General features: G+C 36.2%; 5 protein-coding genes across 6 annotated transcripts in view; 1 reads left to right on the forward strand and 4 right to left on the reverse strand.

Moving 5' to 3' along the window:
- Nucleotides 1–1,699: 1,699 nt before the first annotated feature.
- Nucleotides 1,700–36,692, forward strand: LOC140155941 (uncharacterized). Of its 2 annotated transcripts, XM_072178972.1 has the most exons (26): nucleotides 1,700–2,090; nucleotides 2,697–2,912; nucleotides 3,545–3,747; nucleotides 4,903–5,179; nucleotides 5,988–6,053; nucleotides 7,226–7,411; nucleotides 9,015–9,086; nucleotides 10,001–10,060; nucleotides 10,299–10,480; nucleotides 10,967–11,219; nucleotides 11,733–11,933; nucleotides 12,167–12,363; nucleotides 12,804–13,083; nucleotides 13,386–13,430; nucleotides 14,845–15,060; nucleotides 15,928–15,957; nucleotides 21,284–21,463; nucleotides 22,262–22,441; nucleotides 23,768–23,953; nucleotides 26,579–26,626; nucleotides 28,281–28,460; nucleotides 29,131–29,160; nucleotides 31,815–32,012; nucleotides 33,832–34,014; nucleotides 34,872–34,960; nucleotides 35,664–36,692. In XM_072178972.1, the coding sequence occupies exons 1-26, from the start codon at nucleotides 1,937–1,939 to the stop codon at nucleotides 35,799–35,801; spliced, it is 4,050 nt and encodes a 1,349-aa protein (XP_072035073.1). In that variant the 5' UTR covers nucleotides 1,700–1,936; the 3' UTR covers nucleotides 35,802–36,692. The 2 variants fall into 2 exon arrangements, with proteins under 2 accessions (XP_072035073.1, XP_072035074.1); XM_072178973.1 differs by lacking the exon at nucleotides 10,001–10,060.
- A 4,359-nt stretch (nucleotides 36,693–41,051) lies between these two features.
- Nucleotides 41,052–57,502, reverse strand: LOC140154727 (monocarboxylate transporter 12-like). The gene is made up of 3 exons (XM_072177294.1): nucleotides 57,310–57,502; nucleotides 47,252–48,049; nucleotides 41,052–41,194 (listed from the first exon to the last, which is right to left on the reverse strand). Exons 1-3 carry the CDS (start codon nucleotides 57,500–57,502, stop codon nucleotides 41,052–41,054), a joined length of 1,134 nt encoding a protein of 377 aa, XP_072033395.1.
- Nucleotides 57,503–57,870: 368 nt separating this feature from the next.
- Nucleotides 57,871–58,884, reverse strand: LOC140154728 (uncharacterized). Its single transcript, XM_072177295.1, has one exon. The coding sequence runs from the start codon at nucleotides 58,882–58,884 to the stop codon at nucleotides 57,871–57,873; it is 1,014 nt and encodes a 337-aa protein (XP_072033396.1).
- A 57,110-nt stretch (nucleotides 58,885–115,994) lies between these two features.
- LOC140154729 (monocarboxylate transporter 12-like) lies at nucleotides 115,995–124,221 on the reverse strand. Its single transcript, XM_072177296.1, has 3 exons — nucleotides 124,029–124,221; nucleotides 118,245–119,042; nucleotides 115,995–116,143 (listed from the first exon to the last, which is right to left on the reverse strand). The coding sequence occupies exons 1-3, from the start codon at nucleotides 124,219–124,221 to the stop codon at nucleotides 115,995–115,997; spliced, it is 1,140 nt and encodes a 379-aa protein (XP_072033397.1).
- Nucleotides 124,222–143,936: 19,715 nt separating this feature from the next.
- The window catches only part of LOC140154731 (monocarboxylate transporter 12-like), a 2,994-nt gene continuing 2,751 nt past the window's right edge, over nucleotides 143,937–144,179 (reverse strand). The window contains exon 2 of the mRNA XM_072177297.1: nucleotides 143,937–144,103. Coding sequence (XP_072033398.1) covers nucleotides 143,937–144,103 — 167 coding nt within the window. The remainder of the gene's footprint in view (nucleotides 144,104–144,179) is intronic.

The raw sequence follows: 144,179 nt of genomic DNA on the forward strand, positions 1-144,179 counted from the left end.
ATTCATTGATCTAAATATATTGAATGTATATGAATCTTATAAATTGGAACTTGGTGTACTTATGTACAAACATATTAATGATGACTTGCCAAACATATTTAAGGAATACTTTTGTAAAAGACATAAAATTCATAGCCACAAAACTAGGAAAAACGATGATTATGATATTCAGAAAAGAAAAACAAACTTTGCGAGTAAAGGTGTCAGGACATCAGGGCCTTCCCTTTGGTATGACCTTCCTCTCGAATTAAAAAATGATATGAATGTTAAAACTTTCAGAAATCAATTTAAGAAATATTTATTGAATCAAGCTTGGTTGTAATTTCATGTACATGCTTCTTTAGAGCGATTGATGTCTTAATTTATCTACAAATTTTGTATGATAATTCTATATTTATACATTAATGCTTATGTCATTTCAATGATGTTATATTCATTGTGGTGACATAAACATTATTTAAATCATGTTTGTTTATATTATGTCTTGGGGGATGATCACTTCTGGCCTTCATGGCCTTTTGATCATCTCCTCCATGTCATTTTACTCGTCTTTTTTTTTTTCTTTTCGTGTGTTTTTTATATATTCTTGCTTGTTGTTTAATGTTGTTGTTAATGAAGATGATGTGGAAAATAAAGACTTATTATTATTATTTTTATTATTATTTCTGCCATGAAGATATCGGGGCGATGACACTGTGACCCATACTCACACCCCGTACTTATGGATTGGGCCACTCATAATACAGGTATATTACATGTAGCATTCACACTCTGACTGATACAGGGAAAAAACAGCAAACTGGAAAAACATTTCAAGAAATTGTTGTTTGTGGTGAATTTCAAGTTATCATGTTTAATATCATTATTATAGCATTTATTCATCATTTTAATATTCCCATCCAAATACAATCCCCTACATGCACAGGTGCACATATAAAGAACTGCATTTTCCACCACATTTTGCACCATCCTCGCGCACGTAATGCATTGTGTAGAATGTACATGCTTTAATACGTTCCACACGTGTTTTGACAAATAAGATGCGTGATTTTCAATAGTGGGTTACGAGGGTAATATAATAATATATAAAATATAAATGATACGGCGTTTTGCGCACACCCCCATTATATCTTACTTAATAGAGATGCACTGAAATCTCTCTTGATCTAGAATTACTGCTGACAAAATAGATCCTAAAGGAATATAAACACCTAAAACGCTATAAATTTGTTAAATAATAAATTAGCATATTTCACAAGAGCAAAATTAAAAGTTTTAATTTTTGCTGTACATTTTCAGTGTAGAAACCTATGGACTTCACAGATATTTGACGGTCGGCCCCAGGTTAATGAATAGAGCGACCATTAAAATCACCCGTAAAATTGAACTCTGATCATGTGTCATTTTTGCATAACTCAAACTTGAGCGGTAATCCGATACTACACCAATCTCTGTGATGAGATTTGTCACGTGTAATAGTCATCAATTTGGCGGTTGGATTTAGTTGAGGTATATTAAAGACACATTGGTTTAATCAATAACCTCAATCATATGCCACAGTTCAAAAATGATGTTGTGATTTAAATGGGAAAGTATCTGATCATTAAAAACAAACTGTGTTGTTTCAATACAATTTGGAAGCACTATGGGAATAAAAAAAAAGTCAAACGTGTAAACAAATGAAGAGGCGAGTGTATTGCATTTCAATTGATCTCGTTTGCTTGAGGGGAAATTTCATACGTTACGAACAAAATGGACATTCGTACGAGAGAATATTGTACTATGATTATCAAAATTATCAGTCTGCGTTATTCTGATCTATCCGAAACTATACCGCAATGGTAAGAATTGTCCTACGTTTGGCTGCAAATAACCTTTTTTTATCACTCGACTTGTCAAAAATCATTTGGAGTTGGCAAGAATAAAGAGTTGCAACATGGAGACGGGTAGAATAATGGATAACGTTTATGTATGGTTATATCGAGATTTGTATTCGCTGCGTGTATCTCTCTTAGCCGGATTTGAAATATATATGATACTAATTACAGTTATACTGCTACAGAATGAGCTCATAAGCGTGAACAGCCAAGGTATGTAACCATTTGTTAAACAAAACTCCTTTTCCATTTTGTTCACAGGTGTGTATATTTTCCGCCCAGAGAGGTAGAAATTGATACCATTTCATTTATGCAGATCAAAATATAATTTCTAAAATTGAATGTTCTAGTTAATGATTCTACATATTGAATCTACTATTTCAAACATGTTTCATGTATTGAAGAGATACTTAATATTAATTTTTATACAATTTCAAAAACTTTTGCATTAGACAATATTATTTGTTACATATTTCCTATTATTATTATTATTATTATTATTATTATTATTATTATTATTATTATTATTATTATTATTATTATTATTATTATTATTATTATTATTATTATTATTATTATTATTTAACATACATTAACGTTTGCACCGTATTTCATGTGGGGCATGAGAGCACATCAGACATATCAAATTGCATTCTGAATACGAGGAATGTCCTTCTGATATCAAATATTTTTTAATTTGCGATATGATAAAAATTTAAGGGCAAATTATAAATAATTGATGTATATATATTTTTTTTGATATTTAACATTCCTCGAAGTAAACTTTATAATCTAATGATACTATTCGTTCCCTTAAAGGTGGTTCGAGTTATTGGGGCGACTCCTACTGTACTTATGACAGGCGTATTTTACAACCTGGAGACATCTTAAAACTCGATCCGTGTACTAGTTGTCGTTGCGAGATCTCAGCTATACAGACATCCGTCATACAATGTGACATTCAAAGTTGTCCACCATGTTTTTGCCCCAATCCTGTTCTACTTGAGGACCAATGCTGTGAAGTGTGCCCTTACTGTAAGTATTATCCATACGGACAAATATATTTCCTGTCTTTGTTTAGGATACAGAGGGGTGAAAATAACGTGTACCTTAAAGCCATATTGTAACATTTGCTGAGGAGGATGCCCTCAATATTTGTCAAAATGTTTTGTTTGCCGAATTTTGGAAGTTGATGAATTTTGAAAATACATTTGTATGATTAGTTCTTAATTAATAAAGCAAGATACCGTAATCAAGTGCATTTTATTGTTGCTATTCCATGCAAAAGTCAAAACCATCATATTAAGTGGCACTTCCGATAGTTTTGCACTCAACAAAAATAGTGTTAAGTACGGCCATAAGTGCACAGCAAGATTAGGATATGCACATCTAATTTATCATGATCTTTATTTGAAACAAATATAATATTGGAATCAATTAACTGAACATTCAAATTACACTGTTCAATCTCGGTTAATTAACAACGTCATAACACAGAAAAATGCAGCTCCCATAAAACAATGCAATTGCATGTACGATGGTCTTGAACTCTGCATATACGAGCTACACCACCGCTATATTGTACTGCTTTTACAGTCTAACATAGGCCGATGAGGTCTATTTAATATATATCATTTCAATTTATTTCAAATTAATAAATCCCACAGATGTTCCGGTTTATGCACTATTTCCCGAAAACCTGCGTATTGTTCGAGGCTGGGAATATTTGACATATCACCTAGAATTGGACTTGTTGGTCGGTATCAATCAGGATGGGCAAAATGTTAAGGGTGATAGATTATGGCGTGTGGGCATGTGGGCAAGTGCTAATGAAGATGGATCAGGGATTAGAGTCGCAGAAGACCGTCAGGTAATTTTGCAGACTACAAAAGAATCAGATTGATTAGAATTACCATACGCAACAAGATTGCAAGAGTACTGATTATGTACTGAGTAATGTCAAAATAACAACATATGCATTGTAAACATGGTAAACATAGCAGAAGTGTAAAGAAATGTATCTTGAAAATTCCTGGTGGTTTTCTGTGACAAAATCAATTAGCGTGTAAGCAACTGTTCCGGTTTCAGAATAAGGTGATCAAAATAAGGCTAAAAGTTCACTGCTAACAGACAAAATACAAAAATTAACAATAAATCGGCAAATTACAGATCATTAAGCCTAAAAGTGAGGATCATGCGCAATACAAAAAAAAAAAAAAAAAAACATATGACAGTATTTTACAGTACGCAAAGGAATTAAGGCACCAGTTATTAAGGCACCAGAAAACCACCAGTAGTTTTCAAGATACATTTCTTTAAACTTCTGCTATGTTTACCATGTTTACAACGCATATTATGTTATTATTTTGACATCGCCCATAATATCCAAAACCTCATTTTTGTTGAGAATTAAAGAAACGGTGATCTAAAACCTAAAGAAGAAAAGAAATCAAAAGTTCCACTTTTGTGTTCTATAAATCAATGAAAGAGCGACACTAGTTGTCACGTGCTAATCAATGGAACTTTTAAGCACGGCGCTAGTTCTCTTGTTCGAGAACGCTTTGTGTACAAATCAATATGGAATGTAATGGGCCAAACTGCAACCTTTGAATTTGCATCTTCCTTGGGGTTTTGGATCGTCGTGTCTTTATTATTTTCTTGAACGATTTCAACGAATGAGATCTTAAATTCGAGCCAAAAGATGAAGCTATTTTTCGGTAAATCCCGTACCGTAAGCCTTTGCGAGTACACCTGAGAACTCGTCATTTGACGTCACGCCGACGTGCTATGCGCAGTAACGATGTTCGATAAACGATGTGCGCATCAGCGCAGATCGGCGTGACGTCAAATGACGAGTTCTCAGGTGTACTCGCAAAGGCTTATGGGATTTACCGAAAAGGTCAGTTGGCTGCTGGTTCCAATTATGTTGTCTTTGTTTGCGCACTGTATATTTTACCAGGTAGAGTTTGAAATATGTAAATAATAGGATGCGCTGATTTTATGTCTAATTTTGTAACTATTCCAGGTGCTAACTGAAGAACAGGAATCTGCTCGACTAGACAGGCCATTATATTTTGGCGCTTTCAATGATACCATAACGGATGTTCGATATGCCCTGGATGCCATCAGTAATGAGGAATGTTATAACGTATCTTACATTTGCGTGGAATTTTCCAAAGGAGATGACGCTCAGCAATATAGATCTAAAATACCGTTTATAGTTGTTGGTGTAGAATCGGTCAATAATGGAACAGAGGTTCCTTCGAATCTTATCAAATGCCTCCCGTATCCACTTTGTGAAGGTATTTTATTTTGATCATTTTGTTGAAATTAAAATTCGGATTATTCTGACCATCGGATTACATCATTCCCTGTTAGCAGTGACATTATTTAAAATATCTTGCATGTTATATGTATTAATTTTGTGTGATGTGATGGTCTATTTACACGGTCAGCTTAATCACCATACGGCATATTTTATTTTTGTGCGTCATTTGTCCAAATATGTCAAAAGAGACCTTTTCCAATTTTGAAGTTATTGTTGAATTCACTCCTTTCATATTTGAAAATATAAGAATCCGATTGAAGTTTAATTATTGTTAATTCTATGTTATCCACATCAAAACGGCGCAGTTATTGTACGGTTGAGTATTGAACATTCTATCTTACAATAGCTTATTTGGGTTGAATTTGTGTCAATACTGTTATAGTCGTAAATGTCTAAAGGCCAAAAACACCTTTTACCCAAATGCACAGCAAAACACACTGTTTTGTATAAGTTAACAAAATCTGAATCTTTCTTGAAAAGTAAAATTATAATTTACAATGATCTTGCATGTCAACATTAATACATAAAATCACATTGACATTGATGTGTTGTTTCAGAAACCAGACTTCAAAAAAAACAAAAACTTTAAAAAAACCCAGGATATTGTGATGAAATTGAGTCATGTGGGAATTCCCAAGATATTGATAATCAGATTGAATTATTTTGGAATCAACTCCATTGTATAAGCGGGGTATCCCATCTCTTATGAAATAACTTAACATGTAAACAAACATAAATTATCAATTAAATTATCTTGCTAGTGTATTTTTTATTCATTTCAGCCAGTGACGATTACGAAGGTATTTGGAGCACGACCATGAGGCCAACCACTTTAATCAAAATAGAAGGTAATTTATTTTGACTCTCTAGCCTGCTAATGCTTAAATTAGTTCGTTTCAAATATAAAAAACATGTAACATCAGCAAATAGAAAGCAACATTATACTTCTACGCTACTCAAATTTGGTACACTCACGGGAACGCTTTCAACGGGTCAACCGGCGTCTTCAGCGGATGTTATTGTTCTGAAGATTGTTGTTGCTAGTACTGGTACTGTAGTGATCGGAGGTGTCCTAGTACTACATCACTAGCAACAAGAATCTTCAGAGCAATAACATCCGCTGAAGACGCTGGTTGACCAACTCTTCCATCGAATTTATACTTGAGAGATGCAATGGTTTGGTTTAAGGACTTATCTTACATCGTATTATTTAATGTTAGTGAAATCCACCTACGCTCTGGATATTTGAAATCCAACACAGTTCTGGATATTTAAAGACTTAATCTATGTATTTACATTTTCCATGATATGATTTATAGAGAACCAAAACCTTATAATACACAGCAGTCACTGCTTAATGGCAAGACAGACATTCGGTCGGTCGGTGCATACCTCCGTCATGTCTGACAGCTAATAGAGGTTATCCACTTTACTCACGTGTGACTTCTCACAAAAGGCGCTGGTTCCCGCATAGTATTCCTCATTCAAACCACGACCTCAATGCACGACCTCGGAGTTACCTGTATGACTTTGGCGGGTTATTTTGAAACAGTCATTGTTGCACATGCAGGTATTTCTTTAAAAAATCCTAACAAACACGGTATAACACCTCTATAACTTGACTGCAATGGGTTCTCCAATAAGTCGCTTGTTCTTATCAATCCATCTGAATTTGGACGTTCGAGGTTTTCGTGAGCCCGTAATCTTTTCTTACATCAGGACACTACAGTAAGCCAAAAAATTAAGGTATCAGTTATGTTCGCCCTTTGTATATCCTAAACAAAGACAGATATGTCATAATTGGAACCAGCACAACTAATAAGGTCTTAAATCAGAGCTAAAGAATACATGTATTAGCTGTTTGTTTTAATTTTGACACATTTTTCTTTATTTAGGATATGCAGGCCAGGGGTGAACACAACTGGTACCTTCATTTTTGGCTTACTGTATACTACACTAATATTTTTCAAAAACCACGACGTATTATATTCGTCAGTATTCGTTATTGATCTGTTTACAGGTGCCTGTTATCCTCCCAAAGTGCCAGCCAATGGATACGTGGATCCCAATGATTATTATTATAACTATGGCCAACGAGTATCAATACATTGTCTGGATGGATTTCAACTTGTTGGATATAACTACATTGTTTGTATTGATACCGGTGATTGGTTTGGGAAAATGCCAAAATGTGTTCCCAAAATTGGTTAGTGAAACTCTCCCATGCATAAAATTCGAATATAAACTGATGTATTTTACTACTTGAATTTCTTAACCGGCTGTGTCAAAAAATAAACTGCGTTCACAGAAAAAAATGGTTTTGACGTAACAGAAATATAATGCAATTTATAGAAACGTTCTTTTAACTTCGCGGAACTTGTTTTGCCTTTTCATCAGATTTAGTTGATTTCATTGGCAAGAAATTTAAGAAGACGACGCACCCGTTGAAATAAAAGCTAATATAATCGCTTGTAATGCAAGTTTTGCTTTAGATATCAGGATTTCAGTGAGTGGACATCTCAAGCAAAGCCGGATTTACCTTAGGGCCAGATGGGCCCGAGCCCTGGTTAGCAAACAAAAAATTGCCCTGAACATTTTCCTTTTTAGCCCGAAGAACAGCATGTTTGGGGCGAAAATAGGGTAAAATTGCAAATTATGTCCTACTAAAATTGCAACGTCCTACAAACATTGCAAATGTCCTACTAAATTCGGAACAAAATATGCTCGTCTCCCTCTATATTTTAATGCTTCCAACACCCAGGGGCGTACTCGGGGGGAGCCAGTAGACTAGAAAAAATCTCAATAATTCAGGTTTCGTAAAGCATTTGTTAGTAAAAGTTGATCACCTAGGTATCTTTACTAATTTGGACCTGCTGCTCACCGCTTGTTTTTGATTCAGCAGGTCCAAGTTAGTACCTTAGATACCTAGGTGATCAACTTTTATTCAAAAATGCTCCAACAATTTGATACAAGCACATATTTGAGATTTTCCTGTAGACTACGGGGGCAAATAGTCCGACGTGTAGGACCTTTTTTTCTTATTTACCAGACAATATTCACCTCAGACTATGACCACTATCTCATATCTATGGCGCAAGAAAGACGAATCGCGAAAGTCCAGTGACCGCGCAGTTACCAACTATCACTGCTCAGGCTCTGATTGCTCAAGAAAGATTGACCGCGAAAGTCCAGTGACCGAGCCGCCGAGGACCTGTTTTTTTCTCAGTTACCAACTATCACTGCTCAGGCTCTGATTGCTCAAGAAAGATTGATCGCGAAAGTCCAGTGACCGCGCCGCCCGAAACTTTTTTTTCGGGCGGCGAAAAAGGTCCTACACGTCGGCGGCGTGGACTTTCGCGGTCAATCTTTCTTGAGCAATCAGAGCCTGAGCAGTGATAGTTGGTAACTGAGAAAAAAACCAGGTCCTCGGCGGCGCGGTCACTGGACTTTCGCGGTCAATCTTTCTTGAGCAATCAGAGCCTGAGCAGTGATAGTTGGTAACTGAGAAAAAAACCAGGTCCTATTCGTCGGACTAGGGGCAAACCGCAAACTGCCCGCAGAAAATTTTCAGGGATAAAATAAGGACGGCAAAGAGTAAAGTGCAAGTGTCCTTAAAATGACTACAAATGGGACAAAAATGACTCGCACTTAGATATTGGCTGCGATACTTACTGCCTCCGCCACTGTCAATCTTATACGTAAACCAAAACATAGCCAAAACTTTTTCTCTTTTGATGGTGTCATCAGGCCCTGAATTCTCAGTTAAAAAATAATATTGTGTTTTGCTTTTTCATGAACCACGTCAACAGTCACACAGGAAACGCCTACATTGCCATCTTCAACCAACATAACCAATGCGCATTCAACACTGCCTACTGAAGGTAACAGAAAAATGTCAAGATAGATTTAGTTGAAGAATCATAGGCGTAGATCCCGGGAGATGTGGATGGGGGGATTAATCCCCCAGTATTTTGATAGGGGGATGATCCATACAATAAATCCCCAATGTTGACACCTGTATGTGGGTTTCTGACCAAACTAACCTTATATTGGCAACTTTAGCTTAAAAAGTGTTCATTTTTGCGAATTTATTCCTAAGCCACTTTTGCACCATATTTCACCAGTTTAGCTTCGCGCGCATTTGTACCATATACTGATTCTCTCGCCACAAGGTGATGGAATCAGTATACTTCAAGAAATTCTTTCCAACCCCATCTACGCCACTGTGAAGAATTACATTTTGAATACTTCTAGCTAATCTAGCCGCATATATCTTATTCTCACGTGTAGCTTTCACAGGGAGGGACTATTTTACTGGAAAGACACTACACGTTGGCTTGTTGGTTACTTTTGCCTTTTATGCCACAGCAGGCAGTGTATGTGCACTGGGGGCTTGAGGGGTGTTTCCCCCTCCAGCTTCTGATTTTATCCTTGTGGTACACCACAATTTATATTCTAAAATTTAAGCTTTAAAATTAACGTACCGGTACTTATTATCATTTACAATTTTACCAAATGTTCGCGTTATATCATCGTAAAGACCGACAGATTGTTGTTTCTACGATAAAAAATTGTCACTATGTATTTCTGAAATGACTTATCCTTCACTTTTAAGCAATAAACAATTGTAACTTTTTTACACTTTCGCTGGGATCACTGAATGGGACTTTAAGATGACAAAATCTGAATTTTGATGATTTTTTATTCATTTGATATATTGTTGATTGCCTCGCCTAAACGTTAAACAGAGTATAGTTGAGAAGCTGTGAAACATAAATTTGTTTTCGTGTTTCAGCAACACGTAATGAAACTACGTACCCTACAAGAAATTCAAGTGATACGGCAGCTGCTGAAGGTAAAAAATAGTGCAAGAACTAATCGTATTTGTGTTCATTGTTCATTCTATGTTCTAAAGGATAATGTAGTCATACTAGGGGCGCGAGCCCCTTCAATCGAAAATTGTACAAAATCCCATTACCGGTGATAAAGCCACTGGTCCGTCAATGTGTTCTAGGAAGCTCCGTCATAACTTTTTTGTCGAAAACAAAATTATCATTAGCAGAATGGTTCTTTCTTGATTTATTTCACTACAGCTACTTCGGTAAAGATACATAGGTTGCACGCGGTAAAAGGAAAGACTGTTAACTACATACGGGTCGATTTACAAGTTCCAGTGCGTGCACGTGCAAACCACGAAAGTGGACCGCTGAGAGTTAAAACTTGGGCTAGCAATAACCCCACCGGCCTCGGAAACAGAATAGGCTATTCAGAACAGGTGAGGAATTTTTTCTTCTCATTATTGCAGTTACACATATATAATTCCATATTTCATTTCATTCTTCTATTATTCGGACTTTAAAGTGAGCAAATTTTGAACTAAAAGTGCAGTCATTGAACAATTCTGGACTTGCCAACGATTTTCAGTTACGTTGCGACCCGGTAGGGTCTTCATCAGATTACGCAGAGTATTTTAACCAACTGTGATGCGATCAAGCAAAATCAGTCGGAACTCGGAAATATTGATTTTGAGATATAGGCATACAAAGGAAAGTATCGTTCTTTCATAACAAGTGGAAAAAATAACCTGGGTTGTCGATCACGTATACGCTTCTATTTGTAGACATCTCCACCATTTAGATGCAATGACACAATTGAAATGCCCTGCAATTTGGATGCAAACGCAGTAATGGAGAATGAGATTGAGTAATGGTAATGTTTCCTTTCCCTTCATTAAGCAAATGTAACACATTGCATTTCACAGATATTAAGGCCTGAGGAAGACATGACTATGCCGAATCTCAGCAAACCACTTGATTTGTCAACGACTGATTTGGTGATTCCTGGTTTTAATCTTACATTGGATGCTTCGAATACTACCTGTGATGACATCAAGTATCTCTGTGCTTCATTAGCATCGCATTACTTATCTGCATCAAATGTTACCAACTTTGTAAATGATACAAATGCATTGCAATCGGATCTTATTGGATGTCAACCGATTTCAGTATGTGAAGGTGAGTCTACTCAGGTCAATGTTCGTTTTGCATTAGTTTAGGATGTATGTAATTTATGAAACCACGGGCTGCGGGTAGACGAGGTATTGTTGGTCGAAGCAACCTAAAAATCGATTTTCATTATCTAAATCAATATATTATTGAAAATTAGCACCTTGATGTTTTGCAAAAGTTCATTCTACAAATCGTATACTTTGCAAACTTGCTTAATTTATTGTTGTTAATGAGTTATTTACGTTTTACAAAAGTGTTGTTGTTTCAGCCCTCTCTACAACGTAACTCAAGAACCGCAGCACCTATTTAAGTATATCTGTGATATTTTGATTCATCTAAACGCTCGCTATGAATTGAGCAATGCAGTTTTTGCCAAAGCTCACCACCATTCGTAAGATGCTGTGAACTACCAAATCACAACAGTTTAAAATAATTAATAACCTTAAAACATTTAAAATGACTTATCATTATTTTTTTAAAGACAACGGTAATGCAGGATATTTTCCAATGTGTTTACAGATCCTGATGTGCGTGGTTGTGTAATCCATGGTGGAGATTTGGTGCTTCCCGGGGATGTGGTTGATTTCAACGAGTGCACAGTATGTCTTTGTAAGAATGAATCAACTATTTCCTGTGATGTAAGCCCCTGGCCCTGTCCAACCACATTTTGCGAAATGCCAGTAAAATTTGAAGACGAATGCTGCGGAATATGTCCCAACAGTAAGTGAATGTTTACAAGCTTTAATTACCGATTAAGAACATTAATAGAACACTGTATGTCGTATGTCGTATGTTTGCTGTAAATGACCCAAAATGCATATATTCTGAAACACTTACAGCAGATATTCCAACATGGTTGCCGTTAATGTTACTACCGTTCCGATTGGGTATTTGCAAAGGATCTATTATTAGCACTACTGTATAATGCCACTGTTTTGTATTCATGTTCATAGATGTTAATGTCTATAAAGTCGACATACTTGGTGTAAATTCGGTCGAAGAAGGATCTGTAAACAATATTAATGTTACTCTTCAAGTTGGGCTCTACGATGAAGTTTTAAGTGTACAAGGAACAGGACTTTGGAAACTCTCTATATGGGCAGCTAGTGTTGAGAATTGTACCGGAAGAAGAATAGGTTTTACCGATCAGGTAAGGTTATGCTTATCTTAATGATAAATACATGGTTCCCTTAATGTACCGAAACTCATTTTAACGCATGTTAATTACTATATAGCTAGGAATTCCACATTCTTCATGCATGCACAATACTATAGCATTCACATTCATAGCTATAGTATTGGTACCAAACAGAACAACATGGGTCAGTAAGACCAGGCTTATCATGCTTATTAAAGTGACATTGAGATATTCATGAAGCTTTTATGTAACCTCCAAGCCATATATTTTTCTCTAGATTCACAACACAAAATATCATTCATCTGTCTCTGTCTTGTGTTTTCTTGTCCACCTATTGTTCTGTAAACTGTTTTAAAGGTTTTCTATTGGGCTAATTTCCTTGCTTCCAGACTGTTCTTTATTTAATTGCTATTCGTGTTAATAATACTATTGTGCTTTATTGTATACAATAGGTATTAAGTGAGAAGCAGGCGTCAAAAAACCTCACACGACATAAGTTTGATGGCAACATGTTTGCCATTCACGACGTCAAATTCGCTCTGGATACCTTTAAAGCATCTTGCGAAGAGTTAAGATACCTATGTGCGTCATTCAATATGGGGGAAGACCCAAAACCACAGGAGCCTGGGTCCAGAGCTATCCCATTCAATGTGAATGGTGTAGAAGGTGCCAATGACTCCACTCCGAATCCATCACGACTGGTTGGCCGTGAATCATTCACTACATGTATAGGTATTGTATTGACGGTGATGGTAACGATGAAGATGAAGAAAATGATAAAACTGATGATAATGATGAACGATGACGATGATAACTATGAAGATGAAAATGATGATGATAATGATGATGATGATGATGGATGATGATGATGATGATGATGATGATGATGATGATGATGATGATGATGATGATGATGATGATGATTATAAATTAGACTGCCATTGAGCTCTCATCCTTTTACTTACTTTTTGAGAAGGCATAAACACCAGTTTAATAAACAACCAAAAATTGATGTATAGCCTATTGTATTTCAGAGACGTCATACACAACAATGGCGCCAACTACCATGACCAAAAGAGGTAAATGTAAAATAACGTTGGAACATAATTATCTTCATATAAGTGAATTTGTATTAATGAACATTACAATCAGAGTGAGAGAAGATACAACATCATGACACCCAAAATTTTAACCAAGGAACACCAATATGGAATCAGCTGCTATATCCTTCATTAATATATTCTCGTTCACTTATTGGTGACTATTATTAAGCATTTTGCGAAGGAGTCAAAAACCCTATTGATGAGGGAAAGAGGTACTATTGGGAGCGCGTCGCAGCTCCTAGTGATGCAACTCGCTCGCCAGTAACGATCCAGGGGTATTAATGTGCAGCGAGTCAAACGTGTCTTGCAAAGCAGACGAGTATCGTAGAACTGCAGCAGCCAGCATTCCATGCACTTATGAATGCAAAGCAACGATCTTCATCCGTGGCGCTATCTTTTTTAAAAGACAGCTCATGTTGTTAGTGCTACTAAAAGTAGAAGTAAGTGGGCATGATAGATGTTAATTCTTGTGGATGTCCAGATGTCCAAATGTATGTATACCGAGCAAATATACAGAACCTTTGATTAGATGCGAGTTACGCCGAGGGTGCGATGTTTGATTTCTTTGATTTACTCTGCACGTTGCACTTCACAAAACAAAACAAAATCACAAAATAATTTAACAATTCTGAAGTTATAATTGTGATTTTTTTAAACGATTTTTGAACACAATTTTGGTGCACAGCTGAGAATCATTTACGTAAGATTTTGGAGACAAAATATGATAATTTTGTGGATATGTATTGTTGTAATGAAAATTCGTTTTGCATAATTGAATATTGATTATATAATAGTGCCGCAAGCGATGATACAAAATATTATTATTTTCTGAAATTAACTTGGTAGTTCTATGTGGAATTTTTGAATAAATTCAATTAAATTGTAAAAATCTAGAGCGTCTTCACAAACCATTGGTACTTTGCAAGCCAGTGCACGGTGATTGTGTATGTATAGAAGTCCATATTGTCGTACTTTCTATATGCAGAAACAAACATTATCAACACTATAACTAGCATTTTAATACATAATGGTTTTAATGCAGGTAAAATCTCAAAATATGGTACGTTTTGTGTCTTTGCTTGTCATAATAGTGTTAATTCTATACCCGGTATGTTGGAGTTGTGTATATAGCTTCAGATTTCAAGATCGCTACTTACGAATCAGGTGGGTTACAGGTCTAGCGCATTGGTAGTGACATTAGTTTGATAGCCATAGTGGCAAGGTGTGGCATGGGTTCGTGGCGCTCCTCTGCCAAACTAGTTTCCTTTTCAGAAAATTTCATTTGAGAGAAATGGGACTAGACTTATTTATGTATGGCGTAGGGTGGTATAGTCCCTGATTTAATCAGCTAAAACAAACCAAACAATGTGTACGTTCTTTTACTATATAGGGTGCTTTTCACCGTATTGGAAATCACACATCTTTATATTAACACCGCATAAGAGGATATATCCGTACTTCAAAGAAGTGGAGCTACGATGTGGACGTGATCATGAACTTCGAGTAGGAGATGATATAGTGCAGTCTTATTTACTGCGTTGTGCTGAGAATGGTTCATTGATAGGAGCAATGGGAGGGATAAGTCGTGTTAGGTGTTGGTATAAAGGTGAATGATTCAAAATGTGTTTACATCAATATTTTAATTTTGTTATCAAGTAAATGTTTTCAACTTGAAAACCTGAAAAATAATGGCCGAGAGGTTTAGATACGCTTTTAAATCAATTGTGACTGGACGCGGCGAATCAGCCGTAAAGTCGGCCCGGTCAATTTTGTTTTATTTCGTGTTTAGAAAATATATACCATAAGCTTTAAAATGGTATATCATTTGACTTCAAACGATATCCAAAAGCGGGGTTATGATTTGTTGAACTCTGTTCCTTCGACAAAATTGTATTTTTATCGGTTCTACATGTGTCTCTTTTCTACATTTCTGGTAATAAATATCCAACAGTCATAATTGGCGGTCATTTCAAATCATCCCCAAGTCAACGAGGTTCAGAAATACGCTTTCAGAAATATGTTTTGTTATCTACCACTTGAACAGGATTTAGCCAAAGCAAACAAAGACAAGAACTATTCTATAGAAATAGGTAGAAGCTTTATCCTCTTCAGCAGTAGTATTATTGACTGATTTAAACAGCGTTTGATAAGATACTTGTCGCAACGAATTGATACACCTATGAATACGACCTTCACATACATTTTACACTTTAACTCAGAATACAATTTGCCGAGTTTACGGCTGATTCGCCGCATCCACTGACATTTATCAAACATTTCATTCCCAATTTCAAACATGTTAAAATTAAACTGATCGTTGGAATTTAAAAAATCACTTAGTTTTCATTATCAAGCCGTTTTCCACATGGGATTGTCTACATTTCCAATTGTTTACCCTCTCCCCTTGCCCCCACTGGTTGCAAAGTGTAGGTATATGGTACTTATTTTGAATTTCCATATTTTAATATTCCAGCTGCTCCAACAACCGACAAACCAGCTCAAGGTAAGAATCTTCTACATTTTTTTAAAATCATTTTATGGACAATAGTATTTATATCACTAAATAAATTCATCAGGTTTGTTGATAAACATTATAAAAGATTTCATTGGAACAAAACCAAAATTGAACTCACTATTGACGGTTTCGCCTATAATGGTCGGTAGCCATCATCAGAATGATGGTTGTAGATCCTTACTTCCGGTTGGACGTATCCCGGCTGACTGACACTTCTTTTTCCAAACAACCTTGAATCAAGGTTGCATACCAGGTGTTTGGAAGGAGGGATCTCACTGACATCAATATGCTGCAAAATTCAGGAGCACATCATCCATAGTAGAATCATGGCCCAGCTAAATACACACAAGATCTTGTCAGATTAACAACATGGTTTTCTCAAGCACCGCTCCTGTGAGACTCAGCTCATACTTACTCTGAACGACCTTGCAAAGGGATTGAACTCCAAACAGCAGATTGACGTAGTACTACTCGACTTTTCGAAGGCTTTTGATTGAGTTCCTCACCAACGCCTACTTCTGAAACTGCATTTCTACTGTATCCGTGGCCAAGTATTACACTAGATCAGAGACTTTCTCACTGGCTGCACCCAGCGTGTCCTAGTTGAGGGTCAATCTTCAACCACTTCAAGTGTTACCTCTGGCGTACTACAGGGCTCAGTCCTGGGCCCTCTGCTGTTTTTGGTCTTTATAAATGACCTCCCTTCGATGGCTTCATCTACTACCAGAATGTTTGCAGATGATTGCCTTATATATTGCACCATTCATGATACTTCTGATGCTGCAGTCTTGCAAGCAGACTTGGACAACTTACAGCAGTGGGGGCAGGACTGGCCAACGGATTTCAACCAAAGTAAATGTGAAATCATCACCATCTCCAACAAGAAAAACTGCATCTCATTTCCCTAAAAAAAAAAAGCCCCCCTCTAAGAATATTTGGTATAATTCAAAAACGGCTAGATCAATTCTCTTGTTTTAAAGTTTGGGACATAGGCTGATTAGTTATGCATCAAGTGAACGGAGTTTTGTTGTTATCTTTTATCAACTTCACTAAGAAATACAGCCATTTATAAATTTTTCGGCCAAAAAAAAAGTTGCACTTCTCTACATAGGCTTTTTATGCATGACTTTTGATTTCAGACCTCTTTCACGTGAAGAAAATTAATCAAAAAGGAATGTTTCTATATTTTTTTGTTTTTTATTAAAATAACTGAATGTTCATGAATTACTTTTTACACATTTAAAACATGTTTTATGGTTCAGTGAGTAATCATATAGCCATTTATGACATTTTATTCATCAACAAAAGTTGCAATATTCTAAATTGGCTTTGGCTAAGTTTTTCATTCTAATTAAATTGATTAGGATGGAACAACTGTACCTTCAATGATAAATCTTGTGTTCATTGATTAATTTAACCAATGGAGCAACAGATTCCTGGTTAGATATTTTATTCTGGATCCTTATACACTTGTTTCATTGGTCATTCCTTGAATGGTTCAAAAACATTTATATGGGTGGCCGTTATCAAGACTCAACGTGTTACAAGCGGACAAGTGAGGGACAACACCACCTTAAAGGACTTTGCAGCAAATCCTGCAGCATGCGGTGAACCAGCTTGACCAACAGCAGAGAAGAACGATGCTTGGAAGCCATCTCACATGAAGGAAGGCCTATTCATTATTGAAAGACATTAATAAGCTGCAGCATTCATTTTAATTTATTCACTTCACTGAACCATAACAACTGTTTTTGAATGTGTGACACATACAGCCTGTCTAAAAAAAAATTGTGCAAGTGAAAAGCGCCCTCTCTGGCAATTAGAAAATACCGTTGTGACATAATGCTTACATCAACGTCAAGGGCGTAGTCTTAGCTCTGAAATGCCGTTTGTTCTGTTCAGTTTGCTTGTTTTAATCTCGAGATATGCTTAGTTAAAGACGAAAGGGTAAAATCACAATTGTGCCACTTTTACTAGGGAAGAGGGCTTTACATGTAACAGTGATAGCATCAAGTTTATCAAGAGTCCCTTCGTGAAATCAAAAGAATGCATCAATAACACTATGCAAAATATTTTTGACTGTTTTTACTGTTTTATCATGATGCAGGAATGATGAGTCTCTTTTTCCACTTAAAAGAGATTAAAAGATAAATAAATATTTCACATTCTGCTGTAAAAATTAAATACATGTGCATGTCAATGATTTTATCATGATTTTATCATGGTAAATGCTGTTCTTTAGTCACTTAAGACATGTTAAAAGACAAACAAATATTGCGCACTTATACATGTTATAGGTTAATGAACGCGTATTACTTGTTGTGAGAGATATTAGACAAAATAATGCACGCGTGCTGATGTTGATGCGTTTAATGCATGCGCCCCGAAAGGAGGAGTGCAATAGATGCATCAACATCAGCTATCATTGATTTACATGTACAGCTCTCTTCCCTAGTGAAAGTGGCACAATTGTGGTTTTACCCTTTCGTTGTTAATTAAACATATCTCGAAATTGGAACAAGCAAATTGAACAGAACAAACGGCATTTGAGAGCTAAGACTGCGCCCGTGACGTTGATGTAGGCATTATGTCACAACGGTATTCTCTAATTGCCATAGAGGGCGCTTTTCACTTGCACAATTTTTTTTGAGACAGGCTGTAAATCAGGATAAGCTTTAATTTTAATTTAATTAAATTATGCTTTTTTTTGACTAAATTACTCACTTAAGGGATCTAAAATGAGCGTTTATTGCGTTTCGACAGTATTTTTTTGTGGCACATGAGAGCACCTCAGACCTATCGAATTGTATTCTGAATACGAAGCATGTCTTTCTGATATCAAATAATTTTCATTTTTTGAAAATCACAATATAGTACAAATTTTATGACAAATTATAAAAATTTGATATTTTTCGAATTTTTGATATATAACAGTCCTCGAAGTAAATTATATAAATCTAATGATATATTCTTAAAGTGTATGTTGCAGGGAGGAAAAGCCGACGGTCAATTGAAAATTTTGACCTTTCATATTGAAGCTATGGATTTTTTTCCCCAAAAGACCTAATTTTTTTTGGTGTTTTGGGAAACAAAATCCATATCTTCCATACGAAAGGTCAAAATTTTCAATTGATCGTCGGCTTTTCAACCCACCTACATACACTTTAGGTATAAATCATCAGATTTATAAAGTTTACTTCAAGTACTGTTAAATATCAAAAATATCAATTTTTAATGATTTGCCATAAAATGTGTATTAAATTGCGAAATTCAAAAATTCAAAATTATTTGATATCAGAATGACATTCTTCGTATTCAGAATGCAATTCGATATGTCTGATGTGCTCTAATGTCCCAAAATAAATACTGTCCAAACGTTCATACCCCAGCCCTTAAAGGGAAACAAATATCAAACACAAATTGAAGCCTATGTAGAAAGCCTATGTAGAAAAATGCAACTTTTTTGGCCTAAAATTTCATAATGGCAGCATTCTGCAATGAAGATGATAAAAATCAGCAACAAAATCCGCTCACTTGATGCATAACTAATCAGTCTAAGTTTCAAGCAGTCAAGTTAGCTCAATCGATAAGGCGTTCGACTATGGTGCGAAAGGTTGCGGGTTCGAACCCTGGTGGTGCCTAGTACGCTCTCGTGGAAAAATTGCGTTAGCTTGAAATTCCCCTGGACAAGGAACTTACTGCTAGTTTGTCTCGTTGTAACCCGTACGAAACTCGGGGAGCTGATCCTGGTTGTGATGGTTATTTGTTTTTCAAACTTTGAAACAAGAGAATTGATCAAGCCGTTTTTGGATTATACTAAAATGTCTGGGGGGCCTTACTTTTTTGGAACCGTTTATCAGTCACAATGAAACTCTCAGAAAAACAGACTGTGCCAAATACCTTGGTGTAAACATTACCAGCAACCTGTCTTGGAGCACCCCATGTAGATAAAATATTCAAGAAAGCCAACAGCACTCAACCATTTCTCCAGCGAAACATCAGAAGCTGCCCACTAAAGATCAAAGCAAGATGCTATACTACACTTGTCAGGCCATTGTTTGAATTCTCCTCAGCTACATGGACTCCTTACCATAAACCCGACATCAATAAGCTTGAATCAGTTCAGAGGCGTGCAGCCCGTTTCGTAATATTAAAGGGACTATCACCGCACGAGCAGTGTATCCAATATGCGCGGTCAGCTTAAAGCCTTAATGTACGATCTTTTTAAATTTTTAGATTTTTCTTTTTTTCTTCTAAAATGATAATATGCAATCATTATGAAAGTTCCCAATACATTTGGACGCGAAAAACATTGGCAATTTGCAAAGAAACAACATCATAAACTTCTCCTCTATCACTCGAAACATCTCGCACTATTTGGATTAGGACAGCGAGTGCGGCCTCAGAGTTAGTCTCCTACGCGGTCCAGTTTGGTTACGCACCCGCCACATGTGGAGGGAGCGTAACCAAGCTAGTTTTGTACGAGACTACGGTTTGCGATCGTGGCCGACATAAAGTCATAATCTAAAAAATTATGCCTTTATGTCGGACCAACAGAAAATCGTCCCGTTTTACTACAAATAGGTCGAATTTGAGTTTGGTCATAAGTTAGAACATGTGTAAGTATTACAAATATGCCAAAAAAATCGGTTTTGAAAAAAATAAAGGTAAATTCTGAAAAAAGATCGTACATTATGACTTTAACTGGCCAACTCTCTAACAACGCAGAGACACGTCTAAGCTCCTGATGGCTCCTGATGTTGTACAGAGCTATTATGGTCTTTTTGTTGACAAACCATGGCCACCATGCCACCTTGTGCTGCTGTAATCACGTATCCCTCGTGAACTCTCGAGCCTCCATCTTGGTGTACCCACAAGCATCCTTCCCCAGTACCATCCGGATGTGGAAGACATGGAATGCTCTTCCAGCTTCCTTGGTCACCGCTCATTTCTGTGAGGCATTCAGAGGAGGCCTGCGGCCAACATCATCCCTTGAGCATCATTGGAGATTTTAGCCGCACTGTCACTGTACAGCACCTTCGTATATTTCCTGCACCTTTTGTGTTTTCTGCACCGCACTTGCTCCATGGATGTGATACCACAAAGAAGAAGTGAAAAAGAAGTGTTTGTTTCTGTACTATTGTTTTTTCTTGTTGTTGTTTGTTCGTTTTGTTTGCCATGATGGTTTCCGATTTTTTATATTTTTAAGCTTTCATACTATTGACTCCCCATCACATAATACCTGATACTGACACAATACTATTACAAGCTCACATAACAATACTTGAAGAATCAATATTGCGTTCTTTTACAGTATGTTCGAAACCTACCTTATACAACGAAAGTACAATAATACCCGATAAAGAAATGTATTCCTTAGATGAACGAGCGCAAATTAATTGTACTGATGGACTGTCATTAGTTGGAAATCACAGCATAATTTGTGGAAGCAATGGGACGTGGTTAGGGAAAATACCTCTGTGTAGTTATGAAGGTAGGTAAGCAAATCAGACCTATTCGAAACAAGGGTCCTTTGTTATATTAAAAAAGAGCAATGTTTCCAGGCTCAAAATTGTATTGTAAAAGGAATTGGTGGATTACACCTACGTCATATTTCATGTTATTGAATTATAGATAACATATAATTTATCATATAGTTAAACATTATTTTTTTTAAATATTAAACTACGAAAGTTCTTCTACAATATCGACAATGTCATCTATACAACTGTAGGACTTCTTTATGGAAAAGAGAGGTCCTTTGAACTTCCGATCCGATTATTTTAAGAAAAAAACTATAATCGTACTAAACGTCAACTATTGTAGATAAATAAGCACGAGTTCGTCTCTCCCTTGTAGTGCCGTAGCCAGGGGGACGGCAAAGTGTAAAGTGTCATTAAAATGACCCAAAATGGGACGAACACATGCCTTTAATATCCCACACTAAGGTAAATTATAGATAAATAAGCACGAGTTCTTCTCCCCCTTGTAGTGCCGTAGCCAGGGGGAGCCGGGGCGAACTCCCCACAGACATTTTCAGGGATGAAAGTGTGGACGGCAAAGAGTAAAAGTGTCATTAAAATGACTAAAAATGGGACGGAAATTTGGCTTTAATTCCGTACACTAAGGTTGGCTAGCCGCAAGTTGTGACCCTTTGTTGTCATATTAGCCTTATGGCCCTGCATCGAGCATTTTTAATCTGACATAAAGAAAAAATAGATGAGTGGTTAAAATTAAATCATTTTAATGAATCATTAAATAATCATTAGTACCATACTAATTCAATTTTCAGGTTGTCTAACTCCTGTTGTTTCAAATGACAGTGCTGTAGTGCCAGATAAAGAGTGGTACACATTTGGTGAGAATGCGACGGTACTCTGTTTGGATGAACTACATCTCGTTGGAAATAATATTTTGATTTGCAGAAGCAATGGATCATGGATCGGAGAGCTTCCACACTGTATCCCAAATGGTATAACTTTCAGCAGTTGCATTATCAAGTCCATTTTGTTCATATTTTGCCAATTATGTTTTCCTACCGTTTCATCTTCAAATGTTGTGGCTCATGATAAATCCAATTTGAGTAAAAATATAGTTGAAAACCGATAACGAATAATAATGCAGTGCACAAATGATTTAGGTTACCAATTATGTCATGTTCACCCCCTGTATATCCTAAACACAGAGTGATATGTCATAATTGGAACCAGCAGCCAATAGCTACATCTTTCAGCTCGAATTAAGACCTCATTCGTTGAAATTGTTCAAAAAAATAAAGACACGACGATACAAAACCACAAGGAAGATGCAAATTAAAAAGTAGTTACAGTTTACTCCACTGCATATGCCCTATGATTTGTACACAAAGCATTCTCGAAAAAGAAAACTAGCGCCGTGCTTTCCATTGATTAACGCGTTAAAACTAGCGTCCTGATTTCATATATGTGACCCGTTACAGCAAAAGGTACCTTAAGTCGGGAGCTACATATGCCTTATTTTGCTAGTAACAAATGCATTCTAAACCAATCATTAATCCTATTGTTGTAGAGGATAATAAGCTTGTACCTGTCTATAGAACTGTTTGTTATACAGCTCTAGTCTTTATTTGATATGGCTAATCCCTGTTCAAGTGGCATGAGTGGTGGGTTACAAAAGCATTGTATTGTATTTGTATAGGTATGTAATAGCCACCCACTAACAATGAGAGGACATTCCTGAACCTCGTTGACTTGTAGATGATTTGAAATGACCGCCACTTCAGATTGTCATTATTGTTTGATATTTTCTGCCAACATTGGGGAAAAAGAGACACTTGTAGCAGCCGACATAAGGTACCTTTCGCTGTAACGGGTCACATATTAGAACACAAAAGCGCAGATTTGGTTCAGCGTTTCTTCTTTAGGTTTTAGATCACCGTTTCTTAAATCTTAACCAATTTCAGCAAATGAGGTCTTTTAAGACCTCATTTGAAATTTAAAAATAATGGTGACATATTTCGATTATTTTGCGCACTGTATTATAGGCCAAGTATGTAGAGTGAAACTCCAAACAAATTCAACCAACCAGAAGATGAATAAAAAGAAAAGTAAAGAAGAAGAGGGAGAAATAGGGAGAAATAGTTATGTTGAAGAGGACGGTTTAAGAAATAGCATGTAGCAAAAAAGTAGAAATATGAGAAGGTGACGAAGGAGAAGAAGAAACATCGATGGTGAAAGAAACCACCAAGAATAAAAGCTACAACCTCTGCAGTGATCAAACCCCGTTTCCAGTTACACTATAATTTTCTTTAATTTACCAGGGTGCTCACGGCCAAGTGTAGGAAATGAAAGTGTCATTATACCCGGCAAAGAATGGTATTCGTTCGGACAGGTGATAAAGGTACAAATAAATTGTACAAATGACATGCAATTACATGGTGACGAGAGCTTGGTTTGTACTGACAATCGGACCTGGTTTGGGGATATACCATACTGCCTGCCACGACGTAAGTCAATTTTGTGATTAGTATAGTTCTCAGATAAACGGCGGCTATTCGGTATGTTCTTTTATGCTGGATCTGTTGCTGCCGATAATGATAACGATGAGGATAACATAATCATGGTGATCTTATTGACGGTGATATATACTATATGATTCATTCGTAATTGCATGCTGTATTAAAATTATTGGTACCCATCAAGTGATATTTAGGGAGTGTTCATTAATACTTTGGTAGGGGGCTGGTCTACCTCAAATTTTTCACTCGAAAACTTTTTTGACCCCCCCTCGATGGACCGCTAAACTTTTTGACCCCCTCTTTTGACAGACAAAACTTTTTGACCCCCCCCCCCATTATCGTATAACAAACATACTTAGTGTTGTTTCCAGTGGTGTGGTATCTGGGTCACATATCATTGAGGGAGGCAAATGTTTGAAACATTCCCGGTGGGACAATTGATGAAATACAAGCACAAGGAAATGTTCATTTTATACTTAATTTAGATTTGTCCCAAATCAGGGTGTTTATCTGATTTTACAGGGATAAATGAAATAGAGGATTTATTTGGAGGTTCATAGGTGCATAATTTGGATCCGTGGCTATTATGATAGTCCTTTACAAATGCGCGTGAACCGCCCAAAAATTTGGCCATATTGAAGCTTGAATTGTCAAATATTGTTAAAATTAGAACAAATTTATGCAAAAAGCTAAAATGGTCAAATATGAGAAAGAGATTAATTTGGTCACGCAAATGTACACAGGTATCAGGTTTTTTTTAGCCTACTTTGAAGAGATATAAAATTTTATGATAAAAAGTGCCAGTGTTTCTTAGACCAACCCAGATGTTGCATGTTGCTGATCATCTTTAATGTTATATTAATTAATAGATATGTGTACACTAAGTGCCATCATTTTTTCAAACAAAAGCACTGAAAACGAAAACTTGCCCATTTTAAAAGTGATATAGAGTGTCTCAATGCGCGCGAAAATTTTGGGATTTTGAAGAGGAAAACTTTTTAGGCCCCCCTTTCCTACCACCTAAAACTTTTGGTCCCCCCCTCTTCTAAGGTCCAAAACTTTTTGGCCCCCTCCTTTTACCAGCCCCCCCCACCAAAGTATTTCTGAACACTCCCTTATTGTAAAGCCTGCCTCTCTCAAATACCACATCGGATACTAACTTATTATACACTTAACCTACAAACTATTTGTATCTTATGTTGAATTTTGAATCAGCCATTGATGTGTACCAATAATTTTGATATTAAGATATTTCAGTTCACATGCATAACGATAATGTAAATCGAGGGCTTAGAGCCAGAAGCAGCTATGTCCATTAATGAAGACCTGAGCGCAAGCAGACCTTAAGTCCACATGTATACACTAAAGTTGCGTATAGTTTCGTATAGTTAGGTAATGTTTTATATATGTTCAGGGGCCAAAACAAATCTTTCACAACCTTTCATGATGTTTTCACCCTGGAACATGTATTAAACATTATAAAACCCTAAGAAACTATACGTAACTCTAGTGTATACATGTTGAGGGGCCAAGTGGACTTACGGTCTTCTTGCGCGCAGGTCTTCATTTGTTTTTCATTTACATGTTACTCATTTCAGTAACAAATGGATGGTTAATTCTGCCCTCCATAAGAAAATGTACGTGACTTTGGGGTATATATGCATGGTCACTTGCGTCTAACTATTAAACTGTTCAAGTGACCATGCATATACCACAAAGTCACTTGAATTTATTATGGAGGGCATAATTAACCGTACATTTGTTGCCGAAATGAGTAACATGTAATTGAGAAAACAAATAGACGTAGGTGCTTCTGGTTCTAAGCCCTCGAAATGTTGTTAAAATGCCGTATTTGGCAGAATAATATCATACATATAGCTGATCAATCTAGGATTTGGGATTTCTTTAATACATCCATTTTGTGGTGAAAGGACATACATCCTTGTACAGATAGTCAAGGCCATTTTCAACAGAATCGGAGCAATATTAATTGACATGAGGCAATGTTATCTCTTTTCACATAAGCCAATAACCGTGCTTCGTTGGACGAACTTACTTTTTCTGAATCCTGATTAGCGGGACACAATATTGTTGTTTTAAACCAAGTTCTAGCAATTTTGAACTTGACCCCTGTGTTTATCAACCCTTTTATACCACCAAATAATAGGTGCTGTTGAAATTGTTACATAGCTATATCTCTGCCAAATACGGCAAATTTAACATGTGTTTATTAACTGAGATCATATTACAAAATAGAAGCAAAAGACATGTTGACTGGATACCCAGCACAGGCACAACGTTTTACAGAAAAAGATTTAATGTCGGTTTATATATGAAGGGTATAAAGACGTTTTAATAACATTCATAAAATATATTTAAACACGTGATACAAAACATTCTAACATGATAATGTTATTTAACTGTTGACCAAATATTTTGCCAAAATGTTTGCCCAAAATATTTTACAATAACATTCTAAATTCACGATCTTTATGTAACTCGACATTTGAATTGAAAGGTGTGAATAAACGTTTTAATAACATTTTTGTATTTAATGTGTAAATTAGAGTAAACAGGATATCTTAATAATATTGTAACCATTTTATATTACAGCCACACAGATTTCTACTCCGGCATCTACAACAAGACGTTACGGAAAAGGTAATAGAGATATTGCGATGTTTTATATGCCTTTCGCCGGCTGGGATCGTCACCAACGTATGTATTGTGGCGATAGGGCCTCATAAGATATCGACAAAATATTTCGCATTCCCTCCTCGTAGGCTCAAAATTTTCGCGTCCCCCCTTGTTTTCCCAATTTTCTCCATTTAAAACTTAACAATCCCCCCCTGGTTCAACTAAAAAATTTAGGTTCCCCTCAATAACCCCGTGTCCCCCCTAAATTTTCCCATCCCCTTGCAATAAATAACGATCGCTCCCTTAGCAGTATAGGGCTTATATCTGGGTCTTATGACTACGTTAATTCAGCATGCTTTTGATTTTGACCGTAAGGATTGTATATATCAGTGCTCCCGAATATTGCGGTTGCCAAAAAAACAAATATTTCGAATGATTCAGGACCACTACATTCATATATCATGACTTTATTTTCAAAATGATACTTATTTGTGGGTAAATTAGCCGTGTCGCATGAACCGTGTGGCGCATGGGTGTAAATTTAAACCCTCCTCCGTGCGTTACAGGTGAAAATTTATATTAAAGATGCAACCCTCTTTTTTATCATAAGCATTTCAATGGACATGTACGAACCGCACGTATGACTGAAGTCAAATTTCCATACCTCACATCACTGTTACTTTATTAGAATGATTTCTTACAAAATGGATCGTTCGACTTTTCTTCGTAATGTTTAATATCCTTGGCTATCTTGGATATATCGTAAAAACGTCGTCCACGCGTTCATTTTGTACGTTTATATGTGTTGACAAGAGAGGGCCTCCTTCAGTCACATGGTTTCATTGGCTATATAAGCGGAGTGCAAGAACACGCTGGTCCTGTAACTCTCCAATTTCGGCATGAAGCACGTCAAGCAATCTTCACTGATATGGTTCTCCGCAATCCTGAGAAACTTTCTGCAAGCATAAAGAAGTCCAGAGAACTCTTCACTGACAACACATGGCTATACAAAACATCCGACGCCTGGCACCTTCACAATAAGGACGACCAGCTACCAGTCACAGAAACCAGACAGGTTCATGACCCCTGGATACCACCTCTTACAGACAAACGAGTACACCGACCATATAACAACAAGGCAACTGCTCCTCCCCACCAAGTGTCAGAGGCTGCATACAAGAGTATCGCAGATGCAGAACAATCCACCAGCTCACCACCACTGATCTACTATTATACTGATGGCTCAGTCCACGAAGACGGCACATGCGGATGCCTTTGTGGCTCCCTACATCACAAATTTTTTCAGAGCATCCAATGGCTGTTCGAAGGTGCAAACTGAACTTGCAGCCATTCGGGAAGCAATCCGCGACTCCAGAAGTCAATTCAAGCAGAAGCAAACATCGTCATCCACACAGACAGCCAAGGTGCCATTGACAACATTCGTAAGCCACATCGAGACAACATTAACCTGAACAAAGACATTCAAACAGATATACGACTCAGTAACAAAAACTTCATCATTAACTGGATCCCAAGCCACATTGGAATTATAGGCAATGAATAAGCAGACGCTGCAGCGAAAGACGGTACCGCGAAACCACAACCTGACACCATCAGCTAAGGGTGGGTATCATCGTTTTTGTTTCGCTAACTATTATTTACTTTATTCAAAACACAGGGTGCTCCAGACCCAACATTGCCAATGAAGGTGCAATCTTACCTGAAGAGGATTGGTATCAATTCGGAGAGAAAGTGATGGTCAAATGTAAAGCTGATCATTATCTTGTCGGTGATGAAATTCTCATCTGCTCCGATGTAGGAATGTGGTATAAAGAGCTTCCCAAATGCTTACCAAAAGGTAATAATAATAAATATCGATAAACCATTTACAGAGTCAAAATGAAATTTCAATAAATTTAGCATTAACATGATTAACTCCTTGGCAGTATGAAGAGAAGTGATCGGAAAGCCATCGTGAAACTCAGGTAGCCTCGGAAGTGCGGGTCAAAGTTATTCAACCTCTTAGACATTGTAGAAACAATGATTATTAACACAATGATTAAAGTATTTCAAACTACGCAATACACGATGGAACATTTCGTCGAATAACTTAAAACAATACCACGCATAAACACACGACCATGTAAATGTCGGAAATATTGAATTTGGGTAATTACAAAAGCTAAGCAGAAAAGAAGTAGAAAAGAAAAGGGAAAAATCCTGGAGATAAATGGTTTTAGCTTTGAGGTGTCAAAATTACCCAAACTAAATTGTGTCTTTTCCCTGGAATTTTCAAACCCAACCACGACTAATTGGTTTCAAGTTATAGGCATTTATAACGACTGGGTTACATTTTGTGAGGTCTTTATATTGCGAGATGTGAAGGTACGCCGTGTAGTTCCTTTTGAAATTGGACTAAAAGAGTCATTTTCAAGCCGTATAACAGGAAAATCGCAATCATTATTGACATAAACGTTATATATTATTAACAACAATGACCATCATCACTTTTACTTCATTATTTTCAGTTAAGGTTGGTGCTCCTAAAAAGCTGGAAGGTAAGTGATGGTAAAATATTTCAAAATGAGAATTCGTCGTACAAGTAGTGATGTAACAGGATTAATTACCATAGCGATAGGTGGAGACGATTTTTGAATGCACTATAACTGTAGGCTGCACTCATCACCGGTCATGTCTGTATACAGGGTGTCCCATAAAAAATTACCGGGCGAATGAATTTGCACGTAAGTCGAGAAATAGACATTAGAATCCAAAAATCTAAACATCACCGTATAGCTCATTTTATTGTGCATCCCATACATCAATTTTACTGGAATCGATTGACTGGTTGCGAAGAAATGAACGATTACATAACGCATGCGTCAATTCACTTCATTCCAAGTTTGAGAGAAAGATCATTCAACACAGTGCGCACTATAGTTGTAAACTGTCAATGGGCTTCATATTCTGTTCTGTGAAATCCTTTTCGTTCTTTTCAAACAATCTGTTTCTTGCAAAACATTTAATTAGGTTTTGTTCAAATTTGAAAACCTGCACGATATTGAAAATGAAAGCTTGCATGTAAGATGATGCTCGGTACAAATGTTGCATAAAGAATTATTGCATAAAAGAATTCCAGCTGGCTTAAAAAAATTCTCACACACATTTAAAGTTTTTGGAATACTAGAAAAGTAAAGTTTAAATCATTTAAAACTTGAACATTAGTGTTGCATGGTATCAAAAATCACACATAAACTGTATGCACTTGATCATTGTCATTCATGGCTCAAATGATCTTTGGAAAGTTAAAATATAACATATTTGCGCAACCTAAAGACTTAAAGTTGGAAAGCTTCCAATTGCAGAAATCAAGTTTTCTCGGACAAACTGTTATCTATCTTCAGTGATAGCATGAATAACATTACACCGTCGGATTATAAAATAGTTAATTTAACGAGATACACAAACTTTAGGAAGCGGTGAGCGAGTATGAAAAAAACGAATGTGATCAAACTTGGAATGAACTGCATTGATGCGCGCATTATGTAACCGTTAATTTCTTCGCAACCAATCAACCTAATCAAATAAAATTTTCGTGCTTGATGCACAATAAAATAGGCTATGTGCTACAATTTAAATTTTTAGATTCTGATCTCTACTTCTCGACTTTTCTTTTTTTTTTTGTTTACTCGGTAATTTTTTATGGGACACCCTGTATGTGTGCAATCATAGATCATAGAATACCGCTATTTTCGAAGACACTTGTCTACAGCGAATACTGTCGAAATTGCTTTGTCAAAAACGGAGATGAATCCAGTTATGTATAATTATGAAGAGCTTATTTCCAAACTGTGTTAAGTCCACCCACCTTCAAAATTGAGATTTTGATGAAAATGGGTAGTGAGTAACTAGGGCTATCCAGCAATGTGTTTGTTTTTTCCCAAAATTAGTCAAGTTCCGAAATATTGACACACAAAGTATCGATTTTTTTTCCAAAACGTGTTAAGTCCAATCCAGTTTTGTAGCAAACTGTGTTAAGTCCACGAACACTGCCCTTGTGGGCAGCTTGTAGGCAAGTAGACTGGCATAGGGCTTCCAATAGTTAATCGCCAAAGTTCTTGTTTGGTCCTGAGACTAGTATACATGAATTTGGTCTGCATAAAAAGTCATTGTTGTTGTTTTTGTTTTATATTAGTAGGCTTAGTTTGTATGGGATTTCTGAAATACTTGATAGATACCTCCAGAAAGACATGAATAGGGTGGGAAGGGGGAGAGGCTGTGATGGTAGAATTAATGTTATAGGATGGTGGTAGAGTTAGTTTTTGATATTATTATTTTGTATGATTATCAAAATGTGCTACTAAATTCAAGGTATAATTTTAAAGTTAAAGGTATAAAAAAAACTTTGGACTTAAAAACTTACGACTGTCAAATTATGAGATTAGGGTGGCAGCATGGGGGGAGGGGGAAATATTTGTGATAATGTGATAAAACAATTGGATATTTCAGGTCATCACTTATTGTCAGTGAAATGTTTATTCAATTCTGAGAAATGCAATTCAACTAAGTTTTGAATTTTGAACGTCGAATTTTGGTAAAAATGGGCAGCAGGAGGGGGTTCGAGATGCAAGGTGTTTTGTGGCAAAATTGTGTTTAATAGTAGAGAGAATCACATTTTGTATGTTTTTAATAAATTTGTTATCTTTTAAGACTAGTTTGAGAAAATATGGTTAGTTCTGTGTTACAGATACTATGTTTTGTGTCAAAATGTGTTAAGTCCATGCCAGAAATTGCGTTTTGTGTCAAAACGTGTTAAGTCCATGCTATTTTTAAAACAAATTAATTCATTTAAAAAAATCAAAAGTCTCTAGATTTTAACTTAACATGTTTTTATGGTCCTATATAATTATGTCACCTTCACTTCACTGTAATTTTATAGAAATTGAACTTTTTTTCATTGCCATAAAGAAAATTCCCGATTTTCTTCAAAGTGAATCTTGTGGACTTAACACGGTTTGGAAATAAGCTCTTCATATGACGAAAAAAGTACTGTAATGCGATTGAGGAAGATGTCTACTTTTTTAGCCTTGCGAAATAACCCTACCCTCCGTGCTGCTAAGCAACAATTAATTCATTTCATGAGCTAAACATTATTTTATTTAATGCCATGTTTACAAACAAGTCATACTGTCTTGACATGCTTTATTTCTAGAATGTCACCGTCCTGATGAACCACTTGGAGGAATACTTTCTCCCGATGGCACCGTGTTTTTTCCTGGTCAAACACTACACATTAATTGTAAAGATGGATACCGTCTAGTAGGAGAGGACTATATAGTTTGTTCCAGTACCGGTTCGTGGCACGCAGCCATAGGACAGTGTCAGTATGTACCTACAATGCCGAATACGGGTATGTATATCTGTTGTACATTACTTATTATATGAAATGTGAAGTGAAGATACAATGATCATGACCCGGGGGTCACTCCCATTGTGGCCTGTACACCATCCGCGTTAATAAAAATGCGTAAAAAGGGTAGTTTTTCGTGGGTAGGGACGATACGCGCGTATCGTGTTTAGGGTGTCAAAAACATGAAAAATTGAAAAAAAAGGGTAGCAAAATTGCAATTGCTAATACGCGGAAATGCAATTAAGGGTATGAAATTTGATGCAAGGAATAAAAGCCCTGTTTAGGGTGTGAAACAGGTACGTGTTACCTGTTTAGGGTATCGTTTTAGCCAAGGGTTAAATCCTTGTTTAGGATATTTTCCAAAAGTTGATTATCGCGGATGGTGTACAGGCCACAATGGGGGTGACCCCCCCCCCCCGATCATCATTATGATCAAAATCCTATTATTGTTTTGTTAAGGGGGCACTACACCCATTGCATTTTTTTGTTGCATTTTTTTGCATTTTGTGAAGAAATGAGAAAAAGAAATTGGACAAAGTGGTATGCAAAATGAAGGGGCAAATCTTCTCGTTCAATTGGTGGCATCAGTATCAATGACGCGTACATGCTTCTAATATTATAAGCCAAAAAGTGGTACATCACTGATGTTTTAAATTCACTTCATTTTGGAAAGCAACGGATTTCGTTGAAATTTTGGATATGTGTTGCTAACACATTAGGGAAATAATGTTGATATGTAAAATGGGAATATAAGTGGTCCCTGATTTCTTTTATGACTTCATGAACTTGGTGCTCCACAACTATCAAAAAACGAACCGGTTAAAATGCTTCTATTTTCAATGTTGAGCTATATTTTGTATTTTGAACTTGCGACACTATGTCACTGAAACTTAATTAAGCCATAGGTAACAGGTTACCACAACCACACTACAGAAATGTTGAAAAAGATTGTATTTTTGTCACCTATACCACCATATTAGGTAGTTTTCCGTAAGCTTCATTTTTGTGATTTTGGTAACTATTTTATATTTATTTGCCATCTCAACTAGGGAATCTAAATTGTACTCACCATTTACATCCCAAGGTATTTTAGTATATCCACCTCACACATTTCCATTATATATCCAGTAACAGACAAAATATCAAAATTGATGCCTCATTATGACATATATGATATCACAGACTATCACATGTATTCAAAATTGATGCCTGAATTTGACATGAACCAATTGACCTATAACCTGACCTTTGATGACCTTATAGCCTTTTTTAATCTCTTTTCCTAACAACACATTATAGAAGATACATACATGGTGTAGTATTAAATTGTCTATGTGGACGAGATTAGGCCTATTTAATTTATTCAGTGTTATAATCAGTGAGTACATTAATAGATAGTATAACAAACGATTTAATGTATTCTATTCATGTATTTTACTTGGACATGTTCAATAGAATAAATTATGGGTTGTTATGAAACACACATCTCAGTTACCAAGATACAGTAAACAAAAAAATATATAGGGCTAAAATGATTTTCTAAAATGGTTTAAAACCACTTTGTATGTAGAGATATTTTATAAGTTTAGGACATGAGATGATGAACATATTTATATACTTCATAAATTTGCACAAAAAAAAAAGAAGATGGGTACTGATGAAAATCAGGGTATTATATCGCCTTAAGGCATCGATGTACATATTGTGTATATATCACCATGGAACCCACCATTGTAAAGAATTATAGAATACCATAGGTAATGAACAATTAAACCCGTGATGCAAATTCATCACTTTGCTTCCTCTTTACGGCGTACAGGTTGCCGTCGACCAAGTGTGTCGTATGGAGGTTTCATACATCCAAATAAGAATCAGTATGACCATGGTGAAAAGGCACAGTTCAATTGCTCATCAGGATTTCGTCTAGTGGGAGATAAAGTTCTAGTTTGTGATGACACTGGCTCATGGCACAAGGCAATTCCAATTTGTGAAGCAAATCAAGGTATGATCGTTTGTATATGTTTAAATGACTGTGTACTACTATGTTTGTATTTGCATGTTTAAAACGAATGGTAGTTCACATATGGCGTTATATTTAGTTTACTTTGGCACGTCTGAAATAGACAAACCTTTAAGAACACAATTGAGAATTGCTAAACGCCTCTATAATAGATATATACAGTAAGCCAAAAATTCAAGGTACCAGTTGTGTTCACCCCTATCCTAAATAAAGACAAATATGTAAGATTTGAACAAGCAGCCAATACCTGGATTCTTTAGCTCTGATTTAAGACCTTATTAATTTTTGTTGAAATTGGTTAAGAATTAAAGAAACGGTGATCTAAAACCTAATGAAAAAGCGAAATCAAAAGTTGCACTTTTGTATTCTAATCAATGGAAGCACGGCGCTAGTTCACTTGTTCGCGAACGCGTTGTGTACAAATCAATATGGCATCATATGGAGCAAACGGCAACTTTTAAATGGGCATATTCCTTGAGCTTTTGGATCGTCGTGTGTTTATTTCTTGAACAATTTCAACAAATAAGGTCTTAAATTTGAGCTAGAAGATGTAGCTATTGGCTGCTGGTTCCAATTATGACATATCCGTCTTTGTTTAGGATATACAAGGGGTGAACATAACTGGTACCTTAATTATTTGGCTTACTGTATGTTGCTAACATTAATGTTGCCTGTTAACTGGGATCAAACAGCCTAAAATAAGACACAATGACAATACATACCGTTTATACATAGTAAAAATACATGAGCAGTGCGCACACACCTCTCCACACCTGTACGCCTACAAATGCACCTGACATTATTTTTAATTGGGTTTAATCATTTCAATCTATACACAGGAAATGTACTTACTCCAGCAGTTCTTACGCTTTGCTCTGTTGGATTACTATTGTTAGCTCTGCTCATTTTCCTTAATTGTGTATCAGAGGTAAAGTACATAATTATGAATTATTTACTTTATGTTAATAAATGCGTATCACGTGTTGGAGTGAAATTGTGCAAAATAATGCACGCGTAATGAGATGTTGATGCGTCTAATGCACGAGCCCCGAAGGGGGGGGGGCGGCACTAGACGCATCAACATCTTAATACAAGTGCATTATTTTGTACACTTTCTCGGCCAGTAATTTACTATAATTGAAGACAGAGATAAAAAGACTAGTCTGTATCTGACGTCACTGTCAATCAAATTCTCTACGATCATTGATTGGTTAATAGCGCGTACAAGGAAGGTCGATTTATCCGGTGCCGATTGGAGAAAAGGTATAACAGTAAATAGCGAAATGAGATGGTGTGTAAATTAACAATAAGACGCTCGGTTTTATCGCCGTGTTCAGCAACTCATCATCACGGCACTTAAACAAACCGTGCTCGAGTTTGATTGACAGATGACGTCAGACTAAAACTAGTCTTTTTATCTCTGTCTTTTATTGTAACGGATACTTGGTTTTCTACCTTTCTAATATTCTTAATTAATAAATATTGATACTGATGGGTCAGGGTAAGTAGCGTCAAATTAAACTAAGGTCACATGCACATACAGGCCCTGTAAAACTAGTAATTATATGAAACGTAGCTATATGGAAGAGTAAGTGTGTTAATGAAATGCCACAATTTGTTTCCTCCGCTAGGGTTACAAAACACCTCAACCAAAACTGATTCACCGAGTCCGCAGAAGAAACGCCCTCAACAAAATGATGGCAAACAACAATAACCATACCAGAACACGACCACCAGGACATGCCGAGAAATGCAACGGGATAGCATGATATGAGAAAAAGCCATTCAAGCACGAAATACAATAGCTTCGTCGTTGAACTACAATTTGTAATTCGTAGACAAAGAAAACATCGGGAGTATTCATAACGAAATTAAAATCACTGATCATGCCTAAAGCACCTTCCAGGTGCTTTTACTCTTGTAATGACGAAAGTCCTCAGTATTATCTTCACTACCTTGATGTACCCTTCTTTTCAGTTTCTGTTAGTCTATTGTTCAGAAATGAAAACGCAAAGGATCATGTGAGTTGATCTGTAACTTCATTGAAAAGGTTTGCACATCAATACATCTGATATGTATAGTGCGGATTATACTGGTGTTTAAAGTGTTCAAGCAGTCTCTTTCAAGTCTGTTTGACCTCTCAATAAAACCTCATTTGAACACATCTCGATGTCAGTCAGTGTTGCCGATGCCCTGTAAGTACGACGGTAACTTCGTGACCTCTTTTGTTCGACAGAAAATGTTTACGGATTGACAGTGTGGTGTTACGTAGCTCTAACGTGTGGAACATTTAGCCGCCACGTACCTGTTTGCAAAATAGCTTCAGAAATGGATGACGGGTCATTTCTGCTTAAATTACGTACCATGACCACGGATAAGATATCGGACAAATTTGAATTATATGGACAATAAAGAAGCTTGAACATGCCCAAAGTTGTCGGAAAATTAGAAAAGTGCGTGTCACAATCACTAAAAATGTTCATATCCTCAAGCAAGTAAAAAGTGGAGCATTTAAAAATGAAGGTTTTATTTCAAACTCAAATCGTGACCCGGAGGTCAAATTGCTAGAATTGTACATTAAACACACCCAAACAGACACAATGCAATTTGCAGGCAGCAGCTTAATCAGCGCCAATATTGCAACATTGAAACAAACAACTATATATCAGACTTGTACCCGAGTCCAGCTTGTCCGAGTCCGAGCCGAGCCGAGTCCATTTGTATCCGAGTCCGAGCCAAGTCCGAGTCCTTTTGTGTCCGAGTCCGGACTCGAGTCCAAGTCCAGGGGTGCCGAGTCCGAGCCAAGTCCGAGTCCAACAAAAATAAGACCCGAGTCCGGACTCGAGTCCGGCTCGAGTCCGGACTCGAGTCCGGCTCGAGTCCGGACTCGGGCTGAGAGTCCATGCCCGGTGGTGGTGGTGGTGGGGGGTGGGGTCATTCAACTTTAATGTGACAGGTATCTACCTATTGGCATTGCTTAGTTTGGGTATAACAAAATGAAAAAAACAACATTTTGAAAAAATGGGTCAAAAACTTTATATTTTATTTCTTATTTGTGTAGCAAACTACATGTAAACTCACAGTTAACTTAATTGCGCCTAGGGACAAGGCTGTAGGTATGCCAGGTGAATTCAAATTTGCCATCAAACTGCATCATTTTATATATCAAATTAAAGCCCTTGAGTAAAGAAAGTCAAAACTGAAAACCGTTTTGTCATAGCACTTTTCGTAGCAAAGTTACATCTTGTCAAAGATTGACTTTCATCAAAAAGATTCAGCTAACAAAACAGCATTTCGGTCATAGACATACCACCTAGACCTATGACTGCCCATCCCTTACCACAGCGGGAGGTGAAGCCCCGTATCCAAGGTGATATTGACGGATTGACAGGGTTACTAGGCGCGGAGATAATCGCATACATTCTGACGCTCTCGGTTGCGTGGTTACTGCGCCGTTATCGCCCGCGTCAAATGCAACATGTTCTGTAGACGCGAACATTATCTGCTTGCTTGCGTCCGGGTATGCGTCCTTGTTCAAATCGTTATAAGCAGTGTCGGCTTCACTACACGAGTCAAAGTCACTGGTCTAGGTACTAGTTTGTCTGGGATTTCGGTGGTGTTTCTAGATCTTAGTCTCATGATGATAGCAGCTTTTCTATGTGGAACTGCTATCAAAATGCGGGTCAAAATCCCTCTAAAATTCCATGTGCGAGTGTCTCATCGCCATAAAAAATCATATATTGGGTCAAGTGAAGTATAGACAACATACTATACTAGTATTTATGTAGGTTTCCTTGACCTACATGTTCTTTTAAATTTCTATGTAAATAATGTATTGTGTTCTAGGCGAATTTGGCTGACTAGCAGATACATGTAGGTTTGCCTGGCATACCTGTACGCTGTGTGCAGTATTACATGTAAATGAATTGCAATATATTCAAATACATTATAGAAAATTAACATCATCATCATTATAATAATAATAATACTAACAGAAATTCACCTTTATAATTCTAAACATATTTTCAAAATTGGCCCACACAAATGTCACGTGTACTCACTTACTGAGCACATGCAAACTATAGCCCTACTGAGTCTGAGTGGGAGCTGAGATGTATGGTCCAGTGTGCATGTTTCTCTTTCAAGAGCTTAATGGATTGGAAAGTTCCATAAAAGAAGTCTTACATTGTAGAAATTTTTATATAGTCCAAATATTTAATAAAATTATGCATTTGATTAATTATCAATTATCTCATTTTAAATGATAACAAAAATATGATTCTGCTTAGTGACAGATAAATCTAAATAATTTGGTGGATATGTAGGAATAATAACAGGTCACAGATTTGACAGCCCCAATTAATTTGGAAAATGGCCAAATAAGTAAAGTCGACAAATTCGAGATCTATTTTTAAATTTTTAGATAATCATTTCACATTTTACATAGATTTGGACATTGGACTGGACTCGGACCGGACTCGCCTTCGAGTCCGAGTCCTTTTGTGTCCGAGTCCGAGCCGAGCCGAGTCTTTTTGTTGTGTCCGAGTCCAACAAAAAGTCCGAGTCCGGACTCGAACGATACATCTCTGCTATATATACAAACATCCAATCCAACCCAACCACATCCCCCCCAAGTAGGCAATGAGGATAAAGTGCCTTGCCCAAGGACACAAACAATATGAGTTTGTTTTAAATAAAACAATGTGATTCGTGCTTGATAATTATTTTTACTAACATATAAGGCATAATGTTATGATTGCCGGAGTCCCCCTTTAATAGTTGACCCCAACTATATGAACACCATAAAGGCACATGGTAGTAACAGTGTATGTGTGCAAGTGGTGTCATGTTGTTTGTAGCGGAGGAAGTCAATTGAAGAAAGAAAGAAAGAAAGAAAGAAAGAAAGAAAGAAAGAAAGAAAGAAAGAAAGAAAGAAAGAAAGAAAGAAAGAAAGAAAGAAAGAAAGAAAGAAAGAAAGAAAGAAAGAAAGAAAGAAAGAAAGAAAGAAAGAAGGAAAGGAAAGGAAAAGAAAAGAAAAGAAAAGAAAAGAAAAGAAAAGAAAAGAAAAGAAAAGAAAAGAAAAGAAAAGAAAAGGAAAGGAAAGGAAAGGAAGGAAAGAAAGAAAGAAAGAAAGAAAGAAAGAAAGAAAGAAAGAAAGAAAGAAAGAAAGAAAGAAAGAAAGAAAGAAAGAAAGAAAGAAAGAAAGAGAAAAGAAAAGAAAGAAACAGCAGACAGTCGTGACTCCGTCAGGATATTAGTGTTTAAAATTGTATCATATTATTTTACGATCCACTCGACAGCTTTCACCTCAATACCAAAATTATCGCAAAAATCCTGCCCCATATCACAATGAAATTACCCAAATACAAAATAAATGAGCTATCATCTGTCGATGGTATTGTTGTCAGTGTCATGAATGAGTAAAAACTGGCGAAGGCGCGAGTGTACAATGGTGTGTACTGTGTAGGGCCATCTTAATTTAATAGTTTGTCTCAAAGCCCTTCCCAAATTCTTAACCTACAGTTTGATCAGCGGATTAATATCAATATAATTTCTATCGAGAATTGTCTTGTGACAACTCGTCAGAACATTTGTCCCCGGGCATTTGTCACAAATTATCAGTGACTATTTTATTTAACACACACAATATAGACCAGACAGGTAAACTATATAATTCTCAATGTGGATCTATTTTTCGGCGTAGTGGTAAAAACATATCCCGCCGATTACGAGCTGATCAAAGTATAATGTGGAATACGATGATTTTTTTTACTTCGACTCAATTTATCTGTGGTACGAGTTTTTTTGCCAAAAATAGACTATTAAACTTTCATCTCCCAAGGAGCCTGGTTTCATTGTAGTCAAGATGAAAAATTATATTGAGATTATCCAATTGGCAATTTTCAAGTCTCACCAAGTCAGACGTGAGATCGTTGTGCGTTGCATTTGAAAAACAATAAATAAAACAGAAAAAAATGAAGTTTACTCGCGAAAAGCGGGCGGATTTATTAATGCGCGCGGGGAATAAGCCAAATCGGCATTAGAAGTTTGCAATGCATTGTGGGACAGTTTTTGCATTTTTAGGACACTTTGTCCTTTGACCTATCAGAAATATTGGTTTTTGTGCATACAAAAATAATTTTAAAAAGTTTTACTAGAATAAAAACAAATCAAACAAATATATTTGTTGTATAAATTAATTATATAAATATTTTTAATGATAACATTTTTACAATAATAGATAAATAAATAATAATTAGAGAAATTTCCCCGATATGTCAGAGGTCAGAGTGTCCTAAAAGTGCTCTCAAAAACCGGAAGTCACAATGGCGATTGGGCTTATTGTGACAAACTATTAAATGAAGATAGCCTAATCAAACAATGTACTACAGCAGTTTAATATATCGATGTGCATAATTCTTCTGCAACATACTTATTGTAGGTGCAACAGGAAAAGACAAAAGCAACATAATTATGAGTATTCGTCATGTAACATTCACAAGATAGCGTTTTGTAAACTAGTAAACCGTTGCTGCCAGTAAACTGTTGTTTATCTTATTAAAATTGATCATACCGTCAAACAGACATAACTGTAATACTGAATGTTTGGGTTCAAATAGATATTAGGGTCATGAACCATAAAAAATGTATATTCACATGCCCACTGCAAAGACTAATAATTAGAAGCTTAGGCACAGGCAATTACGACACCTTTAATGTTTGGATTTAGACTAAAGGTTGGTTCAGACTTCCACCGCACTGCGTTGCGGTGAATTGTGCCCGCCGGAGTAATACGATGCCCGTATTTTAGTCTGTTCCCAAACTTCAGCATTGCGATATCGCATAAATAAATGTTAAATTCATTTTAACAGGATATTGCCTATGCAGTGCGTTGCGATGATGAATTGCGGCAGAATATTATGATCGATATATCGGTAACGCATCGCAGATGCAGTGAAGTATGAACGAACCTTAACTCTAATAATTCTCGTCCACTTCAGCTACTCTTGTCATCCGATTTATTCCGGAAGTTGAGAGTACTGCGATTTCTGTTGGTTTTGTACATTGTTTACAAATGGTTGAGGTGCAACGGCCAATAATGCAACAAGACCCAATGTGAGAAATGATACCGTGTAACTTCCAGTCTCATCATAGATCCATCCTGCGGACAGGTAATAAAATGAAAGAGACGTTGGTAAATAATGTTATGTGTTGTGTTAGTGATTAGTATTCAAATTATTTGTTGAAATTGTGCTGATTTGCGGGAACCGTAAAGGAAAGTTAGCTGATATGCCAAAATAGGCAATTTTATTCGACCGCGTGAATTGGAAGACACAATTTTTTTTGGGGGGAGGGTGGTCAAACCGTCTTTATAACATGTCGGGTTATATGAAGTTCATGAAAACATTTTAAAGCATTTTATATGCAAAACACTACATTAACATTTTTAAAAGGTTGTCCAAATTTTATTGTAAAATGTCTTAATTTTTTTATCCTCTTAACGTAACAAAATAAGCATTCGCTTTCATACCCTTCTTTTGATCACCTATTGATACATATGTCCGAGATTAAGCGACACAACGCTTATAATTGGTGCAGTAACAATCCGACGTTCGCGTTGAAGTAAAACTGAGCAAGAAATCCATTCGATATAATTATTTATAATACTAGTGCACCTGCGGCTGTGAGAGCCCTGATGCTGTGAGAGCACTTATTGGGGTATGGGCGCTTATTGGGGTATGGGCGCTTATTGGGGTATGGGCACTTATTGGGGTGTGGGCACTTATTGGCGTATGGGCGCTTATAGAATTCATTGGCAGCAAGTTTGGGCCCGATCGGACATCGAAGTTTGAAATGTACAAATCATTTGCAGCAATGCATTCTGGGTAGACATTACAGTGCATTTCAAATTTGGCAGATAGCCAAAAGCTGAATGACACCCGCTTGGGCAGCTTGAAACTTGTTGTAGATTGTCTACTGGATTCTTTTTATCCACTTGCTGCTTTGTATCCACGTGGGGTATTTTCCCCCATTTGACCTTTGACCTTGACCTCCGATGACCTTGAAAACCACATGGCCAACATGATTTTCCCGATACCTATCTATATGCGAAATTTCAGCGCGATCCTCCTATCAAGGATTCTACCCACCAAGTTTGGGCCCGATCGGACAAAGTTTGAAATTTTGACCTTTGACCTTGACCTCCGATGACCTTCAAAAGCACATGGCCAACATGCTTTTCCCAATACCTATCTATATCCCAAATTTCAGCACGATGCGTCGAAGTGCGGCGAAACGCATAGCCGGACAGACAGACAGACAGATAGATAGATAGACAGATAGACAGATAGAGACCGCTTATTATTTTATTAGTATAGATGTGCAGTTGGCGTTAAAGTTGAAATCTTCGCAAACTGTCTAGTATTAATAATAGATAACTTGTAATTTTACATTGCATGAAGAAATATTAAAACTATTGTTCTTAGATTGATGTATTTTCGTGCATAATTTACTGCTCACTGTAGATTTTCGGGTTCACTTCGGGAGACCTTCATGACGTAGTGGTTTCAATGGATAATCTAAAATCCTATAGACGTTGAAGTTTGTGTTTTGAATTGCATTTCGCAAACTCTCTATTGCTATTAGTAGAGATGACCAGCACAACAGGTCACTCATTTGGACATCTTTTGTGTTTACCATGCAGCTGGGCTCGTTGGATTCGCTGAACTGACCAATGGCTCTAGGTTGAGTGCACACACAGTGCATCCAGTATTATAATTATCAGGCTGTTTGTCAAAATGTTTTGAAAAAGTCCCAATATGCACCCCTAAGTATCAATCAATATAATAACTTGGCTAATCAGCTGACAGGAAGTCCCCCGAGTTTAAGATTTCAACTACACCATAATTTTTCGTCCACAGTTAGGGGTGGTGCAATAATTATGTGTACCCCCGGGGGGGTGAATTCTCAAAATGGTCTGCTAAAATCGCTTGCCCCCCCTCTGGCCGTGCCAAAAATCTTTGCCCCCCTTTCGATGTGCCAAAAACCTTTGCCCCCCTTTTGATGTGCCAAAAATCTTTGCCCCCCCTTACACATGCAAGATTTTGGGGAACCTGAATTTAAAACCTTAAATTGTCTTATCATATAGTGCGAGCGCAGCGAGCAGGAAATTTTGCATATTTGAACGTGTTCCTAACGTTTTCCGAAGCCAACATAGAGGGGAATATAGAAACGGTGCCCAAAATATCTGTGCCAAAATTGCTTGCCCCCCCTTTCGACCTGCCAAAATCGCTTGACCCCCCCTTTTGACCTGCCAAAAATGCTTGCCCCCCCTTTTGGCCTGCCAAAAATCTTTGCCCCCCTATAATTCACCCCGGGGTACACATAATTATTGCACCACCCCTTAGCTAAAGCAGTAGACTTCGGTTGTATATATAAATGCGCTTTTATAAATGCGCACGTGACCAGATGGCCAGCGCCATATTTGCATTACATCACTGTCAATCACTGAAATGGCGACCATTGAAGGAGTGGCTACAGTTGTGACCTTGTTTCGTGACTAGCACTGGCAAGGAACATTGGCTGGAGGTTCGATGCTATAAATTTGCAAGGATAAATCATGGATATCAAAAGATCATGATTATTGCACAGCACCCCATGTATAAACATAACTAATGTTTATTTATTTATTTATTTATTTATTTATTTATTTATTTATTTATTTATTTATTTATTTATTTTTTTTTATTTTTTATTTATTTATTTTTTTATTTATTTATTTATTTATGCGACGAAAAACGAAAACCCTGTTCTATTTTGAACAAATTGGGTAACAAATTTTTCCTGTACAAATGAATGCCGACCCCAAATTTCGGAAATTTCAGGACAATTTTTTTTGTATTTTCTCAAATTGAAATTTATTTACAGATTTTTGTGATTTTTTTGGGTTATTTAAAATTTAAAAAAAAATACCAACCGACCGACCGACCCTACTTGAAAGGTCCGTTCGCCCGTAGAACAGGGTTTCTCTCTTTCTCGCCTTACTTATAATTTTATAAATACTATTTGTCCCCCCCTTCCCCCAAAACCACACTCCCCCCTTTTACACTCATAAATTAATTGTTTTTTGCTAACTTTCCCCTTCCGTGTAAAGTAAAATTTTATAAGCCGGTTGAATCAAACTGAACAAAATTGACGTATACAATTACAACATAACATGACACTAATGTGTATGACGAGATCTAACTTACTAGCTGAATAAACCTCAAACCATGCATAACATACGTGATTGTACGTCATATTGTCATATAACGTATGAGCGTGATGTATAACATACGAGTCTTCCTCAACATCTTCCAGCCGGGATGATTAGATCATGTACAGTCATCTACGTGTTTATACTCTAAATTGTACGTCAAAGGGTGACAAAGGGCGTACAGATTACCGATTTAGCATGGGGGACACAAAAGGTGCTTAAAAACACATTTTGAATTTGTTTTTGTCCATTTGCGAGCGAATGAGTAAGTTAGAATTGAGGAGGTCGGGCGGGGACATCTAGCTTAATAGTTTGAGAGGGTCATTATACCGAAAAGGGCTAAAGTTATAGTTTCCTCAATTTACGTTATAATTAGAGTTAAAATTAGGGTCAGAGTTATGTTAATTGGCGGCGCTACGGGGGGGGGGGATACTTATCTTGACTCCCAAATAAATAAATCTATGACCCCTTCCTTCCGAAGAAAATGACAGCCCCCTAAGTTCCCTACGTGCAAACATTGTCAAATAACATCATCGACACCCAGTTCTGACCTTAATGCCAGTAAGAATCACATTTCGTCATCAATATGGCCAATTGCCACGCCCATTTAGCACGGAAATAATGAAATATAACTTTTTAAATCAGCTATATCTAGCTTTTCCGTCATAATTTTTTTTTTCCGTAATGGAAAATCCAAATAAAGAGTTTATGTTTCGGGTCAAATTATTTTGCCCTTTGCAATCAATGCCACTATTTTGCAAAGCCAATTTTCCTTGTAACCTGTCATTTTCGCCTATACTTTTGCGTGTGGAATTTGTGCACATCCGGGTATCTTACATCGTTGAACACGGTATGGCGACTTGTAGATGTCACGTGCGCATTTATAAATGCGCATTTATATATATACCCGAAGTCCACTGTAAAGTGAAATCTACAGGTTATTTGTATAAAAGTGTGATTTTACTGTACATTTTCTCCAAATTCCAAGATATTAGGTGAGTAAACTTTTTGTATACTATACTATACTATACTATACTGCGCCAATAAAGTATCCTTACACTTGAAAAAAATTCTCTAAACTGAACAATATTGGGGTTAATTAGTTTTTTAATAGATGCACTATCTAATCCTGCACATTATGACACCACATTGAATCCAATGTGACCTCAAGAAGTAAAGTTACAAGCAATTGAATAGACGAAGGTCCAGTTTTAAAAGTGAAAAACTGGCCTATACAAGGCTCAAAAAGATTCCAACAAGCGAAGCAAAGAGACAACACAGTTTTTTCAATGAAGCGTTATTTAAAGCAGTCTTTATTTCAGTTTTTGCTTCTCTGTACTTTTCATAACTATCATTTTATTTGTCAGTTCTTTTGTTTCAGTTTTCTTTTGTTCCCTTTGGTTTAAATTAAAGCCAAACGCATAAATTAGCAATTCACCACTCTCAAACCAGATGTCTAGTCTGTGGTGTTTTGAATAGGCCTGTTTATCACTTTTAAAACTGGACCTTCGTCTAATCAAATGCTTGTAACTTTGCTTCTTGAAGTCACATTGGATTCAATGTGGTGTCATAATGTGCAGGATTATATAGTGCATCTATTAAAAAAACAAATTTACCCCAATATGGTTCAGTTTGGAAATTGTGATTATTTTTCCAAGTGTAAGGACACTGTATTGGCGCAGTATATATATATAACTATATATATACTTGGAATTTAGAGAAAATTTGCTGTAAAATCAAATTTTGATGCAGATATACTGTAGATTTTACTTCAGCTAGCGGTCATTAACAGTCACATACCGTAAATCCCCGTCTACAAGCATATAGTGTGCTTCTGATGAAAGCTACATTAATCCAGTCGCCATTATGGAGTTTGAGCAAATAAATTACCGATCCAAGCATAAATTATACAAACAAGTATTATTTTAAGACCGATCTATTGTATTGGTATATGAACGCTTGCTTCGAATTAATTAAGCTTTTATAAAAAAAACCCACTATATATGCTTGTAGACGGGGTTTTACGGTAATTCATATGTCTAACATTCCGTGAGAAACTGAGCGCATGGATGAGTCTCATGTGTAAAAAATATGTCTTACAAACCTGATGAATCTATTCACCAAATGTTGACAACTTGTTATTTAAGTAAAAAAACATGTAATTAAAGGAAGGTGACCTGATATATTTAAATTCTTTAAAACTTACGTATAACATAAAATGTCATCCCTTTCAAGCACTCATGCAAAAAGAAAATGTAATGTTTTTTGTAAATGTGACTAATTCCTAATGGAATTACCGACATTTATACAGTGTGATATTGGTAGTCTACAGTGTTTTTATTAATGATAATCATCATGATCATGCAATATATTGATTTCAAGTGAAAGGCCCTATTTATCTTGAAATTAGAAGTTCAACTCAGTGTATTTCCCAAGATATCATCAAACAACTGCCGAATTAGTCAGAAGTATGGGTTACCATAGTTTTGAATGATTCAGCAGTTTTTTGATGACTCCTTAGTAAATACACAGATTTGGAACGCCAAATTTCAATATATGTTTATGAGAAAAATATGAGCTTTCTTCTGATTCCAAAATCAGCAGTTTGATGAAGTAAAGTGGGGGATGAGATTTTCAAGCAGGTTACCCACCTATAAGTTGATCTGTAATAACGTTGATTTGTAGTGACGATTTTTATGCAAGGTTTCCGAATTTTGCACTTTTTTGGACTTTTGGAATGCAAAATTCGGAAACCTCGCACAAAAAATCGTCACTACAAATCAACTTTATTACATGTTTTGTGACTTAAATAACAAGTTGTCAAAATTTCTGCGTCCTGCTTCCTCCCTAATAATGATCACACGTTGGACGGGATTGGTACTTTATAATATTTGATATAATTTGTGTCGCTATTAATCAATCTATTCACGATAATTTACTTTTATATAAATGAGCAATACCAACCTGATAAAAATCCACTGGTTACTGATCCAATACTATACGCAACAAGCATCCATGTACATACATCATTTATTTTGTCCTCTTCTATGTTTTCCTTTGCTATTTGATATGAAGCTAGCGTTGCTGGTCCTCGTGCAAACCCAAAAGTAAATGAAGCAACAACTAGGCCATTGTAACTTTTAAGTAATGACAAAAATGAATGTCCCACTAATGACAAACAAACAACCAATGTTGTCATGTAGAGTATATGTTCATTTAATAGTTTCTTCTTAAGCAATGGAAATGTTGCATTGCCGAGAAGGTTGCCAATGCCACCAATTGCAGATAGAGACGCGGCACGGTAAGGTGATATACCGATGTCAATGGCATTAGGTACAAGATATATCATCCATCCTACAAAAGCGTAAGCACTACCCAAGTTGTAAACTATTCTTTTTAATACGATTGGATTAAGTAACAGTTCCAAGTCAACAAAATAAGCTATGGTCCTAGAAAGTTGCTGATGGGCTGGGTTTTTCTCAGTGTTTAAACTTAGAGGAAAAGCAGTCTCATCATCAGGTACATGGTGAGATGTAGACTTTAACAATAAACCAGATATGACGGAATGGAAGTTGAGAGCACCAAGTAATAGCAGAGCACCTCGCCATCCATAGACATCGTTAAGGAACTGTGTCAGAAATGGCATGACGACGATACCAATAGAGATGCCTGATCTGGCAATGGCATTGGCCAACCCGTAATGCTGATCAAAATACTTCGCTAATTCACCTGCTAGGATTGCCTCCGCACCAATTATGAAAGCTGAAACAAATAAAAGTCTATTCTGTTAGAAAATCGCACATTATTGGCTTAAAACAATCCTGTAACGATACGTTTTTGTCAGGAAGAGAACATAATTTGCGACTGGTAATGGGGAAAGAGAGATATATTGCAGGAATATTGTTCTTTTAATTTGGTTACACTTTGCCCCTCCCACCTTTGTTTCATAACCACTAAGGTTATAGAACATTTTTGGTTTGGCTACAAAAGTATTTAATCATATTCGTAATTGCTCAAGTTATATTCTTTACGAAATTGTTACACAATTGTATGCGGTTCTGGTTTTCATTGTGATAGATATGCTAACATAACCTAGTGGTTCAGCCGAAAGTCGTGCATTGGAGACATATGGCATTTACATGCATCTGTAATTTATATACTGACATGATATACATTTGCTACATGTATTTGAATGGGGATTCAACCTCGTCAATACTGCTGTTTTCTTCGGTTTTTGCAAAGCTTGTAATAAATTGAACATGTACACATGCAATGCACTAGTTTTCGAGAGGGAGCTATAGGGCCTACACATTATTTTTCAGGTGTTGTATAATTATTACTGGTAGGCCTATGTATGGTCTTTACACACAAATAAATATCCATCTGAAACATAGGTGAGCTCCCCCTTAATTCTCACATCAACTGAGCAAATGTCAGTTCCTTCTGGCTCCGTCAGTATCCCGAACTAAAAAAAGTTGAAAGTCAACATTTTTATGGAAATGTTAGCTTCACAATTGTACATTTTTGCTCAGAAAGGTATTTTTCACTGCCGATGATACCCAATACTCCCATACTGAATGACACCAATTTACACTAAATTGCCCTCTTCGAAACAAATCCCCCACCCACGGGGGTAGCCATACAAAAACATTCTTTTCTGGATTTTTAAAATTGTGTGCATTTACTAACCTGATATTATCAAACAAATTAACAGTACGGGCACCGATGTTGCAAAAGATGCGAATATAAATCCCATAGAAGCGAAAAAGTTGAAAACGGTCACTGTGATACGTGTCGAAAAACGTGTAGGCCTAATCAGGGCTCCTCCCAGCAGACCTATAATATATCAAAAGTAACAAGAAGTATCTCAAGTTCGGTAGTTACGAATGTATGTATTTCGCTTGCCGCAGTATGGAATCGCGCGCGAAAAGTTACCTTCGTTCATCGGTTTATCATACTACGCTCCATATTCCCAAAACTCAGGGTTCAACAGGTGACAGGGCCTTTTCGTTATTGGACCTCGGCTGTGGAACATGCTCCCTCTCTCCATCAGAGAAGCTGTTTCTCTTATTGTTTTCCAAAAACTGTTAAAAACACAACTTTTTATGTAACTGTAATTTTAATCATCATTCATTATGTATTTTTGTTTGTTTCTATTCCAGCCTTGGCTGAAGACCTTTCATTGGATTATGCGCGGTATAAATTGTATATGTATATGGTCAATTCCAGCCAAAGGGACAAAATTCTCACTGGGGCCATTTTAAAACTGTTTTCCTTTTCAATTCTAGAACTATCAAATGAGAAGATCATATCTTGTGTGAATCATCAGGTGGAAGTGCCACCGGATTGAAAAATAACTTTTCTTGCTAAACCAAATAGGGTGTTAAATGCGCATATGCATGTTACCCACGAATTTAAGCCTTTTTCTCCTGTTGTACGCAATAAAATTTCATTTTCTTTTAATAATATCTTTCAATAGTTTACTTGTGACCCATATAAACATCTCAAAAAGGTAACTAGCCCCCCCCCCCCTTAAATAATGACCATTATTCAAAAACGGGTTATTGTATTACAAATCTGTAAAATGCGTTGGAAGCAGAATTTATTTCTGCATATTATGACACCTAATTTGCAGCAATTGACTAAATATTGACGTCACAGCATACATATTTTAAATCAATGTAACCCAAGATTTGAAAGTTGCAGTAAATTGTATTGATTTTGTATTCAGTGTAATGGAAGGAAATTGTGCAATGATATCTGAGTTGTATTGTAAAAATTTGTATGTAAGTGGAACTTTCAAAGCTGGACCACACTACATTAAATTGACCGGTGTTTTATTGTTTTCTGGGCTGTCGTATCAAATGAGGTGTCGAAATGCGCATTTTACAGATTTGTAATACAATAACCCCCTTTTGAATAATGGCCATTATTTTTAAATAACCCCTTAAAAGGGGGTTAGTTACTTTTTTTTTGAGATGTTTACATTAGAAATCGGTGAAGACTTCGAACGTAAAATAGAATTTTATTACATATATCTACAAAGAAATATTTTGGTTATTATACATTTTAAGAAAGAACCAAGTACAGGTAAGATTGTGTCAATTCGTCTAGCTCTTTCCAAAGTGGCTGGCATTTAACATTACTGCAGTAGTTCGAAAGATTAGAATAAATGCTTTATAGAAATATAAAGTTAGATTTTGTATATCGTCGCAGGATGAGGACCTCGGATGGATTCGTGGGGTAACAGTGTCTACAAATTAGCAAATTCCTATTAATTTTTAAATAAAAATAAAGATTACTTTTCTGTATTACAATAAGTCAGGCTACAATGGCACTAAAATGAATTTTAATCAAAATACAAACTACATGGAATATTTAGAATTGGTCATTATGGCATTTTGGGTGTAGAATATTTGAGAATAACGAAGTTGCCAAATTCAAATAGACATAGCAAACAGTTTTATATTATTATTTTAAGTAAAATCATTTCATATTTTCATGCAGCAATATTCTATAGAGACCAGAATTCGGGTACTCAACTGCTATGTCGGTCCTGTATTAATGTATGGAAGTGAAGCATAGTCAATAACAACAGACATTAAAAGAAGATTGGAAAGCTGTGAGATGTGGTTCCTTAGAAGAATGATGAAGATCCCGTGGACTGATAATGACGATGTCCTAAGTAGAGCAAATGTGAACAGGAAGCTGTTACGTGAAATCAGAGTTAAGCAGCTCAAATTCCTTGGTCGGGGAGCACGTGTGGCCGAGTGGATAAGGCGCCCGACTCATAATCCATAGGTTGCGAGTTCGAGCCCCGCTCATGCCAACGTGTTGTGTCCTTGGGCAAGGCACTTTATCCTCATTTCCTAATGGGGATGGGGTTGGGTTGGATCGGATGTATGTATAGTTGTTTGTTTCAATGTTGCAATATTGGCGCTGATTAAGCTGCTGCCTGCAAATTGCATTGTGTCTGTTTAGGTGTGTTTAATGCTCAATTCTAGCAATTTGACCTGCAGGTCACCATTAGAGTTTGAAATAAAACCTTCCTTTTTATATCCTCCGAAAGGATGGTTTCGAGAACCTAGTGTTGACAGGAAGGATAAAAGGCACAAGGAGCAGAGGCAGGAAGAGAGTGATGTGGTTATCAAATCTGAAAGACTAGCGTAAAAAAGGGGAGCTGAACATAAAGCGACAGAGCTTCTGGAGATGGCATATAACAGAGAAGTGTGGCGTGACATGATCGCCAACGTCCTAGGATATGGTTCCTATGAACTAAAACACTATCAAGACATTGTTAACTATAATTTAAGTAGGAATTCGTGGGTAACCAAAATGTTCGTGGGTAACACATATTTGAAGGTATGTATTGGTAAGCGGCAAAATAGAAAATATGACAGAAGGTTATGGCAAGTATATTGCACAATAGAATAGAAAAACCTGGTTTTTCGTAGATAAACCTGGTTTTTCAATCGAAAAACCTGGTTTTTCGATCGAGAAACCTGGTTTTTCGGTGAGAAACCAGGTTTTTCGGCCGAGAAACTTGGTTTTTCACTGATAAACCTGGTTTTTCAAACGAAAAACCAGGTTTTTTGAATTCGATTGTCATAGTTTTTCGAAAAACCTGGTTTCTCGGTCGATAAACCAGGTTTATCAACAAAAACTATGACAATCGATTTGAAAAACCAAGTTTATCGGCGAAAAACCAGGTTTCTCGGTCGATAAACCTGGTTTTTCAAAAACTATGACAATCGAATTCGAAAAACCTGGTTTTTCGATTGAAAAACCAGGTTTATCAAAAAAAACTATGACAATCGATTTGAAAAACCAAGTTTATCGGCGAAAAACCAGGTTTCTCGGTCGATAAACCTGGTTTTTCAAAACTATGACAATCGAATTCGAAAAACCTGGTTTTCGATTGAAAACCAGGTTTATTAAAAAACTATGACAATCGATTTGAAAACCAAGTTTATCGACGAAAACCAGGTTTCTCGGTCGATAAACCTGGTTTTTCAAAAACTACGACAATCGAATTCGAAAAACCAGGTTTCTCGGTCGATAAACCTGGTTTTTCAAAAACTATGACAATCGAATTCGAAAAACCAGGTTTATCAAAAAACTACATTGTATGACAATCGAATGCTCCTCGAAAAACCGGAATTTCCAAACCATTAGTAATGGCGACACACTTCATGGCGCGCGGGCATGGTGTGATCAACGAGGTAGAAAGGATAGAGCGCCCTGCTCGTCGAATCTGTGAAGCCGGTGCTGTATAGATACACAAACAGGCGCGTAGCCATCATTGTCAGTCCGAGGGGGCAAACGTCTTTATCGTCCCTAAAACGTCGTTATCGTCCCTATTCTTTTTTATCGCAATATCGCGTGTGCGTAGCACGCGAGTCTATTTGTTTTGTTAAATAACGAGCGCGCGTAGCGCGTGAGCCGAAATGTTTGGGTTAAATCTCCCTTCTCTCCCTTTTTCTTCTCCCTCCCTCTTTCTTTCTTTCCCTTTCCTCCTCTTCCTCTCCTTTCCCTTCTCTTTCCTTTTTCCTTCCCTTTTCTTCCCTCTCCTTCTCCTTCCTTCTCTTTCTCCCTCTCCTTCCCTTCTTTTCTCTTTTCTCTTCTTTTTCCGTCCCCATTTTATAAAGGCAAGCACGCCTGAATCTGGTATTTCATCGCTCCTGCCGATTTGGTAAAGGTGCTCTTTTACCCCTTGAAGATCATCCATACTGCAGTTACTGTCCGTTTTCCTATACACAATACACAGTGCTCTTTCCCATTGACGCGTGACCTTTACAAATAGCCCTACGTTAACAGTATGGGGATATGACTAGTTAACGTCGCTGTGTGAAAAATAACCGGCCAATATTAAAAGTACTCTTCTAAAGTTCTAGAAAATATAGTTTTTAACATGTCCTAAATTTTTAGCTAATTTAGATGTTTGGAAATATTCGTACTTTGGTGTTTTAGTTAATGTTATAGGTAATAGTACATTGCCTAGTTAACGTCGCTGTGTGAAAAATAACCGGCCAATATTAAAAGTACTCTTCTAAAATTCTAGACAATATAGTTTTGTAACATGTCCTAAATTTTTAGCAAATTTAGATGTTTGGAAATACTCGTACTTTGGTGTTTTAGGAAGGATATGTAAACGACAGATAACACCAAAAATATGAAGAAATTATTTCTAAACCGTGTTAAGTCAAAAATCATTATGTTGCTCATTTTCAAGAATGCTGGTTTACAAAAAGCACGACATTGTCTGATTTCGTGAACAAAGCCACACATAACATTGTTTCCTTTCGTTTCCTTTATAATCGGTTACCCAACTGAAGCTATGAATACCATCTTTATTGCGATATCGCACATGAAAACAGTCACTTGTGCACAACCAGAGAAGATCCGATTTAATCAGTTGAGCTGTTTCAATGAGTGTTATCTTGGTTTAATAGCTTTTAATGGGGTTAAGTCCTGCAAAGGTCGAGATGAATTCTACTGTAGACATGACTGCATCATGTTCCACATCCATCCTACCAATATCATGTTAAAAACCTGTAAGCACATCATGATTTATCACTAAATGGCGGACGAAAAATTGCTGAAAAATTGCTGGCATGGAGTGTACAGTACCAGGGGGAATCGATGCGTGTACGAAGTTGTGGTACTCGACAGTTTGTTTTCAAGCTCCTTATAGACCTATGTAGCGTACAAACCACAATAAATTAGCAAATCCACTCGGCTTCATAAGCGTCTGTTGTTTTTATATTCCCCGTCTCTGAAATCAATGACGTAATCAAAATCTACTCAATATTCATATTTTCGAACGTTGTTTGCTCGAGTCCAGGCCCTGTTCCAGTCCTCAATACAACACAGTGAAGCGGCCGTGCGTGAGTACCGGTATTCGAGGCCTGGAGGATCTAGCCTAAGTGCAATCGGGGAGTGCAAGCGTATAGTATTCGATTGTCATAGGTTTTTTTTGATAAACCAGGTTAATCAAAAACTATGACAATCGAATTCGAAAAACCTGGTTTTTCGATTGAAAAACCAGGTTTTTCAAAAAACTATGACAATCGAATTGAAAAACCAAGTTTATCGGCGAAAAACCAGGTTTCTCGGTCGATAAACATGGTTTTTCAAAAACTATGACAATCGAATTTGAAAAACCTGGTTTTCGATTGAAAAACCAGGTTTATCAAAAAAAACTATGACAATCGAATTGAAAAACCAAGTTTATCAGGGAAAAACCAGGTTTCTCGGTCGATAAACTTGGTTTATCAAAAACTATGACAATCAATTCAAATTCGAAAAACCAGGTTTATCAAAAAAACTATGACAATCGAATTGAAAAACCAAGTTTATCGGCGAAAAACCAGGTTTCTCGGTCGATAAACCTGGATTTTCAAAAACTATGACAATCGAATTCGAAAAACCTGGTTTTTGATTGAAAACCAGGTTTATCAATAAAAACTATGACAATCGAATTGAAAAACCAAGTTTATCAGTGAAAAACCAGGTTTCTCGGCCGATAAACCTGGTTTCTCAAAAACTATGACAATCAAATTCGAAAAACCTGGTTTTTCGATTGAAAAACCAGGTTTATCAAATCGAAAAACCAAGTTTATCGATTGGATTGTCATAGTTTTTGATAAACCTGGTTTATCAGCCGAAAAACCAAGTTTATCAAAAAACTCTTACAATCGAATTGATAAACCTGGTTTTTTCGATTTGAAAACCTGGTTTTCGATCGAAAACCAGGTTTTCGATTGAAAACCAGGTTTATCGACGAAAACAAGGTTTTTCTGTTCTATTGTGCAATATACTTGCCATAGAAGGTTGGAAATCATCATGTGGTTATTCCTCCATTGTGTTTCAATGATTCCCGTTTCTCTAACCAATTGCATTCACCCAAAAATGGTAATTTAGGATAATCAATCAAAACCTCACGACACAGCTTCAGTATACCTCTTCAAGAGGACGCTATTAAACAGGACTATTTTGGAACCTATTTCGCATGTTTTTTTAAGAGTAAATCCTTGGATTCGTGGGTAAAGCCGAATCGTGGGTAAAGCTATAAGTACTATAGTACCGTTTGGGGTTTGCGTTTCTTAGATGCATAAACTGTAAGTACTGTAAAAATTATAGCATACTCATGGCTTGAATATGCGCCGATTTAGATTTAAAATAAATATTCTCCTTGTTTTGCAAGGTTAGTATCTATTCGGGATTCGTGGGTATCAAAAGTTTAAACCGTCGTAGATTTTGGGGTTTGCGTTTCTTAGATGCATAAACTGTAAGTACTGTAAAAATTATAGCATACTCATGGCTTGAATATGCGCCGATTTAGATTTTAATATTCTCCTTGTTTTGCAAGGTTAGCATCTATTCGGGATTCGTGGGTATCAAAAGTTTAAACCGTCGTTGATTTTTTTTAAAACGGTGAACGTATTTATACGATTTACAATTTTAAGCGCTTGTCAAACTAAATTCAGTGTCCGAGGTTATGGCAATTATATTTGCTGGACTCGTGGATAACATTTGATACGTGGGTAACGTCAAATTTGATTTTGTGGAATTTTATTGGTAAAATGTATCTCCGAATTATAGTACGAAACTTCGTTTCATGATATAGTCGTTTATGGCATATTCTCTTAACATTTTTCAGAACGATCATTTTATTTTTGATACGCGGGTAACAAATTATTAGCATGTTTTTGAGCTTACAAAAAGGCTTTATTGGGACGATGTGCGCGCGTAGCGAGCAAAATGTTTGTATTTTACACTATTTTGCCAAATTTTGATGAAAAGGAAAAAACTCTTCATCACTGTTTATTGTGACATTGTGCGCAAAAATATTGTATTTTACTACACTTTTTTGGCCCATGATCAGAGTGAATTTTAGAAAAATGAAAACGGAATAGAACACAGGGGTCACAAATTGGCAGAAATGATTCTTCAGACTCTCTGAACATTTTGCTATGATTTGTCAATTTGAAACATCTGTCCTACAAACCGTTCAATATAGCACTTTTGACTACACTATACTTTTGACTGACTTCTGATTATTTTTTAATTGACCAGGAACAATCCCAGTATATATAGACAAGTATATCATGTTAAGGTTTGGCAATTTTTGTGCACATTTTTTATAATTAAATTTCCAATATTGTCATGGTGTCCACCTTTATTTATGTCAAATTTGTCAATTAGTTTCAACATTCAGATTCAACAATTGGCTTCATATGATGTACATACTACTTGAAATAAGAGAAATATTGGGTTGGGGTGTGTGTGTATGGGGGTGGAGGTGACATTTGTTGGGTGCGTATGTTCAAACAAACCGTTACCATGGTTACAGACGTGATATCAAATAGTTACATTGTGTTCCCCACACACGTTTAAGTGTTAAACGGTAAAACCGGGAGATCATTCCATAATAACTTCACGCAAACGAGAAACACTAACCAGGGCCAGATGTTACAACATCAGTTAAATGAGACCAGCAATGAATTTAAAGGGGTATTTCGTGATCCTAGCATCCTCTTTTTATGCCCTTTTCAATAGATATTCACGAAAAAAAACTTATTACCAAAATATCAGTTGATTCTGAATTGCGTTTACGAGTTATGCATACGACGTAATTATGTGTATTACAATGCTCCATAGGCCATAGAAGGAAATACAAATTTGACGATATAATTTGCTAAACGAATTTATCTGCCAGATATTTTTGTACGTAGACATTATGTAGCTAGATGTTTCTAGTGGTATGAAACTCTCAACATTTTTGAGAAAAGTGGGGGGGGGGGGGGGGGGGGGCTGTGGATCACAAAATGCCATTTGGGCATTTTATGCGCTATTCCGCAGAGGAATGGAATCAAAGGGAATACGATTCATCGTCCGTATGTATAAACAACCTTTGCTTGTATTCTCTTGTATGAAAAGAAAAGATACAAATTGCGTGATACAGAGATCGACTTTGACTGACCATTGATTTTAATTATATAGTAGATTGATTTACTTACTCGCAACGCCGCCAAAACCAGGTACCAACGATATTGTCAACCCAATGATCCATGTTTCGGTAGCAAACTGTTGCCTTAAGATTGGAAGCAACACACCGAGAGCTTTGATGAGTCCCGTTGACATGAAATATGTCACAGAAGCCCTGAGACACACAAACCATGCGCTTACTTTTCCAATCTCAACTGCAGCCATGGTACATCAACATCGAGTAATCCTATAGGATACAAAGTGAATTAATTAGTAACGCTAACTATTGGCAATGATGCAGATAATCTGACATTGCAGGTCCACATTGTCGGCCTGCGCATCGCCCCAGGGGGCACTCAACTTTGGAGGTGACGCGTATGTAGGGCTGTTAAGACCCCCTTTTCAGCGTCGCTGTCACCCAAAGACCCCATATTTTTTTACGAACACATGCTCTGTCACCCGAAGACCCCCTATTTTTTCATTTGATCTGTCACCCAAAGACCCTTACTTGGTCAATTTTAACAGCAACTTTCATTTATCACTGATTTTGTCACTTATTTTGAAAAAAATTTGAAGCCATTTAGAACTAGAAATCACGATTTTCGAATGCTGGCTTCTGACTTGTGCCCTGTAATACTCATGATGTGCCTGGCTTCAAAGCCAGCTTGATCCAATGTGGCCACATTTGTTGCACGAAGACAATGGTTCGTGTAAATTTGCGATGTTTTAGCTTCAATTGATATATTCCTCATCTTATTATACAGTGTGTTTTTGCCCATCGGCGCGTTGTCATACCAAACATTGTCATGATTGTCCTTCAATTGACATGCCTCTTTCGGTCGTTGCCAAAAGGCGTTGCAACCAGGATTAAGATGGCTTATATATCTTTCAAATGCTTGCACAGGACAATTCTCTGGAAACTGTGGCGTTTCATACATGAGACCAGCGTGACTTTTTTCATCATCAACACGGTGATTTTTTGTCAGGCGATCTCTGATGCGTGTAACATAACGACGGTTGTTAGCATCCACTTTGACTTGGAACTCGTCTTTCTCCATCTCTCGCAGATTCTCACGGCCACGCTGACTCATAAAAAGCATGATGTCAATGAAGACTTTATTCAGGAGACCTCTTGGTGTGTTCTGATTCAAGGCATCACTTGCTCTGATTTTCTGCATATCTTGCGGCTCAATTGGTTGCTTGTGATTGACGGCAGCTTTCCCTTCGTCTTTAAGCTTAACAACCATGGCAGCAAACATCTCATTTGCATCTTTAAATGCACTGTCATTCACAATGTCAAATTTCCTGAGCTTGGAAAAATGCTTCTGAAGCCCATACCTGATGGTTTGCATTGACTTCTTTGCATTAAAGTCTCCTTTCTGAGTACGAATCTCCGCGTAAAACTGCCGTAAAAAGATGCACAAGTCCTCTTCTTTGAGCTGCTCAATTTCTGTAATATCATTCCCTTTGCTTGCACAGTACGAATAAAAAGTTACAACAGCTTTCTCGACGATTTTCTTCGTTTGTTTAGCATCTTTTCCATCCAAAATGTTTTGCAAATCCACTTCTGACAGCACTGCAAACCTTTCTGCAGCCGGCACCGCCATTGTCACTGTTAACACCGACAAATTTGTATTTTTTATTTCTGTTGTTGTCGTCTGATCCCTCCGCCTTAACTCAACTACCCATTTCAAAGCTCCAAATGTAGCGTAATGGCAATTTTGAACTTTGCACGTGGGCCTTATTGGGGGATGATATGAGGTGTGGTAGTAGGGTGCGGGAGTACATTTGGGATAGCACATTTTTCCCCGCGTACGCGTAATCGCACAGGCGCGGGGAAGTAGTGAAAATACCGTACTCGGACGCAGGCGTTATTAACCAATAAGATGTCTGGATTACCTAATAAATATTTATGAGGTATAGTAAAATAATATATACAACTAGATTTCGCGGTTCTCGGGTCGGGCGCTTCTCGTGATAGGGCTATTTCTAATTACCCAAACCCGTTACCCATATACCTGCCCTGACTTTTTAAACTACTATCAAAATGCGTCTCTCAATGATTAAGACCCAACTTGACACAACTTAATCAACTCTGTTTGTTTTATAGGTGTGATGCTTAGTTCGGTAGGCCTACCCATAATCTGGAAACCCATCATTCGCCTCTTCCAAGCCCTGCCCTGTTACCACATTTAGAGAAACCGAAATTAGTATCTGGACGTGGATATAGGCCATTACTAAAGTAATGAAATCAATCGCAAGAAACGTGAACGCAAAAACGGTTACAGGCCTTACCACAACGGATAATGTTTATGTTAACCATTCTGGAGGATTCCGGAAATAGGCCTAGTCATGCTCTGCTGAAATAGGCCTATATGCACGTGTTTGGTGTTTGGTGCGTGCACGTGTTCGGTATTGAAATATGTGTTGAAAATAAGGCCTATAATTATTGATCCGATGAGATGCACCTGTTAGTCACGCTTCTCGGGGTCGGGCGGTTCTCGTGATGGGCCTATTTCCGGGTACCTCCGGAATATGTGTTGAAAGTAGGCCTATTGGTCCGATGAGATGCACCCAGTCACACTGTAATGCTTTTCCGATGCGCGCACTGTACTCCGCGCACACCTCCGTTGATACTCCGCGATAGCGCACCGCGAGCACGCGATAGTGCACCGCGTGAACGAGAACCGCGCGAACGCGAACGCGATAGCGCGCGGACGGACGGACGGACACGCCGTTATTAGTATTAAGACTAGATTTCGCGGTTCTCGGGTCGGCCGGTTCTCGTGATAGGCCTATTTCTAATTACCCCCCCCCCCGTTACCCATATACCTGCCCTGACCTTTTAAACTACTATGAAATGCGTCTCTTAATGACCCAACATGCTTTCTTCAGTCGGTAGTTGGGTAGGCCTACCCATAACTGGAAACCCATCATTCGCCTCTTCCAAGCCCTGTCCTGCTACCACTTTGGAGGACATTGGTATCTTGACGTGGATATAGGCCGTTACTAAAGTAATGAAATCAATCGGGAGAAACGTGCAAGCAAACGCGGTTATAGGCCTTACCATAACTGATTATTTTTATGTTAACCATTCTGGAGGACCCCGGATATAGTTATGTTCTGCTGAAATAGGCCTATATGCACGTACGTGTTCGGTATTGAAATATGTGTTGAAAATAGGCCTATTGGTCCGATGAGATGTTAGTTATAATAATAATAATATTTATTTCAATTGCCATAAATTACAAACATGAAACAAAACAAAACATTAAAAGCAATTTAAATGACAATCCAGGAAAGAAGAAGTAGACTAAACAGTCCAAGCACTATTTATACTATAATGCTTTCTGATGCGCTCACTTACCCCTCCCCCCTTACCCATACCTGCCCTGACCTTTTAAACTGCTATGAAATGCGTCTCTTAATGACCCAACTGGACACAGGCTTAATCAACTCTGTGATGCTTTCTTCAGTCGGTAGTTCGGTAGGCCTACCCATAATCTGGAAACCCATCATTCGCCTCTTCCAAGCCCTGTCCTGCTACCACTTTGGAGGACATTAGTATCTTGACGTGGATATAGGCCGTTAATGAAATCAATCGGGAGAAACGTGCAAGCAAACGCGGTTATAGGCCTTACCATAACTGATTATTTTTATGTTAACCATTCAGTCGTGTTCTGCTGAAATAAGCCTATATGCACGTGTTCGGTATTATGTGTTGAAAATAGGCCTATTGGTCCGATGAGATGCACCTGTTAGTTACACTGTAATTTATTTATTTATTTATTTATTTATTTATTTATTTATTTATTTGAACAGACGCTTTTGAATCAGCGGCACACGCCTAAATTGGCGGTGCGTTCATATAAAAGACAAAAAATACATTTCAAACAACAACAACAATAACTCATAGTAATCAATATAAATATTGAATAATGTACAATGTATAAAAGATACACAACCCACTCACGCACACCCCCACGCTCTCATCCCTCTCACCCTTACTCACCCCCATGCTTTCCGATGCGCTCACTGTACTCCGCGCACACTCCCGTTCCCGTGCGATAGCGCACCGCGAGCACGCGATAGTGCACCGCGAGAACGCGAACCGCGCGGACGCGAACGCGATAGCGCGCGGACGGACGGACGGACGGACACTCTGTAAATAGTATTAAGATAGAGGTAATCCTGTCGCATCTATTCATACATCGTTGACGCCTGCGCAATACTTGTTGTACGGCCATATATGGCAGCTGATACATGATGAATATTCATGAAATAACATTTTTTTGTGAGAAATCAGAGCAGAGACAGATCATCAGCTTGTCTGTGTGACCGTCCATAGGAAAAACAACAAAATACGTTTAATTTCAAACCTGATTGTCAATGCTGAAACTTTGGCTGGAGAAGTTGAAGGTGACGTTGCTGGTGATCTTTTAGACCGTTTATTTGAAGTCATCGGTTGTTTTAGAGCAAAATAGGAGGCATTTTTGTGCCATGTAAACGGCGATCGGCATTTTCTTGATTTCAATTCACACCATACCATGTTCATGGATGTGCACTGTCAACAAACAGCCTGATTCAACTTAACTACACGAATTGTACACACCGTGATTTGTATGTTATTCATTGTCAGTGCAGCCTAGGCACGGGCTAAGCATGTAAGTACGGATTCCAGAAAGCTACTCAGTCATGCACGGTCTCAAGACAGACAAAGAAATTCATTGCCATGCCCGCTGTCTGAATCTGATTTTATTTGGTATTGTCCAACACTCCTTTGTTGCTTGGCAATGGTAGAACCGTAGAAGTACAATGAAGTAAGCCGGACTGTCGGTCATGTCAGTAGGCCTGTGCTGCACTCAAATGGCACAGCCACTTGACTGCTGAACATGTGAAAGTTTAGTACCAACCTGTCAATACACGGTAACTTGCCTCACCGATAATCTGGTATAATCCTTCTTGTCTTCCATGAGCAACCGCGTCACATCGGGTATTTGCTACTTGCACGGTTCCGCCATTATGCACTATGTGCGGGGCGAGCCTCGCACTGGCAGCATACATGAATGGGAATTGAACTAGTCATAACGTTCTGTGTAAGGTTACATAATTCTTCCTTTCATGTATGCTGCCAGTTCGAGGCTCTCCCGCACATAGTGCATAATGGCGGAACCGTGCAAGTAGCGAATAATCTTCCTTCCAGGAGCAACCACTGTGCATGATTGACGGGCTATTCCATTGCTCGTAATAGGGTAGTGTATTTTAGCGGAACAATGCTGGATGACGCACGCGCGCGTGCACGATGTGCAAGGTAGACTTTTGCCAAGACTTGGCGTGTGGTTGTTGGTGTAGGGGTGTGGGGTGTGTGTGTTGGGGAGGGGGCGTGTTGTCTGAGATGTTAGGAATTATTTAATAATAGTTATTAATATTGGAAGAACGTTTTAAACTTTAATTTAAGGCATCATATAGGCCTACGATTTTATACTATTTTAGATTTTCAATTAATAACAAAATAATAAAATAGCATTTAAAAATTAAAAATTAATAGGCCTATTTATTTAATATCGCACGCCATGGTAACAATAAAAAAAATGGCACACTTTCCGATAAAAAATTTGGGAAACAAAATTAATTTAAAAAAATAAAAATAAAAACAATCTTTCTTAAACCAAATTTTCATGAAATTGAGGGCAAACCAAAATGCACCCCGAATCTGTCGCACATCCCCGTAGTAGGCCTACCCTCCTTTCCACCCCCATTGCCCTAAACTAGACGTGTAATATAACCGCCACGAGTATTTTTTTTTACCTGTAGGCAAGCTCACCCCTACAGTCGCAATAGTTCTAGCCCCGATAGCTTTTAACTCACGCCTACTAATAACGTACTTTCATCAAGTGATGGCGCTATAAGGTTTACCACGGAAGCTGTTTGGTTTACCGTGGAAGAAGATTATACCCTATATGGAACTGTGCTGTGCAACTGCACGACTCCTAGTCCTAGTCCTACATCATGCATGCATGTACTTCACTTCAGACGCTGCACTGCACTTGAAATCGAATGGATGGTATTCTTCATGATAAAACAGGTAAGTTCATGTCTTCATGCCAATTCATGGGTTGGATCTCACTCAATTTTACAAGACGAGACTCGATCCAAAAAACGGAGTCCCAAAATTATGACTAGGCCTAGTATGCCTAGGCTCGGGCTTCATGGCTTAAGCTTAGCACCAAGTAGTATTCAAATGTGAGTAGGCTAAGAATGATAGGCCTAGCCTGTCATGATATGTTTTGCATGAATGTAGGACAAAATACTGGTCATGCTAGGCCTAGCAGTAGTAGTACCGTAGTAGTAGTAGTACCATGACTATGTACGGTACATGTAATCCTATTTATCTAACCTTTTCCATGCATTTCACCATTTAGGCATTACACTTACCGTAGTCTATGCCTGGGCCCTCATGCATCGTACCGTCAGGGCATTATACTTGCCGTGGTCTACTATTCAATTCAATTCAATTTATTTCCATCAAAAATACAAAGAATACTTAATTAACACCAAAATGATTAAAAAACACAAGATGGAGAAGATGCAACAAAAGGCAAATGCCTGCAAAAGTGTTGCACCACCTTACAAAAAAATTAAACAGACACACATAACAACTAAACAAGACAAGTGCGGAGGCCTAACAAATAAGGATAAACAAAAATAAATAAGTCAGTGTTGTTCATTTACCGGCAAATTAAAAAATGACGGTTAATCAACCGGTAAAAAATGACGGTTAATCAACCTATACTACGCATACACAGATTAGGATGTTACACTTACCAAAGTCTACAGCCGTGGGCCTACTCCTATCCTACTGTTATTAGGACTTGAGTTGCGTAACATTGTGACGTAAGTTGCGTAACGTAAGTTGCGTTGCGTAACCAACGCAACATAAGTTGCTCAACGTTGCGCAACGCAACGCAAGTTACGTTGCGTAAGTTACGTTGCGCAAATTAACAACGCAACGTAAGTTACGTCACGTAAGTTGTGTGGCGTAAGTTGCAGAACATTGTGACTACCGTACCGTAACACTATTATACTGACTACCAATCCCATACCGTAGTCCTAGACCTAGGCCCACTCCCAACTGCACATTTATACAATATACATGACTTACAAACGGTATAATCTAATGTCATTTTCTTCGGAAGGGGGGGGGGGGTCACGTATATGTCGGTGACCAGAGAAATTTTATGACCCCTATCACGGCCTTATTTTTTACGACCCCCCCTTATCTCGAGTCGAAAAGTTTTATGAAACCCTTCCACCTACACAGACTGACGACAAATTATTCATCACCGGAACTAGTAAGGCGCGGAGGCATGCAAAACTTAAATGTGAAGAAAGTGTGTGGAGCGTGTTAAAATTTTGATCGTAGGGTTTAAAAAGCGCAAAGAAGGTGAGCGGAGCGCGCAAACAATTTGAATTATATTTTGAATTAACTAAAGATTGTACGTACATTTTGAGCGTAAGTTAAAAGAATGCACACTCAGCTCGGGCAAATTTTGTGTCATCAGCCTTCTATTCTATTTTGGGGTAAAGATTATAACCCCCTCTATTTTTTTTTTTTTTTTGATGATCCCCCAGTATATTCATGACACACCCCCTTTCGAAGAAAATGATAGCCCCTAATATAAAAGCAAGATAGGCCCACTCATGCTGTTGCTCTACGCCTCTCTGTGAGCCTGCAGGCTAAATCCAAGCTCATATTGCTAAACAAACACACTGTTCACAGAAACAAAATACACGTGAATCAAGTCAATAAAATAAACAGTAAAATATTGTATTACAATCAATATAATTTCCCACGTGCGTATTTACTATTAAATGATGAAGGAAAAAAAGAAAAGCAATGTATATTTTGCAAGTCAAAGAGCTACGCTAGAGCATGGGGAGACGAGTGACAACTCAAAAATGCCTGGAAAACGGGCTGGAAAATGATGTGTGAAATTAAAATGAATAAATATTCAGGCAGTACAAATTTGTTTATTTATTTATAATTTCATGTCAAATGATTGTAGTAAACAATGATTTCATTCATAATAAATTATTACATCCTTAAAAGGAGATGCTGTGACCACGTGATAAGAACTAATTAATTATTCATGAGCTCATAAATGCTCCAATTTTCGAACGCAATCGTTACCAGTCCTCACCTTTTACAGCAATGGCGGCAAAGGCCAAACGGACATCTACCCCTGTCAAGTTATATGACCAAAAACGATTTAAACCAGATTTAAACAACTCTATCTTAGAGCTTCAGGGGATGGATACTCCTTTATAGTGTGACACAAGAAAAGTTGAAAGCCTCGAGGATATTGTAAAAGAGACAATTTCCAAAATCATGCCAAGCATGGCAGAGTCGCAGAATTCGACAGGCAGTCACAAACCAAAGCGTGGTAGTAACAGTAATAACAGCAACATCGAGGATATTGTGTCAAGTGTATTGACCAAACTGGTACCAGTAATTGTAGCATCGGTGGCTGAGGCAGTCAACCAAGCAACTAAGCATGCTTTCGAGGAGAACCATAAAAGGAAGAAGCAAAAGAAGAGAAGTTTCAACGTCTCTCTCTACTCAGCCACTATAACTATGATAAACTTGAACAGTATTCACGCCGTGAGACAATTCGTGTGGCAGGTATTAAAGGTGAAGTTGGTGACAATGAAGATAAGTTAATTGATGAGCTTATTGACATTGGTAATGCTATTGACGTACATATTAAGAAGGAAGATATCTCCGTAGCCCACAGAGTGGGCAAACCGGGTGGTGACAAAGCTCGTCCTGTTCTGTTCAAGTTCATCTCAAGAAGATCAAAGGATAAGCTCGTGCAAAGCAGGAAAAAACTTAAAGACAATCCCTTGTACAAAGGGAAGATCTATCTCAATGATGATCTTACCCCACTTAGAGCGAGATTACTAGCCTATGCTAAGAGTGTGCCTGGAGTTCAGCGCGTGAACAGTGCAAATGGGAAGATCCATTGCAATCTTGCAAATGGGAAACATGTTATCCTTGAATCACCAGATGATTTGTTCAAGTTAGGTGTGGATGAGCTGAACCTCGAGAAGCTGGGTCTACAGGAATACGCAATATAGGACAGGCACGGCCCCTTTGACTCTCATCTTGAAAATGTAAATATCATTAACAATAACAATGGCAGTAATGCATTAAATGACTCCAATGATATAAACAACTGCAAATCTGGAATTAACTTGAATAATCATATTGATCATAACTACTGTATTTCACCTAAAGCCTCGTTACCAGGATTTAATATTGCAACAATTAATGTGTGCGGACTAAGAAGTAAACTGCAACTTGGTATTCTGGAAGAAACTGTGAAGGATTTTGATTGTATTTGTGTAACAGAAACTAAAATAAGTGCATCAAATTATGATGATATCAATATTGCAGGTTATAAGTTTATCCCGATGAAAAGCAAAGATTCACTCAAATATGGAGGAACACATGGTATTGGCATATTTGTAAAATCTAGCATTTTTCATCTTGTCACTGTATTTGATAAACCTACAAACTCTGACTCAATTATGTGGTTTAAAATTGAAAAGGAATTACTCGGTTTTGAATGCTTGATTGGTGCAGCTTATATTCCACATGAGGGTTCTATTCATTATGACGGTGATATTTTCGAAAATGTTCAGCTGGATTTAATTGATCTTAACAGTAATTATGATTTACCAATAATTCTACTTGGTGACTTTAACGCAAGAACAGGATCACTTGAGGACTTTGTTAATGTTGAGGATCATGTTAACGACATTGATTTATCTTATGTTAACCGTACAAATCTTGATACTTTAGAGAATCTAGAAACTCTTGGTCTAAATTGTACACGTAAGAACTGTGATGTTAAGGTAAATAACAATGGTTATAAACTAGTAGACATGTGTAAGAATTTTGATCTAAGAATTATTAATGGTAGAATGGGAGATGACGCAATTAATGGTGAGTTCACATGTGTCAGTGCGAATGGTAGCAGCACAATTGATTATATTATTGTTTCTCCGTGTTTACTTCCCCTTGTTAAACAATTTGTGATACATGATTTAGACACATGTATTTCCGATAAACATAAGCTTATTCATGTATTGTTTAAACCTAGCAATATTAATATTAAAGCTATAAACACTAATAAAGGAAATAAAATTAATACTGGTAATGCAATACTGGATGATGAGAAACAAAATAATGAAAAATTAATTACAAAATGGTGTTCAAGTTCACATAGTCAATACAAAGATAATTTTGACATCCATAAAATTAATGAATTTCACAAGAAGTTGAATGACATTTGCTTTGAGGATACAACTCAACTAGATATTGATAAATTATCTGATGAATGTTGTGAATTACTTATCGCACCAGCTGTTAAAACAGGTATTTCAAAAAAAAAGAGTAGACAAACTAAAACTAACAGAATTGAAAGTTCCAGTTCAAATAATAAACATTGGTTTGATTTGAAGTGTAGACAAAAACGTGCTGATTTTATGAAACTTAAAAATAAATTGTCAAAAACCAAAACAAATGAATCTAAACTAAAGCTGAAGATTGAAACTAAAAAGTATAAAAATTTCATAAAAAAGAAAAAAAAAGATTTTTTAAAGAAATTTTCATCTAAACTTAGAAATTTGAATACTAATAACCCAAAGGAATTTTGGAATTTAATTAACAAAGCTGACTGCAAGAAAAAGAAATGTGATATTAATATTGATATTAATGAATTACACAATGATGAGTACTTTAGTAATCTTGGTAATGATGTAAATGTAAATAAAAGTAATTTTGATCCTAGAACTATTAATCACTCTATTAATGACTTTATCAACAGCCCAATATTGCCTGATGAAGTCCATAATGCAAAAAAAACCTGAAAAACAACAAATCTTGTGGACCTGATCTCATTACCAACGAATTTATTAAGTACTGTCCGGACTCTGTAATTTCTCTAATTACAAAATTGTTCAATGTTGTGCTAGATACAGGGTTAATTCCAGAGTCCTGGTGTCTAGGATATATAATTCCAATTTATAAAAATAAAGGTGCTACAAATGACCCAAACAACTATCGGGGCATCACACTTCTTAGCTGTATTGGTAAGATGTTCACCTCTGTGCTAAATTCTCGCATTTCTAGCTACATTGAAGGTGTCGGTGTCCTTGGCGAAGAACAAGCCGGGTTTCGAGAAGGTTATTCTACACTTGACCATGTTTTCACACTTCATGCTATTAATATTATTGATATGTATTTAAAGCAAAAGAAAAAACTCTTTTGTGCTTTCGTTGACTATAAAAAGGCTTTCGACATGGTAAATAGATCCTCATTATGGTCGAAGTTAATTTCTAATGGTGTTAATGGTAAAGTAATAACTGTTATCTATAATATGTATGCTCAGGCCAAGTCATGTATCAAGTTAAACGACTCTTTATCTAATGTATTCAGTAGTAAAGTTGGTGTTCGCCAGGGCGAAAACTTGTCTCCATTATTATTCTCTATTTTTCTCAATGACCTAGAAACCTCTATCAGAAGAGATGGAGTGCAAGGATTAATTAACCTTAACAAAATGGTATTAAATAATTTAAGCAACGATGATGTTGAAATATGGCTTAAATTATATGTCTTATTATATGCTGATGACACAATTATTTTATCTGATAATGAACAAGATCTTCAAAATGCTCTCAATTCTCTGTATAGTTATTGTCAAACATGGAATCTTGCTGTTAACTCAAGCAAAACAAAAGTTGTAATATTTTCTCGTGGGAAAATCAGAAGAAAACCATTATTCCACTATGGTAATGAGAAGCTAATTGTTTGTGATGATTATAATTATCTTGGGATAGTTTTTAATTATAACGGAAAGTTTAAAAAAAGTCATACTGCAGTTACTGTCCGTTTTCCTATACACAATACACAGTGCTCTCACCATTGACGCGTGACCTTTACAAATGATCTACGTTGGAAGAATGGGCACTTGCCTAGTTAACATCACTGTGTGAAAAATAACCAGCCAATATGTTAGCTATTCTCCAAACTTCTAGCAAATATATTTCTCTAACATGACCTAAAATTACAGCTAGGTTAGATGTTCAGAAATAGTCGCACTTTTGTAAAATATGAGTGAGGGCAAGGCATAGCTAGCCAACTCCCCGTGTTAATTGAATGGAGATTTGACCGAAAATATTGGTATCGGACCGCTCACTTCTGAAGGATGCCACAAAAAACGGTACAAGCTACATTTTAACTATTCTCTGGCAATCATCATGATGAGTTTCTTATATAGTATGCCGAAATTGGGTACTGTAGGTGATTGACAAATGGTCGCACTTTTCTGATAAATAAGTGACAGTGAACATGAAATATCAGCGCCCATAAACCCAAGTTAGTAGCTAGTTAGTGGAGGCCGTCACGGGACTGATTATTGATTATTGAAGTGCCTTATTAATAGATACGCACGATTTAGGGCAAGAAAAACAAACCGGGACACTTTTGGAGACATCATCATCATCATCATCATCATCATCATCATCATCATCATCATCATCATCATCATCATCATCATCATCGACATCATCATCGACATCATCATCATCATCACTTTCTACATTTTTTCTAAACAACATAGGGCCTACCGTTTTAATAAGATTTTTCTTGAAATGCATGTAACTATAATTATTGTTTAGAGCGTGATGAAATAAAACATCACGATTTTCATCACAAAACAAAGTAATAGGCCTACAAAAGAAATACATTTTTCAAGAGTGATTGAATAAAACATCACGATTTTCATCACGGAACAAAGTAATACATAAGACATCGTTTGTTTGATTGCAATCAACCGCGACAGTTCGTCTCACACACATAACAATGCACTGCGATCAAATAGGTTGATGACAACATTTGATTGAATGGACTGCACTGCGCCATGATTACGTGCACCGGTTCAAATCCTTTGTTTGGAGCCAATCAATAATTTCACGTACAGCCTCTATGCAAATTAGAGTTTACACACGCTGCAGCTGGGGTAATCGACCGAAGCTTGTTGCCGTTAGTGATCGAATGCATGAGCTTATTTGCTTTACTGAATCGATTTACTGGATTAATTTCCTGTTAAAGCCTTAATGTACGATCTTTTAAAATTTTTAGATTTTTCTTTTTTTCTTCTAAAATGATAATATGCAATCATTATGAAAGTTCCCAATACATTTGGACGCGAAAACATTGGGAATTTGCAAAGAAACAACATCATAAACTTCACCTCTATCCGACTCGAAACATCTCGCACTATTTGGATTAGGACAGCGAGTGCGGCCTCAGAGTTAGTCTCCTACGCGGCCAGTTTGGTTACGCTCCCTCCACATGTGGAGCGAGCGTAACCAAGCTAGTTTTGTAGGAGACTACGGTTTGCGATCGTGGCCGACATAAAGTCATAATCTAAAATTATGACTTTATGTCGGACCAACAGAAAATCGTCCCGTTTTACTACAAATAGGACGAATTTGACAGTTTGCTCATAGATTTAAGTTAGAACATGTGTAAGTATTACAAATATGCCAAAAATCGGTTTTGAAAAAATAAAGGTAAATTCTGAAAAAGATCGTACATTATGACTTTAACTGGGTTTAATGCCACAAAGGTCGAATCGCCTTTGCCACGGACCATGACTGCATCATGTATTAATAAACAAGTCAGCCAGGCAAGGCATGCTATGTTTGCATTATTGACCAAGTCAATCAGACTTCATTTACCAATTGATATCACTTGCAAACTCTTTGACTCGCTGGTCTTGCCAATATTACTTTATGGAAGCGAAATTTGGGGTGTAGAAAATATTAACTAAATTGAGATATTTTATCGAAACTTTCTCAGAAGGCTTCTCAAAGTAAATAGGAAAACTGTTAATTGTATGTTATATGGAGAAACCGGTAAATATAAACTGCAAAGCATAATTGATAAAAAAATGATCAACTTCAGGAGTAGACTTGTATCTGGTAAACAGAGGAAATATTCTTTTATTTAACATTGTATTGTCTTATCAAAACTGTACATGAAAAGAATGATAATACACATCAATTTGGATGGATTAACAAAATCAAACTCATTCTGAATCAAAATGGTTTTGGATACATTTGGTTGAATCAGGGTAATCATAATTCAACTTGGCTTAAAGGTGCTCTTGATCAGCGTATCAGTGATATTGATGAACAAAACTGGCTCAATGATGTAAATAGTAACAGAATCTGCCTCAATTACAGGATATTCAAAGAAAACAAATCATTTGAATATTACCTTGTTAACTTAGATTATAGTAATAGATTAGCATTGTGTAAGTTTAGATGTAGTAATATTAGAATACCTGTAAATCTAAAAAGATTTAACAATGAAGTTAGAGACATTTGTAACCTTTGCTCAAAAGACTTAGTGGGTGATGAAATGCATTATCTCTTTACCTGTAGTTTCTTTAAAAGTGATAGAGAAAAGTATATCAGTAAACATTACTACAAAAACCCAAATACTCTGAAAATGCACAAACTTTTAAATTCTACAAACAATACTGAGCTCAAAAATTTATGCAAATTCATCAAAATTATCATTAAAAAATTTTCATGATTCAACTCACTTATCTTTCATCCTTTTGTGAATATTGTTGTATGGTTTAAAAATTGGTATTATTACTTGTGTGCTTAAATATTTTATTTTATCTTCACCCTGTACATAAAATTTTATTTATATTTGTTCAGAAATTTATTTTCTTTTATAGCAAGCAACCTTAATTAGTATTAGTCTTTAACAAGTAAAATCTGTATTACATAATACATTGTACCTCTAAGAAATTACATGTACATGTATGTATCTTTTTTGATTGCACTATTTGGCGCCATTGCGCCCTCTGTTGTCTTTGTAATGTTTATACATCTTTCATACCCCGGAAGGGGTCGACAAAGATTAATAAAAGTTCGTCATTTGACGGACACCATACCAAATACCTGCAAGCACAACCCGATACCGTGCGTAAGCAGTTGAAGGACTGGTGGATCAAGCCTACGAAAAAGTCTACGAAAGTGTGAATTTTGCGATGAAATTTATAGACCTTTTTCTGATGAATCCACCGCCACGCATGGTCATTATACATATCGACCTGTTTAATAGTTCAGTCGCATAATAGGCTGAAGGACATCTGACTAAGGCTACTGACAATAGCCCCGATTAGCGCGGTGACTAACCTCGCTGTGTGTCAGTCAAGCATGGTATGCCATAGGTCATATTCTTTTAGACAACCTTCACGATTGGCCTATCATTTGAAAGTGGGGTTGGAAGATACCTTCCCTAAATAACAGCTAATAACAGTATTGCGAACCTTCAGCATCCATGGTTCGATGTAGAGAGTCTTTCCTATTCAGAGGAAATATTGCAATTACACACCTTATTGCCTTTTCACAATAACCAATGACACTAGCACGTAATTCCAGTCAAGCACCAATATTTAATCCTATTGTTGAAGAGGATAATAAGCTTATACTTATGTATAGCCAACGCTCTGCAGGGTCTATTGTTCTATTGTTTCCGATTAGAGCGCTGACATATTGGAAAATGTTGCCAATCAATATTCATGAGAGTGTACATTCAACGTCCAGTTTGCGAAATTGGGTGAGTTGTGTTTGGTAGGTGTGAAATACATCTGACTGGGCGTTTTAATTACGTAACGAATAAAGGCATTGACATCGTCGAATGGCTGCCCAGTGCTGTTATGTGTTTAGTTATTATATAGGCGTAATAATTATTATTAAATGTATTCATCATTCCTTTCTTTTTCCTTCTCTGTACTTATTCTTTCCTATGCCTACACTTTATCACTCCCTCGCTCTCATTGTCCCCTCTCACCCTCCCTCTCTCATTCCCATCATTTTCCTTATATTTCTATTTATCTATTTATCTACTTGTCTTTATTATATCTTTTTATTTCTCCCTTCCTCCAGCCCTCTCTCATTCTCCATATCCCCTCCTCCCCTCTTTCTTCCACCTCCCCTCCCAAGACTTCTCACAGAGGTGAATCTGCCCCTCCCCCAACCCCCTCCCCTCTTTGGGTACGCCACTATTTCTATACCAATCTCCTTCTTAAAATAAAATTAAATGGAAATTTCGTAAAAACAACCTTTATAGGCCTATACTTATACCAGGGGGATGACACTCTTATTCACATGTTTATTTACAACGCAAACCTATATCGAATCCCGGTGGTTTGCGAATAATGAAATGTCCGCATCCCAGGATTAATTAAACCCTGGTATGAATTATTTATTAGTTTTCGCCACGATCCGTTTTGCAATAACATAAAAGCACTTCAAATAACAACCCGTTGAGTTCAATGAACTACGCCCTGAAACCGATGGTGTTGTGTCTTGTAAAGAAGCTCTCCTATTGACCTCTATTCAGGTCAATGAGCTCTCCATACACAAATGAACAAGTACAATAGGACAAGGCCAGCACCTATGACCTGCTTAGTGACATGTTATTTAAGTCTTCAAAAGCTTAAATATCTTGAAGATTAGTATTCGTTTGTACATATGGACTGCGCATTTATGATGCAAAATATTAGTCCTTATATAAAATTACAAATATTGGAATTATGACACACGGTGTAGGTGATATATAAAACGACTAATAAAATCATGTCATCATGGCGTCATGTCAAAGGTTCATTATACCCCGTATGTTTGTCTAAATTAATTAATATTTTGAGAACAATTTCTACACCCATTTAATATGTACTCAGGTGGAACCCGACTTTTTTTAATTTTCATTTCTTTTTATGTAGCAAATTCAGGTTTTCCCATTGCGCGGGGCCGCCGGGCAATACAAATTTAAGCTAACATTGAACAAAAGCGGAATTAAGAATAGGCGTTTCTAGTACATACAGCGTCTGACTCTACCTGAGGACCTAGCCTGAGTCCCATGGGCTCCAAGAATGGCTCTCCATACACAAATGAACAAATACAATGAAGGGTCGCCATTGCTCTCCATACACAAATGAACAAATACAATGGAGAGTCCGACTGCCATGCAAATGAGCCAAGTGTCCTCTCAAGGTATGCTCTGTGCTTATACTTACATGTATACGTAATTTACGTATAGCGATTACCATTATAGTGTAATATAGATATATGGACTGGACATGGCAGCCTTCATACATTCTAATGTGTAATCGATCACCAAGAGCATTCAATTTATTTAAATGAAACGCCTATCGTCAGGTGGGTGGTAAAGATGATTGCATCGACAGCTAAAGCCTCCTTATAGTCTTCAGACCCACACAAGCACACATTTGGGATACATGAGTACAATGGTACCACTTTACACATGACTGCCCTTACACATGACTGTAGTGTGGTCACTTATTGATACTCGCCTGTTGTGTAGAGCGTTAATATGATGCCGGATCAGTGACCAATTTAATGGCGGAACCCCTTTATTCGAAACAATGGTACCACTTTTATGAATAGCCTGTCGCAACTTCTAATCGGCATCAAACGAACAAAAGATTATATAATCTATTGCGACTCTATTTCTATTTAAAAGCTCTTTGTGTATAGCATTAGTAAAAAGCTTAAGTCTTTGTTTGCTTTGGCTAAATCTTGTGCAAGTGGTGGGCTAACCAACAATTAACAATGAGAGGACATTCCTGAGCCTCGTTCAGTTGGGGATGATTTGAAGTGACCGCCAATTATGACCATTTGATATTTAATACCAGCAATGTGGAAAAAAAAGAAATAATGTAGTGCTAAAATAATGTACCCTTTTACGGAAGGAGCAAAGTTTAACAAGTTATAACTCCGCTTTTGCAGTACGAATGTCAGCGGCGAATGTAAGGTTATTATTTCCCAGTATTTAAAAAATTGCAGGCAGAGGTGGGAATCGATCTCGGTACCTCCCGGTTAAAAAGCACTGTGCAAGACCACTAAGCCAACTAAATATCTGTTGTGAGATGCTTGACATTAATCTTTGATATTGCTGAATGGAACAAATCGCGGAATTAAATCAGTAATAAAAGAAGTAGATTCTTATTTAGCGGCCAAATTGGATAAAAGGGGAAATATTTGTCCCTGCTCTAAAGAAAATATAGGTTAGAAAATTATCAAATACATTTAAATTAAAAATTGAGGTTTTATATTTATTTCTTTCACGAGGCGGACAAACACTGACAAACACTGTATAAGCTAAAAACTCGACCCTCATCACTAGATGCAGTACGTCATAGCTCAATGGTAGAGCATCAGACTGCTAATGGCAATATCGTTGGTTCGAGTCCTCCTGCCAGCAATGGTTATATTTATGATTTTAATGCTACGCTACAATTTGTTCAATTTCTTTCATTTATTTATTTATTTATTTTGTTTATTTATGTAAATAATTATTTGAAAGAGGTATTTGAGCAATTGAAATTTTGATTTTATAATCCTATGGGGTCATTTTGAACCCCACCCCTCCCAAATTGCCAAACGCACAACACCTATGAGTTTGCATCATACATGTCATCATCATAAAAAAAAAATTCTATGTATACCTGACGCACACTAGCTCGAGATACTCTAGCTAAAATACAGGTTTACATTTACTATCTTTCATTATCTTGCTGTATTTCAGCTAGAGCTCCAAACGACAAGCTTCCGGGTTTTTTTGGAGAACAATACTGTTACGTAAGATGAAGAAGAAACCCGCCTCGGAGCCCGCCCTACTCATTATTTCATTGTACTTATTGCAATTTGCCTCCACACATTACGTAATCAACACAAAGTTTTTGTGAGGATTAGTGAGTGGATAAGAAATTGACAGTGCCTCATTTCAAATATATAGTTTTAGTTTTGGTTTTGGTTTTGGTCACGTGGTTTCCTATTGTCCTGCCTAACCACTTGAATCATAAGATATCGAACTCATTGTTTCTACCTTTTGTTTAAAACCGAACATTTGTGTCAGTCAGTTTCGGTTTTGGTTTCAGTTTCTTATAAGTGGTGTGGATCGTAAAATTATTTGATTTGAAGTTACCTACTCTAAGTATACAAAAGAAATGTTTAAATTTCGCAGTGCAATATTCACGAGCAGAGAAGTCGAACAAAGCAGTCTACATTTGAAAGCATTGATTTAGTTTGAAAGCATTGACTTGAGACTACGAATTAGCCTAAGCTGATTTCACTGTGAAAATATATAGACCATCGAAATATTTCCACAGACATTACAATAGGCACTTGACAGATTATGACTTCAGTGTTATAAACACTATTATACACAATTCTATTTATGTGCATGTCGCATGACGGAAGATCAATATCATAGAAAGCTGGTTTAAACTAACTTTTATTCAATTTATTTATTAGAGAATAGAGAATAGAGAGAGAGAGATAGAAGAGATCGCCAGGGAAAGAGGGTATGTGTGTGTGAGGGGGAGGGGGTAAGGGTAAGGGTAAGGGAGAAAGAGAAACAGAGGGGAGAGAGCATTGGAAGTGGGAAGGGAAGGAGGGGGAGAGGGGAGCTCAAGAGTGGAGTGAAATAATAGGGAAGAGTCGATATCGAGTGTGGGGAGGGAGGAGGTTATATATAGGTGGCGGAGGAACATAGGTAAGAGGTATGGGTTGTGCTTTCCGGGGAATAATCTAATTCATAATCAAATCATCTACATCATCATGCATCGTTTATATTTCAGACAAATAAACAAAACACCCCCCCCCCTCAATATATGCACATGATGTCTATGCATAACTTATCAAACTCGGGTGTAATTTTATGGTGTCATGGAAGTGTGCCAGCTACGGCAGAGAACATCAAAAGTCGTCCGCGTTGATAGATATCGATAATGAAAATGTTAGCACAATAGGCTATTATATACGTATGGTTATAGGCCATTATACTTTTGATTATATATACCCTCTTGTGTCCTCTCAGCACAATAGTGTTATGATTGCATACCAGTTCATCTCCACATTTTAATCCCTTGATTTTTGGTTTCTGAACAATAGAGAAACCAAAACTATATATTTGAAATGAGGGAGTGGAGGATACGAAGGACACGCCGATTGTTAGTTGTCAATCATGAATTGCCGCAACGTATTAATATATTACTGCATGGCATTCCGCAAACACCAAGACAAATTATGCCGTATTTTTCCAAAGATCATCTCATATGAAGTAAGCTGAATGCGATCTGTACTTTTGTAACATTCCGATCGCTTTTGATCACCTATTATCGGCGAATTTGCTTGGGCTATGCGCAGCAGATCTATAGAAATAACGTTGCCCGGTTTTATGCAGAATTAGACCCTGTCTGACGCACACCGACATCGCCTGGCTAATAATTATTTGGTGCAGCAGTGACATTAAAATGAATACACGGGATCGATACACATGAATTGCTATGCACGATTTTGATATCAGACGAAAATCTTCGGATACTGAGTTAGAAAATGATGAATATCTCCGTAAATGAATTTTTCTCAAGAAACCAGATGTGGTCTCATACACTTGAAAATACGTGTTGAACAGATATTATAGTCGTTAGCGTCAGGAGGGTGAAAGTGCATAGGAACAATGCCGGAAACTACGTCACGCTATTGTTCGACTTAAACTACATCATTTTTAACCCCTTCCGTTTCCGTTAATACAGCTTTAGTCTCCTCCACCTTCGCAACACGGTACGTGGAGTGACTGGAATCACAATGACAGCGGAGGAGAATACTAGCTGGTCAGACAATTTAATTCTATCAAGCATATAATACCTGAACAATCACCGTCATTTGATCGATTTACTACAGAATATATTGTATACACAAATATAATTTTAAAATTGTAAACCTGTTAACTTATATACTTGTGTACTAAAGTATAAGGACACGTGAATAAAATCATGTAGAAGACAAAATGGCCGCTAATCCGCCTATTGTCTAGACTTAAACTACATCTTCCGGTTTGTTACGTAATACTAGGATGCCATGCCCTGTTAGCGTGCGCTTTGAAAATTGGCCGTGCGCTTTGAACTCAAAATTTGACCAAGACTCTCAATTTTATATTGCGTTGGTCTTGTATGGACTACAGCGCGCAGCAGGCTATAGCGGCACTCACTCAAGTGGAGAGAGTATAACCATTGACCGCAATGTCGTATACAAGCTTGCTCACAGAGCGAGAAATCAATTACCCCGTCTATGTCAGTAGCCTTAGTCAGGTCACTTCGCTAATAATATGCATCTCATAAGGTCCGAATAAAATGGTCATGGGTGGCTGTGGATTCAACCTACCATGGCGATTTCTACTATGAAGATATCGGGGCGATGTCACTGTGTGACGCCGGCAACTAGACTACTATACAAAAAAATAGTATCACATCTTTCCTGCTCAATCAATATATTATAATACTTGCAAATAGATCATAGTTTACTTATCTAATCCTGTAATATAGACCTGTTATATCACCTTTACATGGTTTGTTATGGTAGGGATTAGTGTCCGAGCTCTGTAATGTAATGTAAATGAAGCATATTGATATGCAGGAAGAATCGATCAGGGCGCTATCTATTAGTGAAGGATAAACACTATTCAAAATATCAATAGACAAGAAGAAAGGGATGTAGAGATTTGTCATGCATGATTTAAGGAGGCTGTGTACTCTCAGACATGCATGTAGTAAAAGTGCAATAACTTTGTAATTATTCGCGCAAGATAAAAGCATCGAGCTACTAATGGAAGGAGATTCCACAGAAAAATCCTAATCCACTCAATAGGGTTAAGCCGATTACGCTATTCAACGCGAGTCATCACTTGAATGGATTTAATCAGTACAGTCTCTCAAACACGGCCTTTGATGTTTATGATGGTTATGCGACAATATCGATCATCTATTTTAAAATGTAATTTAAACCGACCCCCCTAGGTGACCCGTACCGGAAATGGATGGTATTAGTGCCCTTTTGCATCGGTCACATGATCTTCGATTGCGTCATTGTGTTTCCGAGTTCAAGTTGATTTACTAGCGAAAACCTGATCGAATTCCCCCTTTTCCTTCCAAAGTTACGGTGAATTTGTGTATTTTTTCTGATCGTGATTAGTAATACTGGCGGGTGTCTGCGGGACTTTTAAACCAGTGGAAATGATTTGGAAAGGTTTTCCAAGACTGGCAATGTTGTTTCTACGATCCGCCAAGCTTGGCCATAAGAAATATTGGCGTTATAAAATTACCGGAAGTAAATTGTTTTCCTTTGTTTATGGTCACGGCCACAATGCTTTGTGGGTAAAAATGACGTCATTCTGCTTAGAAGTCGCGATAACGGTGGTTCATGACCGGCCAAGCTCAATAGATAAGAAGCTTAGCAAATCGATAGTGCGCCATTCATACCTGATTGCTCTGTATCGACTCATAACCATCATAGTACAAAGGGAACTGGGTTCGTGGATTCTCCTTCTATGATATCTCGATGATAAAAGTATACATTTTTATGAAGGCAACACATCAATAAATCTTAATATAAATACAGATTTGGGGAAAAACAACAATTCTGAAGAAAATCACAAAAAGTGAGTTTTTGGCAATATTTGTTAGGTACATCATAACAAAAAATACTCTTTCCAAAATATTTTTCTCAATCTTGAGGCTTCATTCTAAAAAACGGTTTTTTGATATTGGCCTTATGTTTTGAGATATTGACCATATAAGGCATCAAATTGAACTTTTTAAAATTCACAAACGCTTATTTGCACAAAATGATGCATAAAATCGGAAATAGACCAAAGTATAAAAAAAATGAGAATACCGTTTCTTGAGTCGATCATGCTTTTTACAATGATCATATTTGCTTACCTATAGATGCTGTATTTATTGAGTTATCGTGTACCTAAATCGTCATTTTACAGAGAAACTGAACATTGAAATAATGGCCGTTGAAGTTTAAAGTGGTCACATTTTGCACTTTCATCGAATCTCACAGGAGAATGCGGCCGTTTTTGTTTTTGTACCTTATATTACGTGAACATCGGGTGAATCCACAGCCCTTTGAGAAGTTTGAGCGAAATCCATTCATAACTTGATATTTAAATCGGGGGAAAGAACTTGAAAAAATCCACATTTTATCAGCTAAAACGGAGCCATTTGACCACTAGGTTTTTGTGAAATCAGTGCTTCCGTGGAGTTTCCATAAGATGCGCCGCGCATGCAGATAAGCGTCGCGTATGCGTAGCGTATTTGTGCGTTAACAAATTGCGCGATAGGCAACGCGATGCGTTGTTGCGCGCGTGTACCCTGCTGGTTCAACAAAGATTTTCTTTCCTTTTCAATTTCAAACACGAGTGGAATAGTGAAATAAAATCCTTAAATATTGCAGTTGGAGTTTACAAATCTGGATTTTCATTCCTTGTATTTATAAAAAAACATAACAAAGTACAAACATATCAAAAAAACTCAAGTTTGCGAAAGAAACAATGTCTAGAGTACACAGCCGCGTTAACAGAAGGTTCTTTCCAAAACCCAAACGTAATGTACACTGCGCTATATAATTCGGCACATATAAATCAGAATTATTGCGGAATTATTATCAGTTTTTGACTCAAGACGCAAGCTACTGTCTCAAAGCGCACGCTAACGACTATCATATCTGTTCAAAATATATATTCATGTGCAAGGAACCACATCTGGTTTCTTTATACGAAATCATTTGCGGGAGATATTCATCATTTTCTACACCGGTATCCAAAGATTTTCTTCTCATATCAAACTCGTGCATAGCAAATTCACGTGTATCGATCCCGGGTATTTATTTTAGTATCTCTGCTGTACCAAGTAATTATTAGCCAGGCGATGTCGGTGTGCGTCACTTAATCGACATTTATACAAAAAGTAGTGGTACAAAGAGAGAGGCCATCGTTTGAATGAGAAATTTATTTTTAAAACTTTTCTGTTCATTTCAGGTTGAGATCATCCATAAAAATTCATATGAATATTTAAATTACAATTTTCATAGCATTTTGTAATATTTTAGACCCTATTTACATGGAATTTAGCAATTTTCGTGCATTTCCACCATGTTGTATCGGTCATCCCACCTGCGCATGCGCAGATTGTTGTTTCATTTGCACCAGTTATCATCGCACTGAGTACCAGCTCTCACACGTGACCAGTCATTATATTTTAGTCTGCTTCATTTGGAGATAATTAATGTCATTTGTAATAACTGCTTTTTCATTTTTGCCATTTTTGCAGAATAATTTTGCTTCCATTCAAGCCCTAAAGTTGTTGAAGTTTCTAGACGTCCCATTTCCACCAAAGTTTAATGGCAAGTCTCATATTTTACCAAATGCAAACGGAGGACCTAGTGTTTATTCCTGCCCAAAACTAGCCATATGCACCTTGTACTTTTGCTGTTTTCGGACATTGTAAACACGTGTTTTTTCTGTAATTTAAAAGGCCCGCCTTTTTGCGTGATTTGGCAGTATCCCTAGTAGGCCCCCCCCCCCCTATATTGATTTTATGCTAATGCTGTTACGTAATCATGTGTATGATATAATTTTTACATGTGTTGTTTGAAAGACAAAGGTACAGTGTTTATGTAATCATTGAGAAATGCCATGAAAACAATCCACATATGACGTCACGAGTCAACTCTTAAAACATACTGACTGACCCTCGTAAGGACTAAATTATTACTTTTGCTTCAAGGTTTACTTTTGCATCAAGGTTAAACAGTTGCCAAACACTTTGAAGTCAAGGTTTAATATATTTGAAGGAGGACAGGGCTTCGATAAATGAGGGAAATTATGGGGTAAAAAACAAGGTCAAAAGTCAAAACAACTTTTTGCAAACAAGTGAAAACGCCTATTATGCTCGGAAGTTTTTGTCTTAAAAAACAATTTAAAAATTATCGGAAAAACAAGAATCGTACCGAACACAAAAGCAGCATCACTTCCGTTACATGAAAAGATGATCAGATGAGTGGAAAGTGGCAAAGAATTTGTGAAATGAGGGAATTTTTTAAAGAAAAATACATCGCGTTATTCGAGAAATTCGCCATCTTGAATAAATTCAGAACTGCGTCACGCAGTAAATAACTGTCAAACGCGTTTGAAAATGCTTGGTACGCGAGGGTTAATCACTGTCAAAGCGAGCGTACACCAAGTGCTCGTGCTACGCGAAGGTTTCTGAGTTTGCATCACCCAGTCGGAGGGCCATCATGCGCGTTTTCCGTTAAAGGTCAAATTATTAACGGACGCGACCTTGGCAAAAATGACCGTCGCACTCTTGGGTATGCTTTTTACTTTTCCGCGGAAAATTTCGATTTGAAATGTATCGTATTATGTGTAGCCAATCATCTTGGGCAATTAACAAATAAGTTTTATTAGAAAATATCTTCACAATTCTCTACTTGATTTCCATTTTGTCTACTTTTGTCGTTAGAATTCGTGATTTTTGCGTTTGCTTTACCTTCAAATTTATTTTCGTTGCTAAGGACTTCTAACCCGGATATTTTCTGTCTTAACGCTTTAATCATTCTAATTTTTAGCCAGACAAGTAATTTCAACCTTTATCTATCGATTAGTCTTTGTCCCAAATTTTGAACTTAAAATTCTAAATTGTTATAATAGTTTAAATTGGTTACCCAGATTAGGCCCATCGACGAAAATTAAGTAAACAACTTCATAACAATACCGCGTGACTTGACACCATGAACGAGTACACGCGCGTGACTTTGTTGCGCCCAAGCGCGCCATTCATTTGCGTTCAGTGAAATACGCGCGCGCAGTTTAACACTGCTCGCATGAACCTTCTCAATGCTGTTGTCGCATGGCCTACTGTTTACTGGTATTTTTCCGTCTTGTAAAATACCCTTTTCATCCCGGCAGGTTTTTGTCTTAACCAACCAAAAATCTTGATTTTTTAATATGAGGATAATAAGCCATGTTTCTAATCATATGCAAATTCCTGATTTATGAACTCGCACCATTTTTTAAATAACGCAGTTTTTCTTACTCTTTTATCTCAATTCATGACAAAAATTTGTGTTTATGTGCCCATATCATATTCCTTGCAAAGTTACGGTATTTTTTGTGAACATATATGGAATGTTGAAAGCCTTTCTTGTAGTTATATATAAAATATATAGCTATTAGGAGTTGTAGAGAGAAATTTGGAAGCTTTTAAAACTGCAACCCAAATCAAGCAAATTTAAATTTTCGTTGTGTGCGTATTCATAGCGTACAGTTTAATAATAGCGCGTCAAAGTTGAATGGCCCTCCAACTGCACCGGTTTTGCATTCAGCTCTTTTACGTCCAAAATTGTGATAAAAACGTGGAACAAAATAATAAAGCTTGTTCTACAAAGTAAAAGGTATGTTTGAATAGCTAAAAACATGTTTAACCTTGATACGAAAGTTTAATTTGATAAAATCGTAATTGTAACCTTATATAGCTCGGCTGGTCTAAAAGAAAAGATCGACCGTATGTTCTTCTATGCTTTGACATATGTCACGTTAGCTTCCATAAAATGTGATTTGATCAAGCAAAATCAGTCGGAACTCGAAAATATTGATTTTGAGATATAGCCAAACAAAGAAAATATTTCCTTTTGTTTCCTCTTGTTTTGGAAACTCTTTAATTGCTCATACCTTTGGAACTGGTTGTTCAATTTCAGTGGTGTTGTCCGCAAAATCTAGCTTTGTAAATGCTTTTCACTATCCTATAAGAAACTGAAATTTTATCATTGCCGAGTTCCGACTGATTTTGCTTGATCGCATCACAAATAATTATTAAACAAGAACTGTATACTGTTTACCTTTGTTTCAGCTTGTTTTCGGCTACAAAATACAAAAGATATGGGAAAACCGCGATGCTATTTGAAAATCAATCTTCGTTTTGTTTCACCGTAATTCACCTCCACCTAGCACAAAACCGGACACCCACCCAAAATCTATGTGTTTACACTATCAATTGCTAATACCAGTTTAAGCATAATATGTTATTGTCCAACCGCTTTACCGTTAGGGGCCGTCCATAATTTTCGCCATTTTCACTTACGTACAAAGCGTTCGTAACTTTTTAACCCCCTCCCTCCCCCGAGTTACGTACAAATAAAATGGCGAAGGATTTCCGTGAGTATAGGCCAACTGCTAATAGCAAAATTGAAATGTTGGGTTGGGGTTGGGGTTAGAGTTTAGGTTAAAGGTTTGGTTAGGGTTATATTAGTGTTCGAGGAGGACAGTTGGTTCTGGATAAATGTTTTTACACAGTGGCATAGTCAAGGGGGGCAGGGGGGCAGTTGCCCCCCTGTGAAAAGTCTTGCCCCCCCCTGTGGGATGGTGACCGCCCCGACATTTAAGACTTTTTTGTGTTTCTGACCAAATTTACATTATATTTTGCTATTTTAACCTAAAAAGTTTTGCGCGCTTCGCGCGTATTTATTCACTTTCTGTACCATATTTCACCAGTTTAGCTTCAATATGGCAACATTTTTCGCGCGCATAAGTAACATTAACTGATTTTGTCGCCAAAAGGTGACCCCCTTAAAATGTGTCTTGCCCCCCCCCCCTCCTCTGAAAAAGTGCTGGCTACACCACTGTTTTTACAGATAAGTTGAGAAATGCTGTAAAACTTCCTTTTCAATTTTCATGAAAACGAAAGCCATCAATAAATAAAAAATATAGCTTAAAATGCAGCCCGAATCTAAACTAAATGACTAATGCACTCCACATTCTGCTGAACATCCTGTACTCTCTTTTCCACAAAGAACCCCCTGGATCACATCATATAAGGTGGAACCAGGGGGGGCATCCCTTTGACATGTTTGACACACACTAGAGCCTTTGCTGCCTTTGATCCTAGCGCAGATAGAAAATAAATATTTTGGTATGAAACAAATTAAGCATAATGTAAAATAGGACCACTGTGCATATTAGACTCAAAATTAAAGATAAAATCATTGTTTGCATGGCATGTTATAGAAATTGTTCAAACGAATTGAACAATTTTAGGTCAATTGGTTATGAATAGAATATTGGAAAATATCATAATTTTTCACTTTCATTTTTTTCATTGCTCAAACAAATCGCCATTTTTCTTACGTACACCTGCCCAGGATTTTTACCCCATCCCTCCCTCTTACGTACGCTTTGTACGTAAGCGAAAATGGCGAAAATATGGACGGCCCCTTCACGCCCATGAACAATTGCTTTAGTTGAGGTGAAATTGCAAAAACCTTGCATGAGGATTAGAATAGCCCAGGTATTTGCATATTGGTCACTGGATGACCACTTAATGCTTATATAAATATTATATCTGGAAGAGAGCAGTCTTTGTTGTCCAGTCATCCATGAATAATAATAGCGGTTGGGAAAATCATATAGGCCTATTCAAAGTACTTAGGGTCTTTTCATCTTTTCTGTTTCGGTTTCGGTTTCAGTTAAATCTATCTGACTGGCCGCATACAAACAATTAATCAAAATTGTTAACTGACATTTAGTATACGGTACATCATGGAAGAAAGAGATGAGAAGGAACCACAACGACTTCGATCGGCCAAGTTTTAATCCGCTTATCTATTCAGCATCGAAGTGGTTACGTAATTCTCTTGGTTACCGGATCACGCTACTTTGGTATGCCTTCGAGTGCCATATACTTTAGGTGGTGATCATTTCGATCGTGGTTCATTACTCTAGCGCGTGATCCCGTTGACATAGTAACATTACGTAACTTCGATACTGTATTGACGCATGAAAAGAAAAGCTATCAATGGTACTTACTTTCATGTATGATCCATTTACCGCGATCGATGCTTGGCAAAATCATTACTGGAAAAAATGTATAACAAACCCATCCACGAACAAACAAACGCTACCCAGAAGCAGAGAGTTGATATTCTTGAGAGGGCACTCTATTCACGTGGTTTCTTTTCCAACGCTAAAAGATCACGAATTTTGGTGGTTTGCAAATGAAAAGTGTCCGCACTATCGATTGATTACGTAACTGTTATGAATAATTTATTAGGTTTTTCAATGCAATCGCCTCGACCCATTAATACATATTATCTGTATTATCAAAGTACTTGGAACAACAATCCGGTGAGTTCACTGAACTACGCCCTAATACTGATGGAGTTTTAATGGCGTTAATCCTCTCCATACACAGATGAACAAATACAATAGATGAAGGTCAACACGTATGACCTCCTATTTGACATGTTATATGTGATGTACAAAAACCTGAATATCATAAAGATCAGTATTCGTTTGTGCATATGAACTGCACATTTACGTTGCTAAATATTACTCATCATATATAATGACAAATATTGGTATTATTACAATACGGTATATACATTGTATATAAAACGACTAATAGATCCTACTATCATGGCGTCAGGTCAATGTTCATCATATCCCGTATGTTTCTTAAAATTCATGATATTTGAGACAAATTGCTGTGCCCATTTTATAGGTGCACAGGTAGATCCGTGTTTTTTTAATTTTCATTTCCTTTTAATGAATGAATTAAGGTTTTCCACTGCACGGGGGCCGCAAGGGTGATACTAATTTTAATGCTATATTTTCAAAACGAATACGTGTTCCCGATTGGCTCTATAGCGATTTCACAAAAAAGGTATTTCTAGTACAATGCAGCGTCGGACTCTAGCTGAGAGCGTAGCCTAAGTCATTATAGACTCCAAAAAGGGCTCTCCATGCACAAATGAACAAACACAAAGGAGGGTAGTCTCCTCCGTGACCAGCTTGATTTCGATGGAGCGAAACCAAATTGGCTGCAGAGGAGACGGGTAATTTTTCCATGCAAATGAGATGAGTGTCATAGCCCTGAAGTAAGATTATGGAATTTCACTGATGCTCTGAACATGTATAGTAGCTTTGTTTTGGGATCTACAGTCAAACTGTTTTCTTGATCGTGTTGTGTAGAAAATGTCCTATAAAACATCGAAAAGGTAATCAAAATCGGCCGTTTTTTTGCTGAGTTTCATCTTTAGCAAATAAGGTAAGATTTTGGTGTCTTTTTCGATAAAAAATAGATGTAAAATGTTCTTAAATAATGCACAATGTTCCGGTTGAGTCCGGTACATAAAACCTGTTTAATTAAATAGTTTATATGTGTATAATCGTAACTAGCTAACTCGTTTCAGTGCCAAAGACTGCCAACTCTGAGAAAATTCATCAAAGTTCGGAAAAATTGGGCAAAATGGAAGAAAAAGATGTAGGCCATCAATGACCGATGATCACATCACCAGAGAAAATCCTATAGGGTGCTTGCACGGAAGGTCATTAGTTCAAATCATGGAGGTATATAAATAAATGGAGAATGATCCAGCCAAGCCTCTTTTGTACTACGTTGGTTATGACCAATTATTGTTGAATAGGCAATTTCAGGTTTATATTGATTATGCTAAGCTGATTACATTGTGAAGTCTGTTTCACTGGCCATTGATTTCAATGGGGTAAAATGAAGTTTATACTTATTGGAAAGTGCTCATGTTTCATAAAATTTTGATAGACCTATCAAAATCTCATTTTCGCCAAAAATTGAGTGCTTAAATTGGATCAAGAAATCAGTCTTTTGAAAAAAGAAACACCTTATCTGTTGTCATCTTGTGACTCCCTACATTTTGGTCATGAAAAATTGAATTATGACTTTTTTTTCCCAAAAGTTATGACCCCCCCCGTATATTTGGAACCCCTCCCTCCAAAGAAAATGATAGCCTCCTAATAATATTAATAATCATTTAGGCCTAAATACTGATAATTATTTATTATACAATGAGAAGTTTAACTTGATGATGATTTAGGCGGCCTATACGATTTCATGACAATACAGAATTAAAAGTTTAAAAACAATAACATGACATATCCGTCATGGCACTCAATCAATTTGACCCGAAGCTTCAACCAAAATCACGGTTATCATACACTAAACTATGAGAAACTGTTTAAACAAAGTATGTATAGGGCCTATACATTCCGTATATCAATTTCTCTCTAGAAAAGATTGTCTGATCATCACTTTTGCTTGAATTCCGAAGTACTTCCGGTACATTTTGCTCGCTCGTAACTCAAATGGCCCAAATTGGCCCAACATAATTTTTTCACAATCGGAAGGTAAAAACGTTTTGCTTTCATTTGCACTATATTTGAACTCCCTCAGACCCCCTTAAAAGCTTAATATATGAACATGAAAACTAAGTATATTTGTCAAGTTACGGCACAACTAGTGTAGAAAACAGTTTCATAACTTGAGAACAGAACATCCGAATTTCTTCGGGTTTTCGCACGATCATACATTGAAACTATAAGCTATCAAAACTGGTGACTTTGAACTAGCTGATTGACTAGCTGACGTCATTATACAGTCTCTTTTACAAGGCTTCCGGTACGGGTCAATGTAGGGTCAATTCCTATGAGGAAATTTTGGGAGTGACAATCAATGAACCATGGTAGAGGCTCATAACCATCGTGGAGATCAATAGCTTGGCTGAAGTGGCTGGTCTATTCAAGTTTGGTGACTCATTGAATAGAGGTAACGGGATAATCTCCACTTAGGAGATTAGAATTCTGGCGATCATTCTCCATTTATTTATATACCTCCATGTTCAAATCATCCTTCACACACGTTCCAGACGACATGCAAATACATGGAATACAATACCAATCACCTATTTAACGCGGGGTATTGATCAAAGTAAATCCTCATGAATAACAATGTCAACTAAATGTCGGTAAAGGGAGTGGACAAAGTGAATGCATTCGTTGTGGTTCCTTCTTATCTCTTTCTTCCATGGGTACATGTAGAAGATATTCCATCTCAAAATGTGTCCCGACAGTCACAATTAGCATTCTTACCATGTTCAAATGGGGGAAACTTCCAAGTCAGAAATTTTCAGTTCTTTTTACTTCAGATTCATATTCTGCACTAAATGTTGACCAATGAAAAATGATTTAATGATCATTTAATTCCATATGGCAGTCAAACCATGGTGAACTCTAAAATGTAATCATTTTTATGGGTTCTTCTTTGCGGTTGACTCCCCTCGCATAAGAGGCCTCAAATGATGTTTATTAAAGGTAATATTTTATCATGATTAGATGTTGTTTGTAATTTCTGTGTGAAAATAAATCCCACAAAGTGTATTTGAGCAACTCGCCATTGCTCTAAAGACACTGTAGAAAATGTTGCAAAATGTCCCGTCAGTCACCATGCGCGTATTTTTTTTTTTTTTTGGGCCTTTGGGGTAAAAGTAGGGGGCGGCAAAAACGAATGGGCGGCGGAAGAAGAAGGGGCGGCAAAAACAGTGGCGGCAAAAACGAAGGGGGCGGCAAAACGAATTAGCAAAGAAAAAAGGGCGCAAAATATTGAAAAAGCATTACAAATGTTGAACAAATTTTGCTTTTAGGGCGCTATCGCCTAAAATTTTTTTTTTTTTTTTTTTTTTTTTTGCTCTTCGCTTTTTCAAACGACCGTGAAAAAAATTGGGTCAACCTTTTCGGGCTGTTAAGGAAGGGGCGGCAAAATTGTTTCTTCTTCAGCCCCCCGGGGTTGGGGCGGCCACGGTACGCCACTGGTCACATCCCGTCAGTCATATTTTTGACAGGCCTATAGTCTGTATACCTTTCTCGAGTCAGTAATTTAGATATTGTTTTTAATTGTATCTCTAAATGTAATGATTAGAGGTATATAAAAGTATACATTTTCATAAGGAAATGATGCAAGGAATCCAACTAGCTAGCAAAACAGACTTCTGCAAAAGTTATCAAATGTCCCGTCACCGCCAGTCACGCTGGAATAATCCAGATATGATTAATGTTATTTCTTTTTGGTTAGCATTTATGATCAATTTATATCAAACAAGTCCAAATTTTATTTTGAGTCTCAGAAATCGAATTCATTGATATTCAAATCTGTCAAAGGAAGACGTGACAAATCAACATCCATTTCAATGAAATTGTTGATAATTATATTGTTATATACCTTCGTCCAGTAAGCGAGTATAAAGGTGAATAAGAGCCGTATTATATTGATAAAAGCAGTTAATCAAAACGCATGATCATTTTTTAACAAACATATTTCATGGTAACCGTATCTTGCCGTTGCTGTTGTTATTCCTTGGTTTGAAGTAATACTTAAATAAATTATATCCATTTATATAATCTGGTTCTATAGATCATTGCATTTCTCAAGTCAGCGATAAATGCACACAATGTTACCATCAATTGATTACGCTTACTCGCTGCCTTTGTGTTTTAAATTGCATTTATCATTTAAGAAGAATGATGAGTTCTGAAGTGCAGTGAAAACAGGTTTCTGGTTGCATGCTTTCATGGTTATTATTGGTACTTTTGTTGTTCATAATCTTGGCCTTGGTCATGTTGATATGTGGGCTGATTTTAATGATAATCTTTGCCTGACATACTGATATGATAGTGATATTATCACTGTTCGTCAATGGTGCGAGCCATCCAGGATATCATCCTTCCTTCTGTTCTGTACCAATGATTTTGATATTATCACGACTATATTGCCGGGCTATATTGCCCCATTGCGTCAACTTGTATACGACATTTGTGTGTCTGGACTTCACCTTCCCATACTATCATAGTCCAACTTCATCTGCTGCCTTTAATAGTGAGATTTGAATTGGCAATATTATCCACCAATATTAATATTGTGGAAGTATTATTAAATTTATCAAGCAATTAATGTCCGCTGGTTTTTACTAAGTTTCGGTTAGTATCACTTGATGCCCTTAGTTTTTATCACTTTGCTATACTAGTATACACTCACACCATCCATCATTGTGTTTTTTACTTCCACTTTTCAATGAGTCCTTGCTCGATGGTCATTTCAGTAATCTTGGAAATGATTTGACCAAAATCGCGACAGATTAAGCAGGTTTGGTTATTAATACATACAAGCATGACAAGCAGGGCAGGCAAGTGTGTATAATTTATATCCACCAAAAAAACGTTGACAAGACAACGTAAGAAAGCAGCAAGTTTTAAAAGCCCCCACCTCGGCTCACTTTTTGAAACTTGGTCCCATTTGTAAAAGATACTGATTTAAACTTTGTCATAATTATCAACTTAAAACATTTCCAAAAGTGTTATGTATCTTTAATGTGCCGATGCGATATAAAGTTGTTAGCATTCTGGAACGATCAGAAAGGTTATTATGTTGTTCTTGGCCAATATCCTATGTTTTGTTTTATAATAATTATTAAGTTCATGATCAATGATTGAATTAAACGAATAACAAATAGGCATGTTAATAGCAATGATGCTATTGTTTAAACGTTAAAAACACCGATTTGCTGTTGATATTCAAAATGGGACCAAGTTTCAAAAAGTGAGCCGAGGTGGGGCTTTTAAAACTTGCTGCTTTCTTTACGTTGTCAACGTTTTTTTGGTGGATTTTATTTCTTTTTATGAATGTAGCCAAGCAGCTCTAAGTTTGGAAAGTCATCGGGTTACGAAGTACTCCATAAAACGAATAAAACGAAACATAGATGTTTGAAATTATATGTTATCCTTGATTTGTGACAGCAAATAATTTGATAAAACTTTATCAGCCGTTTATTTTTAAAACTTGCTGGTCACAGCTACCGCGTGACTGTAATATTAATAGGGATTAGATACGGCACGATTTAGGGTCGGAAAAAAAACCGGACATGTTTTGAAAAGAAACCCTAATACCTCATACTCATTTGAGACACTAAACAATATACCGTATAATGCGGGATAAAGTAAAAGACAAAATACAAAACTTAATATAAAGATTCTAACTTTTCAATAAATTTGTAATTCTCATAATTATTTTTAGATTTACAAACCCTGATAAAACAAAGTCAAACATAAGAATTTCTAGACGCTTCTTTTCAATGCTTATTTTCCATTCTCATAATTTTCCTAATAATACAATAAAAAAACAAAAGAAATGGATTTACAGACCCTAATAAACCAAAGTCAAACATAAAAATGACTTTTTCTAGATGCTCATTTTCAATTCTCATAAGTTTCCTCATAATACAATGAAAAACAAAAGAAATATATTTAAAGATTCTTATAAAACAAAGTCAAACATAAGAATGACTTTTTAGATGCTTATTTTCAATTTTAATAATTTTCCTAATAATACAATGTAAAACAAAAGAAATAGATTTTCAAACCCTAATAAAACAAAGTTAAAAATAAGAATAACCTTTTCTAGATGCTCACTTTCAATTATCCCTAGACACTGAAATAAAGAAATGCCTCACACCAATTTTTGGACACTTATCAGTCATTCAGAAAGAACGCATAATTTATTCATGCAATGCTTTGAGAAAATTCATTGGAATCAGTCAACTAATATTTATTGATTTATGGTCAACTTTTTCGCTCAGAGTAATTACCCGACCGAGCCTCCCAAACAATTACTTCGAAAGCCAGTTGCGCATATAAACCAAAAGTTCCCGTAACAGGGAATGCACTATCTAACGATAGAGAAAATATAAAGACTCGATTTAACAATGGAAGAATATAAAGACTGCATCTAACGATGACAATATAAAAAGCCGCGGACTTACATATATCAAAAGAAATTAAATGGCTGACCCCTTTCTCATTTTCATATTATATTCATATTTAGATTACATGGTGGGCATCAGCATAAACCAACGCCAAATCTTCTAGTAGGCAAATACCCACGAAGATTGGAAAGACAAAATAGAATTTATTAATGTAATATATGTATAATTATGTACATTAAATTGATCATTTTAGAAAAAAAAAAAAAAAAAACTGCCAACCAAGTTCCGTAGACAAGTCAAGGAACTTGCCTGACTCCCCCCCCGCCCCCTCTGATTGCAGTTTATGTTTTACATGACATCTACCCTTCCGCCGAGCTTTGCGGTGAAATGTTTGGAATAACAAAAAGTCTGACGGGCAATAAATACTCCTACAATGTACTACTATCTTTTGGGTAGATTTACGTATGAGAAAAACCCAATGCCAAACAAAACAAACAAACCCAATGATTATTAGCCTGCTTTAATATTGGCGTTATTTGAATTTTCATCCCTCAAGGCCTACATGTGATGTTCAAATGTAGGCCCTATATGCCACTGTCGACTTCCCAAGTTTTGACAAATGCACCTACATGTTTCATGCCCACTTAGGTGAATTTCCTTTTGTCTCTGGGTGTATCAACTAGGTGAACCTATTTAACATTGTGACATACATACACCGTAAAAGAGAATACTGTAATTTGACTACTGGAGAACTAATAATAATAATAATAATAATAAAATGATAATAATTTCTTATATAGTGCAATCACATCAAAAGAACTCAAAGCGCTTATACAAAACATGGTATTATATAAAACCACATACATTGTAAAAAATGAGAACAATATTTGAGTTTACAATTTTTAGAACATACAAAGAGTTCGAGCAAATATATTAAAACTAGTTTAAAAAGACAAACAATATATTGCACATCGTAAGCCTAAAAGGACACGATTGATCAAGATGCAATTAACTGTGAAATATATATACATTATAAAACACGCAAAATAGTAAACAATGCACACTGTACATTTTGCACAACGTAAATGCAACAGTAATTTCGATCCAAAAAGCAAGAACCCATGCAATATGCATTATGCAAAAATTTAATTTGTCTTCATTTAATAGATACAATTTAAAACCACAACTTTGTCTTATCAACTTGCGGTGAAAATTTCTGTTCTTTGTTTGATAGGTACAATAAGAGCATAATTTACCATAACTGGATAATAAGGATGAATTCTGGACTTAATTTAATAGCTCCAACTCAGGAAACTATTTACCTTCCATTTGTCATGTTTGTTGCGTAATAATCGCTCTACTACATTTAGCCATTAACTATATATAATATTTTACTATGAATTTTATGCTGCCCTCTAAGTAAATACCCAAGTCTATATATAATAGCCCTTTTGATAGTTACCATTAAGAAAGACCTGTAATACTATAAATTTGTTTAACTTAATGATCGTGAAGAGATCTGGTCTTCGTTTGATAGATACGCCTACAGGTAAGAAAATATGTGCCTTAAATTTGTTAAATTTCCCAAAAGGTAAACCTAATTCATCTTTTTTGTTTTATTTATCTGAACCAAGTCAATAATATATAAATAATAACGAAACATTTATGAAGCGCTAAAACAGATGTCGTTAAGCGCTTTACCAAGCATGCCCTAAATACAAAATTATGCAACAAATTACAAGTACATCAAACATGATATAGCAATTTACAAAGCATAGGCCTTAAATACAAAATTATATATCAAATATCATAAACTATAGCAAGCATCAAACATGATTATGATATAGCGATTTACAACGCATAGGTCTTTTCAAAACAACATCAATCTACAGTAAGCATGATAAGCACATCAAAACTATAATCGTCATAAAATCAATGTACATTATGACATAGAGTTAAAAAAAAACCACCGGCGATTTCGATAAAAGCAGAAGAAACATCCGTGGGCCCGTCACAAAGAAACCACATTGCACGCTTATTGTTAAAAATGAATGCGATAAAGAAGGGAGAGGTTGCTAGTACATCACCCTTATGGATACACAGATCCAGAAATACATAAATGACAAGGCATCAAAAGGCAAGGCATCAATATTTGCGCACACTAACGTCTGATTTGATTAGTAATATTTCAATCCCATCTGATTTCTGCTATAACGCTTGTCGCTATTTGCCCAACTAGCCAAAGTCAAGTTGTCCGATGTGGAATGCCCTTGTTTGTACAAATATATCAAAGATAATTTATGCAATAACATATTTGGTTAGCTGCTACCGAGATAAAACTCGCTAATTTCAACTACTTGCTTTCGGATCAGTTCAGCGATTAATGTATGAACTTTTATTAATTGAATGATCCATTGATGACACCCAAGATTATTCTTTCATTCCCTCCAACTGTATCCTTACTGTGCTTCCTGAATTGTTTAACCTGGATAGATTGCCAAAGAATTGTATAAGCTCCTTCCACTGATACCAAATATTAAAAGTGTTGACCTTTCCATCAAGCTGTGAACCGATATTCCTCAATTCCTCACTGCCTACCCATCCATAGACATGTTAGAATTCAGTTCCATAATTGCTGATGCTATTTTTTTTCGCACGAAGCACTGTATAATATGTTAATATTCGAGATGCAACACTACTCAATTTGAGGGAAACACTGTATTTTAATGAAGATGTAGATCCTTTGTCTCTTTGTCTGTACTAAATGTAGTTAGCCGTTGTAGGCCCATAATTTTCCCCATATAGAAGTTCCCGTTCTTTCGTCTATCGTTCTTCCTTCTATCCCCCATCTCGTAAAATCCATACGACCTGCAATTAAAAACAGAAGAAAAGGGAAGCAAATTCTGTCTGCAAAGCCTACACTAAATACTGTATGTCATATACATGTCTGTATATTATATTAGCCTCGTATATATTTCACACTCCAACTCCTTCATTAATTTATTCTAGTTGATGCCAAACTATCCAAAATATCCCTGCTTGAGTTGAAATTTCATTTATGAAAACCTATATATACCAATGGCCGCCAATCGCGTCAAATGCACAATTAAAATGGCCTTTTTCTTTGACGACAATTTTCAAGTTATCATTATTACTGTTATTATTTTTTATTTTGTTTGCTTGTTACGATTCGTTTCGTCAAAATGGAACACGGAACACTATCCAATTCGACCATTACGTGTCCAGTGCACATATCCTTGCGTTAAAAATTGACAATAACTTTCCCTCATAGGCCTATGGCCATTTTATACCAAGAGAGATTTTTCCAATTCAGAACAACAACAACAACAACAACAACAAAAAATTGAACCGAATTTTACTAATAAATGTAACTTTTAATTTATTTAACCAGAACAAAAACAATTTTCCTTCTTCCCGGTTTATGATGTGTTATAGAAATGGCCACCTGCTTGATTCATCGATCTTTAGCATTCATGAGTACCAATAATTGTATTACTTTCTGATGGGACATACACGCATCTATTCAATTCTCTTGTTACTTCAATGAACATGGTGAATAGAACTGATGACCATTATGGTCATCTATGATAGAGGTCGCGCGTCCCTGAAGTCATGAATAGATTACGCAGGGTTGCCAAACCCGCGATTTGGGCGCCCAATTGGGCGATTTTCAACTTCAGTCCCGCGACAAAGAAAGTGCTCACGCAATCTGATTACGTAGGCCTATTTGGATTGTTCTAAGAACATTAACCCAGATTTTCTACCCATGGCCCCTAGCTGAAATACAGCAAGATAACGTTAGATTGACATGTAAACCTGTATTTTAGAAGTAGGTATCCGTATCTGGAGCTATTCTCCATGGCTAATTTCTAAAGATGGGCTAGAACCCAGTTATTCACTGCTAATAAAACTGATTAACGGCAAGGTTTGACAAATTGTTGAAAACAAATATCTCACCGATTTATCCCCTGTTCTGCCCGTTGAAGCCGAATACAGAAATTGTGTTAGCCATCGGTCGTTGCCATTACATGTATGTTCAAGCATAAGAAACCCCGGAATATCAGCACACACTCTTGATTATCGTCATACAGCGAATTGCACTCGTAACGCCTGACTACCTCAGTATACTTGTATTATCAGTAATTTACACAAAACTATGCAGACAACATCTTGATTTAATATCTGTTGCCGTCACAGTTTATTCCATGTGAAGAAAGCTGTATTGTATAAGCTTGCTGATTTAATTCGGCCTCTTCGTTGTACAATAGACATGATACATAGAGAGAAAAAATTTTACGTCCGATTCCGAATGCTTGACTGATATAGAATGAAAACCGGTACACATGTACCTAACGGCAACCCGGGCGAAGCCTTGCCCGCGAAACAATCACGTGACTTCCTTACGGAAGGCTATTTCCGCCACCGGGAAAATAGTGAAACGTGACTTCACTACGGAAGGCAATTTCAGTCGCGAGATAATATTATGTTTCATTAGACGAGCTAATTAAACTGCATTCTCATAATTTTCCTCATAATACAATGAAAAACAAAAGAAATATATTTACATATCCTAATAAAACAAAGTCAAACATAAGAATAACTTTTTCTAGATGCTCATTTTCAATTTTCATAATTTTCCTCATAATACAATGAAAAACAAAAGAAATATATTTACATATCCTAATAAAACAAAGTCGAACATAACAATGACATTTTTAGATGCTTATTTTCAATTCTCATAATGTTCGTCATAATACAATGTAAAACAAAAGAAATAGATTTTCAAACCCTAATAAAACAAAGTCAAACATAAGTATGACTTTTTTCTAGATGCTTATTTTCAATTCTCATAATTTTCCTCATAATACAATGAAAAACAAAAGAAATATATTTACATATCCTAATAAAACAAAGTCAAACATAAGAATAACTTTTTCTAGATGCTCATTTTCAATTTTCATAATTTTCCTCATAATACAATGAAAAACAAAAGAAATATATTTACATATCCTAATAAAACAAAGTCAAACATAAGAATAACTTTTTTTAGATGCTCATTTTCAATTTTCATAATTTTCCTCATAATACAATGAAAAACAAAAGAAATATATTTACAGATCCTAATAAAACAAAGTCAAACATAAGAATGACTTTTTAGATGCTTATTTTCAATTCTAATAATTTTCCTCATAATACAATGTAAAACAAAAGAAATAGATTTTCAAACCCTAATAAAACAAAGTCAAACATAAGAATAACTTTTTCTAGATGCTCATTTTCAATTCTCATAATTTTCCTCATAATACAATGAAAAACAAAAGAAATATATTTACATATCCTAATAAAACAAAGTCAAACATAAGAATGACTTTTTTCTAGATACTTATTTTCAATTCTCATAATTTTCCTCATAATACAATAAAAAACATAAGAAATGGATTTACAGATCCTAATAAAACAAAGTCAAACATAAGAATGACTTTTTAGATGCTTATTTTCAATTCTAATAATTTTCCTCATAATACAATGAAAAACAAAAGAAATAGATTTACATACCCTAATAAAACAAAGTCAAAAATAAGAATAACTTTTTCTAGATGCTCATTTTCAATTCTCATAATTTTCCTCATAATATAATGAAAAACAAAAGAAATATATTTACAGATCCTAATAAAACAAAGTCAAACATAAGAATGACTTTTTCTAGATACTTATTTTCAATTCTCATAATTTTCCTCATAATACAATGAAAAACAAAAGAAATGGATTTACAGATCCTAATAAAACAAAGTCAAACATAAGAATGACTTTTTTCTAGATGCTTATTTTCAATTCTCATAATTTTCCTCATAATACAATGAAAAACAAAAGAAATATATTTATATATCCTAATAAAACAAAGTCAAACATAAGAATGACTTTTTCTAAATGCTTATTTTCAATTCTCATAATTTTCCTCATAATACAATGAAAAACAAAAGAAATATATTTACATATCCTCATAAAACAAAGTCAAACATAAGAATGACTTTTTTCTAGATGCTTATTTTCAATTCTCACAATTTTCCTCATAATACAATAAAAAACAAAAGAAATGGATTTGCAGATCAAAATAAAACAAAGTCAAACATAAGAATAACTTTTTCTAGATGCTCATTTTCAATTGTCATAATTTTCCTCATAATACAATGTAAAACAAAAGAAATAGATTTTCAAACCCTAATAAAACAAAGTCAAAAATAAGAATAAATTTTTCTAGATGCTCATTTTCAATTCTCATAATTTTCCTCATAATATAATTAAAAACAAAAGAAATATATTTACAAATCCTAATAAAATAAAGTCAAACATAACAATAACTTTTTTCTAGTTGCTCATAAAACAACGAAAAACAAAAGAAATATTTTGTATTCTTTTTTAATTATTCTTATGTTTGACTTTGTTTTATTAGGTTTGTAAACTATTGCTTTTGTTTTCATATATATGAAATATGAAATTAATAACATCTAGAAAAAAATCTTATGTTTGACTTTGTTTTATTAGATCTTTAATCCATTTCTTTTGTTTTTTATTATTATGAAATTGAAAATAAACATCTAAAAGTCATTCTTATGTTTGACTTTAACTTATAGAATCTGTAAGTATATTTCTTTTGTTTTCATTGTATTATGAGGAAAATTGTGAGAATTGAAAATAAGCATCTAGAAAGCAGATATTCGTATGTTTGACTTTGTTTTATAAGGGGTTGTAAATCTAAATTCTCATAATTTTCCTCATAGTACAATGAAAAACAAAAGAAATATATTTACATTTTCTAATAAAACAAAGTCAAACATAAGAATGACTTTTTTGTAGATGCTTATTTTTAATTCTCATAATTTTCCTCATAATACAATGAAAAACAAAAGAAATGTATTTACATATCCTAATAAAACAAACTCAAACATAAGAATGACTTTTTTCTAGATACTTATTTACAATTCTCATAATTTTCCTCATAATACAATAAAAAACAAAAGAAATGGATTTACAGATCTAGTAATAAAACAAAGTCAAACATAAGAATGACTTTTTTCTAGATGCTTATTTTCAATTCTCATAATTTTCCTCATAATATAATGAAACACAAAAGAAATATATTTACAGATCCTAATAAAACAAAGTCAAACACCAGAATGACTTTTTCTAGATGCTTATTTTCAATTCTCATAATTTTCCTCATAATACAATGAAAAACAAAAGAAATATATTTACATATCCTAATAAAACAAAGTCAAACATAAGAATGACTTTTTTCTAGATACTTATTTTCAATTCTCATAATTTTCCTCATAATACAATGAAAAACAAAAGAAATGGATTTACAGATCCTAATAAAACAAAGTCAAACATAAGAATGACTTTTTTCTAGATGCTTATTTTCAATTCTCATAATTTTCCTCATAATATAATGAAAAACAAAAGAAATATATTTACAGATCCTAATAAAACAAAGTCAAACATAAGAATGATTTTTTTCTAGATGCTTATTTTCAATTCTCATAATTTTCCTCATAATATAATGAAAAACAAAAGAAATATATTTACAGATCCTAATAAAACAAAGTCAAACATAAGAATGACTTTTGTCTAGATGCTTATTTTCAATTCTCATAATTTTCCTCATAATACAATGAAAAACAAAAGAAATATATTTACATATCCTAATAAAACAAAGTCAAACATAAGAATGACTTTTTTCTAGATACTTATTTTCAATTCTCATAATTTTCCTCATAATACAATGAAAAACAAAAGAAATGGATTTACAGATCCTAATAAAACAAAGTCAAACATAAGAATGACTTTTTCTAGATGCTTATTTTCAATTCTCATAATTTTCCTCATAATATAATGAAAAACAAAAGAAATATATTTACAGATCCTAATAAAACAAAGTCAAACATAAGAATGATTTTTTCTAGATGCTTATTTTCAATTCTCATAAGTTTCCTCATAATACAATGAAAAACAAAAGAAATATATTTATATATCCTAATAAAACAAAGTCAAACATAAGAATGACTTTTTCTAAATGCTTATTTTCAATTCTCATAATTTTCCTCATAATACAATGAAAAACAAAAGAAATATATTTACATATCCTCATAAAACAAAGTCAAACATAAGAATAACCTTTTTCTAGATGCTTATTTTCAATTCTCACAATTTTCCTCATAATACAATAAAAAACAAAAGAAATGGATTTACAGATCCTAATAAAACAAAGTCAAACATAAGAATAACTTTTTCTAGATGCTCATTTTCAATTGTCATAATTTTCCTCATAATACAATGTAAAACAAAAGAAATAGATTTTCAAACCCTAATAAAACAAAGTCAAAAATAAGAATAACTTTTTCTAGATGCTCATTTTCAATTCTCATAATTTTCCTCATAATATAATTAAAAACAAAAGAAATATATTTACAAATCCTAATAAAATAAAGTCAAACATAACAATAACTTTTTTCTAGTTGCTCATAAAACAATGAAAAACAAAAGAAATATTTTTTATTCTTTTTTAATTATTCTTATGTTTGACTTCGTTTTATTAGGGTTTGTAAACTTGCTTTTGTTTTTCATTATATGAGAAAATTATTGAAAAAAGCATCTAGAAAAAGTAATTCTTTATGTTTGACTTTGTTTTATTAGAATCTTTTACTCCATTTCTTTTGTTTTTATATAATGAAAATAACATCAAAAATCATTCTTATGTTTGACTTTTATAGAATCTTTTATATATTTCTTTTGTTTTCATAATATGAGGAAAATATGAATTGAAAATAACATCTAAAAAAGATATTCGTATGTTTGACTTTGTTTTATAAGGGGTTGTAAATCTAAATTCTCATAATTTACCTCATAGTACAATGAAAAACAAAAGAAATATATTTACATTTTCTAATAAAACAAAGTCAAACATAAGAATGACTTTTTTTTCTAGATGCTTATTTTCAATTCTCATAATTTTCCTCATAATACAATGAAATACAAAAGAAATATATTTACATATCCTAATAAAACAAAGTCAAACATAAGAATGACTTTTTTCTAGATACTTATTTACAATTCTCATAATTTTCCTCATAATACAATAAAAAACAAAAGAAATGGATTTACAGATCCTAATAAAACAAAGTCAAACATAAGAATGACTTTTTTCTAGATGCTTATTTTCAATTCTCATAATTTTCCTCATAATATAATGAAAAACAAAAGAAATATATTTACAGATCCTAATAAAATAAAGTCAAACATAATTACTTTTTTCTAGATGCTTATTTTCAATTCTCATAATTTTCCTCATAATACAATGAAAAACAAATGAAATATATTTACATATCCTAATAAAACAACTTAGTCTAACATAAGAATGACTTTTTTCTAGATACTTATTTTCAATTCTCATAATTTTCCTCATAATACAATAAAAAACAAAAGAAATGGATTTACAGATCCTAATAAAACAAAGTGAAACATAAGAATGACTTTTTTCTAGATGCTTATTTTCAATTCTCATAATTTTCCTCATAATATAATGAAAAACAAAAGAAATATATTTACAGATCCTAATAAAACAAAGTCAAACATAAGAATGATTTTTTTCTAGATGCTTATTTTCAATTCTCATAATTTTCCTCATAATACAATAAAAAACAAAAGAAATATATTTACAGATCCTAATAAAACAAAGTCAAACATAAGAATGACTTTTTTCTAGATGCTTATTTTCAATTCTCATAATTTTCCTCATAATACAATGAAAAACAAAAGAAATATATTTACAGATCCTAATAAAACAAAGTCAAACATAAGAATGATTTTTTTCTAGATGCTTATTTTCAATTCTCATAATTTCTTATAAAGAAATATATTTATATATCCTTATAAAACATAGTCAAATGTTTGACTTTGTTTTATTAGGGTTTGTAATGCTATTGCTTTTGTTTTTCATTGTATTATGAGGAAAAATATTAGAAATGAAAACCTCATACTAAATTCCCCCTAAATCGTGACATAGCTGATAGGGATACGTATGTTTAATATACTTCAATTATTCAAGGCAACTAAGAAAATGTAAATATGAACAACACATACCCAATGATGACGATGCCAGCAAGACACAGAGTCAGTCCGATTTACTTCAAATTGAAGCTGAGAAATGCGTGTATATGTAGCAAGGCTTATACTCCGGAAGCCTCTAAGTGCCATGACTTAGCAAGATAATTATGTTTTAATGATTGTGGTTTTTGTAGCCCTGCGGGGCAATCTAGTTGGATATCCAAATTTCGCGGTTGATAGTTCTTTGTAGCCCTGCGGGGCAATCTAGTTGGATTTCCCTATTAAGCGGCGGATGTTGGCGGTCTTTCGCGGTTTGTAGTTTATTTTCCCTCATTCTTCATGCAAACCATGATGGTGGTTTTGAAGCCCTGCGTGGCAATCTAGTTGGATATCCAAATTTCGCGGTTGATAGTTCTTTGTAGCCCTGCGGGGCAATCTAGTTGGATTTCCTTATTAAGCGGCGGTTGTTGGCGGTCTTTCGCGGTTTGCAGTTTTAATTTCCCTCATTCTTCATGCCCTACCCTCTATCGGGGGTTAATTTAAAGTGTAACCTTGTTGGATAACTGTACTTCGCGGTGTGTGGTTCTTTGTAGCCCTGCGGGGCAATCTAGTTGGATATCCAAATTTCGCGGTTGATAGTTATTTAGATTTATAGAGCTAGTTGAATTTCCCTATTAAACGGCGGTTGTTGGCGGTCTTTCGCGGTTTGTGGTTTTGATTTCCCTCATTCTTCATGCCCTACCCTCCGATCAGGGGTTAGTTTATAGTTTAAGCTTGTTGGATAACTATACTTCGCGATGTGTGGTTTTGAAGCCCTACAGGGCAATCTAGCTGGACGTCTCTATTGAGCGTAGATTGTTGGTGGTCTTTCGCAGCTTGTGGTTTTAATTTGTTGGATATCCAAATTTCGCGGTTTGTGGTACTTTGTAGCCCTGCGGACCAATCTAGTTGGATATACCTAGTGAGCGGCGGTTTTTGGCGTTCTTTCGCGGTTTGTGGTTTTAATTTCTCTAATTTTTCAGGCCCTGACCTCTATCGGTGGCTACCTGGTTGGATATCCATATTTCGCGGTTTGTGGTTCTTTGTAGCCCTGCGGGCAATCTAGTTTGACATGTCTATTGAGCGGCGGTTGTTGGCGGTCTATCGCGATTTGTGGTTTTTAATTTCCCTCATTCTTCAAGCCCTGATCTCTAGGGGAGTGGGTAATTTATAGCTTAAGCTTGTTGGATAACCATACTTCTTTGTAGCCCCGCGGGGCAATTTAGGTGGATATCCAAAATTCGCGGTTTGTGGTTCTTTGTAACCATGTAGGGCAATCTAGTTTGACATCCCTATTAAGCGGCGGTTGTTGGCGGTCTTTCGCGGTTTGTGGTTTTGATTTCCCTCATTATTCAAGCCCTGCTCTCTATATCGGGGGTTCCGTGTGTCTGTGGTGGGGACAGTCCCTCCTTTTAATAGGCATTTGCTAATTTGCTAATTTTTCTTTACGTAACTATGACTTTAATGGCCTTCCATATTTGGTTGTATCTTTTTGGATACGTTTTTGTCCCTGCTGGCCTTCCATACTAGTGGAACAATAATTTTTCACACCTATAGAGTGTATGCAATAAACCAACCGGAACGGTATAACAATCGAAATGACAGTCATGTTGGAATACAGTTCTACGATAGCTGAAGATGGCAAAGGGACAGGTCTCTAGATCGATTCAACAACCATTCATACATATCACATGTTTTATTGTCCTATTATCATGCGAATCGCCCCGTGGTAGGACAGAACTAAAAATGAGAAAGATATTGGTAACCTGATCTAGTTTCTTGTGTTATTCAGATTTAAATAAATAAAGAAATTAATAAAAAGATTTCTTTTATTATTTGTTCAGCTAGCGGCTGCACTATACATAGGTTGTTTTCAAATAGGCCCTTAATGGAATAAATAATATCCCTGAGAATCAAAGATCTTGCTTTGATAAAAAAAATTATAATAGCACTGGATGATTAAAATTATGTTATCCTTGATTAATGACAATAAAATTATTGTTTAATAAAATATTGAAAAAATAAGTTGGTCATCGGATTTCGAACTCGAGTCCCCAGATTAGGAGTTCAAAGCCTTAACCATTACACCACGGGAGTCGGCTGTGAAATAGCGTGTCGATGTACAATATTTATTATATGAATTGATGTGTCGTCCGAAAAGAACAAAAGAATTGTGAAAAACTTGATTTTTTGGCGAATGGGGTTCGGAATTTGTATGTACGGTATTTCAGAAATTGCTAGGGTATAATTGGAAGTGAATCTGAAAAAGTAGTGTGAAGGTGATAACCGGGTAGACCTGCAGCAGTGTCCAAAAATTCTGGATCAGTATGATTTGCCACTAATTTTCGCTATGAAATACCGCGTTAAATGGAAGCAACAATATTTGTTTATTACGAACGATGATTGACTGTAGGATTGGTGGCCCTTTTTGAATTAATGAGTTGTCAAGATATTACACCTGGGACTGTAAATAACATTTAGCATGGTTTTAGATACATTTTGTACCCAGCGAAAAATAACATCGAACAATAGAAGTCAAGTGCTTTAATGTTAGCTGTAAATATAGTCTCGCGGGAGCATCTGTTATTAGTCTTCTTTATCAGTCTTTTTTTAAAAAACTTGCTGGTCACGGCTACCGCGTGACTCTAATACAAACATGAAAGGGGGATCTACAAAGTTGAATTAAGTTATCACACAAACAAATACATATGCACCATACTTCCCAGGGACCCGAGTTTTAGTATCTAGTGTTTGGATTGCCTTAGGCTCATATCAGCTTTTGTAAAAGGTGAGTTGAAATCACTCAAGCATTTACAAAAATGGATCCAAAATTGGAGTCCGTTCCGGTTCTGCACATGAGGACTGAAGGCCGGGTGCAATTTTGTTTACTTTTTACACTATGAGGAGCTAAACGCGTACTGCGAGCTGGCAAGCTCGCGCAGGACGCCTAGCGTCACGCAAAGTTGATCGCTCGCGCCGGCTGGTTATAATGGATGTAATGCAATTGCACCCTGCATCCAATTGTTTTTCTGTTGTTATCCGTTTTGTTCTGTTAGGAAAATAACACTTCAATTTGTTAATACCAATTACTATACCTCGTAAATATTTATTAGGTAATCCAGACATCTTATTGGTTAATAACGCTAGCGTCCGAGTACGGTATTTTGACTACTTCCCCGCGCCTGTGCAATTACTCGCACGCGGGGAAGTAGTAAAAACTTCCGCACCCTACTACCACACAGTGTCTCGACCCCGCGCGTCACCGTTCCTTCAGACGTAGCATTATGCTACACAACGGTGATTCTGCAGACGCGTTTATCGTGAAAATGGCGTCTGCTGTAGTTATTTTGCCGAGATTACCGATGGATAATAACACGCAAATATGACATTTTATGAAACAAAATGCTATTTATGGAATGTTAAAAAGAAAATTAGAATAATATAGGTCAAAATGTAAATTGACTGATCCTCCAATAAAATCAGGTAAGCAAAATATTAAGCTTATTTACCATGCTGGCCGGCACGTTGACTGGTGTGTGTGTTGACTTTTGTTTACGATTTAACCGTGATTAGTGAAAATATTTACGAGGTATAGTAAAACAAATACAACATGTTCCATTTCGGGGAAGTAATCAAAACTACTGGTCCCTCGGTGTTGGATGATTTGACTACTTCCCTCCGCTGACGCGTCGGGAAGTAGTCAAATCATCCAACACCTCGGGACCAGTAGTTTTGACTACTTCCCCTCAAAACATGTTGTATTTGTATAATAACCATCATCATTGTTATAATAATAATGTTTTAGCAATAATTTTAAAATGTTACTTAGACCGATGTTATGTAAGGATCTTTCTATTTTAAATTACCTTGTTCTAAAACCTGAAGATATGTTATTTAGTTTCTTTTGCTTTGATTTTTAATAAGCCTAATTGTTTTATGTTTGTTTGATTGTTTACTTGCTTGGTTAGTTAGCTCTTTGATTGGCTATTTGCTCAGTTTGGTTTTTTCGTTTGTAATTTTCATCTTATTTAATTATTTAATTTATTTAATTATTTAGTAAGTTTATAATTTTTCAGAAATGTTTAGAAAATATTGCATCATGTATTTTATTGACATGTTCATGGGTTATTTTTATTCATTAACTCATTATTTGCTTTAGTTACTAGTATTTTACTGATTGATTTATTACTTATTTATTTATTAAGCTGTTTACTTATTTATTTACTTAGGTAGGGCCTACTTATAAATTTACATGGTTCTTTAGTTATTTAACTATTTATTAATTTAGTTGTTTAATATATTCATTTATTATCTTCACTTATTTATTTTTTTACTCATTTAGATATTTATTTATTTATTTAGTTGCTTATTTATTTACTTGGTTATTTTCTTCTGTATATTACTCATTTAGATATTTATTTATTTATTTAGTTGCTTATTTATTTACTTGGTTATTTTCTTTTGTATATTAACTTACTCATTTAGTTATTATTTACCTAATTATTTACTTATTTATATAATTAGTTATTTACCTATCTTATTTATTTATTTATTTATTTGTTCTTCTTTGGGTACTTATTTATTTAATAACTTATTTGCTTGTTTACCTATTTCCTTATTTACTTACTCCTTTAGTTAGTTATTTACTTACTTATTTACTTATTTATTTACTCAGTTGCTTACATATGTATTTTTTTATTTACTTATTTATTCACTCATTTACTAATAGGCCCACGTAACTTATCCGCTTAACAAGTGCTCAAAGAATAAATAAGAAACATAAATCAAGAACATATTAATCAATATAAATCAATATGGCAATAGAAACAAATAAGAAATGGCAACCCGCTTGCCTCATTTTTTTTTTGCCTGAATACCCAGGTCGCACACCGACATGGCCTGGTTAATAATAATTCTATTGTTCAGCAGACACACTAAAATGAATACACGGGATCGATACACGTGCATGTGCTATGCACGATTTGATATTCAGACGATAAGTCTTTGGATACCGGGGTAGAAAATGATGAATATCTCCCGTAATTTTTGAAATATTACAAAGCAAACGCATATTAACAATTACTCAAGGTTTTGAATTAAATCAAATACTGGAACTTACATTTTTTGCAACTTGCTAAGTTGCGTCTGAAACCATCAGACTTCATCAGGCAACTGACCCGCTGGGCTGGTCATGTGACACTTTGAGACGGCTAGGGATCGTCTTGATGGCCCCGGCTTGATGGCCCGGTCCCATGCGTGAGATAAGTTGTGTCTCAGTCCCCCTTTCTTGTTAAGTGACGGCTGCTCTACTCTCTCCCAGATGGCTTCCTTGATGCCACTCCTATGCCACTGTTCCTCCTTATCGAGAATCACTGCGTCCTCGGTGTCAATATTATGACCAGTGTCTTTAAGGTGAAGGTACACGGCGAATTCTGGCCCTCCGCCGTGTACCTTCACCTTAAAGAGAAATACGCACAAAAAATTGCAACAAGTGTCAACTTGTAATGTAATAATTATTCTCTTCGAATAGAGATAAACTTGTTTTTGCTATAGACCTGCCCTTTAAGCGGCGGTTGTCGGCGATCTTTCGTGGTTTGTGGTTTTCATCAAGCCCTGCCCTCTATCGGGAGCTAATTTATAGTTTAAGCTTGTTGGATATCCATATTTCGTGGTTTGTGGTTCTTTGTACCCCTGTGGGGCAATCTAGTTGCATATCCAAATTTCGCGGTTTGTGGTTCTTTATAGCCCTGCGGGGCAATATAGTTTGATATCAATATTGAGCGGCAGTTGTTGTTGATCTTTCGCGGTTTGTGGTCTTAATTTGTTGGATATCCATATTTCGCGGTTTGTGGTTCTTTATAATCTATAGGCCTGCGGGCAATCTAGTTTGGATATCCAAATTTCGCGTGAACAGAGCCACTGATAAATGTGTCAACGTGCTCCATAAACCGAATAAAACGAAAAATAGATGTTTGAAGTTGCTGTTCTTGATTTATGACAATAAATAATAATTAAACAAAACTTTTTTTGGTAATTCTGGTGCCATATTCTGTCGATGGTATTGTTGTCAGTGTCATGAATGGGTGAAAACTGGCGAAGGCGCGAGTGTACAATGGTGTGTAAGGCCATCTTAATTTAATAGTTTGTCTCAAAGCCCTTCCAAATTCTTAACCTTCAGTTTGATCAGCGGATTAATATCAATATATTTTCTTTCGAGAATTGTCTTGTGACAACTCGTCAGAACATTTGTCACAAATTATCAGTGACTATTTTATTTAACACACACAATATAGACCAGACAGGTAAACTATATAACTCTTAATGTGGATCTATTTTTCGACGTAGTGGTAAAAACATATCCCGCCGATTACGAGCTGATCAAAATATAATGCGGAATACGATGATTTGTTTTTACTTCGACTTAATTTATCTGTGGGACGAGCTTTTTGCCAAGAATAGACTAGCTTTCATCTACCAAGGGGCCTGGTTTCATTGTAGTCAAGATGAAGAATTTTATTGAGATTATCAAATTGGCTATTTTCACGTCTGACCAAGTCAGACGTGAGATTGTTGTGTAGTGAAAAACAATAAAACAAAACATTGGAAACATTAAATTTACTCAACTTCAGCAGAAATATCGCGCGAAAAGTGGGTGAATCTATTAATGCATGCGCGTGGGGGATTTGAGACAAACTATTAAATTAAGATGACCTAATCTAAGAAAATTCCTTTAAGAAGGATATATTTTCTTAATAATTGATAGATGATAAATGTTGTATTCATTAAGAAAATTAATGGCGATTTGAGTATTTCTTGCAATGGAATTGCTCTAGACTGTAGTGTTAATTTTATAAATGTATTTCCATATTTCGTTTAGCCTTGATCAAGGCTTCCTCCTTTACTTTTTCTCTACATGCTCTTCATAGGACCCATATATAATCAGTGGTAGATGTATCATACATTGTATACTATTCAGTACTGGACTCTCTCAGATTTTTTGTGTTGGCTACATGAGCTTTGGAGAAAGTGTGCCTTGTGGGCGTGGGCATTTTACTCAAACACTACCCCTGCAGTGCACACTATGCCTGGGGTAAAGTAACTTGAGATAAGAAAGTCCACTATACACTATCTGGCCTAACAATTCAAATGTCAAATAGATTTTTACAAAGTTGGTTAATAATTATTTTGAAACTATTTTGAAATTATTTTAACTTCAAAATTTTGAATTTTTGGAAGATGTGGCAAAGCTTCCATTTTACATTCACTAACTATGGACGCCAAAGGACTTGAAGCAAGTCTATATTTCGTTCTCTGTTAAAAGTTTGTTGGATTCTAATATGATGTTGATTTTTGGCAATAAACCTGTTAATATTGAAGGATAAAAATGTTGACAAATATACGGAAGAGCTTGTTATGGATAGTTAGGTTTGGTAAAATGTTGGAGATAGTTATCTGCAAATTCACATTCGTAATGAATAGGTTACATAGGCACTTAATTTATTTTTCTTACCTGGAAAGTAAATTTCACGCAACAAAAATATTTTTAATATCAAGAGTTCACATTTAATAACCAGTGATTCTAACAATGATCTTTAAATATAAATATCTAATACCGTATTCACTCGATAGGTAGCACATGTGCTTCCTATCGAGGGCTTTTGAAAACGTGCAAAAACGAAAAAAAATGAACAGCGCCATCCACAAAAGTGACAAAAGTGTAAAGGGTTTTGAGCAAATCATCGATACACATAGCTATATACGAACAATTAAACCTACGAATTTGTGTGTTAACTACATTAGCTCAGTTGGTAAAGCGACAGACTTTGAATCATCTTAAGAAGAGCGAACTGAGCAGGAGTTCGAGGCTCGTTATAAACTTTTCCGTTGATTCATTTTTATTTTGGGGTTTGAGCTTTTCTTCATAAATTTAATCTTTGTTTTTCATTTTGTTTCTTTATTGTTTTTTATTTGCTTTATTTTGTTTTGTTTTTTCTTTTCTTTTCTTTTTCTCCTTTCTTTCTTTTTTGTTCTATTCATACTGGGGTCATGGGTTATTTATTCAAAACATACCTATATACGAACAATTCAACCTGCAAATGTATGTCTGAACCCCATTAGCTCAGTTTGGAAAACGCCGGACTTCGAGACTCGATGAAGTTCAAATCTGTTCAGTATTTCACTATTTAGTTTTTTTTTCTTTGCCATGTTTGTTTTACAGGTCTTTTTTTAACTACGAATATACGCCTACATTTGACAATTCTTGAAGGTTTTTTTGTGCGCTTTTTATTTATTTATTTATTTATTTTTACCAAAGGAACAATTAGAGATCAGTTGGAACATGGAAATAGTAGATGAGAAGGAATCACAACTAACCATCATCAAAGTTCCAATCACATTGCCGACATGTACATTGACATTTCTATACACGTCAACCGCTATAGTTATATCATAATCCTCGGGATTGTATCCCAACACGATGGTCATCGGTGACGTAACATTTCTATGACATGACATTTTCAATTCTAAAGCTGCAGTCAAGCGACCAATGCTTATGGACTAAATGCGGCCTTGTGAACAGGAAAGGGCGGGAAATATGAATGCATTATGGGACAGATGGGATAACATAGCCAAAAATAATGCCTTGTGGGAAGGATGTATACCAAAATCGGAAGTAGAAAGTCATATATTTGAAACATTTAGGGGCAAATTTACCTATGTGGGCGGTCTGGGGCACATGTGAAGGCAATTTGATAGAATTGGTTTTCCGTTTGTCTTATGATAGAATCTGTTCCCATTTTTCGGAAACAATCGGAACAACTTGTTTTATACCTTTACATTTTAATTAAATTTGGGGTCAGCGAAAATACGATTATCCTTACAAAATGTAAAACTTTTTAAAAGTGTCTTCAGTCGAAAATACAACGTATTTTGGTTAAATTTCCCAATATTTGTATTGTTTTGACTTCTCTGCATCTGAAAATGCAGAAATCTGTTGCAAATGTTTATAAAATCCAGTAAATGAACGTTAAAAGTGCGCTTCATCAACTAAGGTCACAACAACCGGTTCAAAATTTGTTTGTGCGCAAAGATTTATCGCTATGAATGTCCAGTTCTGCTACCAAATCACGCTGATGGCGGCAATATGAGTATCCTCAAAAGGGCATTTGTTGAGTCCTCTTCCTTTGTAATGAAGAATAGATAAGCGGGATTAGTCACAGGCGATCGATTTCGTTGTGATTCCTTCTCATCTACTATTTCCATGGTTGGAATAAAAGTAGAGTGGTTACATAACTCCTTGGTAACTGGATCACGCACCTTTTTGAAGGCAACTAGACGCTCATTTCGTTCTAATAGACAAAGTGATAATCGGATTACACGTAACACTTCGCTGGCGAATAATTGGATCAACTTTAAAATTTCACCCCTACATCCAATTTCATGCATTTCTACACACATGCATGCTACACTTCAATTGGCAGACATAGCTGCTGGGACACAATAGAACAATAAATGGCGTTGAATGCCATAGACTTTGTGTTGCGATCATATCAATCGTGGTGCAGAACTCAAAAGCGTGATCCAGCTGACAGTGATAATCGGATTACACGTAACATTTCCCTTGCGAATTGTTACGCATAGTCGTGCTAAAAGTCGGTCGATACATGTTGAACTCAGCACAATTCAGAAATACGCGTTTTTGCTTTGAAAATTCTCGGTAATCAGTAATGTTGAATAAAAATGTTGAATAAAAACATAGTTCTTGGATATGCATTTGAAAAAAATCCCGGTGTTAAAATTAGGCACGAAATTGTTTCCTGTTTGATTTTGATAGGACTCAGCTTCACCTAGACTGCGGAACTTAGTCCTCAATGATAGTCAGTCATTTATCTTTTGGTCGTTATATGACTATCATGATACATCTCCGAGGAGCAATTTCAGACAATTGCTTGGGATTACTGGGGCAGAGGTTAATTGAATCCTTTCATGACCACTGATGCATAGTCAAGTCTGACAAGGACACTCGGCACGAACTGAAAGACCATGTCACTCTCGACAAAAGAATGCATGCATGTCAAAGGTCATACGACACCAATTGGCGTTTGTTATGCTCATCGAAATATGTACAGTAGGTCTATGTCTGGTTCCCTTCATTGTATGTAATGTCCTTCCATATACTTCTCCAACCCACTTGGAGCGTGTTTATAGTGGTGTACGGTATTTATACGGTATCCTTATACGCATATGGGATTAGGATGGAATGTGACTTATCCGTTATCTCTGCTGTTTATAGTGGCAACCAATAGCGCTATTCTGAATCCGAGGTGGTTGAACTCAGCGTGTTCGAGGTCACCGCAATGCAATGTGGGAGACACGGATATGGTGCCAATTTCAAACAGTTTGCCGTCGAAACGATCGGCCTATTTTTTACATTTTTTGCCACAGTACCGTGCCATATTTTATAGGTGGTATGTTATTACAGTGACAAATTTGAGCTCGGAGAGTTATATAACCCTGCTCCACTTCCTTGAATAACGGTATCGTTAATCCCTGTCTGTTTATAGTGGCCGTATACGGAATAAATATACTGCAATATCCATCGATATCGAAGGATATCAGTTCCGTATAATATGTGCGGCAAATAGCGCTATTGGTCTGTTTATAGTGGCGACCAATACCGTATAAGATGTACTTATACGCTAAATACCGGATAATCTGGCTCACTATAAACACGCTCCATGTGATCAGAATTCGTCTTTGGCTTGCTGTTATGTCATTGTTGGCGTATTTTTGGCCATTTAATCAGGGACTGGAAACAGATTATTGTCAAGCTATTGTTATCATATTATCTTTTCGACCTTCGATTGTGTGCGAGTTGCGCCGAGTGCGCTATGTTTGAATTTTATTATTTACTCATGTTGCCCTACTAAATATTAAAAAAAAATTCCAATATCTTTTTTAAGTTATGTAAAATTGTGTAAAATGTCTATCCTTTGTCGAACACAATTTCTGTGTAGCATGGAAAATCATTTACATAGGATTTTGAAGACAAAATGTGATAATTTTGTGGAGATACAGAATGCTACAACAAACAAAATTATATTTTTTTTTTTTTTTTTACACCGTACGCTTGGTATTCCTACTGATTTCGATACTGAAATAATTCTTAAGATGATGTTCTTTGAAGATTTATGTTGGCATTTCTAGGCTCATTTCGCAATGTACAAGACAAGCCACGCGCTGTGTTGTAACTGTTCTTGGATTCGTAGGGTCTATTGATCAACGTATTATTCATGCTTGCTCAACTAAGGATAATTTGTAAACCTGCAACTCGCATGGTACAATGGGTGGAAGCCGTTTACAGTCCCTCCATATCATGCATATAGAGGCCTTGCATGTGACGTATCATCCCGTAAATATGGCGGACTACTCAAATGCATTCAATAAAAGCATGATTGCAATCTACCGTGACAGTTCGTCTCACACACATAAGCCTGCACTACGATCAAATAGGTTGATGACAATATTTGATTGAATGGACTGCACTCCGTTATAACTACGGTGAAGGACACCGGTTCAAATCCTTTGTCTGGAGCCAATCGATAATTTCATGCAGGGCCTCTATACAAGGTCCCTGATTCAATAAAGCACACAATGTAACAGGCACAATTGAATCGGAGCGGGATTTTACACACAATGAGCGTGTTTATAGTGAGACAATCATTCCGTTATTTAGCTAACTACCGCGCAGTCTAGATTTGCAATGGTTAGTAAAACATAAACAAATATAGACTGCGTGGCAGTCCAGCTAAATACCGCATAATCTGGCTCACTAAACACGCTATTTTTCGTATTGCACAAAATCATAAAAGTATAATGGATAAGGTTAAAATTATAAAATGCAAAAGATTTCTTTGCGGTTAAAAAGCATGTCCATATCACGTTTAAGTCGCAGTTATTGTGTCCTTCTTGATGTAAAACGAAGTCAGTATTTTGAAATAGACTGCGGAACTCAGTCTTCAATGATAGTCATTTGATAGAAGGGAATCATCATCAGAGCCTTTGAAAAATATGGAATTTCTGTAGCATGTAATGGCAAAGAGGACCATGACCACCTCATTTTAACATTGAGGGCATACCCAACTACATTGTTGAATAAACAGCCCATGACCCCAGTATGAATAGAAAGAAGGAAAAGAAAAGAAAAAACAAAACAAAATAAAGCAAATAAGAAACAATAAAGAAACAAAATGAAAAACAAAGCAAAAAAGATTAAATTTATCAAGAAAAGCTCAAACCCCAAAATAAAAATTAATCAACAGAAAAGTTTATAACGAGCCTCGAACTCCTGCTCAGTTCGCTCTTCTTAAGATAATTCAAAGTCTGTCGCTTTACCAACTGAGCTAATGTAGTTAACACACAAATTCGTAGGTTTAATTGTTCGTATATAGCTATGTGTATCGATGATTTGCTCAAAACCCTTTACACTTTTGTGGATGGCGCTGTTCATTTTTTTTCGTTTTTGCACGTTTTCAAAAGCCCTCGATAGGAAGCACATGTGCTACCTATCGAGTGAATGCGGTATAATAATAGGCCTAACAGTATTTGACACCTTAAAACGTAAACGAAAAGAAGCAAACTTTTCACTACCCTAAAAATTGCAGTCAAAAGTAGTATCAACTTAAGAAAATTTACGCGGTTAAATCTAAAATTATAGTCAAGATGAGCCATAGCATCTACCTTATAACAAGGTTCAATTACCTACATTAGAAAAATATTGGCGTAAAAATTGACTTTAAGTCGAGAAGTATGACTTTTTTTTTTATTCTGTGCGTGTACATGCATATTGGATTATGGAACGCAAAGAATGCCAACTGCAAAGATTTATAATTAGAAGCTTAGCAAAGGCAATCACGACACCTTTAGACTAACTCTGAAAATTCTCGTCCCACTTCAGCTACTCTTGTTGTCCGGTTTATTCTTCAGGGGAAAGTTGAGAGTACTGCGATTTCTTTTGGTTTTGTGCATTGTTTACAAATGGTTGAGGTACAACGGACAATAATGCAACAAGACCCAATGTGAGAAATGATACCGTGTAACTTCCAGTCTCATCATAGATCCATCCTGCGGACAGGTAATAAAATGAAAGAGACGTTGGTAAATAATGTTATGTGTTTCGTTGTTTGATTTGTATTAATAGTTACCAAATATTTGTTGAAATTATGCTGATTTGCGGAAACCGTAAAGGCAAGCTAGATTGCGTGATTGGAACACACAAAAATGTATTTAAAACGTTATAAACGTACTACAAACGCTTTCATGGTTTTGGTCAAACATCTTAAAAACGTTTAAATGTCGGGTTATGTGAAGTTCATGAAAACATTTTAAACCATTTTATATGAAAAACACTACAACAATATTTATTAAAAGGTTGTCGAAATGTTAATGCAAAATGTTTTTTTAAATATTTTAACCCACTTGACGAAACAAAAGGGAGCAGTCGCTTACACATATTATTCTTTTGATCGCCTATTCGCTGTCGTAGTGCACGTTAGTAACCATTGCTTACTGCTCCAAGCATGGGCTCGTACACCTGTTCCAAATTTAGATATGCCATAGGATTTGTGTTATGATCATTTCGATCAGTGGTTCGTTACAAAGAAAGCGTGATCCAGTTGACCTAGCAACGGTCATATTCTAACGTGCACTACGAAAGTGAATTGATACATATGTCCCGGGTTTATGCGACTTAAGACGCTATAGGTGCAGTAACCAATCAGATGTTCGCGTTGAAGTAAAACTGAGCAAGAAATCCAATCAACCAACCCGCTTCCAAACCACGAAGACGGCATGCAAATAGTGAGGATGCGGTCCAAATTTGCAAGGAGTATTTCGCATAAAGGTACATTTATTTTGATTTGGGGATGTCGATTATCATGTCAATTGTAGGTTACGTTAACTTACGCCCAATAGGCGCCAACATCAATAATTATTTTGTCCGACATTACTTACTACAACTACGCGCATTACCACAGTTGCAAACTGACTTGCATCTGCACTGACTGTCTGTGTCTCGTTGGTTTTGTGAAGATTGAGTATGTGGTGCTCATATTTTGATTTTCTTAGTTGCCTTGAATAATAAGAGTATATTAAAATACACGTATTAGAGTCTCGCGGCTGCGGTGACCAGCAAGTTTTAAAAATAAAAGACTGATAAAGTTTTATCAAATATTTTATTGTCATAAATCAAGAATAAAATAATTTCAAACATCCATTTTTCGTTTTGTTTGTTTCATGGACTACTTCGAAACCTGATTACTTTCCAAGCTTGGCTACATTCATAAAAAGAACATTTTGAACATCAGCAAATAAGTGTTTATATTGTATTTTATTTTCATCAAAATACAACGTTTTCAACAAGATATTAATATGACGTTTTGAAAATACCATTAGTGCTATTTTATGCCTGCTTGTTATTTATGTAATTCAATCATTAATCATGAAATTAATATCACAAAACAAAACATACGATAAATCGGCTTATCATGCAAGATCAAGTGTCAAATAGTAAGCCGAAGTGGGGGCATTTTAAACTTGCTTACTTTACGTTGTTTTTGGTGGTACATGTACGAGACCTTACGAGACCGTACTAAGGGGACGCTCCAACATATTTTTCGTGGTGCACTAAAACGCTAGAATGACTCATTTCTTTCTTCTGCACCCATCACACTCATTTGGCGAATCAAAATTTGACCTACCATCTTACCCAGGGTATGGTGGTCAGTCAAACTTAAGTAGGTGGTTTTGTTGAGGCCCAGCGATTTTTATTTCTGCCCTTCCAAAAATATTTTAAGTGTTATTGAGTAAAAACATGATAATAAGATACGAATTGTAATTATCCATTCATATTCATTTTGGAACTTGTTTGTTTGTATAAAAGGTCTTTTAGTTAAATATCAATTTTGGACTTTTTTTTTAATAGGCAGAATCTCCTAATTTTGCGAGGGCAAACTCACATTATGATGTAAAAGCGTCATTTGGTATCACTGGATAGATAAAGGAAATGCATATCTCTCCTCTAATAATAAATGAGAAAATTACGTTAAGCGTAAATAGTGTAATAAAAATGCTTCAGCGATGCCATGTTTTTTGGCGAGATCATGGAAGGATTACTGCGTCCTGCTTCCTACTTGATAATTTACTTTATATAAATAAGCATACCAACCTGATAAAAATCCACTGGTTACTGATCCAATACTATACGCAACAAGCATCCATGTACATACACCATTTATTTTGTCCTCTTCTATGTTTTCCTTTGCTATTTGATATGAAGCTAGCGTTGCTGGTCCTCGTGCAAACCCAAAAGTAAACGAAGCGACAACCAGGCCAGTGTAACTATGAAGCAATGACAACAATGGATTTCCCACTAATGACAAACAAACAACTAATGTTGTCAAGTACAGTATATGTTCATTTGATAACTTCTTCTTAAGCAATGGAAATGTTGCATTACCAAGCAGGTTACCAATGCCACCAATTGCAGATAGAGACGCGGCACGGTAAGGTGATATACCGATGTCAATGGCATTAGGTACAAGATATATCATCCATCCTACAAAAGCGTAAGCACTACCCAAATTGTAAACTATTCTTTTTAATGCGATTGGATTAAGTAACAGTTCCAAGTCAAGATAATAAGCTATGGTCCTAGAAAGTTGCTGATGGGCTGTTTTTTTCTCAGTTTCTAAACTTAGAGGAAAAGCAGTCTTATCATCAGGTACATGGTGAGATGTAGACTTTAACAATATACCAGATATGACGGAATGGAAGTTGAGAGCACCAAGTAATAGCAGAGCACCTCGCCATCCATAGACATCGTTAAGGAACTGTGTCAGAAATGGCATGACGACGATACCAAGAGAGATGCCTGATCTGGCAATGCAATTGGCCAACCCGTAATGCTGATCAAAATACTTCGCTAATTCACCTGCTAGGATTGCCTCCGCACCAATTATGAAAGCTGAAACAAATAAACATTTATTCTTTTAGAAAATCGCACATTATTGGCTTAACACAATCCTGTAACGATACGTTTTTGTCCGGAAGAGAACTTAATTTAAGACTGCTAATGGGGAAAGAGAAATATATTCGTCAATACTGCTGTTTTCTTCGTTTTTTGCAAAGTTTCTCATTTAAAATATACCAAATCACAATTTGAATGACTTCACTTTTAAGCAATTTATAAACATTTTTAAATATTTTACACTTTCGCTGGGATCACCGAATAGGACTTTAAGTGCTTAAAATGGCCTAAAAAGAACCGCATTCAAGCTTGTAATAAAATTGGCAAAAAATGCTAATTGAATAAGTACACATGCAATGCACAAGTTTTCGACAGAGGGCTATATACAAATGATTTTTATGTATTGTATATCACTGGTATGAATAGTCTTTACAAAAATAAAATGTCCATCTGAAACATAGGAGTGAGCTCCCTCTAAATTCTCACATCACCTGGGCAATTATCAGTTCCTTCGGCCCTCGCAACGCTTCGTCGGTCAATTGGATAACCCCCACACCAAAAAAAAAAATGCTACAAAGTCAACATTTGTATGGAAATGTTAGCTTCACAATATTGAAAATTTTTGCCAAGAAAGCTATTTTTCACTGACGATAATATATAATAAATGTTTAGCAGTCCTTTTCGACCCCCTCGCACCCCACAACACCCAACCGGAGTAGCCATGCAAAAAAATTATTTTCTGGATTTTTAAAATTTTGTGCATTTAGGCCTACCATGTTTACTATACTAACCTGATATTAGCAAACAAAATAACAGCATGGGCACCGATGTTGTAACAGATGCGAATATAAGTCCCATAGAAGCGAAAAAGTTGAAAACAGTCACTGTGTTACGTGCCGAAAAACGTGTAGGCCTATTCAGTGCTCCTCCTAGCAGACCTATAACATATCAAAAGTAACAAGAAGTGTCTCAGCTGTTAACATCGTTCATTTTATGCAAGTCAAAAATATATGAAGATATCGACAGACTTCAGCGCCTTCAAAATTGGGGTGCAAAACTCATTTTTTCTGCATCAAAACGCGATCACGCGACTCTGTTTTTAAATCAACTCCACTGGCTCCCTGTGAAAGAACGCATTCATTAAAGTATTACTGTATGTGTTTAAATGTTTAAATGGACATGCTCCAGGTTATTTAGCTTCTTGTTTCACACCTTACCATCAAACACCTACTGGACTTCGATCTGCTTCAGATACAACCCGGCTTACTGTACATAAATTAAATGCCAAGTCTCTCCACTCTGCCGCAAATAAAGCTTTTTCTTTGGCTGCTCCTGGACTGTGGAACAATTTACCCATCAATATTCGTACTGCAAACTCATTACCAGTCTTCAAGAAATTACTGAAGTCATATCTCTTCCCAAAAAAGTTAACTGTTTTTATTGCTCACTTTGTTTTGTTTTGTGTTTATGCTTTATGTGTTATGCTTATGCGCTGTGGTCTAGATGTAACGGCGCTTTATAAAAGACTTGTGTATGTATGTATGTATGTATATGAATATGTTAAACTCGCATTTTAGTGACGTTTTATACTTTGGTTCGCATCAAGTTCGGTAGTGACGTCAATGCTCTTTCGCGGTTGCTGCCGCAAGCGTGTCGTCAAACTGTCCTTGTACGCGTGCGTGTATGTTCTGCACGTTTAACAGCTTTTAACTTTTCGCGCGCGATTCCATACTGCGGCAAGTGAAATATTTCTTTGAACAAGTTCATTTGGATTGTTAAATTTAACTGTTAACAGTATTATCTTTGACCAACTCATCACGCCCTCTATAGCGGTTCCTGTTGCACTTGGTCAAAGATTTGAGAGAGAATTACGGACGGTAATGCAGTGAGAGACCTCCGATCGCTTGAAAACACTGAACGGAAAATATCGCAATAATTTGTCATAGAGTATTCTCACAACGGGCAAAACACAGTGGTCTGATTCCAACCGGTTTAAAACTCATGTTCGATCAATACAGAAAAAGCAGAGAAAGCTTTGTTGAATGAGAGAATTCGCGTAATTTCCAATAAATCGGGTATTTTAGAGGAAGAGAAAACCCAATTTAACGCCAATTTCAAATCCGGCGGTGTAAACAAAGACCGTCAATTAACATCTCGCGTCATGTTGAAAATTCTCGAGAACAAATTCCAATATGTCCGCGCCCGTCAAACACGGCAGTTGAAAGAGCTAGCGGAAAAACAGGGCAAATTGGCGAATAATAATGCAAATAAGAACAATTCTTACACGGAACCGGACTTCAGTGGCACTCAATTGAAACGATGGGTAAAAAACATGTCAAAATACAAACTGTCAGAAGCTCAAAATAGAGTGTTAGCTCGCGGCCTTGGATACGGGGTAAATCTCACTCGTCCATTATTAATGAGCATATCGTTGCGTGTGAAAGAGCGTGTTGGACGCTTCCCCCAACATGAAGCAGCACAGTTACGTGCTGAAACAGTAGGAAATTTAAAATCCGCGAAATTGCCTCCCTCAAATATCAGTAAAGATGAGCGAGTCGCGATTAACCAGCTTCAAAAAGAGGAGTCCATCATGGTCCTGGGGGCTGACAAAGGACGGGCAACGGTTGTCATGGACAAAACGGAGCCTACCAACAAAAACTTTGCGCCCTCCTCAGCGACTCTAAGACTTATGACAAATTAGATCGAGATACCACACCAAAACACACAATCCTACATAGACTCGAGAAAGAAGACAAGATCAAGAAAGCAGATAAACAATTTCTGTACCCACCTCGGAAAATGTACCTCGAATTTATGGTAGTCCCAAAATTCATAAGGGCGGAACTCCGCTTCGCCCTATAGTGGACTTTACAGTTTCCATAGGTTATAACGTGGCCCAATCTCTCGCTGATATTTTGAGTCCCATTGTTGCAATCTGAGCACCATGTTCTAAACTCTAAACGTCTAGCGGAACCTCTTAAAGATGTTACCTTCGAGGAAGATGAGATCCTTAATTCGCACGATGTGGTGGTGCTTTTTACCAGTACGCCTTTTGATCCCATCCTTCATAATACTCAGAGAAGAACTTAACAGAACCCTCCTCACTACTGATGACATAATATAACTTACTAAATATTTTGTCTCGCTGCGGTTGTGTACTTCAGCTACTCGAATCAGATTTATCGCCAATGTTTCGACATGGCCATGGCTAGCCCCCTCCGCCCCTTCCTTGTAATATCTTTATGGAGTAGCTTGAGCAGAAAATGTTATCTTCTTTTCAGCATGGATTCCGATCCAATCACTCATGTGATTCACAACTTCTCATTACAATGGAAGATCTCGCCAGAAATTTCGACCATGGCTTACAGACTGACGTTCTCATTCTAGACTTCCAGAAAGCTTTCGACAAGGTGCCTCATCAACGATTAATACTAAAATTGCATTTCTATGGTGTCCGTGGTAAGATCTTGGACTGGATAACGCAGTGGGTAACATCAAAACCTTGAAGGGTTTCCCACTTTCGATCCAAGGGCGGACTTCCGCGTTTGCGATTGGCTAGTCTGATATGTCGTCAACAATAATTGGCCTTATATGGCAAATTTCGTCATGACTTGATTTTATAACATCTAAAAATAGGAAAGGGAATCCTCATTTGCCGCTAAAGTGATGTCTCGAGCGAGTATTTTGTCAACTTCTCACATGATTTACATCATAAATTTACCTTGGGAAATTAGCTCGTTTTATCCATCATAAAAACAATAGAAAACAGAAGCTTTGACTGACAGCAAGTGCTCGTATTATGCGGATTTCGTGTTATTTACCTCGTATTAAACAGTTTATTTTGTACAGTAAATAATAGGGGAAAATCGGGACCACGAGTTTCAGTTCGTAGTAAGCGGTTTCTCGCATTAAGCGATCTCGTATTAACGAGTTTCCACTGTACCATGAAAAAAGTCGGGAATAAAAAAAAAATCGCATTTCGCATTTGTTTTTAAATTTCTCGTGAGCTTTGAGACAAACCTTTTTTTTGGCCTAATCAAGAAAAAACATATAAATGTATCACTTGGTCTTATCAATAACTCGAAATCATTAAACTCATTCGTCTTCATCTTGTTACTCAGTTTTGGCAGCTGGCTCGATGAAATTACTTTATAATTTCTACCAATATTTCAAGTGGTCAGAACTAACAAATCGTATTGAATGTATGGACTAAACTCCTGCTCGCGACTATTGCAGGTTTAGTGCTATTAGGTTTAGTTCGGGCTAAAACAGGGCAAAAGAAAGCTACGAATCACAAGCTATATCATGCGGTATATCGAGCCAGAGCGACTTGCTCCCCCGTCGGTTGGCGCCACTGTTTGGGTGTGTGAGTGGGATGGGGTAGGTTGGGGTGGCGTGGAGGTGAGATGTGTACATGTAGGGTGCGTATATTCAAACAGACCGTTACAGACGTGATTAAAAATACTTATATTGTGTTTCCCACACACGTTTAAGTGGCAAACTGTAAAACCGGGAGATCATTCCATAACTTGGCGCAAACGAGAAACTCTGAGCACCGTAAGGTACAGATGTTTACCGTCCTTAACCAGGACCAGATATTTATTGATTCTATCATCCTCTTTTTATGCCCTTTTTCAGTATATATTCACGAAAAAAACAACTTATAACCAAAATTTCAGTTGATTCCGAATTGCGAGTTATGCATAATTATGTGTATTACACTGCGCCATAGGCCGTAGAACAAAATACAAATTTGACGATATAATTTGCTATTAAAACGAATTAATCTGCAAAAACATTTTTGTACATAAACATTATGTAGATAGATGTTTCCAGTGGTATGAAAATCTCAACTTTGCTGGGCATTTTAAGCGCCATTCCGTAGAGGAATGGAATAAAAGGGAATACACTTCATTCTCCGCACGTATACACAACTTTTGCTTGTTTCTTTTGTATTTAATTATAATAGATTGATTTACTTACTCGCAACGCCGCCAAAACCAGGTACCAACGATATTGTCAACCCAATGATCCATGTTTGTGTATCAAACTGTTGCCTTAAGATTGGAAGCAACACACCGAGAGATTTGATGAGTCCCGTTGACATGAAATATGCCACAGAAGACGCGAGACACACTAACCATGCGCTTACTTTACCAATCTCAACTGCAGCCATGGTACATCAATATCGAGTAATCCTATAGGATATAAAGCAGATATGGTAATAAGTCATTTCACTAAAATTGACTAGATTTGCACACAAATAATATTATGTCATCCATACAGCAATGAGCCGGCCATTTATAATAATAATAATTGGGCTGATCATTCCTCACTTATGTGTACTTTAGTATACAGGGTGTCCCAGAAAAAATTACCGGGCGAATGAACTTGGACGTAAGTCGAGAAATAGAGATCAGAATCCAAAAATCTAAACATCATCGTGTAGTCCATCTTATTCTGCATCCTATACGCCAATTATATTGGAATCGGTTGACTGATCGCGAAGAAATGAGCGATTACATAACGCATACGTCAATTCACTTCATTCCAAGTTTGAAACAAAGATCATTCAACACAATGTGCACTCACTATAGTGGTTAACTATCAACGGGCTTCATGTTTTGTTCTGTGAAATCCTTTTCGTTCTTATTAAACAATCTGTTTCTTGCAAAACATTTAATTAGGTTTTGTTCAAATTTGAAAACCTGTACGATATTGAAAATGAAGGCTTGCATGTAAGATAATACTCGGTACTTGTAAATATCTTTTTTCGTTTAATGTTGATATAAATGTTGCATAAAGAATTATTGCTTCAAAGAATTCCAGCTGGCTTAAAAAGATTTCTCACACACGCTTAAGTTTTCGAAATATTACGTAGAAATTGTAATGCAAAGTTAATTTTTTTCAAAACTTTAAAACGTTAATTTTGCATGGTTTCAAAAATCACACGTAAACTGTAAGCACTTGCTCATTGTCATTCTTGGCTCAAATATTCTTTATAAAGTTAAAATATATTGCACAACCTAAAGTATTAAAGTTGGAAGGCTTCCAATTGCAGAAATCAAAGATTTCTCAGGCAAACTGTTATTCATCTTCAGTGAAAGCATGAATAACAACACCGTCGGACACAAACTTTAGGAGGCGGTGAGCGAGTATGAAAAAAGCGCCTGTGATCAAACTTGGAATGAACTACATTGATGCGCGCATTATGTAATCGTTAATTTCTTCGCAACCAGTCAACCGAATCATATATAATTTTCGTACGTGATGCACAATGAAATAGGCTATGCGCTACATTTTAAATTTTTTGATTCTAATGTCTACTTCTCGACTTACGTTCAATGTTATTCACTCGGTAATTTTTTTCTTCTTCTTTCTTTCTTTACCAAATATACTGCGCCAATAAAGTATCCTTACAGTTGGAAAAATAATCACAATTTCCAAACTGGACAATATTTGGGTAAATCTGTTTTTTTAATAGATGCACTATTTAATCCTGCACATTATGAAACCACATTGAATCCAATGTGACTTCAAGAAGCAAAGTTACAAGCATTTGATTAGACGAAGGTACAGTTTTAAAAGTGACAAACTGTCCTATTCAAAACTCCACAGACTAGACATCTGATTTGAGAGTGGTGAATGGCTAATTTATGCGGTTGGCTTTAATTTAAAACAAAAGGAACAAAAGAAAACTGAAACAAAAGAACTGACAAATAAAATTAAAGTTATGAAAAGTACAGAGAAGTAAAAACTGAAATAAAAACAGCTTTAAATAACGCTTCATTGAAGAAACTGTGTTGTCTCTTTGTTGCGCTTGTTGGAATCTTTTTTTGCGCCTTGTATAGGCCAGTTTGTCACTTTTAAAACTGGACCTTCGTCTATTCAATTGCTTGTAACTTTACTTCTTGAGGTCACATTGGATTCAACGTGGTGTCATAATGTGCAGGATTAGATAGTGCATCTATTAAATAAATAAATTTACCCCAATATTGTTCAGTTTAGAAATTGTGATTATTTTTCCAACTGTAAATATACTTTATTGGCGCAGTATACTTTCAAAATGCTGCTGCTCCCGTAAATTACATAGTAGGCCTACAATGTCGTCACCACCATGAACCATAGGCTGGTGGTACAAATGTTGCATGAACATTTCTAGGTCAAAGGTCATAAAAAGATCAACATCACTGGCAAAGGGCCGTGCTCTGTGAGCACAATGTCTAGTTTATTTTATTTTTTTCTGGGCACTGTCCATCTTGACTTATTGGCCTTGCATGTTAGGTTTCATGTGATTTTGTTCTTGTTATTTTAGCAACGAATTTTGTTTAGGGGTTGGCTTATTCAGGCCTCATTGGCCTTCCGGTCAGCGATTTTTTTTCCACGACAAGGATGCGTAATAGGACTCTCATACACAGTTATATAGTATACGCTCTACATAGTTGAGTGACCACCACTGTACGCATAGTATTCGTACAAGAGACTCACCATGCTCACAACGATACCATGCAGTGGTATTATAGTGCAAGTGAAGGGGAACCACGCTGACCGCATGTAAGAATGTCTATTTTATATAAATAGTCACAACACTCTTATGCGATTTAATACTCAACAAATTAATATTTAATATATTGAGGGCACGTTTGCATTGCTAAAGAGAGCTAACATTGATCCTATATATTGTGAAATCAAAAGGTAAACCAAAAATCTGGAAGTATTTGTAATATTTTTGGGGAAAGTTGCAAGAAAAATCATCCCAACTTCATCTATGCGTGCTGCAGTGCAGACTTGTGTACAGTGCGATCAAAACAGCAACCTTGATAAATGCTGTTTTGATGTAAATACTGGAGCCATAGAACTTGTGACCATGCATGTATTACTATTTATATTAAACTCAATTATATTTACATCTTATCCATATTCGTTCTTTCCGTTCTTTCTTCAAGTGGGTCTAACCTGTTGAGTTGAGTTGAGTTGAGTTTATTTATTGACATTTAAACATGTAGGCCTAGGTACACCCCAACAATCACAACAACAACAACAAAGTACAAAACGGTCCTATAGCTACATGTACATGTATCTCAAAAGTATTAACTGGAAGAATACCATCACATTAAATCTGTAACACTTATCAAGATTGTAGAGGCACATAGGCCCTGGTATTATGAAATATTTAACGGAAACATTTTAAGAATGATCTAAATAAAAACCTCATTTAATTTTCAAAGTAGGGGCCTACATACACAAATGCTTCGGCCTGTGGGTGTGGGTGTGTGTGTGTGATGATACTACTACATGTACACATACAACTTGTATTAGGCTACAACAAGTCACAGTGATGTGTGATGTTGATTCGTGGTAGCGTAGCGCATGGGATATTCTCCACTGGTATTGCTGTGAGCATGGTGAGTCTCTTGTACAAATACTGTGCGTGCAGTGGTGGTCACTCAACTATGTGGAGCGTATACTATATAACTGCGAATGAGAGTCCTATTACGCATCCTTGTCGTGGAAAAAAAATCGCGGTCAGGTCAACTCCTCCATATTGTCTTTTTTGTTTGCTGTTTGTTTTGATGTACAATTTGTATATATGTATATGGAAATAAATAAATTTGATTTGATTTGATTTGATTTTGTGCAAGTCAAGTCCAAGTCACAAGTCCGTTTGTCCAAGTCACAAGTAAGTCAAGTCATTTTGAAAAAGTTGCAAGTCAAGTAAAGAGACACAAATGTAGAAACTTTACAAAATGAAAGTGACAGTAAAATAATTACAAATGGAGATTTGATCCATGTATTGAGTAGGATAAACTGAAAATGATTAAAAGATCCCAGTTGAGATAATACAGTCTAGAGTAGTATAAAAAAAATTGTCAAAAGAAGTATTGTAGAAAAGTCCGAGCTAGCTGAGAACAGTGGGCAATATGCAGATTTTGAGTACGGAAAATAATTAGATAAATGTGGTGGCGATTCATTTTTATCATGAAAAAGTGTTGTAGAAAACGTAAATTAACCGAGTAAAGAGATTATGTGTGGTGAAATTGCACTACCGTGCTATGTAAACATTTATTCGATATGCAAATTAAAATAAAGTATCAAATTTTGTATTTTATATGCGCATCCGCATAAGAAACTTATTCAATGGTCCACATTGCACAGTTTTACGGTCCAGTGCTTCAGAGGATGAACTCAACTAGCCAATCACAACTGTAAGTGATAACATTACATTACCATCATATAATGTCGACTTTACACCCAATGCGTAAAAGCTGGCTTATTTTTGTTAATTCGGGCATGCTGAACTCAAATATTAATAATAATATTACTAAAAAGCACTTACTATAGCGCATTTCCAGAAGCTGATCAACATGATCAAAGCACTTTACAAAAATAAAAATATATACAAAACAGAACACCTGAATCATGAAATAACAAACAAAGAGGCTTAAATACAGTGGCAATCAGTACAGGTGAGTTTTTCGGTTACTCTTGAAAATATGTAGTGTATAAATTTTATTTAACATAACAAAAATCAATTCGTCAGTATCTTTTTTAAAATTAATTTTCAAAAAATAGATTACGGTTTTTAGATATTAAATGGTGTTTTTTTTTTAATTCTTAATGAATTTTCTCAAAGTTGATGAAAATTAAAAAAAAAAGCATTTGTTAAACATTTATATCTAGATTTTGAAAATTAATAAATATATTACTGAAGCAAGTTTTTAGCTATGATGTTCAAAACTAAAACTTCAGGCCTATAACAATGCAGGATTTTGTTCTGTAAGTGTGGGTTTGGTATTTATTTCAACATGTTCAAATTGGAAAATATGATATTGGACATTTCGACTTCGGCATAAAATATTTTCAAATGATGGCATTCAAGTTATGTTTTCATTTGAAGACTGAATTTAGCTACAAAACATGACATACGACATTTTGAAACGAATCAAGAGAGAATCAATAACTTACTGCTTTTGGAATAGGGATGAGTATCCCAGCTAACAATTTTACGTTGTTACAACGTCGTATAAAAGGCATATAAAGTTGTATAAACGTTATATATGAACGTTGTGAACTCGTATTAGTGTTGTGACAACGTTATTTCCGGACGTTAATATAACGTTATAATGACGTCAAGGTGTGAACCTCGAAACAACGGCACTATGATTGTTTAATACGGAAATTACCAATAGTGTTGAATCAAGCCGATACATGCATTACAAATCATTTTCTTTTCGAATATAATTTATTTAATGACGTTATATACAATTTATGAAGGAAATTAATGAGTAATGCATGCTTTGTTTTACTGAGAATTTGCAGAATTCTCAAATAACCGCTATTAAATCATGCCTTCATTTCCATATGCCTGTGTATTGTGCCACAAAATATGCATTAGTGAAAGAATTTTAGAAATAAGCAATAAACAAACAAAATAGCGCTATAACGTATATTATGCCCATCACTGTTAGAAAAATAATCGTAAAAAACGGTATTTTAACTGGCAGCTGGGACTCCAATTTAAATACCGTAAAATTACGTCGGTCGTAGAAAAACCGGTTAGTAATTTGTACATAACGTTTATCCGGGTGAAGGGGAAATATATAATAGACCAAGTTAAAAAATGAGGTAGGCACCACTAAGAAAAGGAGAAGTTCTCACGTGGTTTTTCTGGAGCAGTTTTTCATGGGGAACAAGAATTTATGAGGTAAAAAGCCTGTAACCTGAGAACTTTCCGACGAGGGCGCTTTTTTCAAAATGGATGCCAAAATCCAATGTAAAGCAACGATACGGTTATGATAGTCAAGCAATAGAGTTAATTGACCACGTTTTTTTTATTAATGACGGCAGTAATATATAATTGAGTCAATGTATTAATATGAAGGTGCCAGGAGGTCACATTTGAGGGCGCTTTTCAAAATGGCTGCCAAAATCCAATTTACAGCATATGGTTAAAGACCACTAATAGGCCTGGGCGATACATTGAAATACGACGAGGAACTATTTGTTTTCATGGCATTCGAAAAGACTGCATTAAAATCGCTGAAATTGATCAAGTTATATAGCCAACAAAGTACTTTTTAGAGTTTGATGCTTCAAAATGGTACATTTTCTCTCATTATATGACATTTTTGTTGTAATAGTACCAAAATTCATACGCACGGTTTCGGTTTTTAGTAAACATTCGCCCTATCATATTGTAACTATCTGCTTCGAGGGCGCACTGTCATTTTAAGGTGTTTACGGTTCAGTGCGTTAAAACAAGAAAAGTCTCAGGTCAACCTATGTTGAATTTTTGATCATTTGGCATCTAAATCATATAGTTTCACCTGATATTAGTGGCATTGAACTGTGAGAGTTCTGAATATGAGAAAATTCCACCCGAAATTAGGCATTTTCCCATTGAAACCCGTGTAATACATAATTAGTGGTCTTTAACCTATAGAAACACTGAATTCTATGGATCTGATATTCGTCATGGAGACTTTTCTAGCTATTTTTTGCTTACATTTCTCAATATTTAACTGTATTTGCCCTGGCAAGAAAACGTGCATCTTCTTCGACTACTAATAGGTATGTTTTTAGAACCCGTTGAGGTAGTAACGGGTTGAGGGGGGGGGAACTTGTGGCATTAGTATTGGGTTTACGGCTGGTTTCTGTGATTTCAGGGCTTCTAAATTCAACAACCTTCGCTTGCCTGCGTATACATATAGAAAGCTTAATGATGATGAAAAATCAATGTTGATGATCATATAGATATGCCACTTTGTTAATAAGAACCACATGCACATTTTGTTGGTGATTTCCTTGCCCTAAATATCGTACATAGGCCTATACGTGTAAATACAGTATAGGCCTAGGCTAGGCATTTTGCTTAAGCTTTAAGGCGCATGCAAGGCCTATAGTCGCGTGTAAAATAAAACCTAGTCTTTGTGTACACGTTGTCTATGGGCCTCTACAGCATCATGTATGGCCTCACTCTATCCTAACTCAAGCCGAAACCCTAACTTGATCTATAACTCTATTTTAAACCCATATCTAATCCTCGGACCTAGCCGTATCTCTATCCCTATCCACGAGCCTAGCCCTATAAAACACCCTATTCCTAATGCGAACCTGACCCTAATCAACAATTCTAACACTAATTAGCAAGCCTAAATCGGAACACTAACCCTAAATCAATCTTAATCTGATCTGATCGTGCTAGGACATGCTGCAGATACGAATCTCCAGATATAGTCCTAGGTTGAAGCAAAAACAGCGAAACAGTCATCATACAGGGTGTCCGAAAACCATTGATATTTTACTCTTCATGCTGTTTTCCAGAAATTTTCTTGTTAAAACATGTATTGCAAATGTCAATGTTTACATTCATGGCATTTTACCCGAGATTGGAGCACTTTTGTGCTTATATAGGTTAAAGACCACTAATAGGCCTGGGCGATACATTGAAATACGACGAGGAACTATTTGTTTTCATGGCATTCGAAAAGACTGCATTAAAATCGCTGAAATTGATCAAGTTATATAGCCAACAAAGTACTTTTTAGAGTTTGATGCTTCAAAATGGTACATTTTCTCTCATTATATGACATTTTTGTTGTAATAGTACCAAAATTCATACGCACGGTTTCGGTTTTTAGTAAACATTCGCCCTATCATTTGTAACTATCTGCTTCGAGGGCGCACTGTCATTTTAAGGTGTTTACGGTTCAGTGCGTTAAAACAAGAAAAGTCCAGGTCAACCTATGTTGAATTTTTTGATCATTTGGCATCTAAATCATATAGTTTCACCTGATATTAGTGGCATTGAACTGTGAGAGTTCTGAATATGAGAAAATTCCACCCGAAATTAAGCATTTTCCCATTGAAACCCGTGTAATACATAATTAGTGGTCTTTAACCATATACGATTAAAATGGTCATTTATGAGGTATAATTTACGAGATTTTGGATTCGTATTGCGGGCAGTATAGTATAAATAAGTCAAGGTATTTTAATAATAAAATAGGAAGGTACCAGGAGGTCACAGCTGAGGGCGCTTTTCAAAATGGCCCCCAAAATGATGTGAAAAGCATATGAATATATGAATACAAAACCCACCCAATACTTTGGCCAAATTGAGTTAAGCATGGGAAATTGTTGTTATACATAGGCCTGTCATATGTATGAAAGAACAACTCAAATTCATCCTCTGTGTCTATTGAGCATGTGAAAAATAGCATGTATGAAAGAACCACCCAAATCCAGGATTTGAGTCTTGTAAAAAATTGATTGAAATCCAGTATTAAAAAGTCCACTTGTAACACATTCATTGCTGGAGAGTGACTTTTGGAAAAAAATGGGATCAAGGAACGTGTGTGGTTTATATTACATGGCAGTATGCATATCAACATTTACATACCAGTGTGCTTTATTTTGTATTATCTTACTAGTGGTAATCTCATTCCAACATTATTGTCTTTGTATATGATTAAAAAAACCACCCAAGTCCAGCATTTAAAATGAACCCCACGAAGTCCCTGAAATGCTAATCGTCATACCTAATACAGTTTAACCCACTCATTTGCACGTAAAACTTACCATATTGACCAGGTAAATCTAACTGAAGGAATTAAAATGATACACAGGTCTTTTTCTCAAAATCACTTCCCATCGACTTGGGTGGGTTTTGAATTCATGTATTCATATGTATACACCGTTAAATACTTAAGAGGTATGATTTCCCAGCTTTTGGAATACTATTGATCGCAGTACAGTATAACTACAGGGTGTCCCACAACAAATTACCGGGCGAAGAAATTTGAACGTAAGTCGAGAAATAGACATCAGAATCCAAAAAACTAAACATTAGCGTGTAGCCCATCTTATTCCGCATCTCATACGCCAATTTTGTTGGAATCGGTTGACTGATCGCGAAGAAATGAGCGATTACATAACGCATGTGCCAATTCACTTCATTCCAAGTTTGAAAGAAAGGTCATTCAACATAATGCACACTAGTTGTAACTGTCAAAGGGCTTCATATTTTTTTCTGTGAAATACTCGTTCTTTTTAAACAATCTGTTTCTTGCAAAACATTTAATTAGGTTTTGTTCAAATTTGAAAACCTGCACGATATTGAAAATGAAAGCTTGCATGTAAGATGATGCTCGGTACTTGTAAATGTATATTGTTTGTTAATGTTGCATTAAGAAGTATTGTTAATTGTATAAAGATTTCCAGCTGGCTTAAAAATTTCTCACACACATTAATGTTTTTGGAATATTTCCAAGAAATTGTAATGCAAAGTCTAAATCATTTAAAACTTTAACAGTAATGATGTTGCATGGTATTAAAAATCACACGTAAGGCTGTAAGCACTTGATCATTGTTATTCTTGCCTCAAATATTATGTTCTTTGGAAAGTTAAAATATAACATATTTGCACGACATGAAGATTTGAAGTTGGAAAGCTTCCAATTACAAAAATCAAAGTTTTACGGACAAACTGTTATTCATCTTCAGTGAAAGCATGAATGACATAACACCGTCCGATTATAAAATAGATAGTATGGACTAAATTTAATGAGATACACACACTTTAGGCAGCGGTGAGCGAGCATGAAAAAAGCGTCTGTTGATCAAACTTGGAATGAACTGAATTGATGCACACATTATGTAATCTTTCATTTCTTCGCAACCAGTCAACCGAATCAAATAAAATTTTAGTATGTGATGCACAACAAAATAAGCTATGCGCTACATTTTAAATATTTTGGTTCTGATGTCTATTTCTCGACTTACGTTCAATTTTAATTGCTCGGTAATTTTTTCAGGGACACCCTGTAGGTCAATATATTAATAGGGCGGTACCTAGAGGTCACGTTTGAGGGTTTTTTGTGGCCGCCAAAATGAAAGAACGGTATGATATCAGCCACAAAGCCACAGTTTATGTTTATTAAAGCGTAGAAATGCATGTAATAGTTGCTTTTGATCAATAAGTGTTTCAAGGTGCTACAGAAAGCTACTCATGATGCAGTCATGTCTACAGTAGAATTAATCTCGACCTTTGCAGGACTTAAACCCCATTAAAGCTATTAAACCAAGATAAGACTCATTGAAGCAGCTCAACTGATTAAATCAGATCTTCTCTGGTTGTGCACAAGTGTCTGTTTTACATGTGCGACATCGCAATAAAGCTGGTATTATAGCTTCAGTTGGGTAACCGATTATAAAGGAAACGAAAGGAAACAATGGTATGTGTACCTTTGTGTACGAAATGAGACAATGACCTGCTTTTTATTAACCAGCATTCTTCAAAATGAGCAACATAATGATTGTTGACTTAACACGGTTTGGAAATAATTTCTTCATATTTTTGGTGTTATCTGTCGTTTACATATCCTTCCTAAAACACAAAAGTGCGACCCTCTCCAAACATCTAAATTAGCTAAAAATTTAGGACATGTTACAAAACTATATTTTCTAGAACCTATTTAGAATAGTTTAAATGTAGCTTGTACCGTTTTTTGTGGCATCCTTCAGAACGGAGCGGTCCGTTACCAATATAGCTCAATATTTTCGGTCAAATCTCCATTCAATTAACACGGGGAGTTGGCTAGCTATGAGCTAGCTATGCTTTGCCCTCACTCATATTCTACGAAAGTGCGACCCCTTCTGAACATCTAACCTAGCTGTAATTTTAGTTCATGTTAGAGAAATATATTTGCTAGAAGTTTGGAGAATAGTTAAAATATTGGCCGGTTATTTTTCACACAGTGATGTTTAACTGGGCAATGCCCATATACCTATAACATACACTGTTTGTAGAGGTCACGCGTCAATGGTGAGAGCACTGTGTATTGTGTATAGGAAAACGGACAGTAACTGCAGTATGTTACTAAAGAGGACTATCAACATGGCCACCTGGTGCGTCCCTATGTTTTGGCGATGGACAAAATATTACATGCATATTTGTTGTCCTTTCCGGTTTCACTTAATTCTTTCATTGTGTGTTAATATTCAAGATCACTCACAAAACTGCATTCCAAAAATTATACTTTTTTTTATGTATCTCTTAGACTACCCCGTAGTCCACTTACCCATTGTGCATACTCTGGATATTGTATTTAAGCTTAAAACTCTGATTTAATTAATGTGTGCACAATTGATAGATTTTCACATCTGTTCTTTTCAGTCACCCTACTCCTTCTGTTTGTTAGCTTCCCAAGTGGACTACTGACTTTGGATTGCGGTCAGAGATCCTTAACACGGCTGTCTATGAGCTTCTATGGATGAGATTGTCGGAAATCTGGCCTACTAAAATTGGCCATGATGTAATGCATCTTTAAATGGATCTGGCTAGTGATTGGTCGCCCCGATCTCGTTATGGTTTAAATCCTCCGGGTACCTGTCATTATTACCATTAATAACTACATGGTACACAAGTATGTGGCCTACCCCGCCTTTGTGTTGTGTAATTGCATGAACGCGTCAATAAGTGCATGAATTAACGCGTCTTGTATTTGCTTGCGGTTAAATTTGATTGATAAACAAGTATGATTGACAGTGTGAGTGTTAGGGACTTTGCCCGTTCAAAATCCCGTTTAAAATTGAAAGTCCATAGTCTATTTTTAACATGGAATTTCGCGATTAATAAACTGGCAGATTCTAAAATCAGAATTGTTCAGTATTGAAGTGCCAATACAATTATGACATTATGATATGTTGCATTCAATAATATAAGCCTACGTACACTTTACTTTTACTGTCACTAATATAATTATATAAACTTTTTCATAACAATTTTATACTAGTATTTTGATGTAATTAATATCAGTATAATTTCGAGTTCAATTGAATGCTTTCATCATGATTAACATCAAAAATAGACTATGTCATAGTCTATGTATCTCTTGGATATCATCGGGCACAGCTTGGGTTCAATAATTATTTGTTCATTCTATAGTCAATTCTGTTTTGTTCTATTCTCGTAATCACCGATATCAGGTGATTGGCATTCTCATGCGATGAAGTTCACTCTAAGTGGTAGTAGCAACGAGATATATTGCTTCATTAACGCTTTTCATATTTACTCAGTACAGAAGTGAAATTTACACTTCTGAAAAACTTTTCTGATTTCAGGCGCTTCCATTCATAGATGTTTTTTCTTGTTCAAAAGGCCGACCTGTAGTCAATAGTGTAATCAGAAACCTCAATTCCGTGACCATTCTCTGGCTAGTAAGGTTTGACGATTGATTTGACTTCTATGGACTATTTAGAAACAAATTAGCCCCCATGTCCCTCGCGAAAAGCCCGGCATTTTTCGCTAGAGGCCAAAATCCAAAATGGCCGCCGCCACCATTTTGAAAAATTAAGTTTTGAACCAGAGCACCTATGTAGAAAGACACTTTTTCGGGTATGTTGAGCACAAGGATTCCGATTCTGACATTAGTTTGACATGGGAGGGGGTGAGGAAGAAAGAGAGGAGCGGGACAGACGGAAAGACTAGAAAGAGAAGAACTCGAGAGGAGAGAGTAGGGACCGGGGATGGAGTGGGGAAACTGATCATGGGGGGGTTGGGCAGGAGGAAGCAAAATAGGGAGATAGACATTGATACGAGGGAAGGGCGACACTGTGTTCCTGCACAAGTGCATTGGGGTGCGACAGGTACGATTCGCTAAACTTACGACACCTTTATGTGGTGACCTCAATCACATGGGCCGATTAAGAGTTGGTGTGAATTATTCATAACCGATCGATAACTTGCCTCAATTTGTTGACAGGAAGCCAACCAAATTTGCCATAGGTTTGCGTGACTAAAACAAAAACCGTGAATTTAGTGCCACCACCTGCCCATACTTTGACTCACTACGTAGTGTTAACACATCAAAGCAACTGGCCTTATTATACTCCAGTCCATGGCTTACATTATTCGGTTGACTTTGACTACACATTGAAAATGTCCTAATATTCTTAACTGATTATGGACTTATTAATGTCGTTCACATTGACATAAGCTTGTGTTTTAATTACTTTTAGTAATTGATTAAAATCGCTCAATTTTTCACAAAGTTGGCCACTGACATATAGCTATGATATTAGTAGTTAACTTTTTAGCTACAGTAGTTAACCCCTTAGCTTAGCCTTTTAACTGCGTTGTCCTTTTTAAAGACAGTTCTTGTTAGACACTTTGTTCTTTTAGACAAAGTACAAACTCTTTCATGCGTCAAGATATGTTATGATTAAAATACATCAATACTTATGTATCGCTTGATTGAAATTTATGTACAATATCATGTATTTTGCGAGATGTTTATAGTACCGGTACAATATAACAGATAAATCGTGAAATTATCATGAAATAATTTATTACCAACGTAATTTAACCTTCAAAGTTCGTCTCTTTTGCTCCTTTTCTCTTCCTTTTTCTCTCCTTTCGCATTTCTCCTCGTTGTCCTCCTTTTCTTCACCCCTTTCTTGGGGAGGGGGTACCCCATGTCCGTGCCTGCTCTAAGGTAAAGTAGCGGTTCCTAAACTCGGCAAATATTTTTTTTGGTTTGTATAAAAGAACTTTGAAATATCGGTTCCTAAACTGTTTTTATATGCATAAGGCCATATGAAATGGTTTTCAAGAAAAGGAATGCTGAAGTGTCGATGAAGTATTGAGTGCTCTCAAAAGCGCGAGAAAAAATTGATATTTTACCTGAAAGTTGGCGTAAGAAAGGCTCTACAAACATCTCAACTGTATTATGTTAAGCACGGATTTTCAATTGTCACTGCACGGATTTTTAATCTCACTGCACGAACGTGTCAGGAAGCACGTTAAAATAGCCCCTGACTGATACTTTTCCAATTAAAAATAGAAGACAATTGAATTTTCCTGTTATTTTACGATATCTACATCATTATACGTATTTTTATATGTAATTTTAAGTTACTGCATCGACAAATAACGAGACAGTACCGTAAATTTTTAAACACTCCCGTTACAAAACCACAATATGACAATACTTTCCACGTTAAAGGGCATATATATTGTTCGGACAACATCGTATCATTGGCAAGCTAATATTATGAGGACAATGAAAATGACTAATTTTTTGAGGAAATAAGTCATTTAAAATTGATATTCCGCAAAAACCAACTGTGAGCTGTGAGTTCCTTCGAACGAGACAGATTTGTCCTAAAAACTAGTGTGATGTCATGAAATGAAGTCTACCAGCTTTGAGAGAATGAACTTTTAATACACAGAACGTATACTGTTTTTGTTATCAGAAAAAAACTCTGAATCAAGTATTACAAATTTAATGGTTTTTACACATATGGATAAAATCAGGCCGCTGCTTTATTATATATTAGTAAATTGTGATATTACAATTCATATGTATATCAGCTTGATTAGAAATATTTGGACTAAAATATAAAATATATTTTAGATAAATGTTACCGTTCGAGCTTAGAATTTGAGCGTGATGTATATCCATAATAAACAAATTCAATGGCCTTTTGTTGAACCTTCCCGATTTTTCGCGGTACATAGTCGCGCAATATACACGTGACTGAATATCTAAAGAGCTCATATCGAGGGCTTATGTGTATGTAACTCTTTGTGAACATTTACTCTTCAGTAGGACCGTACGAGGCAGCATTTTACCGACACAATTTCTCTTTTTTCAGGAAAAATACGAATGAAAAAATTGCAACGAGTGTCAACTTGTAATGTAATAATTATTCTCTTCGAATCGAGTTACAATTGCTTTTGCAATATATATGCCCTTTAAGGTTATTAATTATTTTAAACTGTTGTGATTTGGTAGTTCACAGCAATGGTAGTGAGCTTTGGCAAAAATTGCATTGCTCAATTCATAGCGAGCGTGTAGAAGAATTAAAATATCATAGATATACTTTTATAGTGCTGCGGTTCTTGAGTTACGTTGTGAAGAGGGCTGAAACAACAACACTTTTGTAAAACGTACATAACTAATTAACAACAATAAATTAAGCAAGTTTGCAGAGTATACGATTTGTAGAAAGAACTTTTGCAAAACATCAAGGTGTTAATTTTTAATAATATATTGATCTAGATAATGAAAATCGATTTTTAGGTTGCTTCGACCAACAATACCTCGTCTACCCTTAAATAACATTGAATGATGGTGCATTGCAGTTGTTTTGCCATATTTTCGTAATTTTCGTCTGCGCACTGTACTTTTACGTTAAAATACCGTAAAAACATCAAAAAACACAATCAACTGTCATTTTACGTCTGAAAAATCCTGTAAAATCACGAATATTTCTAACAGCGGCAAAACCATAGAAAGTCTGCAACAAGTTTGGTCATTTACAAGAATATATATAGGTCTATATATATATATAACTAAATAAAAGAAAATAATAAATTTTAGACCAACTACATACAGGGGGACTGTGATTATCAAAATGCGCAAAAAAAGGTGTTAATTTGGCCTAGGATCAATTTATGGTGAGAAGTGCAGAAATTAAACTAGCGGAAGTGTCCATTTCATCAAAAATACGAGTCTAACCTAAATAATTTTGAACCTATAGGTGGGTAAAATTGTCTGAAACATAAATATCATAACGAAAAGATTTAACATGAATGTGCCCGTATTTTGCTCAATTTGAAAGTCGTGACTGTAAAAATAGAACAATGTACTAACATATAATATATCGTATATCGAAATTTTAATATCATTCTTAAAATTTAAATTTAAGACAGTATAAAGTGTACTTTTGTTCTATATACTTGTCTGAAATTATCGAGTCTCTAGCTTACTTTAAAGATACAAAAAACGATTATTACTTGGAAAAGTTCTTCTTCTTAGCGTGTCCACGGCACAAGATTAAATGTGTTTCAGCCAGTGCTGCACACATTTTCAGCATTCTCATTGTAAACTGCTAAGTCAGCAGTTGTGCATGTTTGCTCCAGTTGAGGGCAACACAGTAGGTGATCCATTATTTTGTAAAGTAAATCTATATAATACTGGAACTAAAATTTGCAACTCACTTTGTTACGTTGCGTCCGAAAGTATCGGACTTCATCAGGCATCTGATTGATGATCTATTGTTTGTGATTTGTTGCACAATCGCATCTGCATTCTTTCGACATCCCCATTTGCTGAGGTTGACTTACCACCTTCCTACACCAGACCTTAATCTATTGAGGCATTTCCATTCAACCCAAATTGCATCTGCTCCAGGTGGTAGTTCTTCGCCAACAGGAATATTCAAAGTTGATGGGTGATTCCAGGGTGGGTGGGGGGGCACGCAACTTTAGAAGTGACGGGTATGTGCCTACCGGCGTCGCGAAGTAAGGGCCTATCGGGTACAAAGCGGTTTTTTTTAAAGGGGGTCATTGGGTACAAACAAAATCAAAAAGGGGGTTATTGGGTATAATATTTTGAAAAAAAGGGGGTCATTGAGTATAAGATTTCAAAAAAAGGGTCATCGGGTAGAAGTTTCGGCATAATTTTGAAAAAAAGGAGCAAGATTTGAAAGTTTCGGCATTATTTTGTCACATTTTGATGATGCTATTCTAGAAAATCTAGAAAAAAGGGGGCCATTGGGTAGCCGCAACAAAAAAGGGGGTCATTGGGTAGCCGCAACAAAACAAGGGGGGTCATCGGGTATGGCTTTTACTTCCCAGTTCGCCACTCTTTTACTGTTTTTAGTGTTAGCTGCTGTTGCAAGTAGATTTACACTGTTGAGGAAGCTATCTCTGGATTTCAGACGACTCTCTGCAGGGACATGTCCAAACAGGGAATGTCTTACATCAGTGGCTTGGCGCTGGTGTTATTTCATGCTTGCTACATTACGTCTTACATCTGGTGGCGCTATACCTGCAAGAGTGTGTAGCAGGGATAATTGAATAGTCGGGATAGGCGACTGAAATCACGTGACGAAACCGGAAGATGTAGCCTAGGTCTAGACAATAGGCGGATTAGCGGCCATTTTGTTAACTACATGATGTTATTCACATGTCGATATACTTTATTACACAAATATAGAAGTTAACAGGTTTACAATTTTTAAATTATATTTTGAGTATACAATATATTCTGTAGTAAATCGATCAAATGACAGTGATTGATCAGGTATTATATGCTTGATAGAATTAAACTGTCTGACCAGCTAGTATTCTCCTCCGCCGTCCGTGTGATTCCAGTCACTCCATGTACCGTGTTGCGAAGGTGGAGGAGACTAAAGCTGTATTGACGAACACGCATGCGTTAAAAATGATGTAGCCTAGGTCGAACAATAGCGTGACGTAGTTCCCGACATTGCCCCTATGAACAGGCACCATCCTGTGTATAGGCTCTCAGTTGGTGTTGCTCGAAGACAACCTGTTATCAGACGACAGCTAGCATTCAGGACTGGATCCATCTTCTTTGTATGAGGCGATCTCTCCAATACAAGGCATGCATACTCTGCTGTTGAGTAGCATAAAGCCAAGTCCATTGCCTTCAGTGTGTGAGGACTTGCACCCCAGCTTGTTCCGGTCCCGGGTTCCGGTGAGCTTACTCAAGATGTTATTTCTTGTACTGACTTTCATCTTTGTCTTCTCAGCATGATTATGATAGGCGCGACACCTATCCAGAGTAACTCCAAGATAAACAGGGTGTTCACACCAGACCAGATGACCTTGAGATGGATGGCGTTTGGCTTCACGGTTGCGTAAATGGAAGGCATACACGTGTGTCTTTGATAGGTTGGCTCGCAGGTGGTTATCCTCATAGTATGGTAATAGTTATTGAGCTCAATACCGAGATCGTCAGCATCGAACAGTGTTCTCACTTCTTGGTTGATCGTTCGTAGAGATGCTGAAGAGGAGTGGTGCACGTACCTGTGGAAGACCATTTTTGAGCCTACACCAGCTGCTCTTTTTGCAACCCAGCTTAACAAAGAAGAGGCTATCCTTAAGCATGCTTTCTATCAGTTCGGTATGTCTTTAGTAAGCTGCTGGATCCTTTCTCGTAACACCGATGTACCGGTTCAGGTTGAGAACTTGGGGCGGGGCTGGTTGTTGACTTGCCAGGGCGGAAGCATAGATAAATTCGAGGGCTACACTAATTCGCATGAGGCGCATTGATATGTAAAATAGCGTATTGTTATTGAAATTTTCGTTCAAGGTTCATTATTGTTAGGGTCTTAGGGCTATGGTCTTAGGTTATGAAAAAGGGTTAGGGTTAGGGTTAGGGCTAGGATTAGGGATAGGGTTAGGGCTAGGGCTTAGGGTTATGGTTAGGGGGTTATGATTAGGGTTAGGGTGAGATAAGATTCATTATTGATCGGACATACAGGGTGTCCCAGAAAAAATTACCGGGCGAATAAATTTGGACGTAAGTCGAGAAATAGACATCAGAATCCAAAAATCTAAAAATCAACATGTAGCCCATTTTATTCTCCGTCTCATACGCTAATGTTACTGGAATCGGTTGACTGATTGCGAAGAAATAAGCGATTACATAACGCATGAGTCAATTCACTTCACTCCAAGTTTGAGGCATTCAACAAAATGCGCACTAGTGGCTTACTGTTAACGGGCTTCATGTTTTGTTCGGTGAGATCCTTTTCATTCTTTTTAAACAATATGTTTCTTGCAAAACATTTAATTAGGTTTTGTTCAAATATGAAAACCTTCACGATATTGAAAATGAAAGCTTGCATGTAAGATGATGCTCGGTACTTGTAAAATATCTTTTTTCGTTAATGTTGATATAAATGTTTCATAAAGAATTATTGCATAAAGGATTCCAGCTGGCTTAAAAAATTCTCACACACATTAATGTTTTTGGAATATTTACAAGATATTGTAATACAAAGTTTAAATCATTTAAAACTTCAACATTAATGTTGCATGGTATCAAAATCATACGTAAAGCTGTAAGCACTTGATCATTGTCATTCTTGGCTCAAATGTTCTTTGGAAAGTTAAAATATAACATAATATGAATAACACAACCCCGTCGGATTATAGATAATGTGGACTAAATTTAATGAGATACACAAACTTTAGGAAACGGCGAGCGAGTATGAAAAAGGCGCCTGTTAATCAAACTTGGAATGAACTGCATTGATGCGCGCATTATGTAATCGTTCATTTCTTCGCAACCAGTCAACCGAATCAAATCAAATTTTCGTATATGATGCACAATAAAATAGGCTATGTGCTACATTTTATATTTTTTGATTCTGATGTTTATTTCTCGACTTACGTTCATTTTTATTCACTCAGTAATATTTTATGGGACACTCTGTATACGTATTTATTAGTACTAATATACTACTAATAGTATATTGTGTGTATGCACTTTATTCCGTAATCAATAAGTATGATAAACAAACACCTTTCTGGCACAAAGACTCATAGCACAGTGGTGTAGGCATTGGACTATTGATCCACAGATTGTGGGTTCGAACCACTGGTAAACCGTCGTAGAATTGTAATTCTAGTAAATTTCTTTTTATTTTATTGATTAAGAGGAAATAATAATGGTAATGAACTCGTGTCTAGCCTCATATACTAACATGTATGTAGGCCTACTATGTGTTATCGTATTGCGGCTGATTATGGTTGCAGAAAGAAATTACGCGTCACGCACGCGTAATTTGTTTTCTGCAACCATAACGGGACGCATTACGAAGTACTGAAGTACTCGTACAAAGTGACAACGCGCACGTATACAGCGTGTTAACAGTGCAAAGTGCTACGTTCTTGCTTCAAGTCGGCACAATGTACGTGCGTCCGCGTCTGTACTTTGTACTTCAGAGTAGACTGACAGTAGGGTCTTCATTTTAATCAAATATTAATCAGGAAATCTGGCGGGCGAAGACAATCACGACACACCTTTAATGTTTGGTTTTAGATTAACTATTATTGTCCCTCATCGGTTATTCTTGTCGATCATCATCCTCCGGAGAAAGGCGAGAGTACTGATGAGATTTCTTTTGGTTTCGTTTACTGTCTACAAATGGTTGCGGTCCAACAGACAATAGTGCAAAAAGACCCAATAATAGAAATGATACCGTGTAACTTCCAGTTTGATCATAGATCCATCCTACGGAAGAGGTTACGTAAAAATAATGAAGAGACGTCGGTTAACATGGCTATATTATGGCAAGAAATGAGTAATA

Source organism: Amphiura filiformis, chromosome 6 (genome assembly GCF_039555335.1).
Source record: "Amphiura filiformis chromosome 6, Afil_fr2py, whole genome shotgun sequence".
Classification (NCBI taxonomy): Eukaryota; Metazoa; Echinodermata; class Ophiuroidea; order Amphilepidida; family Amphiuridae; genus Amphiura; species Amphiura filiformis.

Bases quoted from the DNA above. Each gene is read 5' to 3' on its own strand.
- LOC140154727 (XM_072177294.1), bottom strand. From the start codon at position 57,502: ATGGCTGCAGTTGAGATTGGAAAAGTAAGCGCATGGTTTGTGTGTCTC. The intron at 48,050-57,309 runs GTAAGTAAATCA...TATTTGTTTCAG, and splicing joins TGGTTTTGGCGGCGTTGCGA to CTTTCATAATTGGTGCGGAG. The intron at 41,195-47,251 runs GTTGGTATTGCT...ACCTGTCCGCAG, and splicing joins AACCAGTGGATTTTTATCAG to GATGGATCTATGATGAGACT.
- LOC140154729 (XM_072177296.1), bottom strand. From the start codon at position 124,221: ATGGCTGCAGTTGAGATTGGTAAAGTAAGCGCATGGTTAGTGTGTCTC. The intron at 119,043-124,028 runs GTAAGTAAATCA...TATTTGTTTCAG, and splicing joins TGGTTTTGGCGGCGTTGCGA to CTTTCATAATTGGTGCGGAG. The intron at 116,144-118,244 runs GTTGGTATGCTT...ACCTGTCCGCAG, and splicing joins AACCAGTGGATTTTTATCAG to GATGGATCTATGATGAGACT.
- LOC140154728 (XM_072177295.1), bottom strand. From the start codon at position 58,884: ATGGCGGTGCCGGCTGCAGAAAGGTTTGCAGTGCTGTCAGAAGTGGAT.
- LOC140155941 (XM_072178972.1), top strand. From the start codon at position 1,937: ATGGAGACGGGTAGAATAATGGATAACGTTTATGTATGGTTATATCGA. The intron at 5,180-5,987 runs GTATTTTATTTT...TATTCATTTCAG, and splicing joins CCCGTATCCACTTTGTGAAG to CCAGTGACGATTACGAAGGT. The intron at 7,412-9,014 runs GTTAGTGAAACT...CCACGTCAACAG, and splicing joins AAAATGTGTTCCCAAAATTG to TCACACAGGAAACGCCTACA.